The sequence below is a fragment of the Rhamphochromis sp. 'chilingali' genome (genome assembly GCF_963969265.1).
Source record: "Rhamphochromis sp. 'chilingali' genome assembly, chromosome: 6".
Lineage (NCBI taxonomy): Eukaryota > Metazoa > Chordata > Actinopteri > Cichliformes > Cichlidae > Rhamphochromis > Rhamphochromis sp. 'chilingali'.
The window spans coordinates 1,697,322-1,841,500 of record NC_137933.1 but is presented as its reverse complement, the minus strand read 5'-3'; the positions used below and the strand labels follow the sequence as shown (position 1 = coordinate 1,841,500).

Below are 144,179 nucleotides of genomic sequence, written 5' to 3'. Positions count from 1 at the left end.
TATAGATGGCAGAGAGTTGGTGTCGTAAGCCCCGCCTCTGTTCAAAGATGGTCGCTCACAGTGGACATAGATGCTTCTTTCACTCCTCTTTCAAACCATCTGTCCTCTCTGTCCAAAATGTGAACATTGGCATCCTCGAAAGAGTGACCTTTGACCTTAAGATGCAGATGGACTGCTGAGTCTTGTCCTGTGGACGTGGCTCTTCTGTGTTGTGCCATGCGCTTGTGAAGTGGCTGTTTGGACAAAGAGCCACGTCCACAGGACAAGACTCAGCAGTCCATCTGCATCTTAAGGACAAAGGTCACTCTTTCGAGGATGCCAATGTTCACATTTTGGACAGAGAGGACAGATGGTTTGAAAGAGGAGTGAAAGAAGCATCTATGTCCACTGTGAGCGACCATCTTTGAACAGAGGCGGGGTTTACGACACCAACTCTCTGCCATCTATAATCCAGTTTTGAGATCCTTCCCAGACGCCTTAACGCCCACTCACATCCTGGGCCATCTGACCTCAGGAATTCGCATGATAAGGTGGGGCCAGGTTTCACAATGAACACACCCGAAAACCTGGCTGATTGGGACCCACACCCAGTTTCCCACCTTGGCTCAGGCGATTAGAGGATCATCAGGGGGTCCTTTTGTCCCTCTGTGGGGGGTCACTCCCACTAGGTTTATATCTGGGACTCTCCACCATTTGACCTTAGAACTGAAGAAGCTTCTCGGATGAGAGGTGAAACGTCTTCAAGCAACTTAAAGAAGTCCAGACGCTTTTCTTTGCAAGCTCCTTTGACTACGATGACCTGGATGACTGAGAACCTTCACAGATATATATTTAAATACATATATATATATACATATATATAAAACACCCAGCACGCCCCTGCGGGCGGTTTATCCTTTCAAGCTCGGGTCCTCTACCAGAGGCCTGGGAGCTTGAGGGTCCTGCGCAGTATCTTAGCTGTTCCCAGGACTGCGCTCTTCTGGACAGAGATCTCCGATGTTATTCCCGGGATCTGCTGGAGCCACTCGCCTAGCTTGGGAGTCACCGCACCTAGTGCTCCGATTACCACGGGGACCACCGTTACCTTCACCCTCCACATCCTCTCGAGCTCTTCTCTGAGCCCTTGGTATTTCTCCAGCTTCTCGTGTTCCTTCTTCCTGATATTGCTGTCATTCGGAACCGCTACATCGATCACTACGGCCGTCTTCTTCTGTTTGTCTACCACCACTATGTCCGGTTGGTTAGCCACCACCATTTTGTCCGTCTGTATCTGGAAGTCCCACAGGATCTTAGCTCGGTCATTCTCCACCACCCTTGGGGGCATCTCCCATTTTGACCTCGGGACTTCTAGGTTATACTCGGCACAGATGTTCCTGTACACTATGCCGGCCACTTGGTTATGGCGTTCCATGTATGCCTTGCCTGCTAGCATCTTGCACCCTGCTGTTATGTGCTGGATTGTCTCTGGGGCATCTTTACACAGCCTGCACCTGGGGTCTTGCCTGGTGTGATAGACCCCAGCCTCTATGGATCTTGTACTCAGAGCTTGTTCTTGAGCTGCCATGATTAGTGCCTCTGTGCTGTCTTTCAGTCCAGCTTTGTCCAGCCACTGGTAGGATTTCTGGATATCAGCCACCTCCTCTATCTGCCGGTGGTACATACCGTGCAGGGGCCTGTCCTTCCATGATGGTTCCTCGTCTCCCTCCTCTTTCTTGGGTTTCTGCTGCCTGAGGTATTCACTGAGCACTCGGTCAGTTGGGGCCATCTTCCCAATGTATTCTTGGATGTTCCTTGTCTCATCCTGGACTGTGGTGCTGACACTCACCAGTCCCCGGCCCCCTTCCTTCCGCTTAGCGTACAGCCTCAGGGTGCTGGACTTGGGGTGAAACCCTCCATGCATGGTCAGGAGCTTTCTTGTCTTTATGTCAGTGGCTTCTATCTCCTCCTTTGGCCAGCCTATTACCCCAGCAGGGTACCTGATCACGGGCAGGGCGTATGTGTTGATGGCCCGGATCTTGTTCTTACCATTCAGCTGACTCCTCAGGACTTGCCTGACCCTCTGCAGGTACTTGGTGGTTGCAGCCTTTCTAGCGGCCTCTTCATGGTTCCCATTTGCCTGCGGGATCCCCAGGTACTTGTAACTGTCCTCTATGTCTGCAATGTTGCCTTCTGGTAGTTCAATCCCCTCAGTTCTGACTACCTTCCCTCTCTTTGTTACCATCCGACTACACTTCTCCAGTCCGAACGACATTCCAATGTCATTGCTGTATAGCCTGGTAGTGTGGATCAGTGAATCGATGTCTCGTTCACTCTTGGCATACAGCTTGATGTCATCCATGTACAGGAGGTGGCTGACAACTGCTCCGTTCCATAGTCGGTATCCGTAGCCAGTCTTGTTAATGATCTCACTGAGGGGGTTCAGGCCTATGCAGAACAGCAGTGGGGACAGAGCATCTCCTTGGTAGATCCCGCACTTGATGGTAACTTGTGCTATGGGCTTGGAGTTGGCCTCTAGTGTTGTACGCCACATCCCCATTGAGTTCCTGATGAAGGCTCTTAGGGTCCCATTGATCTTGTACAATTCTAGGCATTCCAGTATCCAGCTGTGGGGCATTGAGTCATAGGCCTTCTTGTAATCAATCCAGGCAGTGCACAGGTTGGTCAGTCTGGTCTTGCAGTCTCGGCTGATTGTTCTGTCTACCAGTAGCTGGTGTTTTGCACCTCTGGTATTCTTGCCAATTCCTTTCTGTGTCCCGCTCATGTATTGACCCATGTGCCTGTTCATCTTAGCCGATATGATGCCTGACAGGAGCTTCCATGTAGTACTGAGGCAGGTTATTGGTCGGTAGTTGGAGGGGACCGGTCCCTTCTTGGGGTCCTTGGGGATCAGGACCGTCCGACCTTCGGTTAGCCATTCCGGGTGTCTCTCGTTAACTAGCAGCTGGTTCATTTGTGCTGCCAGACGCTCGTGGAGTGCAGTCAGCTTCTTCAGCCAGTAGGCGTGAACCATGTCGGGCCCTGGTGCTGTCCAACTCTTCATACTGGAGACCCTTTCTTGGATATCTGCCACTGTGATGGTTACTGGACCCTGTTCAGGGAGGTCGCTGTGGTCTGCCCTCAGATCCACTAGCCACTGAGCATTGCCGTTATGGGTTGCATCCTTCTCCCATATGCTCTTCCAGTATTGCTCCGTCTCCAGCCTTGGTGGTGCTGTTCTCTTATTGTTCCCTTGCCACTGAGAGTACACCTTTGCTGGTTCTGTGGAGAACAGCTGGTTTATTCTCCTGCCTTCTATCTCTCTGGTGTACCTCCTCAAGCGGCTGGCCAAGGCTGTGAGTCTTTGCTTGGCAGTTTCCAAGGCCTCAGGTATGGACAGCTTGCTGTATTTCTTAGGCACCTTATTTGTCGCACCTTTCTGCAACTCTGTTAGTTGGCTAACCTCCCTCCGTGCTACTTTGATCTTGCCCTCTAGCCTCCTTCTCCATGGAGGGTACTGCCCCTTGTGGCTGTTCAACTTGTAGCCAAGCATCTCACTGATCACTGCTGCCGTATTGTAGATCAGCTTGTTAGTGTCGGTAATCGTGGTTGTAGGTATTGCCCGTAGTGCTGCATTAACATCATCTAGCAGACCTTCTGAGGGTACTTCACGTAATCTTGGTAACCGGCTACGGGGGATCCAGGTTTCAAGCTTGGCCATGATCCTATTTTTCAGGTCAGTTCCTCTCGCACTCAATGATCCTTCTCCTATCGCACTTGGGGCTATGTACCCAATCTCGGGTGGGGGTGATGATATCTCCCCCCTGACCTGGCGTCCTGACTCCTCCTTGCCGTAGCATTTGTGTTGTACCTCGTCAATCTCTAGCTGTGAGAGCAGTCCCTTCTTTCGAATGTTGGAACACTGAGCTACTAGTTGTTTCGCCGTCATTGTGGATGTTGGGTATCGAAGAATCCATAGGTCCCTCATCCTATTCATGTAGCCCCTTCCGCCGGGGTTACTTGCGTAGTAGCATTCCAACAACGCCCTGTTTTCGTCCCTTGCCCACCGATGCCTTCTTGTTCCAGTAGCCCACTTTTCGTCAGGGTGCCCTGGTTCCTCAACACCTGACGCGGACCTTGTTGATCCGGGCGACGTCCGAGCCGGCATGCCTTCATATTTATCTGTCTCGCTCTCGGTCATGTCTGCGGTAGGCTTGCTTAGCATAGGGGGTCTAGCCTTAGGACCCTTACTGGATACAGACGCCCCAGGCAGGAATCGAACTTGCGATCCTCTGTTCCAAAGGCGTGTAGTTTAACCACTACGCTATCCAGCTGAGATCATATATATATATATATATATATATATATATATATATATATATATATATATATATATATATATATATATATATATATATATATATATATATATTTATTTATTTATTTATTTATTTATTTTTTTTTTTAAAGCAAAAAAACCCAAACACCTCCCTTCTCATGGGTCTACTGGCAGTTCTGTCAACATTGTGACTTGGTTATACTTTGACATGCACCTTCCTCTTCCTAGCCACCTCCTCCAGTTCATGTGGGGGAGACACTGAAGCGTTCTCAGACCAGTCGAGAGATATGATCTCTCCAATGTGTCCTCGGTCTGCAGTGGAGGTGGATCCTAGTCAGATGCCCACAGAAGTTGATGACTAAAATCCTCACTCTCTCTCACCATCAAGAGCCCAAACACCAGCTTTTGAGGAAGCTCATTTCCACCATGTGAAACCACAATGTCATTCTTTCAGTCACTAATACTAATTACTATACTTAAAGTTCTCCGTTTGTTCTAGACCCATAGTACCCACATCACCCTGTTCCAAATAAGAACCGTGCTCTAAGACTGCTGAATAATTCCCACAGCTGTAGGGTAAGACTCACAATCCAGAGACTGCCACAGACTCAGAAATGGCTCTGCCACAGAGGTTATGTTTTTGGCAGTGTTTACACGTATGTCATCTTGTCTGTGTGTAAATACAATAGCTCTAAGTTTGAATTCTGATAAACTTTTTAAGAATGAAGAGTGCGGTTATGTTAACAATCCATTAAAATTTGACTTAATCCACCAAGGTCCTCAAAATCATTTCAATTATATGTTGGTCAAAAATTAACAAAAAACAAACAAACCTTATCACGTGGAAACTATGATTCTTATTACTGTGTTAGGTATTTATAATAATAAAAATATCTTGTCACAGTTGATCTCTTACCTCTCCGTCAATGTCAATAAATCGAAGGTCAACATGTTGCTATAGCTATTTAATATTAAAATAGGCTTCAGAGTGACGAGGACATGGTAAACTTTCTGAGTAAACTTGATTAATTTTATTATGACTGTTATGTACATTTTGGTACCAGGTTCTAACCATTTAAATAAATAACATGAATACATGTACAAAAAGAAAACCGAATGAATAAATACAATCCTATTCCCTTAAAAGTGATTACTACCCAGAGAGTGAGTTTACACTCTGACAAACAAACAAACAAACAAACAAACAAATAAATTTCTTCACTACCAGACACACTGGACCCACTACAGTTCGCTTACCGTCCAAATCGTTCCACAGACGATGCCATCTCTCATCTCCTCCACACATCACTCACTCACTTGGACACTAGAAGGGGGAATTATGTTAAAATGCTCTTCATAGACTACAGCTCTGCATTTAACACCATAATTCCCTCCACACTCACCACCAAGCTGGAGCATCTGGGACTCAGCTCATCTATGTGTCAGTGGCTCTCCAACTTCCTAACTGGCAGACCACAGGCAGTAAGGATGGGCGGACATGTCTCAGCCTCCACCACTCTCAGCACTGGAGCCCCCCAGGGGTGTGTTCTGAGCCCCCTGCTGTACTCTTTGTACACATATGACTGTGTGGCCACTACCAGCTCCACCACCATCATCAAGTTTGCTGACGACACCGTCGTGGTGGGCCTGATCTCTGATAACAACGAGACGGCCTACCTGAAGGAGATTAGGAATCTGGAGAACTGGTGCCAGAGGAACAACCTCCTTCTAAACATCAGTAAGACAAAGGAGCTGATAGTGGACTTCAGCACTAAGCAGGAGAGGAACTACCAGACCCCCGTCATCAACGAGTGCCCAGTGGAGAGAGTGGACAGCTTCAAATACCTCGGAGTTCACATCACGCAGGACCTGTCATGGTCCTGTCACATCAACACCGTGGTGAAAAAGGCCCGACAGCGTCTCTACCACCTCAGACGCTTGAGAGACTTCCAACTGCCCTCCAAGGTGCTCAGGAACTTTTACTCGTGCACCATAGAGAGCATCCTGGCGGGAAACATCTTAACCTGGTTCGGAAACAGCACCATGCAGGACAGACGAGCTCTACAGAGGGTTGTGCGGTCAGCTGAGCGCACCATCCGCTCCGAGCTCCCTGACCTGCACTCAATCTACAGCAGGCGGTGCTGGACCAAGGCCAGGAAGATGGTGAAGGACCTCAGCCATCCCAACAACAGACTGTTCTCTCTGTTGAGGTCAGGAAAGCGATTCCGCTCCCTGAAGACCAACACAGAGAGACTGAGGAGGAGCTTCTTCCCGCAGGCGATACGGTCTCTCAATCACACCACCACACAGTACTGACCCACACATATGGTTCTTACACACACACTGGACTTTCTGGACATTGGTTTTGCACACATTGTTTTTTTGCACAACACTGGTCACTATATTCTTCATTTCCGGTTAATACTTGTACAGCTGCTGTTATTGTGTGTGTGTGTGTATATATATATATATATATATATTTATTTATTTATATTTCTTCATACATTCTTATATAGTTCTATATTGTGTATTGTGTATTTTGTTGTACAGTTATTTTATTTTCAACTTTAATTTATATATTTTATCTTATTCTTCCCAGTTAAATTTACCCTTCATTCTAATTTGTGTTGTACAGTTATTTCATTTTTAACCTTAATTTATATTTTATTCCTTCATAGTTAAATTTACCCTTTTTAATTTTTCATATTTATTTCCTATCTTATTCATAGCCTTTTCCTTTTTTTTTCTTTAGGTCACGAGCAGTTGTCCAAGCATTTCACTACATATCGTACTGTGTATGACTGTGTACGTGACAAATAAAATTTGAATTTGAATTTGAATTTGAAATAAATGGTTACCTGGTGTCAAGCCGGCACTCAATGTTCCCTCTAATGTTTCACGTGTCTGAGCGAACGCACAAACTCCCTGAGCGGTACCACTGTGAGCAACAGCAGACGTGTGCACTGTGGTCACGCCAGCATCCAATCCATCCAAGTTACTTGTTTATTAAAATAATCTAATTACAGCATTAGTTAGACTATCTTTAATTAACTGCTTTAGTCCACTTACAATGAAAATGTTAAAAAATCTTGTTCATGACCTGTGTAGCATGTTAACACTATTGGAAGTAAAAATAACTTGAACTCCAATTTTGAAAACAAAACTTTATTTCTTTCTTTCTTTCTTTTTTTTAAATAAAGCTCTGACTTGTATTATGAGTCTGTGGTCTGGGAGAGAGTCTGTAACTCTGTCTGCAACATACAGTAAACAATGACCAATGTTGGGCAGTTAATTATATAGTTACTTCTTCAAAAAAGTAACTGAGTTATGCAAACAACAACGTTTTTTGCAGCTGTTTTTTTTTTTAAATGCAGCCAAGGCGTTTTTTAAATAAACATTTCAAACTATTTACAGAACAATCAGCTGTTCTGCATCAAATCTGATGCCACACAAATTATTTATGTCATGGTTCTCAAGATCTGGTCGTGGTGTGTTTATTTTTTGTCTTAGCCTCTCCCACCAGGGCGGAACTGGACCTTGATTCCCCGCCTCTGAACCCGCCCTGAACACACACCTGTGGCTCATTCACACTGATCCTGGCAGACTACTTAAGATGGCAAGAGAGGCTGCTTCCTCGCTGGATCGTCACACTACCAAGCGTCAGTGTAGCGTAGCGTATGAAAGTGTTCCTTTGATCTCCTAGAGTTTCCTCCCGACATTGTTCTTCCTCTGTGTACAGGCCTTCTAGACTCCCTGCCCGTCTTCCCTGCCGTCTGGATTTCTGTGGATGTGTGTGAGTGAGCGTGAGCTTTTTGGTGTGGACATTTTGAGTGAGTTACGGATCAAGTGGAAGAAGAGCGTGTGTGTACCCCCGTCTTGGACCTTCCCTTCGGACCCCGCCCTACTCCTGGGAGCTCTGTGTTAGCTGTTCCACTGTATATATGTATATATTCTCACTTGGTGTCACATTGCAAATAAACCCTCACCTTCTCTCTAAACTTCAGAGTCCTGCGAGTGAGTCCTCTGCCTACTAATCTGTGACAATTTGTGCCACTCCAAAAAATAATTTCTGTCCACTATGAGATGAAGGAGAACAACAGCCTGATACCTGCAGGCCTGACAGCAGCAGATGTGTCACTGCTGTAACACCTGTAACATTCAGCAGTCGCCTCATTGCTCTGACAAACACAACAACACTATTGACTACACTACACACTAACTACACACTAACTACACAAGATTTGCCTAAATGTCGCAAATCTCTCACATCTCAAACACGCCGTCACTCCTAAAACTTCCTCCTTCCTAAACAACTAAATGCCATGTTGCCATATCATGTTTTGATTGGTCGACATGGTACATTTTTCCACCAATAGGAAAGGGTGGAGTTTTTTTGGTGTTGTTTTTGTTCACAGGCTTTCGAGCGTTTTCCTTATAAAACGCAGTTTTTACCGTTTCTTCCTGCAGTAAATATAAACGACAGTATTCAGGAAGAAAACAAACAGTGCAGATATTTTTATCATAACTGTGGTTTCACGTGGCCGATCAACACAATTTAAAAACTGGTATAAAGTCCACACTTTGTCCGTCAGTTGTTCCGTCTGTCCTGCTCACATCTCCAATGGTTGTACACGTTGTCATTAACGTGGCTTCACTCCACATCAGCCGCTTTGCTCACTAAAACACATAAGGACGCTGTCATAGCCTGTCAACGACATTGATTAGCTGCGTATGCGAATGTGAATCGCATCATTGGCTGGACTATGGGATAAGGTGGCATCGTTCTGATCCCATATGGGAGCAGCCAGTCACTGACTGACTCACACTGCAAAACAGAATTGTTAACGTATTAATTTTAATTTCAATTCAGGTAGATTTGTTTTGTGGAACCTTGGGGAACTCCACATGTGATACTTGTCTGCTCAGATGTGAAGTTACCTATTGATACAAAGTATTTCCTGTTTTCTAAGTATGTTTTGAACCAGTTTAGTACAGTTCCTGAAAGACCTGTCCAGTTCTCCAGTCGTTTGAGTAATATGTTGTGGTCAACTATCAAATGCTGCACTGAGATCCAGTAAAACTAGGACTGACATTTTTCCACTGTCTGTATTCAGACATATGTCATTAAACACTTTGGTCAGAGCGGTTTCAGTGCTGTGGTTCTGTCTAAAACCTGACTGGAAGGCATCGTAGCAATTATTCTGTTTTAAGAAGTAACTGAGCTGTTGAGAAACTGCTTTTTCAATGATCTTACTTAAAAATGGGAGATTTGAGATCGGCCTGTAGTTGTTCATTTGTGTCTTGTCAAGATTGTCCTTTTTCAGTATAGGTTTGATTACAGCAGTTTTTAGTGGTTCTGGAAACACACCTGATAATAAAGAAAAGTTGACGATCTGTAACAGGTCTGACTCTAAAGTCTTTGAGACCTTTTTGAAAAAACTTGTTGGCAGGACATCTAAACAGCAGGAGGAGGAGTTCAGTTGACCTAAGATGTCCTCCAGGTCTTTGCTGTTAATAGGTTGAAACTGTTTCATGGTGTTTAAACAGTTTTTTGGTGGACACAGTACATATCCTGGATCTGCTGTTGATGTACCAATTGCTTGTCTAATTTTTTGGATTTTTTCAGTGAAGAATTTGGCAAAGTCATTGCAGGCCATGGTCGAATGAAGTTCAGCTGCCACTGACACAGGAGGGTTTGTTAGCCTGTCGACTGTAGAAAATAAGACCCGAGCATTATGGCTGTTTTTAGTGATGATGTCAGAGAAGTAGGACCTCCTTGCATTCCTCAGTTGTAAATTATAATTGTGAAGTTTCTCTTTATAAATGTCATAATGAACCTGGAGGTTTGTTTTTCTCCATCTGCGCTCAGCTTTCCTACACTCTCTTTTTTCATTTTTCACCAGTGTGGAGTTTCTCCATGGAGACTTTTTCCTTCCAGAGATAACCTTCACCTTAATGGGAGCAATAGTGTCCATTACATTTAACATGTTAGCATTAAAGCTATTGACGAGCTCATTGACTGACCCTCTGGACAGGTCAGGTGTTAATGGGAAGACCTGGTTAAAGATCTCACTACTGTTTTCAGTTATACACCATTTTGTGATCACTGCTGTTGATATATTTGTGTGGGCTGAGATTTTACTTTCAAAGAAAACACAGTAATGATCAGACACACCCACATCAGACACAGTAACCTCTGAAATGCTCAGGCCCTTGGAGATCAGCAGGTACAGAGTGTGTCCTCTATTATGTGTGGTCTCTGTTACATGCTGAGTGTTACTCAGGTCTTTAGTCCCTTTGTCCTGAGGGTTGTCCACATGGATGTTAAAATCCATGAGGGCCCAAATGCAGGCAGCACAGAAGTACAAGAACTTGGTAACAAAGTTACAGAGGGGTGATGAGGGATAAGCAAACACGGGAATGCCTGACAAACAGAAGAGACAAGCATGAGGACAGGAACACTGGAACAGGTAAGGGAGACGACATATACAGAGAGAGGAAGAGACAGCAGAGGGAGTGAGAGACAAAATGGGCTTGGGGAGACTACAGAGGCGCTAAAGACAGAACACAGAGACAAAGACAGTTGGAGCATGACAACAAGACTGACATACACAGGAGACACTGAGAACTAAAACATAGCAAAAGGGAAACACTAAAGGGAACTAAACCAGAACCATAAGAGATAAACACAATAATCAGAAGACTCAAACATAAGAAAACTAAACTAGGAAACGTAAGTCACCCTTCATGACCAAAACAATGATAAGCAAACAGAATCACGGGGCCCAGAACATAAAACACTGGGTCAAAGAACAAGAATCATAACAGCACAGAAATGTATTTATGATGTAAGTCATCACTTCAGGAAGATGGTCAGTATGGTCTTTGAGAACCCTGCCTGGGATCCCATCTGGGCCTGGTGCTTCACACAGCCCAGAACTCATTTCACATTCTTCACATGAAAAGTGAATGAGCAGTATCCCTCGGAGGTGGACCTGTCCTATCCGATCTCTCAAACGGCAAAGGTTTAGACCTTCAGCCAGCAACTCCCTGTTGGCAGATTCCTGCTGCTCCTGGTGTTATCTGCTAGATTCTCTTTCACATCGCTGCCGAGTCTCTGGTCATTAAGTAATGTTCACTTCATTCAGTTTATGCTGCTTTTGCTGTCTTTATAACTTTTTTGAGGTTGTGTTTGGTGTACTGCTCTCTGTTCCCAGATCTACAGTGTGAAAAAGTGTTTGCCCTCTTCCTGATTTCCTGTTGTTTTGTATGCTTGTCACACTTCAATGTTTCAGATCATCAAACAAATTGAAAACATAACACAAGTAAGCACGAAATGCAGTTTCTAAATGAAGGTGTTCATTATTAAGGGGAAAAGTTCAATTTCTGTACCCAAACCCAGGCTAGATCGCTGCCATACCTGTTCCCAATCAAGAAATCACTTAAATAGACCTGCCTGACAAAGTGGAGAAGACAAAACATCCACCTGCGGGCCTCACTTGCCTCAGTTAAGGTCAGTATGAAAGAAAAAGTGCTTGTTACGCAGAGAGGTGTGGTGTGGAAACCAGTCGACATCACTCTTGACTGAACTCATTCGTTTATTGGTCAATCTTTCACACACACAGCAAAATGGCAACGTTTCCGTCTCACTCCCACATCCTGCAGTCCACCTTTATATTCTCTCAGATCAAACATTCTCAATTCAAATGTGACATAATCCTTCCAGAGAGGGAAAAGAAAAACCAAGAAGGTTAGTTTTCATAAATAATCCTAACATCATCAATCGCTTGTCAAGAATGGAAGCAGATATTTGCACATACACAATTTAAAGCTCATTTCACACTTCCCTAATTACTTTGACCAACCAAACTTGTACTCTTGCCAGCTCATATCCTATAAAAGAGCTGCATTTAAGATGGCTGGCACCTGGGTAACTTACACCAAACATTTATCTTCTATCTTGGTGCATAGAGGTATGTTAAGCACTCATTTTACATTAAAAACCCACCATAGGTGAGATGAGGCAGGACTTAGTGCTTCCTAACTTTACCAATTTTACACCACATGCCTTTAAAATGGTAAATGGCCTGTATTTATATAGCGCTTTTCTAGTCCCTAAGGACCTCAAAGCGCCTTACATATCCAGTCACCCACCCATTCACACACACATTCACACACTGGTGATGGCAGCTACGTTGTAGCCACAGCCACCCTGGGGCGCACTGACAGAGGCGAGGCTGCCGGACACTGGCGCCACCGGGCCCTCTGACCACCACCAGTAGGTAACGAGTGAAGCGTCTTGCCCAAGGACACAACGACCGAGGCTGTCCAAGCCGGGGCTCGAACCGGCAACCTTCCGATTACAAGGCGAACGCCCAACTGTTGAGCCACGATCGCCCGTTTATACTATAATAGTAACAAAATAGTAACACCATATATGCCTGTATACCTTATCAGGGCAGTGTTTAACCGAGGTGTTTTTAATGATTCTGACAGGCCATCAGGAACATGACCTGAAATGTCACAGTGTGAAAAAAACTTTCTAGTTATTATTGAGAAACTAAGTGCAGTTGCAGTCATAAATCTGACAAATGAATAACTGTCATTTCAATGTTCTGCTTCTACATTTTGCATGATGTGCTGCTGAAGCTTTTTACATTTATATTCAGTTCAAGAAGTAAATTGAAAAGGGAGATGGAGACTGCTCCATTTTCACATTAGAGAAACCAGTGTAAACATTAAAACATGAATAAAATATTAAATTACACAAAGGATGAATGTCTGAAAAATAAATATAGCTCATTGATGTCAGCTCAAGTAACACAATCTCTTACCCAATGACAGAATCATTGTGCAAATGCATTTCTTCATAAAATTAATTTATAAAAACAGTTTGTTGCTTCCACTGTGATACATAAGAAGACTGTATTCATGAAACTGTGTCCAACAGCTGGGTGATGTGTGGGAGAGCGATTTGCTGCTAAAGCCTGCTGACTGCTCCACTTGCAGCAGAAGAGGTTATGACTGTGTTAACTTTGGCTTATTATATCAATCCCCTGACAGATCTCAGGCCTGTTTAATGTCTTTTTTGGGGTGTTTGGCTTACACAGAGGCAGGCAGTGCCTGAGGGGAAAATATCTTAAAAGAACTTTTTAGAGATTAGATTTGCTTGACTCACAGGGAGCAGGATGCTGAGGTCACTGCTTGATAAGCTGGCCGTGGATATATATCATTGTCTTATATATTTATATGTGTGTGTGTGTGTGTGTGTGCGTGTGTGTGTGTGTGTGTGTGTGTGTGTGTGTGTCTGTGTGTGCGTGTGTGTGTGTGTGTGTGTATTATTATTATTATTATTATTATTATTATTATTATTATTGTATTTCAGTGGTGGACAGAGGTCAACATGGGCACCCTGACTGATCTGCAGCTCTGCAGTCCCATGTGCAACAGACTGTGATACGCTGTGTATTTGAGCAATTTGAGCTATAGTACAGGGAGTGCAGAATTATTAGGCAAATGAGTATTTTGTCCACATCATCCTCTTCATGCATGTTGTCTTACTCCAAGCTGTATAGGCTCGAAAGCCTACTACCAATTAAGCATATTAGGTGATGTGCGTCTCTGTAATGAGAAGGGGTGTGGTCTAATGACATCAACACCCTATATCAGGTGTGCATAATTATTAGGCAATGTCCTTTCCTTTGGCAAAATGGGTCAAAAGAAGGACTTGACGGGCTCAGAAAAGTCAAAAATAGTGAGATATCTTGCAGAGGGATGCAGCAGTCTCAAAATTGCAAAGCTTCTGAAGAGTGATCATCAAACAATCAAGGGTTTCATTCAAAATAGTCAACAGGGTCGCAAGAAGCGTGTGGAAAAACCAAGGCGCAAAATAACTGCCCATGAACTGAGAAAAGTCAAGCGTGCAGCTGCCAAGATGCCACTTGCCACCAGTTTGGCCATATTTCAGAGCTGCAACATCACTGGAGTGCCCAAAAGCACAAGGTGTGCAATACTCAGAGACATGGCCAAGGTAAGAAAGGCTGAAAGACGACCACCACTGAACAAGACACACAAACTGAAACGTCAAGACTGGGCCAAGAAATATCTCAAGACTGGTTTTTCTAAGGTTTTATGGACTGATGAAATGAGAGTGAGTCTTGGTGGGCCAGATGGATGGGCCCGTGGCTGGATTGGTAAAGGGCAGAGAGCTCCAGTCCCACTCAGACGCCATCAAGGTGGAGGTGGAGTACTGGTTTGGGCTGGTATCATCAAAGATGAGCTTGTGGGGCCTTTTCGGGTTGAGGATGGAGTCAAGCTCAACTCCCAGTCCTACTGCCAGTTTCTGGAAGACACCTTCTTCAAGCAGTGGTACAGGAAGAAGTCTGCATCTGTGGCACTATGTTAAAGACAGAGACATGAAAATAGTAGCCCCCCATTTTATTTGATGCTCAGAGACATTTTCTTTTAGTAAGGCCACTGCAATGTAAGTTTTACTGTTGCATAAGTTCCGCCAGCAGAGGGCGCTGGGTCCTGTACGCATCGGTAGCTGACGCTACACTAGAAGAAGTAGTGTCAGTGGTGAAGAGGCAGCGTACGGCCTGCGCGCCAAAGAACTGATTGTCTTATTTTTCTGTTTTTACAGGTAAGCTGGGTGGTTGATAATATAAACAGATGTTATAAAAGTGACAGACAGCAGTGGCGATTAATGATAAATGTCTTGTGTGTGGCGAATGTTAAGCTAAAGAGCTCATTTCCAAGTTGGTCCAGTTATTAGCCTGTGCCGATTCAAGTGTTAGACTGTACCGAAACTCTGTGAGCTCGGTGCAGGTGTATTTTTGGGTTAAAGCCACAAGATATATATTTTGCACAATAAGAGAAAATGTGAATTGCTTTATGTTTAGTTCATGAAGAGTGAATGCTGTAGAAATATGTTAAGAAAAACATTTATTTGAAAGAGATCTAGTTTATTAAATACAGTTAAGAAGACAGGTTCATAAATAGATTAAAACAGTAGTAAAAACAAGATAAAACTGTAATGAGAGTTCACTATGTTATTCATGTGTATAGTAAAATGTATTTGTGTGATTTAACCAGTTTACAAAGGTGGTGCATGTGAATGTGAAATTGTATAAGTTACTTGTATAAAGTAATGTCAGCTACACTAGAAGAAGTAGTGTCAGTGATGAAGAGGCAGCGTACGGCCTGCGCGCCAAAGAACTGATTGTCTTATTTTTCTGTTTTTACAGTTTTCTGTAAAAATAAATATGTTGCACGGGAGATGAGTTGGCCCATCATTTCAACAGTGTAACACATCCTTCAAGAAAAACATGATTTTCATGCAGGACAATGCTCCATCACACGCGTCCAAGTACTCCACAGCGTGGCTGGCAAGAAAGGGTATAAAAGAAGAAAAACTAATGACATGGCCTCCTTGTTCACCTGATCTGAACCCCATTGAGAACCTGTGGTCCATCATCAAATGTGAGATTTACAAGGAGGGAAAACAGTACACCTCTCTGAACAGTGTCTGGGAGGCTGTGGTTGCTGCTGCACGCAATGTTGATGGTGAACAGATCAAAACACTGACAGAATCCATGGATGGCAGGCTTTTGAGTGTCCTTGCAAAGAAAGGTGGCTATATTGGTCGCTGATTTGTTTTTGTTTTGTTTTTGAATGTCAGAAATGTATATTTGTGAATGTGGAGATGTTATATTGGTGTCACTGGTAAAAATAAATCATTGAAATGGGTATATATTTGTTTTTTGTTAAGTTGCCTAATAATTCTGCACAGTAATAGTCACCTGCACACACAGATATCCCCCTAAAATAGCTAAAACTAAAAACAAACTAAAAACTACTTCCAAAAACATTCAGCTTTGATATTAATGAGTTTTTTGGGTTCATTGAGAACATGGTTGTTGTTCAATAATAAAATTATTCCTCAAAAATACAACTTGCCTAATAATTCTGCACTCCCTGTATAACAGATGAGATACTATAGCTGCTATAGTATTTCATCTGTTGGGTCAGACCACAAGGGCCAGTCTTCACTGCCCACATGCATCAGTGAGCTTTGGCCATCCATGACCCTGTTGCTCAGACCACTTTTGACAGATAATGACTGCTGCATACCAGGACCACCCAACAAGAGCTGCAGTTTTGGAGATATTATGAAGGAGCTATAAAGATGAAAGATTATTTAAAGTGACACAAATTTCTTGCCAAACAAGTCTTTCTACTCTTACTTGAGACAGGGTTTTCAATATTTCAGCATACACTGAACCCCACCTTTTAAAAAATGAAGTATTTCTTGGGAAGCCTTGGGGAGAAAGTGTCATGCAGTTTGACTTACTGAAAACGCAACCTAAGCTTCTGTTTCTCTTTGACACAGGCTCAGCATCATCTTGCGGCACCTTTTCCAGAGTTCAACACTGAATTGTGGGGAATTGTGTGTTTTTACACACTCCTGTTACCAGTGTTGGTCAAGTTACTTGAAAAAAGTAATCAGTAACTAATTACTTCCCCAAAAAAGTAATCCAGTTACTTTACTGATTACTTATTTTCAAAAGTAATTAATTACTTAGTTACTTTTTAAAAACACGATTTACAACCTGAGTAGGTGATAAAGTGATCTCTCAGCCCAGTTCTACTTTTTCTGCATAATCCATCATACAAAATGTAATCAAATGAAAAAGTCTCTTTTTAAAACTTGTTTTATTAGTTTTAATCTTTTAACTTTATGCATCAAGAAAAAAATTTAATTATATGCAACATTCTCTGACTGGAAGAAATTAGTTTAACATTTAAACCTATTTTCTGCACATTCCAGCTCATAAAATAAAATATTTTTTGTGTTTACACTCAGTCTTTCAAATAGATGCAAGTAAAACACAGCAGAAAATAAATAAAGTCAAAGACTCAGCGGTGCTGTTGCTCTATTTTCACCTGTAAAGCAGGAGTGGGGTAGGCGGAGGTTTACCCTGGTGCAGGTGTGCCGCGGTCAGTGGAAGAATCCGTGAGTTTCTCTGTGAGTTTCCCATTACGTCGTAGCTACTCGGTGCTTGTTTGGAAGTTTAGGGGTTTTTTCGCTGTAAAAAGAAGTTTTCTTCCCACGCACAGCGGACACTAATGTTTTTGTCACTTTTTATGGAATCAAACTCAAAGTAAGTTCAGTACTTCCACGCTTTAAACTCTGCACGCTCATACTCTCTCTGCACTCGATATATGATCCACTGTTGATCTGCACACAGCTGTTGTCACGAACGTCGCACTCGCTTACGTCACTGTCATGAGACATTCTCGCAAAAAATCACGGTTTTAGTAACGCAGTAACGCAGCGTTCCTACGGGAAAGTAACGGTAATCTAATTACCGTTTTTGCAATAGTAATCCCTTACTTTACTCGTTACTTGAAAAAAGTAATCAGATTACAGTAACACGGCAGAGATGGGCAGTAACACGTTACTTGTAACGCGTTACTGCCCATCTCTGCCTGTTACAGCTGAACAGGAGTCATGGGGTCACTTTTCAGCAAAAGACAGCAGCTCTAGCTTTTAATCATTCTTATCGTGTTCTGTGTAAGCTATTTGGAAATTGAGGGTTTACAACAGAGTCCATGTAATTCCTAGGCATTGATTTCTTGCTAGGTGAGTACTGTACAAAGTGAGTATTCCTCCAATCATTTGTGCTCTTGAATGCCATCTCGTTAGAGACTCAGAGATAAGCTGATGTGAAGATAGAACAAACTCAGCTCGTCTGCCTTTTAGAGGAGTAAGTGCTGACTTCTTTTCAGTAAACTCGTGTATAAAGCCTTTGTTTTAAAATATGTTTAAATCAGCCTGTGGATGATATTCTAGTCTTAGCTTGATTTGTATAAGAATCCCTGCGTACATTTCTGGGTTAAAGAAAGTTTAAAATTTTTTATTTTACCCTATAAAATATTAATTTCTTCTATTCTTTTAGTTGTTAGGTGCCTATACAATTTTACCATGAGGTGGATTTGTTTCCCCACTCCCAGAGTTCATTTTTGAGTTTGTCACTCTTACAACAAGCAGGCAAACTGGAGGATGTAGAGCAGCAAAACTCATCTTACAGTGACAATTTAAAAAGTATTGTTTTTTTATCTTAGATAAAATAATCAAATTAGAGCAACTAAATTAAGAACTAAAACTTCAATAGAGGAGAAATAAGAACAACTGCAACCTTCAACCTAAGTGTTCACCCGTGTACTACAGCCCTGAAACTTTCTTGGGATTTCCTTGAGGAGCACTTGGAAAAACAAACGTCTGACTCAGTTGTGGGTTACTGTGGGTTCACCCTAGCACAAATGTAGCCTCAGATTAGTGTAGCACAGCAAGCGGTTTTCTTATTTGTAGGCACACAAGAACAAGTTTGAAATGACCAGCTGGCATGTTAGTGGCCACTGGTGTGATCAAAGTGTGCATATGTCAGCCAACCTAAGAGAGAGAGAAACTGATTAGCTGAAGTGCAGCAGCTGTGCCAATCACTTACACCTGATACAGCTCGAAATCACAACTCACTACCACATGCACTTTACCCTGCCCACACAGAACTACAAGCACAGAGTTGGATTGAGCCCCTGTTTGAACAGAGAAGATGCGTGTCTGGAGAATTCGCAGCATGAACTCACAGCGTGTGAGTGTGGTGATATTGCGTGCCATACATTGCTTACAACGGGGTCCATGATTTGAGTCCTTTGCTGAATTTCCCTTCACTTACAAAGAAATGAACAGTCTCTAATATTTATCGTAGTTCCATCAAACCCACTACACTGCATTGCACATCACTTACTGAAAAAAGTATTTGATCCCCAAGCAAAATATGACTTAGCACTTGGTGGAGAAACCCTCGTTAGTAAGTACAGCAGTAAGACATTTCTTGTAGTTGGTCACCAGGTTTGCAGTCATCTCAGGTTCCCTCAGGCCCACTCCTCTTAACAGGAACTCCCCAAATCGTTTAGGTTTTCTGGCTGCCACATGGCAACTCAGCTCCCTCCACAAACTTCAAATTCAAATAAATTCAAATTCAAATTTTATTTGTCACGTACACAGTCATACACAGTATGATATGCAGTGAAATGCTTAGACAACTGCTCGTGACCTAAAGAAAAAAAGAAAAGGCTATGAATAAGATAGGAAATAAATATGAAAAATTAAAAAGGGTAAATTTAACTAGGAAGGAATAAAATAAAATATATAAATTAAAGTTGAAAATAAAATAACTGTACAACAAATACACAATACACAGTATAGAACTATATAAGAATGTATGAAGAAATATAAATATATATATAGACAATAACAGCAGCTGTACAAGTATTAACTGGAAATGAAGAATATAGTGACCAGTGTTGTGCAATCCACATTATGTCTTGTGCAGTGCAAATATGCTTAAAGTGATTAAGTGATGAAGTGAAAACAATGTCCAGAAAGTCCAGTGTGTGTGTAAGAACTGTATGTGTGGGTCAGTACTGTGTGGTGGTGTGATTGAGAGACCGTATCGCCTTCCTATAGTATTGAGGCCTGGAGACTGGCTAGGTCACTCCATGACCTTAATGCGCTTCTCCTTTGTTACTTTGGTGGTATTTTTCACACCATTGCCAAGTTGGAAGACCCATCCAAAACTCATCTTCAGTGTTACGGCTGAGAGAAGAGAAGGTTCTTGTTCAAGGGTTTACGGTATAGTTCCCCATCCACTGGCCCCTCAGTGCAGTCCTGCTGTAATCTTAGCGGGAAAACGACCCCAAAGAATAATGTTTCCACCTCAGTCTTGAATATGTGTTCTTTGAGTCACACTAAGCATTTCTCTTCCTCTAAACACAACAGATTGAGTTGATGCCAAGGAATTTAACTCTCCCAAGCCTTCTCTGAATCATTCAGATGCTCACTGGCAAAGGTAAGACGGGCCTGGACATGTGCCGTCTTGAGCAGGGAACCTTGCCGGCGTTGCAAGATTTCCTTTAGATTTCCCCCCTCATGTAGTTTTGGGCTGATCCACCACGTTTCTCATGATCATCTTCACCCCATGAGGTTAGATCTTGCATAGACCTCCAGACTGAAGGTTACTGTCAATGTAGCTGTCACCTTAAAACAGAATGCATGAAACAGATCAATATAATACCAATTTTATCAGTTTTCAGTAACATCATTCATTCAGCACATGAAGGGGCGGGAGAGCAAAATACTATTTTCATTTCAAAAGTGTAAGCTGACATTTTCTGTTGATTGGTTAGGTCACTGAATTACTTTGTCCTTTCAAAGCAAATTAAAGAAAGAACGGAGGGTGCGAGAGAAATCAGCTAACTTTAGAGGCTGATATAGAAGAAATCTTTTTCTCTGAGTTACTGGCAGAAAGCACACGCAGTAGTAGTGACTTTAATGTAAACTCATTCATGATGTTTGTGTTATATTATAGGTTGTGACAGGTGGATTACTGTCAGGGGGAAGGAGCATGGCCCACCCTGCATGTGTTTGTCTGTTTTTCATTGTGCTTACCTTGATACCTAAAAGCCTAAGAAATGGTCACCAGGTGTTGTGCAATTACTTTTTTTTTGTCTTTTTCATTTTTAATTGTGGGAATGTTTACGTCCACAGAGGCTAAAGCGGTATCTATGACTAGAGTCAGAATACGCTGACACTCGATGTCTTATTCTTGTTTAAAAAAAGTAGTTCCGCAATGAAATTAGTGCTGATCTTCGTGACATAACCTATTTGACATCATTTTACACTTTCTAGCAACAGAAAGTTTGAGTAGACGAATTATGTTCCATTATTTTCTCACTCTGGAGTCTGTTTCCTGCCCCGATGATCCAATGCATTCAGACAATGGTAACACTATAGCACAGTTATGTCAGTGTGGTGAATAGAAAAGTTACAGGCCTAAACTGTGACACTTGTAAACTGGACATTTGTGCATTGGAGTATTAAAGGAAATTCTTCATATTTAAGTCTTGCTTGTACTCCTCAGCTTGTGCTGGAGTTCAATTCAATTCAATTTTATTTATATAGCGCCAAATCACAACAAAAGTCGCCTCAAGGCGCTTCATAGATACAGAGAAAAACCCAACAATCATATGACCCCCTATGAGCAGCACTTTGGCGACAGTGGGAAGGAAAAACTCCCTTTTAACAGGAAGAAACCTCCAGCAGAACCAGGCTCAGGGAGGGGCGGGGCCATCTGCTGTGATTGGTTGGGGTGAGAGAAGGAAGACAGGATAAAGACATGCTGTGGAAGAGAGACAGAGGTTAATAACAGATATGATTCAATGCAGAGAGGTCTGTTAACACATAGTGAGTGAGAAAGGTGACTGGAAAGGAAAAACTCAATGCATCATGGGAATCCCCGGCAGCCTACGTCTATTGCAGCATAACTAAGGGAGGATTCAGGGTCACCTGGTCCAGCCCTAACTATATGCTTTAGCAAAAAGGAAAGTTTGAAGCCTAATCTTGAAAGTAGAGATAGTGTCTGTCTCCTGAATCCAAACTGGAAGCTGGTTCCACAGAAGAGGGGCCTGAAAACTGAAGGCTCTGCCTCCCATTCTACTTTTAAATACTCTAGGAACAACAAGTAGGCCTGCAGAGCGAGAGCCAAGTGCTCTAATAGGGTGATATGGTACTACAAGGTCATTAAGATAAGATGGGGCCTGATTATTTAAGACCTTGTATGTGAGGAGCAGGATTTTGAATCCTGGATTTAACAGGAAGCCAAAACAGGAGAAATCTGCTCTCTCTTTCTAGTCCCTGTCAGGACTCTTGCTGCAGCATTTTGGATCAGCTGAAGGCTTTTCAGGGAGTTTTTTGGACATCCTGATAATAATGAATTACAGTCGTCCAGCCTGGAAGTAATAAATGCATGAACTAGTTTTTCAGCGTCACTCTGAGACAGGATATTTCTAATTTTAGTTGCTTGCCTCTCCCGGAGTTGGCTACCTGCGTCCTGTGGCTCTCTGGCACTCCTGCCCTTTGGCTTTGGACCATAATTTTGCTTGGTAAAACTGCATGATAGGACAGAGTGTTTAAAAAAAAGAATAAATAAATAACTAAATATGGTCGACCCTCCTGAGCTTCTATGTTGCCCAGAGGGGTCCATGAACAGGGGTGGGAACTTTGTGGTGAACTAAGACTATACATGGATCATCAAGGTTACTGACATCATAGGTCACTACCTCAAGTTGAAGAAGCATTTCTGTCTGACATTGCTGAGCCTGTGTCTCCGTTGCTTGATTGTGGGCCCCCTGGTGAGGAGGTAGGGCCGGTGTGGAGACTGACTAGGCCACGCCGAGACCTTAATATGATTCTTCTTGAGCCAGTCCTTTGTTGACTTGGCCATGTGTTTTGGATCATTGTCATACTGGCAACCCACGCACAACCCATTTTCAATGCTTTGGCTGAGGGAAGGAGGTTCTCACCCAAGATTTGACGGCACATGGCGCCATCCATCCTCCTTTTGATGTGGTGCAGTTGTCCTGTCCCCTTGGCAGAAAACCCCCACCAAAGCATAATGTTTCCACCTCTGTGTTCGACAGTAGGGACTGTGTTCTTGGAGTCATAGGCAGCATTCTTCCTCCTCCAAACTCGGCAAGTTAAGATGATGCCAAATAGCTCGATTTTGGTCTCATCTGACCACAACACTTTCACCCAGTCCTCCTCTGAATCATTGAGATGTTCAAACGGGTCTGTACATGTGCTTTCTTGAGCAGGGGGACCTTGCAGGCACTTACAGGATTTCAATCCTTCATAGCGTAGTGTGTTACCAACTGTTTTCTTGGTGACTACGGTCCCAGCTGCCTTGAAATCACTGACAAGTTCCTCCTGAGTAGTTCTGGGCTGGTTTCACACCATTCTCTTTATGATTGAAACTGCATGACGTGAGATCTTGCATGGAGTCGCAGACTCCTGCACACCTGTTGCCAGGCAGCCAGACCCAAGTTGGCTCTTGCTTGTGTCAAAGCTGATGCATCACCTGTCGAGATCGGAAATACAGAACAAGTTAATCAGAATTTTTCTGATCCCTTGTGTGACAGTGACCAATGTCACAGCAAAGTCAAAGGATTAACAATTTTCTTATGACAGTCTCACAACCTTTATGTTCTAGAAGCCACCAATGGTGTAACGAACATAATGACTGGAGTCAGTAACACTGGGTATAATTGGATGCCTGAGGAGCAGTCAGCTTAACAAAAGAGTCATAGAGCTTAAAAGCAGGCATCAGAACAAAGTGAGCAAGACCAGCCTTTGTTGACTTTTCCCCCCCAAACTATCAGCCTGCTGACAGGAGGCCTGTTAATCAGAGTCAATTAGCACTTAAAGCTTCAAAGACGCAGAGAAAAACAAAAAACTGATGCTGTTATGAAAAGGCTCCAGTCTGAAGGCTGCCTCATGACATCAGCTGCACTTTGTAATAGCATAATTGCGATCAGTAAGTCGAGGCATGTCCAGCTGTCACACAGGGATCAGAGGCTTTTCATGGTTAATCACAGCTTTCATGGAAGTCTAATTGCTGCTGAAGGTAAAAGAAATACTAAACAGAGTTCATAGCAAGACCAGGGGAGTATGTCAAAGAACCCAAAACTTCCAAATGTAATTCTTTCGATAAGCAAATGGCATTTCATATTTGGTTAGTACAGACTGCAGGAACTCTATGCAAGCAAGCTGGTTACTGATATTCAAAATAATATCAAATTATCACCCTTACCATAAAATAAAGTTAGTATGAATACATTTTTGTACATAGCTTGGGTCATATACAAATTTGTAAGTTTAACAAGAGCCTATGAGGAGGAACAGTGACCAACTCCCTGAAACTAAGACTGAAGTCATTAGGCATCAGTTCCAAATCCATTTTGATACTGATTGCCTACCAGTTACAAATCCAAATGTTACTGCTACAAAGTAAAACACACGGTTTACATGCTTAAGGTGTTGGAGGGCCACACAGGCCTCTCTGTAAGAGAGGGTCTGAAAAAAGGTGAGAAGCAGCTGGATCGTGATGCATGCTCAATTATCCAGATCCTGTTCATCTGGACGTGGCGTTTTCAGTGGGAGAAACATTTCGAAGGTGAGTAACAAAACGTTCCTTCCACGCTATGTCCAGATGAACAGAATCAACCTTTTGGGAACAGCAGCTGTAGCACTTTCCTTTGAGTTTATTAAGGTTTTAATAATTTTAAAGATTTAATTTCACTAATTATAATTAGGGCTGGATCACGTGACCCTGAGCCATCCTTGAGTTATGCTGCTATAGACTCTGTCTGTTGGGGCACTCCCCTCTTTTTATTGCCCATGGGTTAATATTCTATACTGCAAGCCATTAAATGTAGTCTTCTCTCTACCATAGTTGGTGTTTTTGTCCGTGTCTCATTTGTAAATCCTTTTTTATTTCTGTCTTTTTCTTTTTTTTTCTTTTCTTTTTTTTGGGGGGGGATGTCTGTTTTTTTTTTTCCCTCTAACTCCTCAACTGGCCACGTTAGATTGGCTCCCCTGAGTATACTGCTGTTGGAGGTTCCAGTTAAAAGGCTGTTATGAAGTTATGCTATGAAGTGGCTCTATAGTCTATATAAATAAAGTTTAACTCAACATAACTAAAGTAATGATGTTCTAATTATTTTTGACACAGGATCTCACAGAAGAGGATTGGGACCACTGGCACGTCTCTTTTTTCTCTCTCCAGAATTCTGAGATTAAAGTCACATTTCTGACTTTTTTTCTCAGAATCCACCACTGCATCTGATATATTTGCATTCTGCTTGTTAATTTAATGCTTGGATGCTGCTGCTCCAAGCATGAAGCTTTCTTTGCACAGTTTATGGGCTAATCTGAAGTCCACATGAAGTTTGGAGGTCTGTGGTGACTGACTCTGCAGAAAGTTGCAAATCTCTGCACACCATGTGCCTCGGCATCTGTGCCCCATCACTTCATGGCTGAGTTGCTGTCATTCCTAATTGCTTTCACTTTGTTATAATACCACTAACAGTTGAATGTGTAATACTTAGTAGCTGCTCACAACTAGACTTGTTGCACAGGTAGCATCCTATCACAGCACCATCATAAATGTTTGTAGAAACAGTCTGCATGACTAGGTACTTGTTTTTATGCACCTGTGGCGAGTGAATACTTTAGGCAACAGCGTGTACTCCTCCAGATTAGTTAACACATGGCAGAACAGTCCTAGTGTACTAAACCATCCTACTACCAGCCAATTACCTGGCACAACATGGAGACTGTTCACATGCATCATATCAGCTAACCTTCAGATGAAGTAAAGGTTAAGACCAGGCAGACCAACCGAGATTGACAACAAGACTATGACTCAGTGCCCCACACATGGATACTGGAGTGCGTGGCACCCTGTTACTGGGCCTTCTACAGCCATATTTTATCAAATTACTCACATCTAATATATTAAGGAAAGTAATGGGAACAATAAAACAGTATTAAAAACTGCAAACACAAATTGAATTTAAAAAAAGAAAAGAAAAAGAAACATTTCACAGGAAAATAATTGAGAATGTGCAGGACGACTGCTGTGTTCCTTCGGATTACCCCCCACCCCCCTATCCAACCCCTGTGGCTAGTCACGTGCTCTAATGTTGTGATGTGGACATTAATGTGCTCTTTGTGCAGAGGAGTTTTTTTTGTTTCCTGTTCTCATGCTGTCCTCCCATAGGTGCCCAGCGTGAGAAAAGGTCTCTTTTTTTCCTCTTGTACTTTTCCCATTGTTGTGTAATTTTTCAGTGTTTTCTCTGCAACGCTGCCGATCTCCGAGTGTATTCCCATGTGATGTCTTTGTTGTGTGTGTAAGTCGGGGGGGGGGGGGGGGGGGGGGGTCCTATTCCTCTGCGGGGCAACCTGCATATGGCCAATAAAGCATTCATTCAATTCAATTCAATTCAATAAAACTGTTATTTTGTTCATATGTTTCTGTATTCTTTTTCCATCTGTTTCTTGTATTTCTTCTTTCTGCAGTTCACAGCTTGTTACAGCTCTGGTCTTGTGTTTCTGTTGTGTCTGAACTGCTTTTGTATCTGAGAGTCTCTGGAGGTCCCTCTCCTCATTGGTTGAGCTACTAAAGCTGGGCATACACTGTGTGATTTTTTTCAGTTGCGTTTTTCAGCTTCTGCTCAAACTATACGACTGAATCTCAGGGGTCAGAAATTTGTAGGTTTGATTTTCTTGTGACCATATGATTGCTGATCAGGAGCTGGTCATGAGCTCATTACCCCATGTATACTACACGATGCATGACACATGATTAAGGTGAAACTTGGGCCAAGTTTGCAGTTTTTAATACTATTTTATTGTTCCCATTATTTTCCTTAATATATTAGATATTAATATATCACTTTTCTCCTCTCCTCCTCACCCTTATCTTCCCTGCTTAGCCTCTATGTCCTAGTCTTGTCTTGTGTGCATTACTTTCCCTGGAATAGCCTCCCACTGTCGTTCTCTAAAACCTAAAAGAGAATTATGGATTTGACCAACTGGTCTCTGAATGCTATTGACACCCTTTTCTCAACGAGAAGTAAAGAGCAGCCTGAAAATTCTCCTGGGCTGCTCGCATGGAAATGAACAAAATCAACATGAACATTGCGGATCCCCATCACGGCGTCAGCTGCAGGCCCGAGGCTGGAGCCGAACAATCACTCCCTGATAACGACTGTGTTACGGCTATTCTTCCCATCATCCCCCCTCCCTTTCCAACGCCTTCGATGCTTGTTTCCTGCGAGGGAACGCGGCGGGTCTGTGTGCCGCGCTGGAATGGTAGCGCTGTGCAGGGCGGCTGCTGTGTTCGCTTCGGATTACTCCTCACCCCCCACCCACCCCTGTGGCTTGTCATGTCTTCACAATGTTGTGCTGTGGACATTTATGTGCTTTTTTGTGCAGAGGAGTTTTTTTGTTTCCTGTTCTCATGCTGTCCTACCATGGAAGCACAGCATGAGTAGGGGTCTCTTTTTTCCTCTTGTACTTTCCCCACTGTAGTGTACATTTCAATGTTTTTTTCTCTGATTCTACCAATCTCCGACCTGTATCCCCATGTAATGTTTGTGCTATATGTGTAAGGTCGGGGGGGGGGGGGGGGGGGGGGGGGGGGGGGTCCCATTTCACTGCAGGGCAACCTGCATGTGACGAATAAAGCTTTGATTGATTGAGATGTGAGTAATTTGATAAAATATGGCTGTAGAAGGCCCAGTAACAGGGTGCCACGCACTCCAGTATCCATGTGTGGGGCACTGAGTCATAGTCTTGTTGTCAATCTCGGTTGGTCTGCCTGGTCTTAACCTTTACTTCATCTGAAGGTTAGCTGATATGATGCATGTGAACAGTCTCCATGTTGTGCCAGGTAATTGGCTGGTAGTAGGATGGTTTAGTACACTAGGACTGTTCTGCCATGTGTTAACTAATCTGGAGGAGTACACGCTGTTGCCTAAAGTATTCACTCGCCACAGGTGCATAAAAACAAGTACCTAGTCATGCAGACTGTTTCTACAAACATTTATGATGGTGCTGTGATAGGATGCTACCTGTGCAACAAGTCTAGTTGTGAGCAGCTACTAAGTATTACACATTCAACTGTTAGTGGTATTATAACAAAGTGAAAGCAATTAGGAATGACAGCAACTCAGCCATGAAGTGATGGGGCACAGATGCCGAGGCACATGGTGTGCAGAGATTTGCAACTTTCTGCAGAGTCAGTCACCACAGACCTCCAAACTTCATGTGGACTTCAGATTAGCCCATAAACTGTGCAAAGAAAGCTTCATGCTTGGAGCAGCAGCATCCAAGCATTAAATTAACAAGCAGAATGCAAATATATCAGATGCAGTGGTGTAAAGCCTTGGACTCTAGAGCAGTGTAGACGTCTTCTCTCGTGTGACAAGTCATGTTCTCTGACTACCAATCCAATGGATTGGAGTCTTGGTGTGGCAGTTGCCAACAGAAAAGTGCTTGTATGACTGCATTGTGCTAAGTTTCACATTTTTTGGAGGGGTAATTATGGTGCAGGGTTGTTTTTCTAGAGTTCTGCACCTTAGTTCCAGTTAAAAGAACTCATAATACTTTAGCACACCAAGACATCATGACTGGGCCCCAGTGCACGAAGCAAGGTCCATAGAATGGTAAATGGCCTGTATTTGTATAGCACTTTTACTTTTGAAGAAAAGTAACTTTGGTGTGGAAGAACATGACTGGCCAGCACAGAGTCCTGACCTCCACCCAGTAGAATACCTTTGGGATGAATTAGAGGAGAGACTTTGAGCCAGGCTTTCTCATCCAAGTGCCTGACCTCACATATGTGCTTATGGAAGCATGGTCAAAAAAATCCCATAAATACACTCCTAAATCTTCAGGAAAGCCTTCCCAGAGGAGTTAAAGCTGTTATATATATCTGATTCTGATTCTGATATAGCTGCAAAGGCTGGTCTGAAATCATATTAAACATTTAGGATTAAGAATCACACGTCACTCAAGTTCATATGTGTGAGAAGGCAGATGAGCAAATACTTTAGGCAAAATGATGTATCTCTGTTCACAGAGACCCTGTGGTCAGGTTCCACCGAGCTTTAATAGTCCACTTGATAATTCTAATACGGGTGTAATACAAAGGGAGGATGCAGATGGGTGGAAAATGGAGACACCAGATAAATACAATGCAGTGTTGGTGGGCAAAGTGGATTTCTCTCTCTCTATTTCACTGTAGTGTGAATATTTCTGTCAGTGTATTTGGATGAGATTCACAGCAGGGTGATTTAAGATAGACCTGTCAGCATGGAGACATACTGACTGCAGACAAGAATGCAGCTACGCTCCACCAACCAGCACACACACACAACCACTTGCTGCATAACGTTTCAGTGGCTTATGCAAATTGAACACTATCTCAAACACACACACTTGGATGCATGCAGCACAGCAGAGTGTCTCAGTAATGATTTCAGCGCCTAAGGCGAGGCAGTACAAAGAGGCCAGATGCCACGCAAATGCTATTTACAACACTTGAGTTGGAACTTTTTTAAATAAACACCATCTCACCTGTTATCAGCTAATGACAGTGGAGCTGATATGGATATGGTGCCAGCATGTACATGCAAAATGAAGACATCTTGAGATTAAATTTGTCTCCCTACCTCTGCCCTGTCAGTCCATCACAAATGCTGCAGAACATTGTAAATGTCAGAGAGGAATCTAAGAAGCTAATCGGAGTACATGCTGTGTCAGAAAGGAATGTGAGAAAGTATTTCTCTTCAAATCTCCTTCCAGTTGAAGAGAACAAACAGAAAAAAGTGTTGAAGTGCCAGGAAAGAAAGGTGCCAAGAGATGCTACACATCTAAAACACATCTAAGCTTTGGCATTTCATGCGTACCTCTTTGCTTATGTTGAGCTGAAATGCTACAGGCATTTAAAATATATTAGCCACAGTATGTTTCAATTTTTTTTCATGTGTTTTAGGATTTTAGGACGTGTATTTTTTTTAATTTATGTCAGTATTTGCACTATCATGCACTGCTTGTGTAGAGTACCAACCAGACTACAATTTTGTATTTACCATTTCCACAGTACCAGTGATAGATGGACTGTTAGTCTAAGTTCAGTGTAAAGTAAAACAGTCATTGTCAAGTCAAATGTAAATGTATAAATAAGGGTTAAAAAAGTCCAAATATAAAGAGATATAATGTAAAACAGGTTAAACCAACTAGGATGCTTAGATGATTTATGTTTAACTGTATTGTTGGGATACTGATATCGCTAGCTAAGCACTATTTGCAGCTGTCAGAATGTGTGTTGGTCTAAACTCTGCTTTAGGTCCCAAAGTCAAACGAACACTGTGGCATCACTGAGAGTTACAAACTGTCTAAATTCTTTCATCTTTAATAAAATGATCAGCGTGGCTGCTCTACCAGGGGTAACAAGTGTAACATCCAGGCATCCATGAAAACAGGATTTATTAGATTTAACAGAGTTAGAAGTTAGCAGGAAGTTAGCTCGCTAGCTTCCATCTAAACATGATATAGCATGTTCTGACTGAGAGATTTATGAAGCATTCAAACGTACAGCTCTGCTATCACTTCCAACATAAATGAAGACAGAAAACTAAACAGCAGTGACGTTTGTAGGGTTACTGAAGTTGGGCTAGCTTCTAGGGCTGGACGATATATCGAGTTTTTAAATATATCGATATATTTTTATACGAGATATGAGATGTGACAATATTGTTTATATTGATATAGTCTATTTTATGTTATAATTAGTGTGAATGCTTGTAAAAGCATTCACAGTATTGTTGTTGTAATCTTTATTATTATTAGTGTGAATGCTTGAAAAGCATTCACAGTATTGTTCTTCTAATCTTTATTATTATTAGTGTGAATGCTTGAAAAGCATTCACAGTATTGTTCTTCTAATCTTTATTCTTCTATTTTATTATCTATTCCGTACGTTTTTTGTACTCCTACTCCTTCAAAACCGTTCAACTTAGAAAAACCATTCAAACACCATTAGATTCCTCTTCTTTTGGACATGACTGCTTCTATTTTTCTCATTTTTAACATTTATATTTTTAATTTTATTCAACTTTATTCAACAAAAATTTCCCATGTATTTCAATGGGGAGACCCTTCAAATCCTCGTTCAACTTACTCATTTTTAAACTCCTACTACTTCCACATACGTTGACATAGAGCCACCATTCAAACTTTAAAACGAAGACAAGACATTCAACTATTCAACTTGTATTTATCTTTTCAATATCTATTATACTTTTTCTTCAGTTCCAGTTTAAGTTTCATGATGTTTTTTCACCCGTTTCAGAGTTTATAATGGGTGTGTATGGGACGGAATGTTGGGGCTAGAGTGAGACAGCTCAACTGCTAGAGTGAGAGGAGCAAAAAAATTAATCTTAAAATCTTTTTTAAAACTGCTGCTGTGTCCGCAGCGTTTGCTCTACAGGTATGATTTTATCCTGAAAACGTAGCCATCGCTGTCCTCTTTCATCCAATGTGTTTACTATTGTACTAGGTGTTATGGTTCTTTCATAAATGTCACCAATGCGCAGCCTCCTCCCTCCAACTCTTCCATAGACTCTAATGTTAAAATGGCTCAGAAGGTTCGTTTGAAAATCAGAAGAGCATGGTGTCTTTACACTGTCACCATGTCCATATAATAAACTCCACAGGCATGAAAACTGAGAATTCAGTAGACTAGAAGTTGCTGTTGCTCACGGTGAAAGAATTTCATCAATACGACTTGTACTTTTCATATGGGAACGATTTGTTTGGGCCTGACTTTTCTGTTCATTTTAAGCAGCAAAAGTGAGGCGCATGTCTGTGTCCGTGTGTATGGAGCCATTGGGTGCAGTCACTATAGCAACCAGGCTCACACCTGCCTGCTTAACGAGCTCTGCCTGCCACTGTACCAAGATTCATCTTAAACACTTCTCTTTCAACTGCTGCTGTGTCCACAGTGTTAAAGCCATCATTTTACCCTCAAATTGTCGCCATTATTGTTCTCTTTCCAACACCGTGTCTTTCAAAGCTCAGGCATTTAAACTTTTTAAACTGTGTGGATCAAAGTGGAGGGATCACATTTGAGTCATTCAGTGATTCAAAGAATATGACCTTTTAATATTCATTCAGATGTTTTCTGACTCTAAATGTTCTTTTCTCATTTCTTAGGGTTTTCTAATTTACATTTAAAACATTTTCAGTTTTTTTCCAACTTCTTCTTCTGTGTAACGTTCAGCTTTTAGCAGTTCAGCACCTTTGTTTTCAGGTTAAATTCGGGGTTTTTTTTAATCTCATTCAATATTTTTAACTCAAAATTCAGCAATTAATTCATTTCAGTGCATACATTCAGATTCAAGCATTCACACTGCAGTTTCTTCAGAAAATGCACTTTCTAGTTAGTGTGAATGCTTGAAAAGCATTCACAGTATTGTTCTTCTAATCTTTATTAGTGTGAATGCTTGAAAAGCATTCACAGTATTGTTCTTCTAATCTTTATTGTGTGGATGCTTAAGCATCCACACTATTGAGTTCCTGTTTCTCTTTATTCTTTATTGTGTGGATGCTTTAAGCATCCACACTATAGAGTTCCTGTTTCTCTTTATTCTTTATTATTATTATTCCGGGTGTTTCCGTACACTTTTCGCCGTTAAACTACTTCCACAATTTTCAGCCGATTTTCACCGTTCAAATTTTAAACTATTCTGCTATTTTTGCTCTTTCCTGCTATGACTTTTGCTATTTTTAACTATTATACTTTTTAAAATATTCCACTTTTTTCCTTTAATTTGTCCCATTGAAATGAATGGAAATCTTCCAAAATTCTGCTAAATTTTGCTTGTTTTTGAAACTTAACTACTTCCTCATACTTTCACCTAGAACAACCATTTAAACTTTAAAATGTTCACAAATTATTGGGCTATTCATGTATGATTCAGCTTTTTCAAATCTTTTACTGTTTTACTTTTATGCCTCTTAAAGTTTTGAGTTGCAAAATTGTGATTTTTCACAAAATACATGCGTTGTTATGGTTGCTATGCTCTTGGCTTCCAGTGTGCCACTGAAGGTTTTGCAATTTTCACTTCATGTCCGAACAACTTCCTGCTACTTGCTCAATTTTCACTCAACTTCCACAAATTATACATCAAAACGTAGGTATTTTTGCTGGCTTTCAGAAAATGTCACTATCATTGTTGTGGGATTTATAGAATTTTTGCAAATCTCCTCAGACTAACACAAGGTCAGAAAACTCTCCATATAAAGTGAATGGAGAGCTTGTTCAAAATCACCGCTGGATTTCTGTAATGAGAGGCATATTCGAATCGTCATATCTCCTTAACGAAGCAAAGTTAAGACATGAGGCTTGTCCCCGAATATCTTCAGACACCCCTGACGCTCACAATTCAAGAATTTCTTTCTCACCTATTACCGTTCTGAAATGAGTTGGACTTGTTTGAGGGTAGGAAATTCGTCCTTCGCTCAGATTTCTTCAGATTTCAAACTGTGGAAATGAACCACTTTTTTCTCTCGTCATAACTTTTTGTTGGATTTCCACAGAGACCTGAAAATTTCCATGATTGTTCACCAAAGCCTGCTGTCTCTTACGGTGAAAGAATGATATCGATACTCCAAATAGATTTCGAGTTAGAAAGCGTTGTTTGAGGGCAAGTCAAGGCAGTTTTTGCTTCGCTCTACTCAGTTATGGTGCATTACAAGTCAAATATCTTTAATAATTCAGACTGGTTGACTGGATTAGAGCCTGTGTTTGTGTGTCCCTCTGTGCATTTGTGTTTCAATATGCCTCCATATTTGTAATTTTGTAAGTTATTACTATTCTGCTAAATCATAGTATTTCTGGTACTTTTCGGTACTTGTGCTAAATACAGTATTTCTGCTAAATCATACTATTTCTGCTTTTCATAAGATTTGTGCCTAATATAGTATTTCTGCTAAATTATAGTATTTCTGCTTTTTATAGGATTTGTGCCTAATATAGTATTTCTGCTTTTTATAGGATTTGTGCCTAATATAGTATTTCTGCTTTTTATAGGATTTGTACCTAATATAGTATTTCTGCTTTTTATAGGATTTGTGCTTAATATAGTATTTCTGCTAAATTATAGTATTTCTGCTTTTTATAGTATTTGTGCTAAAACATAGTATTTCTACTAAATGTAGTATTTATGCTTAATCATAGTATTTCTATATATTTCTGCCAGGTCCCCAGGCAGCCAATCCTCTGTGAGGACTGAGAAATTCAAATTTTCAAATCAGGGCCTGCACAGCTTCCCAGCCAATCATATATGTGTCCTGAGGCATTCAAATTTGCATATTGGGGCCTTCATGGCTTCTAAGCCAGCCAATCATATCTGAGGGCTGAGGAATTCAAATCCACAAATCAGGGCCTGCACAGCTTCCCAGCCAGCCAATCATGTATGTGGGCTCCAGGTATTCAAATTTGCATATTGGGGAATTCGTGGCTTCTAAGTCAACAAGTCATCCATGTCATATATCTCTAAAAATTCATATTTTAATGATAAATTGTCAACACTTGAAGATTCCCCCATCTCTTCTGAACAAAACGGTGTAAGAATGACCGTTCTAGCCCCTACGGTTAGGAAATTACGGTCATTTGTTTGAGGGGAGTCGTCACTATGAGAAATAGACTGCAATGATCCTGTGTCTCTCTGTGCTGCTGCGTGTGTAAACAGATGCACCTGTTTTGGTGGGGAAAAGTGCACAGCCTCTCTGATTGGTGGATTCAAATTCACCAGCTCCCAGGCTGACCTAGAAACTTACTTCTCTCTCCCTGTGTGTGTGTGTGTGTGTGTGTGTGTGTGTGTGTGTGTGTGTGTGTGTGTGTGTGTGTGTGTGTGTGTGAGACAGAGAGAGAGAGAGAGAGAGAGAGAGAAAGGCTTTTAATGGGATGATCTCATTCTAAGATTTAAATTCAATATATTTAGACTGGTTGACTGAATTGGATCTTGTGTGTGGGTCTCTCTGTGCATGTGTGTTTCCTCATGTGTACATATTTGTGATTGTGTGGCTGTAATAAATTTTTTTTGCAGATTTTTGTCATTTAACAAGTATATTTGAGGGACCCTCAGCATGTTCAGCATTTTTTCAGCTGTCCATTTTGCTTTTCCAATTTTTCTGTTTAACTTATTACTATTGTGCTAAATCATACTATTTCTGCTATTTTATAAGATTTGTGCTTAATATACTATTTCTGCTTTTATAGGATTTGTGCTTAATATAGTATTTCTGCTAAATGTAGTATTTATGCTTAATCATACTATTTCTGCTTTTCATAGTATTTGTGCTTAATATAGTATTTCTGCTAAATTTAGTATTTCTGATTAATTATAGTTTTTCTACTAAATCATAGTACAGTATTTCTGCTTTTTATGGGATTTGTGCTAAAACAAAGTATTTCTACTAAATGTAGTATTTATGCTTAATCATACCATTTCTGCTTTTTATAGGATTTGTGCTTAATATAGTATTTCTGCTAAATTATAGTATTTCTGCCAAATTATAATATTTGTGCTAAAACATAGTCTCAATTTAAAATTACAATATTCATAGTTCATCACAGTGTCTCTGGTAAATCACAATATTTCTGCTCTGTTGTACTATTTTTCTAAATCATAGTGTTTCTGTAATGTTTAAGTATTTTTGGCTAAATATATTCTTTCTGTTATCTTATACTATTTCTCCTAAATTCTTGTATTTTTGAGAAGTTATCATGTTTCTGGTAAGTTACAATATTTCTGCTAAATTCTGCTATGCTATTGTATTTCTGCCAAGTATTATGTTTCCTCTAAGATATTGCAGTTCTGCTAAGTTATTCCATTTTAGCAAACTTCTTTTGCTTCTGCAAAGTTTTTACAATTTCTGCAACTTTTCAGCTTTTTCAGCTACTTTTTGCATACAGCTTCAGCTTTAAGCATCCACACTGCATTTTCGCAGGAAATGCAAATTTTTCTAGTTCTTTATTGTGTGGATGCTTTAAGCATCCACACTATTGAGTTCCTGTTTCTCTTTATTCTTTATTGTGTGGATGCTTTAAGCATCCACACTATTGAGTTCCTGTTTCTCTTTATTCTTTATTGTGTGGATGCCTTAATAGGCATCCACACTATTGAGATCCTGTTTCTCTTTCTTCTTTATTATTATTCCGGGTGTTTCCGTACACTTTTTGCCGTGGATCTACTTCCACAATTTTTGTGCTATTTTCACCGTTCAAACTCTAAACTGTTCTGCTCTTTCTGCTAATGCCGGCTATGACTTTTGGTGTTTATTACTATTATACTTTTTAAAATATTACACTTTTTTCCTTTAATTTGTCCCATTGAAATGAATGGGAAACTTCCACAATTCTGCTAAAACTTTCTTGTCTTTGAAACTTAACTACTGCCTCATACTTTCACCTAGAAACTCCATTCAAACTTTAAAATGTTCTCAAATGATTTGGCTATTCCTGTGTGATTCAGCTTTTTCAGATCTTCTACCGTTTTCATCTTATCTCTCTTTAAGTCTTCAGTTGCAAAATTGTGATTTTTCAGAAAATACATGGGTTGCTATGGTTGCTATGCAATTAACTCAGAGGGGACAGTGAAACTGTTTGAATTTTCTCTTCATGTCCAAACAACTTCTTGCTACTCGCTCAATTTCCACTCAAGCCCCACAAATTATACATCAAAACGTAGGTATTTTTGCTGGCTTTCAGAAAATGTCCCTATCATTGTTGTGGGACTCATAGATATTTTGCAAATCTCCTCAGACTAACACAAAGTCAGAAAACTCTCAATATAAACTCAATGGAGAGTTTGTTCAAAATCACCTCTGGATTTCTCTAATGAGAGGCATTTTCAAATTGTCATATCTCCTTAACGAAGCGAAGTTAAGACATGAGGCTTGTCCCCGTATATGTTCAGACACTCCTGACTCTCACAATTCAAGAATTTCTTTCTCACCTATTACCGTTCTGAAATGAGTTGGACTTGTTTGAGGGTAGGAAATTTGTCCCTCGCTCAGATTTCATCAGATTTCAATCTCTCGAAATGAACCACTTTTTTCTCTCGTCATATCTTTTTGATGGATTTCCACAGAGCCCTGAAAATTTCCATGATTGTTCACCAAAGCCTGCTGTTTCTTACGGTGAAAGAATGATTTTGATGCTCCATATAGATTTAGAGTTACCAAAGGTTGTTTGAGAGCAAGTCAAGGCAGTTTTTGCTTCACTCTACTCAGTTACAGTGTATTACAAGTCATATATCTTTAATAATTTATATTTTATCTCTGAATTATGAAGACCTGAAGATTCCCCCATCTCTTCTGAACAAAACAATGTCTGAATGAACTTTCTAGCCTCTACGGTTAGGAAATTATGGCCATTTGTTCGAGGGGAATCCTGAATGTCAGAAATACACTGAAGAAAACTCACACCTCTCTCTGTGTCTGTGTGTGTAAGGGCTGACTACAGCAGGTGCAGCTAATTTAACTGACCTGCATATACCAAGCCCAGACTCTCCACAGCTCCTGTTCCCTTTACTGTCAGTGTATGTGTGTCTGTGTATCAATATTTCTCCTATGTTTAAGTATTACTCCTCAATCATAGTATTTCTGCTAAAGCAAAGTACTTCTACTACATCTTAGTACTTTTGCCAAATCATAGTATTACTGCTAAATCACATTATTTTTGCAAAAATCATGGTATTTGTGCAAAATCATGGTTTTGGGGCCAAATCATAATATTTCTGTTATTTTATAATATATGTGCTGAATATATTATATGTGCCAAATCATAGTATTTATCCCAAATCATAGTATTTATCCCAAATTATAGTATTTATGCCAAATTACAGTATTTCTGCTAAAACGCAGAAATAGTACCTTTTAGCAGGAATTTCTACCAAAAGATAGTACTTCTGCTAAATCAGAGTATTTCTGCTAAACCAGAGTATTCCTGCCAAATCATAGTATTTGTACTAAATGATAGTACTTGTGCCAAATCATAGTATTTGTGCCAAAGCATCGTATTTGTATGGAGTCATAGTATTTCTTCTAAGTCATAGTATTTCAATCAAATCTCAGTAGTTGTTGTTAAAACGCAGTATTATTGCCAAATCATAGTATTTGTACCCAATCTTAGTATTTCTGCTAAATCATAGCATTTGTTCCAAATCATGGTATTTGTGCAAAAACATAGTATGTCTGCAAAACCATAGTATATCTCTTATGTTATAGTATTACTACTAAGGCATAGTATTTCTGCCAAATCATAGTATTTGTTGCACATCATAGTATTGAAACCAAAACATAGTATTTGTCCCAAAGCATCGTATTTGTATGGAGTAATAGTATTTCTTCTAAATCATAGTATTTCAATCAAATCTCAGTAGTTGTGTTAAAATGCAGTATTATTGCCAAATCATAGTATTTGTACCCAATCATAGTATTTTTGCCAAATTGTGGTATTTGTGCCCAATTAATAATTCTGTTATGTTATAGTATTACTACTAAGTCGTAGAATATCTGTTATGTTATAGTGTATCTGCGGAATATAGTATGTGTGCCAAATCGTAGTATTTATACCAAATCACAGTATTTATGCTAAAACATAGTATTTCTGCCAAATCATAGTATTTGTGTGAATTTGTATACTGTAATATCACTGTAGTATGTAGTGGCTAAGTAGGGGGTGTTTACAGTGTAAATAGGTCATCTCTTGTGTTGGAGTGCCCTCTTGTGGCGCCTTTTGGGTAGTGCCTTAGTAAACGTGAACCCTGTAAGAAGTGGTATCAGACTGATTTGTAGTGGAGGAATTTTTTTGCCAGTTTTCCTAATCATAGAAACCACACCATATCACCTCTCCACATCCTCCTACTGTATGCCATGCCTCCCTGTACCATCCATCTGACCGCCAATAAACTCCACCTGTGGTAATCTAATCCCTGGATGTCAGCCTCTCCTTCTGACCGAGGATAGTTACTATTGCAGCACCACCCAGCATTAAACTGACGTACACCATTCTGTACAATAGTATTTGTGCTAAAAAGTAGTATTTCTGCCAAATCATAGTATTACTGCTATTTCATACTATTTAAGCGAAATTACAGTGTTTCTGCAAAAACATGTTTGAGGGGTGGAAATCTGTCCTCCTCTCATTTTTCAAACTCCGAAAATTAAGCCATTTCTTCTCTCGTCATGTCTCCGCGACGGAGATACAAAGAGCTATGTAAATCGCAGTCAAAGTACACCAAAGTCCGCTGATTCACCCAGTGCAAGAATTATGCTTCTATCCCACCTAGTTTTTGAGTACAAATTTATACACTATCACAGACCGGTAATTCATATTGATAATTTATTACAATTCTGCAAAGTTTAATGATTTTAGCAGCTTTTCTAATATGGACCTCAGATTCTTGTTAACAGTCTATGGCAGAAATACATACAAGTACACAGCCTGATGAAGCAGACAGAAGCAGTACCTCTGATTGGTTCAGCATTTTCACCTCTTATCAGCACAAATCTCAGCCTCTTCTGCTGTTTTCATTAAAATTGTAAGCTTTTCCACCTTTTTTCAGTTACGTGAGAACCAGTTTGGCTCAATGAGTAGCTGAAAAATATCAGCCTCTTCTGCTGTTTTAGCAGGATTTCAGAGTTCAGCTTTTTCACTTGTTTTAAGCACAAATTTCAGTTTCTTTACCTCATTTCACAACAAAGTTCTTCCTCTTCACCTCTTTTCTGCTAATTTGAGCTTCTGCTCCACAGTGCACATTGTCCCTCTCATCATATCTTTGCTTGTGACCAGAACTCATTTGGCTCAGAGGGTAGGGCATCTGCCGTGAGACCCGGTGGCAGAGGTTTGAATCCTACCTGTGACAGTTGCTACACATGTTCCCTGCTTGCATGCGCTCTGCTTTCTTGTGTGTCACTGCTCTCCAGTGTGTCATTACACATACAGCCATCTTCAGCAAGCACTTCTGCTTCTACACCTCTTTTCAGCTCATCTTTTTGCTTCTTTGCCTCTTTTCAGCAGAAATTCTTCTGATTCACCTCTTTTCTGCCAAATGTTTAGCTTTTTCACCTCTTATCAGCACAATTCTAAGCAGCTTCTGCTAATTTCACCACAATTGTCACTCTCTCCACCTCTTCTTTGTGTGAGTGAGTTTGGTGCCTTGAGGTGAATCGCTGCCTTTAGACCAGAAGGGCCAGGTTCAAATCCTGCTCAGGGCAATGTTTTTTGTTTTTTTTTTTCTCAACTTTTTCAGCTTTTTTTAGCAGACATCTTCAGCGTTAAGGCATCCACACAGCATTTTCGCAGGAAATGCAAATTTTTCTAGTTATTATTATTATTCCGGGTGTTTCCGTACACTTTTCGCCGTAGAACTACTTCCACAATTTTCAGCCGATTTTCACCATTCAAATTTTAAACTATTCTGCTATTTTTGCTCTTTCCGGCTATATCTTTTGGTATTTTTAACTATTATACTTTTTAAAATATTCCACTTTTTTCCTTTAATTTGTCCCATTGAAATTAATGGGAAACTTCAGCAATTCTGCTAAATTTTGCTTGTTTTTGAAACTTAACTACTTCCTCAAATTTTCACCTAGAACAACCATTCAAACTTTAAAATGTTCACAAATTATTGGGCTATTCATGTATGTTTCAGCTTTTTCAAATATTTTACCGTTTTACTTTTATGCCTCTTAAAGTTTTGAGTTGCAAAATTGTGATTTTTCACAAAATACATGCGTTGTTATGGTTGCTATGCTCTTGGCTTCCAGTGTGACACTGAAGCTTTTGCAGCCTTCTCTTCATGTCCGAACAACTGTTTGCTACTTCCTCAATTTTCACTCAACTTCCACAAATTATACATCAAAACGTAGGTATTTTTGCTGGCTTTCAGAAAATGTCACTATCATTGTTGTGGGATTTATAGAATTTTGGCAAATCTCCTCAGACCAACACAAGGTCTCAAAACTCTGCATAGAAAGTCAATGGAGAGCTTGTTCAAAATCATCGCTGGATTTCTGTAATGAGAGGCATATTCGAATCGTCATATCTCCTTAACGAAGCAAAGTTAAGACATGAGGCTTGTCCCGGTATATCTTCAGACACTCCTTACGCTCACAATTCAAGAATTTCTTTCTCACCTATTACCGTTCTGAAATGAGTTGGACTTGTTTGAGGGTAGGAAATTCGTCCTTCGCTCAGATTTCTTCAGATTTCAAACTGTGGAAATGAACCACTTTTTTCTCTCGTCATAACTTTTTGTTGGATTTCCACAGAGACCTGAAAATTTCCATGATTGTTCACCAAAGCCTGCTGTCTCTTACGGTGAAAGAATGATATCGATACTCCAAATAGATTTCGAGTTAGAAAGCGTTGTTTGAGGGCAAGTCAAGGCAGTTTTTGCTTCGCTCTACTCAGTTATGGTGCATTACAAGTCAAATATCTTTAATAATTCATATTTTAATGATAAATTGTAAACACTGGAAGATTCCCCCATCTCTTCTGAACAAAACGGTGTAAGAATGACGGCTCTAGCCCCTACGGTTAGGAAATTATGGTCATTTGTTTGAGGGGAGTCATCACTATGAGAAATAGGCTGCAATAATCCTGTGCCTCTCTGTGCTGCGTGTGTAAAAAGAGGCACATGTTTTGGCGGGAAAAAGTACACAGGCTCTCTGATTGGTGGATTCAAATTCAGCAGCTCCCAGGCTGACCTAGAAACTTACTTCTCTCTCCCTGTGCATTTTTTTGCTGATTTTTTCATTTAACAAGTATATTTGAGGGACCCTCAGCATGTTCAGCATTTTTTCAGCTGTCCATTTTGCTTTTCCAATTTTTCTGTTTAACTGATTACTATTGTGCTAAATCATACTATTTCTGCTATTTTATAAGATTTGTGCCTAATATAGTATTTCTGCTAAATTACAGTATTTCTGCTTTTTATACTATTTGTGCTAAAACATAGTATTTCTACTAAATGTAGTATTTATGCTTAATCATACTATTTCTGCTTTTTATGGGATTTGTGCCTAATATAGTATTTCTGCTTTTTATAGGATTTTTGCTCAAACATAATATTTCTACTAAATGTAGTGTTTATGCTTAATCATCCTATTTCTGCTTTTTATAGGATTTGTGCTTAATATAGTATTTCTGCTAAATTATAGTATTTCTGCTTTTTATAGTATTTGTGCTAAAACATAGTATTTCTACTAAATGTAGTATTTATGCTTAATCATAGTATTTCTATATATTTCTGCCAGGTCCCCAGGCAGCCAATCCTCTGTGAGGACTGAGAAATTCAAATTTTCAAATCAGGGCCTGCACGGCTTCCCAGCCAATCATATATGTGTCCTGAGGCATTCAAATTTGCATATTGGGGCCTTCATGGCTTCTAAGCCAGCCAATCATATCTGAGGGCTGAGGAATTCAAATCCACAAATCAGGGCCTGCACAGCTTCCCAGCCAGCCAATCATATATGTGGTCTCAGGCATTCATATTTGCATATTGGGGAATTCGTGGCTTCTAAGTCAACAAGTCATCCATGTCATATATCTCTAAAAATTCACATTTTAATGATAAATTGTTAACACTGGAAGATTCCCCCATCTCTTCTGAACAAAACAGTGTAAGAATGACCGCTCTAGCCCCTACGGTTAGGAAATTATGGTCATTTGTTTGAGGGGAGTCCTCACTATGAGAAATAGGCTGCAATAATCCTGTGCCTCTCTGTGCTGCGTGTGTAAAAAGAGGCACATGTTTTGGCGGGAAAAAGTACACAGGCTCTCTGATTGGTGGATTCAAATTCAGCAGCTCCCAGGCTGACCTAGAAACTTACTTCTCTCTCCCTGTGCATTTTTTTGCTGATTTTTTCATTTAACAAGTATATTTGAGGGACCCTCAGCATGTTCAGCATTTTTTCAGCTGTCCATTTTGCTTTTCCAATTTTTCTGTTTAACTTATTACTATTGTGCTAAATAATACTATTTCTGCTATTTTATAAGATTTGTGCCTAATATAGTATTTCTGCTAAATTACAATATTTCTGCTTTTTATACTATTTGTGCTAAAACATAGTATTTCTACTAAATGTAGTATTTATGCTTAATCATACTATTTCTGCTTTTTATGGGATTTGTGCCTAATATAGTATTTCTGCTTTTTATAGGATTTTTGCTCAAACATAATATTTCTACTAAATGTAGTGTTTATGCTTAATCATCCTATTTCTGCTTTTTATAGGATTTGTGCTTAATATAGTATTTCTGCTAAATTATAGTATTTCTGCTTTTTATAGTATTTGTGCTAAAACATAGTATTTCTACTAAATGTAGTATTTATGCTTAATCATAGTATTTCTATATATTTCTGCCAGGTCCCCAGGCAGCCAATCCTCTGTGAGGACTGAGAAATTCAAATTTTCAAATCAGGGCCTGCACGGCTTCCCAGCCAGCCAATCATGTATGTGGGCTCCAGGTATTCAAATTTGCATATTGGGGAATTCGTGGCTTCTAAGTAAACAAGTCATCCATGTCATATATCTCTAAAAATTCATATTTTAATGATAAATTGTCAACACTTGAAGATTCCCCCATCTCTTCTGAACAAAACGGTGTAAGAATGACCGCTCTAGCCCCTATGGTTAGGAAATTATGGTCATTTGTTTGAGGGGAATCCTCACTATGTGAAATAAACTGAAAGAAGCAGGTCTATGTCTCTGTGCTGCGTGTGTAAAAAGATGCACCTGTTTTGGCGGGAAAACGTAAACAGCCTCTCTGATTGGTGGATTCAAATTCAGCAGCTCCCAGGCTGACCTAGAAACTTAGTCCTCTCTCCCTGTGTGTGTGTGTGTGTGTGTGTGTGTGTGTGTGTGTGTGTGTGTGTGTGTGTGTGTGTGTAGTGGGAGAGAGAGGACCCTGCCCTTATTTGACAGCATGTCATTGTAGGATTTAAATTGAACATAGTTAGACTGGTTGACTGGATTAGAGCCTGTGTTTGTGTGTCCCTCTGTGCATTTGTGTTTCAATAAGTTATTACTATTCTGCTAAATCATAGTATTTCTGGTACTTTTCGGTACTTGTGCTAAATACAGTATTTCTGCTAAATCATACCATTTCTGCTTTTTATAGGATTTGTGCTTAATATAGTATTTCTGCTAAATTATAGTATTTCTGCCAAATTATAATATTTGTGCTAAAACATAGTCTCAATTTAAAATTACAATATTCATAGTTCATCACAGTGTCTCTGGTAAATCACAATATTTCTGCTCTGTTGTACTATTTTTCTAAATCATAGTGTTTCTGTAATGTTTAAGTATTTTTGGCTAAATATATTCTTTCTGTTATCTTATACTATTTCTCCTAAATTCTTGTATTTTTGAGAAGTTATCATGTTTCTGGTAAGTTACAATATTTCTGCTAAATTCTGCTATGCTATTGTATTTCTGCCAAGTATTATGTTTCCTCTAAGATATTGCAGTTCTGCTAAGTTATTCCATTTTAGCAAACTTCTTTTGCTTCTGCAAAGTTTTTACAATTTCTGCAACTTTTCAGCTTTTTCAGCTACTTTTTGCATACAGCTTCAGCTTTAAGCATCCACACTGCATTTTCGCAGGAAATGCAAATTTTTCTAGTTTATTCTGTATTCCGTACGTTTTTTGTAATCCTACTCCTTCAAAACCGTTCAACTTAGAAAAACCATTCAAACACCGTTAGATTCCTATTCTTTTGGACAACACTGCTTCTATTTTTCTCATTTTTAACATTTATATTTTTAATTTTATTCAACTTTATTCAACAAAAATTTATAATGTATTTCAATGGGGAGACCCTTCAAATCCTCATTCAACTTACTCATTTTTAAACTCTTACTACTTCCACATACATTGACATAGAGCCACCATTCAAACTTTAAAACGAAGACAAGACATTCAACTATTCAACTTGTATTTATCTTTTCAATATCTATTATACTTTTTCTTCAGTTCCAGTTTAAGTTTCATGATGTTTTTTCACCCGTTTCAGAGTTTATAATGGGTGTGTATGGGACGGAATGTTGGGGCTAGAGTGAGACAGCTCAACTGCTAGAGTGAGAGGAGCAAAAAAATTAATCTTAAAATATTTTTTAAAACTGCTGCTGTGTCCGCAGCGTTTGCTCTACAGGTATGATTTTACCCTCAAAACGTAGCCATCGCTGTCCTCTTTCATCCAATGTGTTTACTATTGTACTAGGTGTTATGGTTCTTTCATAAATGTCACCAATGCACAGCCTCCTCCCTCCAACTCTTCCATAGACTCTAATGTTAAAATGGCTCAGAAGGTTCGTTTGAAAATCAGAAGAGCATGGTGTCTTTACACTGTCACCACGTCCATATAATAAACTCCACAGACATGAAAACTGAGAATTTGGTAGACTAGACATTGCTGTCGCTCACAGTGAAAGAATTTTGTCAATACGACTTTTACTTTTCATTTGGGAACGATTTGTTTCGGCCTGACTTTTCTGTTCATTTTAAGCAGCAAAAGTGAGGTGCATGTCTGTGTGCGTGTGTATGGAGCCATTGGGTGCAGTCACTATAGCAACCAGGCTCACACCTGCCTGCTTAACGAGCTCTCTCTCACTCTGCCAAGATTCATCTTAAACACTTCTCTTTCAACTGCTGCTGTGTCCACAGTGTTAAAGCCATCATTTTACCCTCAAAACGTCGCCATCGTTGTTCTTTTTCCAACATCTTGTCTTTCAAAGCTCAGAGATGTAAACTTTTTAAACTGTGTGGGTCCAAGTGGAGGGATCACATTTTAGTCATTCAGTGATTCAAAGAATATGACCTTTTAATATTCTTTCAGATGTTTTCTGACTGTAAATGTTCTTTTCTCATTTCTTAGGTTTTTCTAATTTACAATTAAAACATTTTCAGCTTTTTTTCCAACTTCTTCTTCTGTGTAACCTTCAGCCTTTAGCAGTTCAGCACTTTTGTTTTCAGGTTAAATTCGGGTTTTTTTTTTTTATCTCATTCAAGATTTTTAACTTAAATTCAGTAATTATTTCATTTCAATGCATACATTCAGATTCAAGCATTCACACTGCAGTTTCTTCAGAAAATGCACTTTCTAGTTATATATTCCGTACGTTTTTTGGACGCTAACTCCTTCAAAACTGTTCAACTTAGAAAAAACCATTCAAATACCATTAGATTCCTCTTCTTTTGGAGAGGTGTGCTTGTATTTTTCTCATTTTTAACATTTATATTTTTAAAATTATTTAACTTTATTCAACATAAATTTCCCATGTATTTCAATGGAGAGACCCTTCAAATTCTCATTCAACTTACTCATTTTTAAACTCTTACTACTTCCACAGACGTTGACATAGAGCCACCATTCAAACTTTAAAACGAAGACAAGACATTCAACTATTCAACTTGTATTTATCTTTTCAATATCTATTATACTTTTTCTTCAGTTCCAGTTTAAGTTTCATGATGTTTTTTCACCCGTTTCAGAGTTTATAATGGGTGTGTATGGGACGGAATGTTGGGGCTAGAGTGAGACAGCTCAACTGCTAGAGTGAGAGGAGCAAAAAAATTAATCTTAAAATCTTCTTTTAAAACTGCTGCTGTGTCCACAGCGTTTGCTCTACAGGTATGATTTTACCCTCAAAACGTAGCCATCGCTGTCCTCTTTCATCCAATGTGTTTACTATTGTACTAGGTGTTATGGTTCTTTCATAAATGTCACCAATGCACAGCCTCCTCCCTCCAACTCTTCCATAGACTCTAATGTTAAAATGGCTCAGAAGGTTCGTTTGAAAATCAGAAGAGCATGGTGTCTTTCCACTGTCACCACGTCCATATAATAAACTCCACAGGCATGAAATCTGAGAATTTGGTAGACTAGACATGGCTGTCGCTCACGGTGAAAGAATTTTGTCAATACGACATGTACTTTTCATTTGGGAAGAATTTGTTTGGGCCTGACTTTTCTGTTCATTTTAAGCAGCAAAAGTGAGGTGCATGTCTGTGTGCGTGTGTATGGAGCCATTGGGTGCAGTCACTATAGCAACCAGGCTCACACCTGCCTGCTTAACGAGCTCTCTCTCACTCTGCCAAGATTCATCTTAAACACTTCTCTTTCAACTGCTGCTGTGTCCACAGTGTTTGCTCGACAGCCATCATTTTACCCTCAAAATGTCACCATCGTTGTTCTCTTTCCAACACCGTGTCTTTCAAAGCTCAGAGATGTAAACCTTTAAAACTGTGTGGATCCAAGCGGAGGGATCACATTTTAGTCATTCAGTGATTCAAAGAATATGAACTTTTAATATTCATTCGATGTTTTCTGACTTAGGTTTTTCTAATTTACAATTAAAACATTTTCAGCTTTTTTCCAACTTCTTCCTCTGTGTAAACGTCAGCTTTTAGCAGTTCAGCACTTTTGTTTTCAGGTTAAATTCTGTATTTTTCATCTCATTCAAAATTTTTAACTAAAATTCAGCAATTAATTCATTTCAGTGCATATATTCAGATTCAAGCATTCACACTGCAGTTTCTTCAGAAAATGCACTTTCTAGTTATACTTCTGAAGTTTGCCTCTCTTTCTTCCACTTTTGTCTCTACGCAACATTACTCGGCCTCGCCTCTCCCCTTCACTGAACACAACTCCCCCTCCCCCATCACTTCACCCGCAGGCAATGACTGTTGGGGTGCCTGGGTCGTCGACCCAGTGTTTTGTGTTTAATTATATTTCTTTATTAATTCTTAGGTTTTGGTTGTGATTTCCGTGTTCCCTTTGTAGTGTCTATGGTTTCAGTGTCTGCCTGTGAGTCTATGTATAGAAGTTCAGTTTGTTATGTTTCCTGGTTTACTTTGAAAGTCTGTGTCTTAGGTTAACGTATTGAGTTTTGCTTCCCTTTGGTCTGGTCATGTATGATTTGTCCCAGCTGTCTGTCTGTCATTCCCTGATTGCTCCCTCTGTGTATGTTAGCCCTGTGTTTCTCTGTGTCAGTGTCGCGATCTACCCTCATTCCTGCTGTGTGTTCTGTCTGCCTGCCTGAGTTTATTTTTGTATTTTGAAGTTTGTTAGTTTTGAGTTCAGCATTAAAGCTGTTTTTTGAGTTCAGGTTTTGTCTCCAGAGTCTGCACTATGGGTCCTCCATACCTGCACACAGCCTAAACATGACAACGACAAGATGGACACTGCAGCTATCAAACAGGAGCTGGTCGGTAAAACTAAAACATTTAGAGATTACTATTTTAGTGCTGTTAGCGTTAATCACGCGGATCACCCCTTGCATGGGACTGCACGGCGTCAACGCGTTCATAACAAGTTACTGCGGCTCGGCCCACGCAGCAAATCGCTGTTAATGGAGATTTGCCACATTAATGCAGTTATGGCGTTAACGTCATTTTAACATGATCATTATACTAGTTATTGTAACTACTATTTGGAGTGTCAGATGAGCAGCAGAATAATGTATTCTGTAGAGAATGTCGGGAAAGCGTCCCAACTAAAGGTTGGAGCACTACTAGTATTTTCACCATTTAAAACAGCGCCATGAAGTGCAAAATGAAGAGTGTGAAACTGTGTGCTGTATCCCAGACCACGAATTCGCCCACCCTCCTGCCCCGAAAAAAACACCTTACAAATCTCGTATACCGTATATGTTGGGCTAGAAGCTTACACTAAAATCCTTTCATTTTCTCAAAAATCGACAGTGCGCTTTATGTATGAATTCTGGTTGTGCTTACTGACCGCGAACCGATTTTATGTGGTACACGGCGCTCAGAAATCTGTCAAACAAAATGTTTTAGTGCGACTTTGCTAAGCTACGAAGCCGCACCGCTTGATGGATTGTTGGAGCATTAGGGCTACCGTAGTCTGGAGCCTCACTGAGTAAGACGTACTGTGCTTCAACATAATATTACCGTATTGTGTGTGTATAAGGACCACAAATGGCACCTGTTTAGAGACACGGTTACGAAGCAGATTTCGAACTCCAGGCTGTCAGTCACACAGTAGACCAGAGAACCGCTACAATGTCTGTCCTTGTTATTATGCTCAGCGTCTATTAGTTTACATTTTGACTGCACAATTGTGAGCTTTTTGTTATGCACAAAAACAACATTGTTTTCTTTTATTTATGGAGCATTATTATTTAATAAATGCTGATAATTTATTTCTGAGTAATGTTTTCATGTACATCTGCGCTGTATGTTAATAAAAGTGCCTGTGTGAGATCTGGGACACAGCTTTGATTAAGAACTCTCTTTTTGTTCTTACTTTATGGCTTTAAAAAAATATCGAGATATATATCGTATATCGCCATCCAGCTAAAAAATATCGAGATATGAATTTTGGGCCATATCGCCCAGCCCTGCTAGCTCCCATATATTGATGTGCTACATGGTGGCTAGCTACACAGCTATGTTAGCATGATATAAATATATTAGCACAGTGAAGCTGGAGGATGAATGCTAACCCTTTTCGACTCGATAAAAGTTAGCGTGAGGGTTCCCGATGGTTAGAGACAAATGCAATCGCATGGCAGGATGCTGTAAACGGACCAAACTTCAGGCAGGAGAACAACTGAGATAATCCATCCACAATATGAGGTTAGTCAATAATATACTGCTGCATGGGCTGTAGTTACATCGTAAGGGTTTAAAAACTGAACTTTAAAATGAACAGTGATGATAAAAATAATGAGCGGCCGACAGTGATCACTGCCTTTTTTAGGGCCTTATTCTGATTGAATAGAACAAGATGCATGTTAAAAACACAACAGCCACACACAAAAGGCAGAGTTGTTTGGACCTGGAAGCAGGGTTCATACGTCATCATTTAAAGACCAGATTACAGCATCGTGCACATTTTTGTATTTAATTCAAGCACATATATTGCTCGAGGTTGGTAATGTTTCATTTATGATGAGTAACTGTTACGAAGAAGAAATGAGAAACAGAAGGGACAAATTTCCAATAATATTTTTACATAAATGTTTATTTTCGGTACATTTAAGCTTGATGGTCTAAGTTTATGCTTATTGATTTGTAGACCAAAAGCTAAAGTGCATTATGCACTAAATAGTGATGTTTACTTACCTGTCAGTGAAAGGAAAGAAAGGAAACTGACTTGAGACGTTGGTTTAAAACTAACAGAGGATATGCAGAATTGTTTCAAATTTCTATTATTTTGTATATATGTAAATATTTCTAAATCATTTACAATGAAGCTGCATCATGTCTGACTATTTATTTATTCTCTTTTCAGGATGTAACATACCCAGTAGCCATGTCATCATGCAGTCCAAGGGGCTTAAGACTAAAAAGGGCTGTAAGTTCCAGTCTAATTCCATTTGCCTCTAGTCTGAAACACTTTAGCTGAAATTGAATCTTGCTTTCCTTAATCATCTTTTTTCCCCTTTCATCTGCTTCCTTTAGGGGTCACTGCAGTGGATCATCGGCCTCCATCTCACCCTATGCCAAGCATTCTCCTCTGACTCATCAGCCCCTTGCATGTCTTCCTTCACAACATCCATGAACCTCCTCTGTGGTCTTCCTCTTTTCCTCCTGCTTGTCAGTTCTACATTCAGAATCTATTGTCCAGTATATCCACTTTCTCTCCTCTGCGTATGTTCAGAACATTTCAACCATTTCTCTCTTGTCTCCAAACTTCTCATATCCTTCTGATATACTTTGATTGTCCATCCTTGTCACTCCCAGTAAAAATCGCAACAAAAGGAACTCTGCCACTTCCAACTCAGCCTCCTGTCTTTTCATCAGTGCGATCGTGTCCAAACCATACAGTATAGCAGTGGCACCCTGTTGGTCATCAGCACTGGTTCATTCTTGAATGTTTGATTTGGCAGACGTTTTACATCAGACGCCTTTCCTGACACAACCCTTTCCTGTCGGTTTTTAGCTGAAATGCAATCAGTTTTTTTAAATCATTACTTCCATTTCACATTGTCATCTCTACCACTCCCTTGGGCCACCTTGCAATTATCAGTAGGAGGTCCATTAGTCTAGTTACTTCAGTACTTTCTGCTTGGAGCAAAGTAGTCTGAACTGTCTGAGTCACATCAGTGATACTTTGCTCCAAGCAGAGCACTTTGGGCAAACTTTATGTTTTTTAAATGTGCTATATAAATAAGTTGGATTTGTATTTGATGTTTATTTCACTTTACTTCTCATGACTGTGGGAAATCAGTTTGTATTGGGGGAAGACCTACCGGCTTCTATGCAAGAATGGAAAGAAGGCACGGAACAGTACAAAAATAAGATCTGCTCAGGACCATCTGGTACTATTTATAAGGTGTCACCTTCTGCAGACACTCTGAAGAACAAGAAGGAACCTTGGCTTTGGCCGAGGGCTCGTTTGTCCCTGCTGCATGTTGAAGGACTTACCCAAGTGCATTCCACCAGTTGATCCAGGTTGCACTGGATTAAGTACCACCAGAAGCAGTTAATCTGATTATGTTGCTTAATGATTTACTAAAGATAAGGTTCACTATAGTTAACTTTACCATCAGGGTGAAGAATATTTGCGACTCTGTTTGTGGCTGCCATGAACCAACTGCTCCAGGCAGGATGATCACTGTGAGGGCCCAAAACAGGACAGGATAAGACCCCTACAGACCCTTTGGGGATTATAATTACTTCATGGATCCTAAGCTTGATAAGAAAGATGGTCACCTGGGCACAGATGCATTTTAAACAAAGGGAAGTCAAGAAACCTGATGATACTGAAAGGAAAAGTCAGTTCAATTCAAGTTTCAATTAAATTTTATTTATACAGTGTCAAATCACAACAGTTGCCTCAAGGTGCTTTATGTTGTAAAGTGAAAAGCCTACAATAATACAGAGAAAACAGAGAAAACCCCAACAATCATATGGCCCCCAATGAGCAAGCACTTTGGTGAGAGTGAATGGTTGGGGTGAGGGGAGGAAGACAGGACAAAAGACAGGCTGTGGAAGAGAGCCAGAGAAAAATAATCATGATTAAAGGCAGAGAGGCGTATAGACACAGTGAGTGAGAAAGGCTACTAAATAAGAAATTCTCAATGCATCATAGGAAGCCCCCAACAGTAGTGATGTGCGATACCACTGATTTCCTTTCCGATCCGATACCAAGTAATATTCAGGGTGGTATCGACGATAACGATACTTTGTACAAAAACTTATTCTATTTATTGTATCTCAAATTATAGCGTCATAATGATTACAGGACATCAGATTACTTGTTCTTATCACTTAATAATGCAGAGTTCATCATATAGAAATAAAAAACCTGAAGTTGTGCTATTTGAACACGTTGCCTGCCTGCAGCACTAAAGGACTCCGTGAGAGACTCTCACCCTAGCAGCACCTGTCCCTGTCCTCTTCAGTCTCAACATACGCTCGTCATATTCTGTGATATGAGTTACTCTGAGGTGTTTGACGAGGTTAGTGATGTTGCCACAACCATACATGCCAACCCTCCTGATTTTTCCGGGAGAATCCTGAATTTCAGTGCCCCTCCCGAAATTCTCCCGGAGCCACCATTCTCCCAAATTCCTCCCGATTTTCCACCCGGACAACAAAATTGAAAAACCATATCGCAGAATTCATAGCGCGGCCCAGCCAATTCCAGTCTCCAACAATGGCAGCAGCGACTTAGTTTTAATATCACTCTTATTTCTCTTTCTGGGTCGCAAAAAACTTTTAACATATTTTCAGGTGAGAATGTAGCTGTGTGAACTTCAAATATCTGAGCCGACACATCGTCTTCAAACCCCCGCGGTCGTTAAACATGATATCCCTTGTGTGGTGTTCATATTTTTGTTACTCAGCCAGTGTTCATGGGTCTGGTGGACCCGCTAGAGTTTTGGCTTTCCAAATTAACACTATCAAACAATTTTATGTTAAATTACTCAACAGATGTTTACTTCATCCCAATTACAAACCATATGAACGGCAAACATGATTATTTTTTTCCCTTTACCTTTGTTAGATCACATTTATGAATTAATGTGCTTCTCGTTTTTCTTTTATGTAAAATGTTATAAAATAAATCAGTTATAATCAAGTGGAGTGAGTGGAAAGACAACACATTTACATGTGAAGCAATATGTTTCACAACTAAATGGGATCAGCTGCTCATCAATGGTGACATTAGGCCCAGGGTTGTAAAACAGGGGGAGGTGGTGCCCACACTTATCCCACACTGTCCTGATGGCAGCTAGCTTGTCTCTCTGCCGTCGAGCTGGTCTGTCGTCTCGGTTATCAAAACGGATAATCCTGGAAATTTTGTGAAAGTTTTCCGGAGACATTGATGCACAGAAAGGTTCTTGCCGGTTTCTGCATCCCACAGGGATTCTGTGGATTCCCCTTTGGACCTGAAAACTCCTGCATGGATAAGAACCTGTTACGGATTCAAATATTGGGGATATTCATGAGAACACAGGCATTTTATCTTCTAAACGCTATTCAGTTCATTTCAAACCCCAAAGTAGGCCTTTGGGGTTCTTAGATGAATTTGGTCCATCTCCTTCCACCTCTCTCCAAAAACACACCTTCCTTCTAGATTACTGCAATGCAGAATAATTTTCTGGATGGAATCTGGGATGAAAAGCTCAAATGAAGACTTGATGTCCTGCACATGAGTAACTGTCAGCCGTGTTGGCCCTGGCTTATCACAGTAACAGCTCTGCAGGGTGGCTCATTTCTTGGGCAAGAAGACCATTCAATTTCACCAGTTATTGACATCCATATTTCTTCACTTGCTGTCTGGTGGGCTTGTTCTGGTCCTGGAGCTGGCTGCTGATGGGGTACTCGTCTTCGTTTTGTTACTAAATGGTGCTCAACCTCATGCTCTTCTTCAAAGTCACTGTCAGACTCTGAATTTTCAGAAATGTGAAATATTCTGAAACCTCTTTGTCAACATCATCATCCGAAGCTCCTCTCTCTTCCAAAATCAACTGGATGGCCCTCGCAGCAGATAATCTTTTGCCATCTTGATCAGTTGTGATAAAGAACCACACTGGCAAAGTCTTATTTATAGTATTATGCTCCTAATTTGCAGGTGGGACAGGGTATGAGAAAATAAAATTTGGATCCCTCAAGAAAGAGGGTAAAATGTGTGGGAATGTCAGAGCAGACGTGTTGATAGTTGAATTTTCAACAATGCTGCAACTTTGTGCGGAGCAGGAGGGGAAGAAAACACTATCAGCAGCACCAGAAAGGAGGAAGACAGAGTGTGGGAACACAGGACCTACACTTTCAACACTTTTATTAGACCTGGGTCCAGTGGACCCGAACACCTTGTATGTAATGTAAATGCGTGGGGGGAGGTACAGTATGAGGTCATTGAAAATTAGTCCGGATTTATGTTCTTCACAGAAAATAAGCCAAAGCCAATGAATTTCAGGTTGAAAAAATAATTAATTGTTTAATTTTTCTTTTGAAAAAGCTGAAAACGGGTCTCACAGACCCGAACACCATACAAGGGATATATAAGTCACTTTGATAACCTAAAAATGTTCTTGTTTGGCTTTTTCAGTGTTTTATTTGTTCGTGAGTAAATCGGTTTGGCTGAGATTAAAGTTATTAGATTAGATTAAATAAAATTTAACTTTATTAATCCCTCGGGAGGGTTCCTCCAGGGTTTTCACACAGCTGAATAAATGACAAACAGAAAACTGATTAAACAAAGTGTGAGACGGTCGAGAGTTTGCGTTAGTGCCCGGTTATATTTTAGATAGCAAGGAGCAGACGGCAGAGTTTCAGTCCGCCGAGGGAGCTCGTGCCGTACTACCCGGCTTTCTTTAGACCACGAAGGCCGGTCCTCAGGTGGAAGCAGCCTCTGAATTTGGACACCCGCGCTGTTTCCGGACCGACCAATAATAACGGTGATTTAATGTATTTTATCCGATAAATAAACACTGTAAAATATATTTATCCTCCCAAACAGCCCTTTTGAATGTCTCCCTAATTCTGAGGTCTCAAGGTTGGCAAGTATGTTCACAACACCTCACTTTTTTTGCCACATGTATCGCAAACCACGTCTCAGCTGTTTGTGGAGGTAAAACAAGTCCGCACATGACTCCAACTACGCTCAGCCATTGTTGTGAGTGCGCACGCCAAGGGGCTGTGAGACATTTATACAGACGTATTTCACACAGTTCCTTATGAAAGGCGGAAGAGGAAGTAGTTCCTTTGAATGTAGACAATCCGAATGATATAGTTTCTTTCCACTGTGTTCCTGTTAATGATGAACTACAAATTTACCCTAAATTACTAAAATATCGATATTTTAATGTGAGAATCGATTCTAGAACATAAATGATTGGTATCGGAGGAATCGATATTTCAGGATCGATCCGCACATCACTACCCAACAGCCTAGACCTATTGCAGCTTAACCAAAAGAGGATTCAGGGTCACCAACTTTCAAGCCTAATCTTAAAAGTAAAGAGGCTGTCTGTCTCTCGAATCCAAATTAGAAACTGGTTTCACAGCCAGGGGCCTGTCAGGACTCTTCCTGCAGTATATCCTGCAGATTAACTGAAGGCTTCTCAGGGAGTTTTTAGGACATCTTGATAATAATGAATTACAGTCGTCCAGCCTAGAAGTGATAACTAACTAGGTTTCCAGCTTCACTATGAGACAGAACATTTGTAATTTTAGAGATATTGCACAAATAAAAGTAGTCCCACGTATTTTTTTAACATCTGCACTGAAGGACATACAGTGGGGCAAAAAAGTATTTAGTCAGCCACCGATTGTGCAAGTTCCCCCACCTAAAATGATGACAGAGGTCAGTAATTTGCACCAGAGGTACACTTCAACTGTGAGAGACAGAATGTGAAAAAAAAAATCCATGAATCCACATGGTAGGATTTGTAAAGAATTTATTCGTAAATCAGGGTGGAAAATAAGTATTTGGTCAATAAGAAAAATACAACTCAATACTTTGTAACATAACCTTTGTTGGCAATAACAGAGGTCAAACGTTTACTATAGGTCTTTACCAGGTTTGCACACACAGTAGCTGGTATTTTGGCCCATTCCTCCATGCAGATCTTCTCGAGAGCAGTGATGTTTTGGGGCTGTCGCCGAGCAACACGGACTTTCAACTCCCGCCACAGATTTTCTATGGGGTTGAGGTCTGGAGACTGGCTAGGCCACTCCAGGACTTTCAAATGCTTCTTACGGAGCCACTCCTTTGTTGCCCGGGCGGTGTGTTTTGGATCATTGTCATGTTGGAAGACCCAGCCTCGTTTCATCTTCAAAGTTCTCACTGATGGAAGGAGGTTTTGGCTCAAAATCTCACGATACATGGCCCCATTCATTCTGTCCTTAACACGGATCAGTCGTCCTGTCCCCTTGGCAGAAAAACAGCCCCATAGCATGATGTTTCCACCCCCATGCTTCACAGTAGGTATGGTGTTCTTGGGATGCAACTCAGTATTCTTCCTCCTCCAAACACGACGAGTTGAGTTTATACCAAAAAGTTCTACTTTGGTTTCATCTGACCACATGACATTCTCCCAATCCTCTGCTGTATCATCCATGTGCTCTCTGGCAAACTTCAGACGGGCCTGGACATGCACTGGCTTCAGCAGCGGAACACGTCTGGCACTGCGGGATTTGATTCCCTGCCGTTGTAGTGTGTTACTGATGGTGACCTTTGTTACTTTGGTCCCAGCTCTCTGCAGGTCATTCACCAGGTCCCCCCGTGTGCTTCTGGGATCTTTGCTCACCGTTCTCATGATCATTTTGACCCCACGGGATGAGATCTTGCGTGGAGCCCCAGATCGAGGGAGATTATCAGTGGTCTTGTATGTCTTCCATTTTCTGATGATTGCTCCCACAGTTGATTTTTTTCACACCAAGCTGCTTGCCTATTGTAGATTCACTCTTCCCAGTCTGGTGCAGGTCTACAATACTTTTCCTGGTGTCCTTCGAAAGCTCTTTGGTCTTGGCCATGGCGGAGTTTGGAGTCTGACTGTTTGAGGCTGTGGACAGGTGTCTTTTATACAGATGATGAGTTCAAACAGGTGCCATTCATACAGGTAACGAGTGGGGGACAGAAAAGCTTCTTACAGAAGACGTTACAGGTCTGTGAGAGCCAGAGACTTTCCTTGTTTGAGGTGACCAAATACTTATTTTCCACCCTGATTTACGAATAAATTCTTTACAAATCCTACCATGTGGATTCATGGATTTTTTTTTCACATTCTGTCTCTCACAGTTGAAGTGTACCTCTGGTGCAAATTACTGACCTCTGTCATCCTTTTAAGTGGGGGAACTTGCACAATCGGTGGCTGACTAAATACTTTTTTGCCCCACTGTATATGCTGGTCAAAAATGACTGGAGGCCAAGGTAATGTTGTAAGCATTTGGTTAGATACCATATTTCTAAGATTTTCAGGGCCAATCCAAATTAAGAAGCAGAAAGTTAGAGGTCATCCAGGTCTTTATGTCTTTAAGAAATAAAGTTTAACTAATTGGTGTGTGTTATCTGGCTTCATGGAAAGATAAGGTGTCAGAAAACCCATTCAAGACCAAGGCATCCAATGTCTGGTAAGAACTGATAGCACCCGAAAGGAAACATGGCACAACTTAAAACAAGGCTCAAGGAAATCAATACCATAACTTGAACCTTCCTGATTGGAAGGTTCAAGTTATGGTGTTTCCAGTATGGTATCATACCCAGAATCCAGTGGTCTTTTCACCAAGGCAAGCTCTGTAAGTATGTTCCAATTGTCTGAGGATGAAAGTCGGAAGGGTCTTGAGTGTAGGTAGTAATTTTGTGTATGTGTGAGGGTGAGCAGAAGGGAGGTGTGAATGGTTGTCTTTCAAATCTGCAATAGAAGGTGTTAAGGTCATCAACTAGTCAGGGATTCTTCTCAGGCTACGTCCACAGTAGCCCGGAGAGGTTTGAAAACGGTGTTTTCAACTGAAAACGCTCCTCGTCCACACTAACGTTTTCAGTCATTTTCACAGAGTTGTGCGTCCACATTGAAACGGCCGAACATGCTTCCGTTCCAGTCCTGCGCATGCGGGAAACGCAAGACGATTCGGCCTGCCTCATTTCCGTCTGCCGTTTATTTACTTTTCAGACTCTTTGAAACGTCGCGGCAAGATGTCAAGGAAAAGCACCGAGTTTTTTTTAAATGGACCAACAATGAGCTGGAGTTGTTGCTGCGAGTAACACAAAAGTACAAAGTTGCAAAAGCCAGTGAGAGTTAAAGAATTTGAAGAAAAGCTCTCTGGAGCACGTGCAGACTGATGTTAATCTTTAATAGGGCTGTCAAAACTGAGAGCAAACAAAACAAACGCTGTATAATGCCCTCCGCTATCTTAGTTTGATTGGTCACATGACTGCACCATATGACTAACGTGTCATCGTTTTGGAAAGTTTGCATTTTCGCTGTCCACACTGCGACGCGAATGCACCGCTTTCAAATGTATGCGTTTTCGAGAGCGCTTTCAAAATGCTGCGTTTTCCATCAGTGAAAACGGCGTCTCAGTGTGGACGGGAGGCCAAAACGGAGAGCAAACAAAACAACTGCTGTATAATGCCCTCCGCTATCTTTGTTTGATTGGTCACTTGACTGCATTACATGACTAAAATGTGTCATCATTTTCAAAAAGTCTGCATTTTCGCTGTCCATACTGCGATGCGAAAGCGCCGTTTTCAAATGCATGCGTTTTCAAGAGCATTTTAAAAACGCTGCGTTTTCCCTCTCAGTGTGGACGGGAAGCCAAGACGGAGGGAAACAATGCGTTTTCAAACAAAAATGCATTAGTGTGGACGTATCCTCAGTGTGGGGTGAATGGACTCCCGTAGCTGGTGACGTGTTGCAGGGCTCCAAGCTAGGCAGGGTTGTGTTGGCTAAGAAGCTGCTTTTCGCTGCAGCTACCCTGATTTCCTTGCTCAGCTTGTTTCTGGCCTACTTGTACCCCCGGTCCTGTTGCTGTAGCCCTACTACTTGGACTGGCACAGCTTCCTCAGAGTGAACCATGGTATGTTATTATTATATGTGCAAAAACTCTTAGTCTACACACAGAGGTCCTCACAAAAACCGATGCATAACCTCACGGTCAGTGAGTTAATTTAGGTCAGTGTGTGCAGCTTCAAAAATACTCCAGTCTGTGCAGTTGAAGCAGGCTTGTAATTTCTCCTTTGATTCATCCACTTCATCGTTTTGATGTCAGGCTTAGAACTTTTTCATTTTTTCTGTTGGTAGTTATGTGATCAGCAAGTCCAAGAGCTGCACAGGGAACAGCGTAATAGGCATCCTTCTCAGATTAATTCACTGTGTGTCGTGCCCAGGGCTGGATTGGCACAAAAAATCAGCCCGGGCATTTAGACTAGAGACCGGCCCCCCAGGTATTAAAGCCATAAAGCCTTTGAATGGAAACAGATGCTGCTGTGACAGTGATGTACAGTCTTGTTGGTATATGTGTGATTTCTATACATTTTACATCAGATAAAAACTTTGGTTGTAAGCTTCAGATAATTATTTAATAACAGCGAGACATTTTAAATGAGAATAAGAAAGTACAGTATATCTTTGTGCCCCCCTCTCCCTGTTAATGCCCTACCTGGCCCCCTGGCAACACTTTGCTAGACCCGCCCCTGCACAGTTACCAGCTGTCAGCTACATAAAAAAGGATCCTGGTGTTATTTGTCTCTCAGAAACAGTTCATAACTTCAACTCATTCATGTCACCTAAAAGGTAAACCTGTTTCTCCATCACAGCTCTGATGGTTCAGTAAGGACATCTCCTGGTTTCATCTTCATGTTTCCCTCTCACCACATATCCAAACCAACATCATGACCAGGAGCTTTACAGCTGTGGCTCCAGCAAACATCAGCTGATACTAGAAATTAATATTAAATATATTCTAACAACAGCTGATCAAGCTTAAACGTGCTGCTGTTGTTTAGCGCGACATCCGCTGGTTTCCTCTTTCTGGCGCAAAGTGGGCAATAAACAAACAAGAGAGACGATCAGCTGATCATTGATCAGTTTCATGATTGAAGTAGAAACATGAGAGAGGGAGGGGAGAGAATGAGAGAAGAAGAGGCAGCTGTGCAGCGTAAACACAGAATAACTCCAGCTTTGTGTCTTTTTCCATTCTAGCTGAAGTTCGGGACAAACTGTGTTCTTTTTCAGCTCAACACCAAACGCGTAATAATTTCTCTGAATACGGGACGGTTGGCAACTCTAATAACTAACCTTATGAATAAAATAAATTTTACTATTAGTAAATTCATAGCAACAGCTGTATAGAAACTCCGTCCTGCTAGCTAGTAGCAGTACGAGTTATTGTAACTGACTGTAAAAAGTCAGCACAACGAAAATAAACTCCACCTAAACTTGGTTTATATCTGACCCAGATGGACTGCAGGTCATAACTTCTTACCTGAAGTTCAGTTCACCTGACACTCGGACCAGCGGCCGCCTCGGGTCTCTCCTCCTCCTGCCTCCGATCTCCCTCATCCACCTGCTGGCCTCCACCACTTGTTAATTTTACTGAATCTGAGGAAGCTCCGCGATGCCACCACCAAACATCTAGTTATTTTTACACACCGGCCAGCATCTGGCCAGTCCAACGCCTTTCATTGTTTATACCGTTACAAAAAAAATAATAAAAAAAATCATTGGGCCACCGAGCAAATGCCCGGTATGCCTGATGGCCAGTCCAGCTATGGCCGTGCCATCAGTTAAGCCTTCGCACGCGTGCCCAGGGTTGCCAACCCCTGGTCCAGACTAATCTGTATTTCCGAGGCTAACTGTAAATTGTCCCATTTAGGATGTGGCTAAAAAGCAGAACCCAGCCCTACCTACAAATACAGAGGGAGATCTTCAAAGGGCGATCGACATGTTTATTTTTTGCAGTTCAGTTTTAGAGTATATGAAAATCTGTAAAGAGTTTTTAGGATAAAATTATTTAGTTAAGGGTTAGGAGCGAAGTGACTCCTGAGTAATGAAAGACGGAACCTCTAACAAAAGCCACATAACCAATAAGAATTTATTGTCACAAGCACAATTTGTTACACAAAAATTATGGGTCACATTTACACATTTTATACAGATCTAGAACTCAATGTACAATTAACCTACTAACTAAATACCAATAGTTAAATATGCACTCACATTGGACACGATATCATTAAAACCTACACAAAAATGTACTGTGTGAAAGTAACACGAGTCGACATAAAAATCACATTATTTACAACAACATAAAAAAAACAATAAAACCATCAATTTGAGATCTTTAGCAAAAGGATGTTTGAAGGTTCTCCCATCAGTCTGAGACATTATACAATCTAGCATGTAAAAGCTCCCTCACTACAAAGTTTTAGTCTCTTAATCGTTGAAAAGATTATAAAGTAATAAATTCAAGTAGCGAGAGCTGAAGAACACCGAATACACTAGTTTATACTGCGCTTTGCTAGGACGGTATGGCGGTTTTTCCCTTTTTAAAGCAGGCTGGTGTGATTAGCAGTTAGCTTCATGAAGTGCACTTCAAGCCTTAGCAACTTTCTGCAATGAGATTTTTGTAAAAAATTTAGTTTTATGTATACAGAGAATCCTTCTATGGGCGCATCAAGTTTTCTTTCTAGAGATTACGACATCACTACATATAGGGTAATACAAGAAAGTTGATGGAGAGAGCGTTTGCAGCATCAACCGGAGGTGAGCGTCTCATCTCCTGCTGCTGTTTGGCAGAGTTGGTAATGATGTGCAAGAGGCCATTTCAGACAGATGGAGGTGGACATCGTCAACCCTTTATGCAACCGGTGATTCTGCCATTTGTGTGGCACTGAGACATTTTCTCTGTCGTGTTGAGTAGTGATACATGGAAGCTATAACAGAACTGAGACAAACAGACCCAGTTAAGGTTACTGCTACGCTGGTGTAGAAACTCTGTCACCATTACACACCGTATAAAAGAGGACCACAGGCTCCGGATCTTAAACGCAGAGGCAGAGCAAAGATGCCAGACACTTGCATTTTTCCCCTAATAACCAACAGTCGGAGTGTCCACCTGATGACAAACTAAAGTGAGAATGCGTGGACGTCGAGGGGACAACGGCTTTCATTCCCCTTGATCTGTCAATTCAGCATAAACACTTCCCCTGTGAGATTCTGCTCTCAGTTAATAATTTCAAGTTATATCAAGCACAACAAGATGCTGATTTAGTAAATTATGGTCCTCACAAGAGTGAAAAAAGGAAGAAAAACGTGTCCTGGCCGATAACTTGTGGCTGACAAGCCAACAGGTATGCAGTGCACTCAAAATCAGACTGATGCTTTGCTTACTTACGGTTACAAAAAAGGGAAATGAGAAGAGTGCTGGGACTTTGCTAACCGAGTGTTATCGCAGTCCACTTTTTACAGTCTTCCACATGGATGCAGCTAAAGCTTGTGTCAGTAATGACCATTTACACACAAGTCTGTAAGATAGGAAGTATAAAATCTAATATAGTAGCAATCATTTCTGACAGGTGTACCTGTAATCTGCTTCTGCTAACACTAATTGCAGAAAGCAGTTTTAGACACTTTTTGAGAGCGAACCAAAAACAGTAATGTTCTTTACGCCTGACAGAGGCGCCTCTCTGCAGAGATGAGGTATGTGTATGTTCACTGGTACATACTGCAGATCCTGGAGCCTAACCAACAGTGCGCTGTACGTTTGTATGTGTGCAAATGACGATGTCCACCCAGACATTCATCGTGACTAACATGGCTGTGTTGGTGATTTAGCTATACAGAAAAACGAGACAGAACATGAGATAAATGCATACATCAGTCCAGTTCTGAGCAGGAGCAAGATGGAGAAAGGCGGATATTACTCAGAGAAGGGTGGGAACATCCCAAGATCAGCAAAGTCCTCGATGTTATAGTTGGCTGTTCCCTGGGTGGGATCTCCAGCCATGGGTAACATGTCCTGCAGAGACACACAGGGATGGAGAGTCAGAGGTTCGAGGTGTGCAGAGGACACGGCTCTTATCAGACATATTACATATCTGTGTACACTGGTCAGCAGCCAGCAGCTGGAAGGCTGACCAACTACACAGAGTCCAGCAGCAGGACAGTCTCCCTCAGCATTACCTGGAAGACTTCTGTCTGGCTAGGGTTGGGGTGTGTGTGCTGTTCCCCAGTCTGCTGGGAGTGATGCTGATTCTGCCACTGGGACCAGACCTCACTGGGGCGACCCTGGAACTGGGCTCCACTTTGACTGCTTTCACCGGACACATCTGAAAACACATTTATTTATTCGTGAAAACATTTCTGACAGATCCTTTGATGCACAAAGTATTTAGAATAGAATAGAATAATCCTTTAATTGTCCCACAAGGGGAAATTTGGGTGTAACAGCTGCAAGAAAGACACATGTACAAACAAACAGGACACAGAACAGAAACATACACAATGTTTACATATTTACATCAAGGACAGTGGTTACCACAGACTCCTGTACCGTAATTAAATAAAATTCAATTAAATACAGATAAGAGGCAAACCCTGGTTATAGTGTGAATCGGTTGATAACATGTGCAAGTTACAGCGCAGATGTAAACATCTGTGTTTGTTGGAAGCAGTCTGACAGCTGCAGGGAGGAGGGACCTGCGGAAACGCTCCAGGATTTAATAATGGTAGAGAAGGCACTGACTTGTTACAATATTTAATAAATCTTAAATCCAAGAAGAACTTCTTTGACATCATTTGATCGGGATTTGAAAACACCCTACTGTAAACGAACCACGGTTGGCTGTTCGGCTAAAACATCATTGTTTGATCAAATCTCTTGCTCAATATAATATAAATATATTTTAAAAAATCCAAACCCAACAAAGCTAAGCAGGTTAGGTTTGTCTTTTTTGGCCACATGCTAAGAACTCGAAGATGCAATCTTTTCAGATAAAGCTCATCTTAGTTTTAGTTTTCTTTGTTGAAAGATTTTTCATTCTAAAAAAGCCCGACCCAAACCCTGACCTATATGGGTGTTGAGAAATGCTGCCGTTGCCAGGAGTGTTATTGAAACTCGCCAACTATGCTGTTGTGATTTCAACAGAAAAAATAAAATAAATGAAACACAATTCTACAAGAAAGCAAAGAGATTTCCAACATGTAGTTACATTTTGTGTTTTAATCTAAAAACACCACCACACTCCATTTTAAGCCCTTCACCAACCTTATTCCACAGGGAGTCACAGTGCCCCCCCCCCACAGGATGAGCAATGCATTTATTTTTCCTGATGTTTCTCCATAAGACACAGCTAATGTGTTTGGCCAGTTTTTTACTATTGCCCTAGAGCAGCACGTTAACAATGTTATAGAGACCAACGCAACAATTTCAGATAAATCTTTCAATTTTATTTATATAAAGTACTAAATCACAACGACAGCTGCCTCAAGGCGCACAAAGCTCCCATTACACCCTAAACAGATGGACTCGACATTAACACTGCTAACTACTGATGGGTAGTATTAATCAGGGCCGCATGTGGTGCGCTTGCCTCATAGGAAGAAGGTCCTAAGTTCGACTTCGCCACCTGGTGGGGTCTGTCTGTGTGGAGTTAGCATGTTCTCCCTGTGTTAGCGTGGGTTCAGTCCACAGTCCAAAGACATGCAGTTAGTGGGATAGCTTAACTAACCCTGACAAGGATAAATGGAAGAGACTGGATGATTGGATGGACAGGCTTAATCATACTGTGGCATTAACAGCAGTGGAATTAGAAGGAATGATTGTATTAGTGGATTTTAAAGAGACATTTGATGTGCAACTAAAATCAGACATTTTCCAATGAGGCGTGTTGCATCTACCAAAGATGGAAAATCGAGTCAGAGCTATGAAAGACAAACTGATTTATTCAGTATCTGATGTCAACTCTGAGTAACCTGATGGACCAATAACTCTGGTCGATTTCAAAGTATTACCCAACTGCTATATTTTATGATGTATGCATTTAAAAATGTATTTTATTTAAACTGATATGGGGATGCTACATTCAGGTAGAGTACATTAGTGCAGTCTGTGCCTGCATGTGGTGGGGACATTGCAGGACTTTGCCCCTTTGGGAGTGTTTGGACCCGTTGATAAGGGTCAGACAAAGATGCGTTTAAAACACCAGTTAAACCCATAAACCCATTAACTGGAGCACACACAGCGACAGTTTATCATAAATGTGTAACGTATATACATCTATAACATATGCAACACTGACACCGTCACTGACTTCATGAACAGGTGCATGAGGTTAAGACAGTAAATCTTTTCCACTAGTACCTCCTTGGAAGGACTCGCCACGACTCTACTCTGATTGACTTGTTTTCCGTTACAATCCGGTACAACCTAACTGCGTTGCTGTCGTCATAGCAACGCGTATGAATGTCCCGCGACATGAACCCTACAAAAAAGGTGAACTTTAAGGACTTTGTGGCTTTTCTTCAGACTCGGGGGAACACGGCGTTTTTTTTGGAGCCATTTTCCTCGTGTCCAGGTTTCAAAGACGGTAGTTTAAATTTTAGTGAACAAGACGCTCTCAAGACTCATCGAGTGACGCTACCGACCGGCATGCAGTCTGATGACGTCACAGTTAGTAGCAGCTTGGATCGCTTGGAGCCCCGAGCGAGGTAGCAGATACTATGACCCTGGACAGATGGAAAACCCTGAAGACCGTGGCGCACCATGCTGAATCGATCTGAGTGGGTACTAATGGAAAAGGGGCTTAAACATGGAAGGTGCATGGAGTTAATTTGGCAATAGAGAGCACAAAAGATAATCTAATGTGCGTCTATTAAAAGACCATCAAGTGGGAGTTTTGAGCTTACTTGAGTCCGATAACTTTTACAATATACATAATGAGTCGGAGCAGCTGGATGTCTGTAACTGCACTGTAACTCTTGTGTTTTCCATGACCCTGTTAGCCAGCCATTAATGCTGTGTGAGGTGACCAATAAAATGAAATGACTGATGTTACAGTAGGTCCATTAAGTAAGAGTCGACCTCTGAGGACTTTCGGTCCTTGATGTCTAATCTACAACCTGTCACTTGATGCCATGTTGTAGATTACAGTTTGGGAAAGTTCCTTTCACTGTCCAAACTCTGCGTACACAATTTAAATTGAGCAGTCGTGTTCGGCAGTGGATAAGAAGGTAACGTAAGTATAACATTCAGTAACTTTACAGGAGTTCTGGTCAAACAGTTGCCTACTTATTGTATTCCAGCTGAATAGCTTTTTACATTTTTTTAAGAAACTTTAATTCAGAATAAAACCACTGGGCTCTACTTATGAACACTGTGAACATGATGAATGTCAAATATGCCCAAGAGCGTCTTTGTCATTGGAGACTTGAAGCCGAACAGTCGTGTTGTAACCCTGACAGGCTAACCCATTAGTCAAACTGCCTACCTCGTGATTTAGACTAGTGTCACTAAGTCAGTCAGCAACTGATAAGAGTCACTGAGTAAAAACGGTGAAAACGTGCCAACATGACAAAGAAAGAGCTGCAGGGCTGCACCGAGGCCTAGTAGGAGATTAAAAAGGCTTTATTTACATTTTAGTATAGTTAAAGAACATGGAGTTGGAACTGGATAAACAATTACAACAGATCCTGTTTACAATTCTAGAGAAAAGATACAGAAACATGATCCCCGAAATGTTTCTAATTGAATGTATAATGCCAAAGATTACACATCCCATCAGCAGTCATCTCGCAACATGAAAAAAAGAAGAAAATATAACAAAAAAAACCTGTACTTCACCTAATCTTCCAAAGAGAAACATGTCAAAATAATGTTTGTTTGTTCAGGACATTTCTATGAAGTATTACTAGTATTGCTTGTAAAGCAAACTATGTGATTCTGTGAAAATAATGCGATACAATGGGTTTTTTCATATCTTGTCACTTTAAATAATACAATCTATTATCAGCCCAGGTGAGCCAACATTTTACTTTTTTTTGGTGCTAATATTAAACCTTCATTTCTTGTACCCCACTTAGCCTGTTATTAGACTCTGGCTGCTCTATCACGGCAAAAACCTAATTCATAATTATTCCAGGAGGAAACAAGTGCTGCTAATGATTCTTTCACAGCTTTACTTATTGAAACCTTTTATGACTGGTTTCACTGGTGCCCGGCAGCCTCGCTCTGTCAGTGCGCCCCAGGGTGGCTGTGGCTACAATGTAGCTGCCATCACCAGTGTGTGAATGGGTGGATGACTGGATGTAGTGTAAAGCGCTTTGGGGTCCACAGGGACTGAGTAAAGCGCTATACAAATACAGGCCATTTACCATTTTTGGTTTCATCTCAAAAGGATCAGTTCTGGTTATCTAAGCTCCTTCCTCCTTCCTGACTGAAAATGGCACCAAGATCTGGATTATTATGTTTGGTTCATGGTTGTAAAGATTTATGCTTTCTTTTGAAATCTTGAAAGCAACTTTAATGATCGTACTTTCATCTCTATGTGCAAATGTTCCACAAAAAAGTTCCCCTCCGTCAGTAAAGACACTTTCAGACTGTCGGAGGCAGAATGACCTTTTTCTATATGTGTGTCAAAGAACCACGAGAGTTTGTGAAGCTTTTTAGGATGTTTTTTTATTTAGCTCCTGTTACACTGATAGTAAATACTTTTTCAACATAAGCATATGCTGGTTGTCTAGATACATGCTATAAAAAGTAGAAATACTGGTAAAACATTAGTGGCTTAATGTTTGAGCCTATTTGCTCATCAGGGTTAGAAACCTGAAAACATCCTTCAAACTAGGCCTCCAAAATACAGTAGAGGCTCAAACAGGATTATGACAGTATGAAAGGTTAAAATACAAAGTATTAGTTCACAGTAAGCCAGCTATTTCACTGAATGGAAAAAGCTGCTCCGATTTATTGAGAGCTCAAAGCTCTTCCTGCTACGAGCCACATTTTCCCTTTTCTCCATCCACACAGCTTTTTATTCCTCCAGCTGCTTCATCTACATTTACACATCTGGTTGAAGAAACACGTATGCTGACATGGAGAGGACAACTCCACAAACACACTAACGGTCCAGGACGTTGGAGCCAACATCACTTCACACGTCCTATTGGGAGAGGCGAACTATTGGAAACTACATGTGGGATATCTTTAGCACTGAATAATGGAATATAAGTCTTTCCTGTGATTACCTCAAACCCTCCACTATTAGTGCAAATACAGTAATGACACACCTCCCAGACTCTGCTGGCATGTTAGTCTGTGAACACACTTTAACAAGGTTCAGTCACAACAAGCACAAACAGGACTCCTGAGTTTATAACGTAAGGTCCTGTATGGGAGAAGCTGTCTGACTTTATCATTTGTAAGGATATTAGCTGTCACAAAGAAGCATTGCAGCCTCTCTAACACACTTTCTTTCTTTAGCAGCTCCACTGTGCAGACAAGTCTTTTTTCTTGAAGATGCAAATTATTTTCTTTGCTACATGAATCATTATAACTGTTACCTTCAAGCATTTCCACTCCACAGAAATTACACAACTGAACTCCTTCTCTCACCCCAACCAATCACAGCAGATGGCCCCGCCCCTCCCTGAGCCTGGTTCTGCCGCAGGTTTCTTCCTTTTAAAAGGGAGTTTTTCCTTCCCACTGTCGCCAAAGTGCTGCTCATAGGGGGTCATATGATTGTTGGGTTTTCTCTGTATCTATGAAGCGCCTTGAGGCGACTTGTTGTGATTTGGCGCTATATGAATAGAATTGAATTGAACTGTACAGTCGATTCACTTCTGCATTCTATTTTTCGAATGCTTTCAATGCTGAAATGAATTTTCAGACAACATCATTTTAATAGGAAGAAAAACCTTTTGACTCAGTCTGGGATTAAGTGAAGATTCATACTGTTATTTAAATACTCTGTGAAATAGTCACTAATCATCACTTAATAACAAGTCAATCATTTGAAGAAAGTAACAACGAACTTTTATGTTGTCCTTTGACAGATGGTGGACTGTGGAAACTCGCTTGTTATGCAGCTCGTGTGTAGGGAGGATGGAAATCATGTAACAGTGGGCTGTACCTTTATTTGTACCACATGACAGGATGTGAACATGCCAGTAAAGACCAAGTTATACATGTAAACAGAACACAATGAGAATAAGAGGCAAACAGACGTGCTTACCAAAAGCTGTGCTGCGGTTTGTCAGTCCTGAGTAGGCATTGCCGCTGGGGGAGGAAGTGGCCGGGGAGGACAGCGGACTGTAGGAGGCTGGATCAGTCTGGTAGCTGTGGCCAGAACCAATACCAAAAGGACTGGACTGGGCTTTACTGGACTTTAGAACAAAGACAGTGGTTAAAATCCACCTAAACGTAATAATAATTTTCTCACATATCAAACCAGCATATTAAGCTCATAGCTCTTTGCACATAAATCTATTTAACGCTTCATTTTTTTGTCTCCACTTGTTTATTAATGCTATTTGTATTTGATCTGTTTGCACATATTAACCTGCATCTGTGTGGACAGCAGAGAAACAATTTCATTGTACAGAGAAATGCTTTTACTTTGCAAACACAACAATAAACGCGTTGAATCTTGAAACAAAGCAAACCAGGGTTGTAGTCTACATCTATCACACATACTGAATACCGACCCTTTAGAAAGAAAATACATTTACTTATTTATCCGCCTTTGAATCCAAACTTAGCTAAATGACTTTGTACAAATTATTTTCTATGACAGTTATACATGCGCTACACCAATTTAACTTCACCAAAGTACTGCATATTCTGTTATTTGGGCACTAATTTCCAGACTGTGGCATACAGCATGTTAGCGTGAGGGAGAGTGTGTTTGTCCTATACGACTTTATCAGTCGTTCTGTTGCTGTGGGGGAAGTTTTGCCCACTTTACAATCTGGCTTCAATTATTTGAAGTTTGGTCCAAACACAGCATTTTAATTGGGTTGAGGTCTGAAATTTGACTTTGCCATTGCACCTCGAGTTTGTCTTTGGTCCAGCCGCTCTGTTATAAATTGTCTGCAGATGTCATTTTCATGTTGCACGACCCAAGCTTTAGGCCTCAGACAGACGGCCTCGCATTTGACTCTGGAAACGTGCTCGACTCAATGTCTGCAAGGTGCTACTGTGCTTGACCTGCACCTGCCATGACGTCCAGTTATGTTGAGGTCGTTAGTGTACAGGAACCGATTGTTACACTTGCTGCTGATCAGTTAACAATCTGCCTTTGATTAGCAGCACCTGACAACTACTCATCCTCTTAATTCTGATGGAAGTAGTGAGACGTGTTTTGGTTTTTTCTTTTACACACTGCTTCTCCGTTTCGCCAGTTTTCCTGAAATACATAATGACACAGCGTGACCTCATGGGATGATATGCAAGTAGCTTATTGTAAGAGCTTCTGTCCGTCTGTTAGCAGTCCCACAGTGTTCAAGGTATCCTGATCAAATTTTATACGATCAACTCGAGTTGATTTTCTTTTTGGTGAAAATTGGGTCAAAGTCAAGACTAGTAAAAACTTACTTGGTTTGCATAATTGATTACATGATTGTACTTATATATACTGCATCTTTGATAGGTATTTGTATTTTAAGGTATTTGTTCTTATTTAATGTTGTAACTGCCCGGCAACAGGAGATGGCAAAGAGCTGGTTGTTAAATTTAGAACACGAGGTCTTTTCTCTTATTAGGTAATAATTTTGATTGTTTCATCCAACAGTGTTTATCTCTTGTATCATCTGGCTGTTTTCTGACTGAACAAAGAATTCAGTCCAGTGGAATGACCTGACAAGTGTGGCCGTGCATGTAGAAGACGGATGAGCCTATTAAGAAACATATGCTGCGTGCAAGTCACTTTGCAAGAATGTGAAACACAGAATATGGCAACAAGTCCATCTGCTAACAAGCACCAGAGACTGGAGTCTGGGGTACAGGAGCAGCTGACTCTAGGTATTTATTTAACTTTAGAAATAAACACTGTGTGTGTGTGTGTGTGTGTGTGTGTGTGTGTGTGTGTGTGTGTGTGTGTGTGTGTGTGTGTGTGTGTGTGTCTTCCATTCTAATGTTAGAAATTCCAGGAACCACAACTATCCATCAGTATAAGAGCAGCGTGCTCTGTTAGGACAATACGGTACTATGAGGTCTTTAAAGTGAGGACATTCTGCCTGGTTTCTTAGAGCGAGTTCTTAAACTGAGAACTTTGTCTAGTTTAAGGGTTAGTATTTAGCTGTGAGGGTCAGTTTTAGCGCACATAGTCACATAATAATAGTGTGTGTGTGTGTGTGTGTGTGTGTGTGTGTGTGTGTGTGTGTGTGTGTGTTACCTGTCCAGAGAAGGGGGGTCGGTTCCCTGACCACGCTACCTGGCCTGGATTAAGCTGTCTGGAGATCTGAGCTAGATTTTGATTGGCTGAACCTGATGGCTGGATGTCGTTCACACCAGGGACATGGATCACAGAAGAACTGCTTACATGAAAACATGCGTGCGCGCGCACACACACACACACACACACACACACACACACACACACACACACACGAGACAAAAAACAGGTAAGTTATACTCCACCTTTCTATGGAGGAATACAGTGCAATTAGAACCAGACGATGTTCCCAGTCCAAGGAACATCATGTACCATGAACATGTACCTGAAAGTTTTGCCCGAATGTCCCTGCTGAAAGGGAGAACTCTGGGAATAGAGCTGCTGTCCTCCAGCTGTAGAGGAGGGAACCATCATCTTCTTATCTCCCGCTTCACACATGGACAGGGAACCAAAACAACAGATGATTACACTCTGAAGTTAATAATGGGTTTGCTAAGTATGCTGGACCCTCTGCTAACACCTAACTGTGCACTTGCAAACTGTCTGCATGTCATTGCCATGGTTCCTGCATGTATTCAGTTAGTGATGCAGGGAAAAACAAACAAACAAACGGTGTGTCCGTCTCCCGTTAACAACAGCTTGAGTTTGTCAAGCTGAGAGGCCAGTAGCTTTTTCTAGTTGTCTGCGCAGGTGATTTATCACTGCAACAAATAAGCCGCGTCTCACTGACCAGCAACAGAAATGTGGTCCAGTTTGTGTTGTTGAACAGCAGATGTGTGTGTGCGTGTGTGGACGGATATTAACATCTTTGTGGGGACCTAAAATTGGAAGTTTACTATAATTGTGGGGACCAACATGCCGGTCCCCGTGAGTTTGAAAGCATTGTCGAGCCTCAAAATGTTACAATTAGGTTATGGTTAGGGTCAGGCATTCATTTTTGATGGTAGAAAAGCAGCTAGGGAAAGCGTGTCCCCACAAGGATATAAAGACACGTGTGTGTGTGTGTGTGTGTGTGTGTGTGTGTGTGTGTGTGTGTGTGTGTGTGTGTGTGTGTGTGTGTGCGCGCGCCTACAGCCGGAGATGCTGGTGTACATGTCAGCAAAACGTGGATCTCTTTCCTGGGAGAACAGGGCTTCTGTCTTGTCGATGTTTTTTCCAGCCTCATGAACTCCACTGCCAACGCTGGCCACAGGTACCTGAGGGTACAGGTTTGCGTTTCAGGCATGATTTAACCCAAAAAAAAAAAAATGCAGTAAACACATATCTCAGGCTGGATGCTGATTGGTTTAAAAGTATATTTTAAAAAAAACAACTGCAACCTAGACAAAATGAAGACAAGCTGCTGAGGTTTCTCTTATCAAACACTGCAAACATTTTAAGAAAAAGGAACAACGTCAGCAACCATCTCAGTTGACCTCACTGCTGTCAATGCTTTCAGTCATGTTTGTCAAGCAATGGAAACAGGAAGCCACAAATGTCCGGTTTTTATGTAAATCCTTTCACATAAAAACCCTCAAAACAGGCAAAAACATCCAAATGTTTCAATTACATCGAATCCCAAACTCCAAAGAAGAGGGTTACCTGGGAAAGGTCGTAGGCAGTCAGCCCATCTCTCTGTTGAACCTCGAGCTCTGCCTGCTGCTGTTGTAGCTGCCTGCAAAGCACCACACAAACACTTCAGACATGTTGTACTTACCACATGATGTAATGATCAATTACATCAATTCTAAGTTTAATACAATAAGTATTGAAAGAAAAATAGAAATATTCATATAGAGTATAAAGTACAGGCACAGCCAAAGACTTCATATCAGTATTTTTCAGTTCTTCTGATTCCAGGTTGTTGACAAACATGCAAACATATTTCTCCTGAACACTCGAGAACCCTCAACTCAGCATCTTGCTCTGTTGAAGAAGACCTACAACGTACAGCGAGTCCAAAGGCTGCCAGCAAAATGTCCAGTCAAGCAATGAGTGCGTCAACACACAGCAGGGCGATTTACTCATGAGTACATTTTGCTAAAGAACATTGTGACTGAGCGACACATGGCAATTTCTTCATGAGAGAATTTGTTAAATAATAATAGATCGATGCATCCATTATTCTCTGCTTTATGAAAGGAAAACAGAGAATAATCCATCCCAAAAATCAGACTTTGATTGGCGTGTGTAAAGAAATAGGATTATACAAAGTGCTCTGTAGAGATTTTATCATTATTCAGTTTGCATTAGTTCCATCCTCAGCTCGATGCACTGCAGCATTATTTGATCTCACTTCAGTTGTAGAAAGCCTTAATAAATGCAGGAGGTACACTGGAGCATCTCCACAGCAGGAAGAGGAAATACGAGCTGACAAGATGAGTAATAATCATTTCTTTTCACTCGATTTGTCAAAAACTGTTTTTGTAATGAAATAATTGTTAATATGTGCAAATAGAAATTATTTGTTTTCAAAAGAAAATTAGCATGTTTAGAAACACAACGTTAAAAATCCCTCGTTCTGTCACTCTGTAACTAACACCAGTCTCGTCAGCTGAAGGACGTTGGTTTGGTGCAACATTGGCTGGTTGAGCATTTATTACATATATGATAAGACAACATGTCATGACCTTGATTGATCTGATTAAGCTAGTCTGAATATAACTGGCAGCACCCTGCACTCACTGACCCAGCCTGAGCTGAAATCAGACCAGTGCAAATAAATTAGATGAACAACACCGACCCATTGGTGCCGCTTTTATCTTTAAAAAGAGAAGTGAGGGGAGTGTCTGACGACACTGTTAACTCCATTCCTCCACATTCCTGCGCTGATGCAGAGTCAGCAGTGAAGAAACTAGCTAATATTAACCTAACGAGTCCACTATTTACTAATCTTAACAAAGGACCAGTACAGCAGATATTCTGTACAACCACACATAGCAGGGCAAAAAACAGACTCTGCTTGTTACAGTGAAGTGACCCTTAATGTTTTGAAGGAGCCGGACTTTCTTGTAATGTTTATAGTGATGTTCTCCAGGCTGTCTGAATTTCTTTCTGTATTTTTCTTCGGGCAATGGCAGCTTTTTTCACTCATGTTCACATTTATTTCCCCTTTTGTTAATTCAATTTAAGGAATGAATGACAACTTATCAAAGAACCACTTTTAAATTCGAACTTTAGGCTTTGTAACATTTAGCCTGTTCCAAAAACACATCATTTCTTCCCATTTCCTTAGTTGAACATCAAGAAGGTGATTCCCAAAGAGCTATTAGTCAAAACGTGTCACGTGTCAGCTCGCTATGCAGTAAAATCTGAGTAACCTGTGCCTATGGAGGACAACAGAAAAAGTGGCAGGTATGTGAATTTCAGGTCCTTAAGGAACAGGAAAATGAAATTCAGCAACAGGACCTTAGAGACACATCTGGCCTTTCAGCTGATCCATCTACTGTTCACTGAATCATAAATTGTGTCAATGGAAAGGTGACTGTCAAGAAGCCATTCTTGACACTAGAGCCATCAGGAGGGGTCATTTTGATCCCATCTTGCAACAAGATGAGATCAAATTTTATTAGCAACTTTAAAAACCCTCAAGGTTACATTAGTCATTCTCATTCCTTGAAAAAGTTCATTTGTTTAATCTAGTTTGACATTGCTATTATACAGCCAGCAACCTGCCCAGTTCTCCACACGTTCCTCACACACTCCCCCGTTCTGACTCACTCTGATCGGTCTCAACCCGTGACCTATTAGGCCCTGCAGTAATTATTCATGTTTTATCTAACTACATATATTTATTCAGCAATCACATCCAGCTACTTTTGGCTCCTTTTACACATATTTTGACACAAAATATGTGTAAACAATAATTTTTTTCCATCCACTCCAGAATTCACTAATTCATGAGTGAGTCATTAAATATGAGAGGATGGGGTTTTAATTTAACAGAGTTAAATACATTTTTAAAATATCAGGGAGTTAAAATGACCCCTGCAGTGGGTCATAAACATGGGGGGCTCCACAATGGTGCTAGGCATCTTGTCACAATTGATGAATGAAGGCCACAGGCCGAAACACACGGGTCAAGTAATAAAGCTCTTCTTTCACTACCAGTGTTGCTGGAACTTCAAACTCTTTATAGTTCTCCTTTTACCCCCCCCACCCCCCCACCCCACTGTAGCCATTTAGATTGATGGTCTTAATACATTTGAATTATTAGATAAATAGTGGAACACAGAAAGAACATACTTCACATTAGTGTTGGTGCAGATGATGTACTCGATCTCGTCAGAGTATGGGTTCTGAAAGGTGAAACTGCTGGTTCGGATCAGCATCCACTCTCTGTTTTTCATCCGGAAACGATACATCACTGACAGGACCTGACCCTTCAATTTCACCACCTACAGAAGCAAGACAATCACAGTTTAATACAGCACTGACCGTGTTTTATCAGGCAAGTTGGTGACAAGTGTGTCAGAAAATCAAAATAATATGACAACAGCTTTTTTTGTGTTTCATCTTAGAACAATTCACTTTAAGTTTGCAGTTGAGGGAGTGTGAAACATTCATTTATCAAGCATGTAATTATACCATTTTAGCATGCCAGTATTCACCAGGCCAAGAACAAAAGGGGGAACCTATTTATTCCATTTAAGTGCTTCAAGTTGTCAAGGAAATCAGTTTGATCTGGCAGGAGAATGTTAAAATATATCATTTGCAGCCGTTTTAAAATGTCATTTAATAATAAGGTTTTGAGTTGAGCTGTCATAGTAGTGCTTTCAGTATGACCCGAGTTTTCTTTCTCTGAGGAAATCACTCGGCCTATAGTCTGAATAATGAAAGCTCTCCAATTCTTCTCAATGTGAAATGCATCCAAGTTGACTTTGGGATGGAGGAAGGCCAGAGTAGCACAGGATTTGTTTCCACCCCCAACAGACATGGGGAGGAAAGAGGAGACGAAAACATTTTCATCTTGTAAAATCCAGCCGTGAAAAACTCAGTGATATGTTGTTGCTATCAAAACAAATGCCCCACATCACAAAGTGAAATAAATTACATAACCAAAAATAAATGTACCACATGGCTTTATCAATGAGATCAATCAATAAACCACACACTCAAAATCAAATAAAGAAGTTACCAGATATCCCTCCTGCCTATTTTATTGGGCACTTAGAGAATTAAACTTTACTTCATTACGTTATTTAATCTGCATGATCCGGTATCCATTTGTCACAAAGCTGATTTTTAAACTTTGGTATGTAAACACAGAAATAAAGTGGAGTGACGTCTTTCTCATTCTGTGGTAGAGAATATGGAAAGATTTTCTTTGATCTTTGGAGGTGATCATTATTGATCTCAGAGTCCTCACCCAATAACTTTGAGCAAAAGGCGCTTCTACCCCATATTTTGATCATTTATTGAAATACGTACATCATAAGTACATATACTTGTGAATTACCCTTTTATGTTTGCGTGGTTTCATACATCAAAGTCAACTTGATAATTCTGTCTGATAACTTTTAGATAATTTGACCACAAAAACACCTGCCCAAATGCAGTGTCCGACTGGTGACTGAGATAACAACACTGCCTGTGTGAGAAGGGAGGGAACAGTCCAATTTATCCATTTTGTTCTGCTTATTCGGGGGCTGGTTTGTGGGGGCCTAAGCAGAGAAGGCCGGACCTCCCTCTCCTTAGCCATCTCTTCTAGCTTGTCTGTGGGAACACCAAGGGATTAACAAGCCAGCCAAGAGATATAGTGTCTCCAACATGTCCTGGGTCTCATTTTTGCTGTTTGGCTGGACCATTCCAGTGTGAGCTGAAGGCCAGCACCTGATGAAACCAACAGAACCATATCAACTGCAAAAAACAGAGGTGAGATTCTGAGACCAACCAAGTGGAAGCCTTCTGCCACTTGGCTATGCCTAGAAATTCTGTCCATTAAAATTATGAACAGAATCGGTGACAAATGGCAGCTTGGCGGAGTCCAACACCCAGTGGGAACGAGTCCGACTTATTGCTGGGAATGCTGACCAAGCTCTTGCAGAGATTGTATAGCGGTTGATATATGGCCCATAGCAACAGGCCTAACGTACTCCCGAAGCACCTCCCACAGAATACTTTAAGGGACACTGTAAAATGTCTTCTCCAAGTTCACGACATGCAGACTGGTTGGGCAAACTCCCATACAACCTCAAGTATCTTTGAGAGGCTGAGGAGCTGTTCCAGTGTTACGCGGTTTGGACAAAAAGCACATTGTCCCTCCTGTATCTGAGGTCTGAACGGACAGACTCTACTTTCCAGCACCCATGCATAGACTTTCCCAGAGAGGCTGAGGAGTGTGGCCCCCCTCTAGTTGGAGCACACCCTCTGGTCCCTGTTATTAAAGATGGGAACCATCACCCTGTTCTGCCAATCCAAAGGTACCGCCCCAGATCTCCACAGAACATTGCAAAGGCGTGTCAACCAAGACAGCCTTACAACATGCAGTGCGCCTTCAAGAACTCAGGGTGAATCTCATCCACTCCATGGGCCCTGCCACCAAGGAGTTGCTTTACTGTCTCAGTGACCTCACCCCCAGCGATGGACAAGTCATCCCCCTAGTCCCCAGATTCTGCTTCCTCTATGGAAGACGTGTCAGTGGGATTAAGGAGGTCCACTGCCTGACAAAATCCTCAGTTGAGTTGTGAAGTCTCCCAATAGGATGGCACAGTCCCCGGGTGGGGCACCCTCAAGCACCCCACTCCGGGACTACAAGAAGGCCGGGTACTCTGAACTGTCATTCAGCACATAAACACAGGCAGAAAGTCAGGGCCGTTCCCCAACCTGAAGGTGCAGGTAAGAAACTTTATTGTCCACCAGAATAAATGCAAACATACAGGCAGGAAGCCGAGCAGATACCGAGATACCCACCCCAGCCCGCTGCCTCTCACCAAGGGCAACTCCAGACTTGGACAGATTAGAGCCTCTCTCCAGGAGACACTATCCAGAACCGGGTTCCAGAGTCCAGGTGTGTTAAGGTGAGCCAGACCTTATCTAGCCAGTACTTCTCAACCTCTCAACCAACTAGCTCAGGTTCTTTCCCACCACAGAGGTGACAATTTATGTCCTAATCACTTGTCTCGGTAGCTGGGGATCAGTCCGCCAGGGTCCCCGCCATTGCCAATCACCTGGCATACACTGCACAGACTCCTACAGCGCCTCCAGCTAAGGCCTGGCTCTAGGGCAGGGTAGCAGAATTGTTCCCTTGATTTTTCACTCATAGCGGTCTTCTGAATCGCTCTTTGTCTTGTCCCTCAGCAAGGACTAATTTGCCATGGGAGAAAGCCCCCCCAACAACATAGCCGCGGGGATCCCTGGTACACGCAATTCTTAGAGGGGCAATTAAGTTTATCAGAAAAGATTTTGTACAAGTAGTACAAACTCATAATGCAATCATAGTTTGGAAGTTTGGGATCTTAACCCTGTTGGAGGTATCGTTAGTGGCTTTTCTTAGTATCCAAATCCATGTGTCCACGCATGTGGAATGTTTCCTCTGCATCCATCCACAAATGTGCCCCATAGTAGAGCGCGGTAGTTGGAAAACTTACACTTTGATGTTTTCCGAATTTATGTGAACTATGCACCAATGGGTTAGGCCCAGAACTCTGTTAGAGGCAAAGGTTTTAATCACCAAGTCAAGTTATGATATTCGACCAGAGTATGTAACCTTTCAGAAAATTAAAGTTAAGCCCCTACATGATCACAATCAGTTTTACTTGTGACTGAGAGAAATGAAAAAGTGGTCGACTTAAGCACAATACACAATCAGTAAACCCAATCATTCAACCATAGAGATGCCTGCTGAGAGACAGCTTATGGAACACTGTGTCTGTGAAAGAGTTGTTGATGTACTTTGTATGTGTGTGTTACTGGATTTCTCTTCTCCCCATTACTTATCTTAGACTGATCAAGCCTGACCTTTCCTGATCAAGTGTTTGCTATTGTACTTGTGATAGTGATCAGTAACTAAACACCACAACTGCTGTGTTTCATTGTTTGAGCTAAGCTCAAAGGAAACAGGAACACATGGAAAAATCCACAGCAGATGAAAAACTACCTGTTCGTCTAGGAATAAAACATGTTGGATGACTGATGCTGACAGGAAAGAGCTTCATGAATGTGATCAATGGATGGATGAGCCTCTAATGACTGCTTCAAAGTAACATCCAAATTTTCTCTATGAATGTATTCAGCTGTGTTTATATCCTCCCTGCCAGCCCAGGTAATCTGATGTAAAAGCTTCTTCTGCTGACGGTGAATGAGTACAGAAAGAGGAAAAGCTACAGTGCAGTCTTACCTGTTGAAAACTTTCTCTCAGGTGGCTCTGGTCTTCGGGGTGGCAGAACTCCAGAATATCTTTCCCCAGCAGGTCCTGAAGGACAAGAAAACAGTCAGTTGTTAGGAGCTTATTCTTGCTTCAATTATACCACATTAATTTGGGGTGTATGCATTTATTTTCCTGGCAGATATTATAGATGTAATTATATTTGAATAAAGTGACTAAAAAGAAAAAATATCAACAACAATATAACAGTTATATTAGAGTGAGATGACCTTCAACAAACAGGATGTGTTTTTGTATCCTAATATAACAAACAGATGACTCAATTGTATTTCTTAAGTCAGTCAATAAAAGTCTATATGGGCTAGCAAGTAGTTGTGAAATGAACGTAAATTCTCTGTGTTCTCCTTCTTCCTGTTTGCACTTTTGTAAAACTATTCTCGAGTGTTGTGCTGGGTCACTCATCAATCATCCATCCATTTATTTTCTTAACCCCTTATCTTCTTCGGTGACATGGCAGGGCTGGAGAATATCCCTGATGTCACTAGGTGAGAAACAGGGTACGTCTTCCAGTCCATCCACAAGGCAAACAAAGACAGCTGCATACGCTTAGATACAGCCTCTTTGCAAAAGTGTTTCGATGATTTCGGAGATGTCTGCCCAGTCTCACGGCAAAGCGTGGGATAGACCCGCTCGCCTCGCAAGCAATCCCACCGACAAAGCGCAGGCCCCGGTACACAGCTGTAGTAACCCCCGCTGACTTCTTTTACTGAGGTTATATTTATCGGTGTTTTATTTCCTGATGTTCTTATGTGTCCTACGTGTTTCAGTCGCCAATTCTGAATTATAACTAACATTAAAAACATGTTTAAGGAGGAGAGAGAGCAAATAAATCTGTTTAACATCTGATCTTTGGGTTTTTGTTCAGTAATCAGCGTGACCTGTGTATAAACACATAAAAGAGATAACGTTGGTGTTTCCGTCATGTAGTAACTGCTGGCTTTAACTGTACAAAGGTTGTTCGACACTATGAAACACATACAGACTTCATGATGTTCGGCTAATATTTTTATTGCGAATATTAATCATGCTGACCTCGCTCTGTACACCACGCAGCGAGGTCAGCATATCCACGATATCCTCAGCTCCATGAGTTAACAGAGTTTCCCAGCTGACTATCTAACGGTCATCTACGAATATGTCACGGCTCATATCAGTATGATTTTACAGAAAATCATCCGTATTACTGCCAACTATTCCAGAGACGTGAAAATCTACAGCATAAAGAACACAAACATATAGCAACACTGTAACAGAGATGAACCGTCAGTTTGTCCACATCAAAGTGGAATGAAAGTGATTGGTTGAACAGGTGTGATCTGTGTTATCTGCATTTTAATCAGCGCAAGAGACTCAGCAGCAGATTAGAATAAAAGTTACACATTTAATAAATCACCAAATGAATCCACGCAAGAAACGAGCAAACCTGTTCTGACAGTTTGAGTTTGTATTCCCTCAGCTGCAGACTCGCTGCTGTTTAAATGTTTGAAAAGGAAGATTAGATATAAACAAACGTCAAACATAGACTCAGTCTGCCTTCACATTTGATATGAGGCCAGCACGTATAGTGGCTGTGTCCTGTTTTAAGATCATACGTGTAAAATTGTTGTCTGAGCTGCATGGGCAGTGTTAACCCCGCCCACTTAGTTTGATGTGTGAGGCTGACAGATAAAATTATTTCAAGGAGCGAGATGAAGGGGACAAAAGTGCCAAAATGAATTAAATAAATAAATCATTAAATAATTATTTAAATGTGTCAAGAATTAATTAATTACATGTGTCAGAAATATTTATGTAATTAATTATTTCCAATTTTAATTAATTATTTAATGGTGTATTTAATTCATTATGGCAGTCCTGGCGTTCCATACTTACTATGCATTATTTTGCATTATTTTGCACTGCATAAAACACATTAACAACATGATAACTGTCGTCTTTTTTCATGACATTCATAGTACAAAGTCTGACCTGAGGCTGATAACCAATGACACTGATGCAGCGTGGATCCACAAAAGTGATGACACCATCAGAGTTGTGACGTGACAGGAACTCTGTGGGAACTGACAGGCCATTCATATCCATTGAGACTGGAGAGCTGGTCACCTGAGGAAGCCCCACACACACACATTTAACGCCATTTAGGTGTATGAAGAAGAGATTCAGGAAGGTTAATGGGGGGTTATTACAACCTTCTATTTGGTGATCTGACTGCCAAAAGTGGTAAAGAGAAAAACTGTAAGCAATTTGTAGTGCTTCAGTGAAAACACAGAACAAAATATGTATGATTCAATATCAACCACAATTTTGAAAAAACACACTGCGTAAAAGTTGCAAATTGATTTACATGAAATAAGTATTTGATCCAATATAACAGCCAGGATTCTGGCCCCCAAAGATTACAATAAATCAACATTGCACAACAATAAATCAATTACAGATACTCCTGATATCAAAATATTATGTATATACATCAAACTTGATCACAGATTTCTTTTCCTCTGCACCACCATGGGCAAGACCAAAGAGCCGTCAAAGGACGTTGGGGACAATACTGTAGACCTGCATAGCACTGTGAGCAAGCCTGAGCTTGTCTGATCTCGGAGGCTAAGCAGGGTTGGGCCTGGTTAGCATTTGGATAGAAGCCGTCTGGGAATTTCAGGTGCTGTAAACTTGGGGGTGGTTTAGGGGAAAATCCCTGGCTGCTCCAGTCTGCATGCCAAATATCCTCGGGCAAAATATTAACCCAAAGTTGCTCTCCGTATGAATGCTCGATAGGAAAAAGCAGATAGAAAGTGCTTGTTTGAATGGGTGAGAAGGTGGCAACTTGTTCATAAATGGAAAAAAAACCAACATCAATCGCCTTCAGTCTAGAGCTCCATCAAAATCATGGCGCATGAGGTGAGGATGATTATAAAGGCAGGTGGGACCACATTCATTAAGAACACTGTTGACAGAGCCTTCAACTTTCAGGCCGCTGTGGAACCAGTGTCCAGTTTAGACTGGAGGCAGACACCCTCTACTTTTAAGATTAGAATTTAAACTTTCCCTTTTGATAAAGCCTACAGCTAGGGTTGGATCAGGTGACCCTGAATCCCCATGTTGCTGGTGTCTTCCATGATGCACTGAAACAAGCTGTGACAGATGGCTGCCCCTCCCTGAGTCTGCTTCTGCCAGAGGCTTCTTCTTGTTTTCCTTCCCAACATTACCAAGTGTTGTTCATAGGAGGTCATTTGAATGTTGGGGTTTTCTATGTGTCATGGTAAGGTCTGAAAACATAAAATGTCTTGAGGCAACTGTTGTGATTTCGTGCTATGCAAATAAAATTGGATTGAATCACAATGTTGCGGTGTCTGCAAATTCCCCAGATTCAAGAAGGCACATGAACAGGCCTGTCTTGAGTTTGCCAGTGAACATCTACATGAATCAGAGAAGGCTTCGGAGAAAGGGCTGTGGTCAGATGAAAGAAAAATCTAGCTCTAACTCGACCTGCCATGTTTGGAGGACAAGAAATGCTGAGTATGATTCAAAGAACACCATCCCCACAGCCAAACTCGGAGGTGGGAAACATGATGCTTTGGGGTCGTTTTTCTGCTAGACGTCTTCATTGCATTAAGGGGCCAATGAACGGGGACATGTACCCTAAAACGCTGGACAAGAAACTCCTTCCCTCAGCCAGAACACTGAAGATGAGTCGTGTGTGGTCTTCCAGCATGATAATGACCCAAAACATACTGCCAATGCAACATAGGAATGGCTAAAGAAGAACCATAATGTCAAGCAGTGGGCTACCCAGTTTCCAGACCTCACTATAGAAAATCTGTGGCGCTGAAGTTTTGAGCTTCCGTTTGGCAGCCAAGAAATCTAAGTGACTTCAAGAGTTCCTGTTAAGAGGAGTCCAAATCAATCCTAAAATGTGTGGCGTGGTGCGGTTTGTGGCTCAGCTGGTTGGGTTCAGGGTGTGGTGTCAGGGAAGGCTGTTTGGCAGCCAGTCATCATGAGCCAATCATGCCTCCCGTATTTTAGGAGGACGGCAGAACCTGGAAGGGAGGTGAACTTGAGGAGCAGAAGCAGACAGCGAGAGCGAATGAAACAAGATTGCAGTGAGTGGCTGGAAAGCTGCTCCATGATGAGTACTGGGATCCAAGCAACCTTAAATAAAGTGTCACACTGGTCAGAGCTCAAGTGCAAACATCTTACTGCTGGGCTTGCCAACAAAGGTTTCTCCACCAAGTACTTTGTCATGCTTCGTTTGGGGATCAAATACTTCACACAGTGAGATGCAAATCAATTTATAAATTCTATGTAATGTGTTTATTCTGACTGATATTCTGTCTCTCTTCATAGCTGTTGTTTGATACTAGGGATGTGCTTAACTAATTGTTACTACTGTCACTAGTCGGTACCAAATCTACTATATGTTTAATCTAATTGTTTTACATTTAATTGATGCCCAGTGTCGGGAAAGATTGCAGATAAGAAATGGCTCTCCCTTAGCGATAGGGTGAGGAGTTCAATCATTCAGGAGTCGTTGCTCCTCCACATTGAAAGGAGCCAGTTAAGGCAGGTGCCTCCTGGGTAAGGTGTTCAGACCAGGGAGGTCCTATCGGGAGGAGATCCTGGAGTAGACCCGGGACTCAGTGGAGAGAATATAGCTATCGCGTGCCTGGGAACGCCTCGACAATACAATACAATATAATATTAAATACAATGTAAACATCTCCCATAAATGAGGATGCTAGGGCAATTCAATGAGAATTTAAAATAACCCCTAAAAAAACGAATGTATTTCACTGTACATTCATTTTAAGTTATTTGTCTAATCAACATTGTTTGCCTCGTTGAATACGAAAGACAATTATATATGTCATGGCGCTGGAAATACCTCCTCTCGCTCACTGCTCTCCTCTCTGTTTGCTTCTTGTTTTTGTGCCTGAGTAAATGTAAGACATGTACACCTGAAGTCCATCAACTCATCTGCAGGAGTACATCTATCCCAGTTCACTTTACATTGGATCACTCTTCCCACTGCTAAGTTACAAATACTAAAGCTATGCTAACATAGGGCTGTGCGATATGACCAAAATCTCATCTCCCGATATAAGACATCTATCGTCCGATAACGATATAAATCACAAAAATGTAACATTTGCTGTAAATTCTGTGAATCTCGGGCAGCTCGACTTGCGTGAAGTGTTTCCAGCTGCGCGTCATGTAGCTGGAGTCGAGTGTTTTAACCGATGCATGAAACGACACATTTTTAGACATAAGTTGTAACGGCGCCGTTTTCTTTGTGAGTATTTATTACACGGCGTGCTGCGGGGAGAAGCCTGTTCTAACGTTTGCGTCTAAGGTTTATTTTTTAGCACCTGGCGGCTCTTTTTTACTTCTCATCCGTAAATAATCTGCTCTTTCACGTGATTCAGTTTATTTTGAAAAGTCTCAACAGGATCTTGCGCTTTATTGTGAAAGGTTTATGTGGAACATAAACAAGCGGACACGCGATGGTTTTACTGTTGTTGTTGCTAACGACAACGCATAAATACAGGTGCTTGTCCGTCCGTAGTGTGGTTATATTAAATATAAGAGAAAGAGAGAACTTTAAGAAATGAATATAAACACTACAGTGACATCAGAACCATGAAAAAATATTGCTGTAAACAGTTTATTTTGCGACACCACGAAACAAACGATAGCGTAAAATGCAACATAGACGTTTTTATATCGTCATCCATATATATGGTTATATCGAACAGCCCTGTGCTAACACACACCTGTGATAAAGCTCTCGGCACACATCTTGCAGTTATTCATTCAACAGATCATTGGAGAATTTTATGCATGCTACACATTTACATAGTCTGCCACTGTCTGAACACGTTACAACAATATCACTTACAGTTGCAGAATAATCAAGGAGGGAAGAGTCCTATTCATCTTACAATAACTCGCTCAAATTAAGTGAGCTTTTCAGAACAAACTATTCTTTCAAAAATTTCTAACGGCAGACTCTACGGCTAGCTGCTTGATTTTATACACCTGTGGACCTGAAAACACTGGTATTCAAAGACAGAGATGTTCTGTCCACATGGAATACATAAAAACACACAAACACAGCCATTCCTTCCATTTTATCAAAGTGTTTAAATTGTTTGTGTCACCACACACCTGCAGTCTTCCAATAGCCACGAGGCAGTACTTTCCAGTCTGACCCGCCTCTGTGTCTTCTTCTGGTATAGTCATACCTGAGCACAAGAGAAAGGAAAAGAGCAAGGTGTGAAACATAAAGTGTGTTTTTTGTCGAGCACAGACAGATCCTTCTGTGGGAAGTGTTTACTCAGGAGAAGAGATTTTTCAGTGAAACAGATTAGCTCTGAAGGCTTAGAAGTGGTGACATTAAGCCCTTTCTGCCAACAGTCATCATGGGAAATGTCAACTCTCTGCCAACTTAAAGTGATGTGCTGCAGATATTGGTTGAGACTTAGTATACTGTGAGTGCAGTCTCATATGTTTTACTGAAACATGGTTGAATCATCGCCCGACTTCAATGTGGATCTAACTGGTTTCACCCTTATATTGTATGGTAATGCCAAAGATTGTCTGCAACTAAACTCCCAGTCAGGAAATGGACACCTGATGCTGCTGAAGCTCTGAGGGCGCCTGCTCTGAGCGTGCTAGTGGAAACAGATAGATTGACATGAACCTCTGTAGACACACAATCATACCCACAAAGACTGTATGCTGTTTCCACAATAACAAACTAGTGACATGAAGGCAATTTTCAACCAGAAAAGGGTAACGTTTAGAGATGGATGGGGAATCTGTGCCATCTCTGGCTTCAACAAAAAGAAAAGAGCCATTTAAGGAGCTGATGGACTCAACCAGTTCTTCAACGGATTTGACTATATGGTCACACCCAGTCCCACTGCTTCTCCTCCTCCTTGCATTTCTAATATGGATCAGGTACTTCCCCTCTCACACCTGTGCCTCTTTTACGTCACAGAGGCATGGGTGAGACTGGAGCTAGGAAGCCTAAGCTCTGGGAAGGCTGATGGCCCAGAGGGTGTGTTCAAAGCTGCTTGAGGACTGTGCTTCCCCCCCTAACTGTGTCTACTTCTCAACAGGATCTTCAATCTGAGTCGACACTGTGGAAGCATCCTGTATTCTGCCAGTACCAGTGTCCACTTGAACTGAACGACTACAGATCAGTGGCCCTTACACGGCACATCATGAAATCCTTCCTCATCTGGGGGCATTTGGAGCTGATGTGAGAGTTATGTTCTTTGATTTTAGTGCTTTTAATACCATCCAACTAAATATGCTCAAAAACAAGCACACAGACACGGGACTGTATTCCTCTGTTTCCTGGATTACAGATTAGCTGACAGGAAAGCCATAGTTTGTCAGGTTGGCTAACTGTGTTTCACCCACTAAAACCTTTGGTTTTTAATCCTCATACAAAGAGCAGAGGAGCTACGTCAGACAAAATTCAAGCAGTGAGAAGTAATCTACTGGCTGACATCCAGTCCATCATTAACCATGAACCCCAAAATGCCCAGACTGGATCAAGGAAGCCCTTTCAGCTTTTCTAACGCATGCACTTTGTGATAGCCAGTTATGGGCATTCGCTATAATATCCTGGATCAGCCAGCGCTACCATTGTTCACTACTATTTTGCTGTGTCAGCACATTTTAAATATTCTCCGATGCTTTGACCCCAATCATAACTAACCAATCATAAAATGACCTTTAAAACATTGTTTTCCATTTCTGCAAACGCCACGTTTGGATGGGCTGAGATGTTTTGAGTGAAATCTGTTCAAGTGAAGCCTTTCATGTCACGTCATAATTCCAGTTAAAAACAGAAGTTAGACCACAAAAAGGCAAAAATAAAGAAGTTAAATCAATTCCTCTTTCATTTTTGCCAGAAGTCACTGATGAATGAACTTTGTACTGTGGGATGAAGCTAAAATACCTTTGACTAAACGACAGCAGGAAATACAAATGCACAGACAGACAAAAATCCAAGTTCCAAATAAGACGATGACTTCATCGTCATCTGTGGCTACATTTCTCAATGTTCAGCCAACACCAAATGCACGCTCATTAAAGTGGAACTGTGCGTGTCTGGATTTTTCATAGCGTGTCTCTGTTATCCATCTGAAGTTTACAAGCGTCTGTATGTTGCTTGATACCTGATGTATTGTGTCCAGAACATTCCAAAGGAGTATTTTTAGCTCAAGGAAGAGAGACCATATGTCCCTGATTGCAAAACACATGTGGAATTATTCCAGTGTGGCCTGAGAACCCCGGGAGGAATTTTGTTGTTTTTATTTGGTGTTGCTCAGTCTCATCGCTCTACTTTGTCACGTCATCAATTTAGACACCTGGTCTGAGACCACGGCAGCATACCACGCACGTGCGTGTTACATTGTAAATACGGGCTTTTCCCCTCATGATAACATACGGTAACACAGCTGTAAGAAATCTGATTTATGAACAAATTTCATATAAATCATACACGGAGTTCGACCAACATTTGGGAGAAGCAGATTTGTTTTTAGCTGGATTGATTTTTTTAAACTCCTATATAAACTTTTGTGTCTTTGTCAATCTTCCTTTGCCTCTTAAAAATTACCGCTGGCTTACAAAAGTTCAAATAAATGGTAAAAAAGGCAGCTCCTAGATAAAATAGCTGGGCGACAGTTATTTTATCTGTAAGAGGCATTTGCTTAAAACTGGGGGTCCAAAGAAAGTGGTTCATCTTCAGTTTGAAAAATGTTTGCCAACACTTTACCCAACCGTTTATATAAAAGATGGACACAGCCATGTCAGCCTTCAGGTGAACACTTTCACTTTTGCCGTCTTGGTATTTTGAAACTAGTTGCAAGGAATGAGCAGTGGTTCTCTTTTAATCCTCACTCGGCATCGGACCCAAACCTTCTGGCATCACCAGTGGTAGCTCCTCCACGGTAGGTCCGTAAATGCCATGTACATGTAAAGACCAGTCATCTGAAAGACGTGCACCTCAAAGGTTTTCTGTTTTCAGACTTTATATTTTTACATTTTGTGTGTGTGTGTGTCATGTTGAGGAGAAGGTCCTTCTGTTTTTGTTTCCCCGCTGCTATTAAAGCTTAGCAATATTAGCTACGACTATCACTGGATCCTCTCAGGGGAACACTGAGTTTAAAGACAGGTTAACAACATCACTTGCCCAGCTGCAGTTAGCAATCTTCAAAGAGATGGTTAACACTCCTCCTTCATCTTTGGCAGTTTTCAGAGAGCCGGGGTTACATGGTGGGCACTTCAGACAAAGATCCATCCGAAAACATAATGTACAAAATTAACTTCATGATGTATTCAATAAGGCTTGAAATTAGTGAAGACCATCAACTTATAACAGCAGTGTTTACGCGTTTACAGTCAGGACACCAAAGACAGTTTTCAAATTCACACTTTGACACAGTCTGATTTCATTTGAAACCAGATGACTTGCCCTTTGCTGTCTGTTAGAATGAAGGTTTCGACATGAAGCACTTCATGTTATAGAGACAATTCACACTATGGGGCCCTGCTCTCAAAAGCTGACACAGAAGTAACACTGTGTGTTTTGGATTTAAGAAAGAAGTGCTTAAAAGTAGAGTTTTTAAAACATGTCTAGTGCCATCTTGTGCCAGTACAGCGCGTGACATCATTGGCTGGTTGTGGGCAACCAACCAAGGTGCAATCTCCTCAACAATCGAACCAAAGCGGTCAAGTGTCTTTTGATGAAAGACATGAAAGAACATATGATTGCCTTTATGGGGAAGATCTCTGAGGCAGGGCATGCTGAACCAGCCCCACCACCCACTGGTGAACAACAGTGCTGGTATTTTCCAATCTTTGGAGTTTATTACCTGCGTAAACCAGGCCAAGTACAAGTAGTGCTCAACTCCAGCGCATGATGCTGTCTCCGTTAATAACATCCTGTTGAGTGGAACCAACTTAAATACACTTTGGCACTTTTAAACTGACAGTTTTACCTTTTTTGTCTTCCGACAGGAGAAGCCTTTGACCTGTGGGGGTATTTTTTCCACAGTCAAGCACAGCAGCACAAACAGCATATTTGATCTTTCGGGATTTGCGACCCCAATAGCAGTACAGCACCAAGCGATATTCAGGGAGCTGTGCACTGAGCATTGCGAATGGGCCCCAACACCAACTAAAAACGTGACACAGTGAAAGAAAAAAAACCTCAAAAGATTATGTCCTCAGAACAAAGTTAAGAAATGTTCTCATTTACACCGAGGAGAACATAAAACAAAACTCATATATTCCCTCAGTTGCGGTCCACGTATGCTCCAGTGCAATTAATACATAAATAAGGCTCAAACATGGATCTGATGATGGATCTGCAGCTTCACTGCATATTCAGTGTGGTAGATGAGATGCAGCTGTTTGTTCATCCACCACCTGCCACTGGGCAAGTGCTAACAGAAATGGTTATGGACCGAGTTGGTAATGAGGGTCATTTACTTTAATCAGCCGTGTATATCTGACATTTTTGACTGTGCTTAATGGTTTCACTAACTGGTTTTACTTTGCGGTTTACTGGCCTTACTTTTTGACTGTCTTTTACAGCTGTTGCCTGTTGTGGTATCAGCGTCGCTCTTAATTTTTGCCATACAGAATTATGCAGTTGAAAATATCTGGAACTTTAAGGTCTTGAACAGGTAAACAGTGAACAGTGGAAGGATGGGACTGCTTCCGTTTGTAAAACACCATCAGTAGTAAGAGCTGACTGAAGCTGTAAAGTTTCTGTTTCGGTGTAAGTAAATGTTACTACTTCTGATCAACAATGTCTTTTGAGCCTTGGTATGTGTTTGCAGGGTTCCATAATAAGTAACGCTACTGCTCATCTCACTCGTGTCTGCAGCCACATACAGCATACCCAAGCCTTTGTGGACATGATGCTGATCCTCATGTTTTCATGTGTTTCAACTTAATCTGAAGTGGCTCTAACTCTGTGCCAACCACAGGATTGGCTCAGTCCTACTCTCACTGTCGTTGGACTTTTGTGTTGTCTGTCAGAACACAGACAGAATGATTTGTACTGACTTTATATTGGGCATCGCTCATTTCTATCAAAGAAAATCTATTTTAACATTTTGTCCCCCAGTCCAGCTGAGCTGTATAGCACATCTTCCTGAGTATGTATCATTATGGCTGTGACTCACCCAGGTAGAGCAGCTCATCTGCTAATTAAAAGGTCACTTGTTCATTCACCAACAGATGGAAGTACCAGCCCTGTTTCCAGTCTGCATGCCAAAGTATTCCTGGGCAAGATACTGAACCCTGAGTGGCTCCTGATGTGTTCATCAGAGTGTGAATGGGTGAATAACATGCTGTATAAAGCACTTTGAGGGCTAAGGTAAAGTAGAGAAGCACTGCATAAGAACCTTTTACAGTGGGAGTGAGAAAGGGAGGCTGAGACACGCAAGCTTGTTCTCATTGTAAACACCCAACTGTCCGCTGGGAAACCCATCAGCCAAAAGACACAGTACAACACCACTCCAGCTGTCAAAGACTTGAGAAGATGTAATGTTTCCTTTGGACTGTATTTGAACATGAACTTGACAGGAAAAAAAGCCTTTTGTCACAAGACACCAAGAAACTGTTTGAACTCTGTAGATACAGAGATACAGCTAGACTGAAGTCTTGATCCAGAGCTCAGCAGAGGCCACCACCACATCTCACTTACAAGAACTCTCAGTAGAAGTGTGATATGTATGAGTGCGCTCTTGTTTACCTGCAGGGGGCCAGGCTTTGATGTAGCCAGTGCAATGCACCACAGAGTACTGAGCCTCTCCTTCTTTTGAGGGCCCGAGGCCATTCCTGACAAAGGAGGGAAAAACCAAAACATGTTAGCAACACAGACAGCGCTACATTGCAGTTTCATTTTTCCGTTGAAAGAAACAAGTTTTACACTTAAAAATGAATACAACATAATGATGAAATGAGAAGAGAATTTCTGATATAACTTTTTAGTTCCTTAAAAATGTACCCACAACTCGGAGTATCAGGTTGCTTTGGTGGAAATATGATTACACTGTTGCATTTAAATCTTTAGTACAAGAAGAACTCGAAGGCTCTGACTGTTAAAATAAAAGCTCCTTTTTAGGAAAATATTTACTGTATAAAGGTTTAGTTGGTAACAGCTACAAAGCTTAGTGTCTATATTCCATTCAACCCCAGAAAAGTCAGGAGTTACGCCTGGATCACAACCATGGCTGCCATTAAAGCCTTAAACATACCTGTATCGCTTTCTCATGTTAGCCAGGCGGTTTAAGGAGATGTGATCCAGAGGAGCACTGCCACATCTACACACAAACACACAACACAGACAACAGTGTTACAGAACTGCAACAGAACAAAGTGTGCACATCTTGAACTACAGATGCCAAAATGAGACAGTTACAGAGTACTCACTACTCACAGAGCTGTCAGATAATTCATCCATTGAAACATTTGTATGCTGATCGTTGACTATTTAAAATATTAAGCATTTGTTTAAACTCAGAGAAACAGGCTGCTTCAAACGTAGCTCATTGTGGAGCCGATTCCCTGCGTAAGTACTTTTTTCTCCAACTGAGTGCAAACCCTTGGCACCAGATTTTGTGAACGCATGTTGTAAGATCACATATTGGAAGACAAAAGTCTTTTCAAGAGTCATCAGTCAAAATTCTGAAGTATTTATATTTCAATACTAAATCAATCTTCAAACCAAGGAAAATTCAATGAATTTAATTTAGTGTTGGAAACATTGGAAACTAATTTGCTGAACAGTATCAAAGGATTGTTGGAGCTGAGGTGTGGAACCAACAGAATACATCACAGTGTCATCAGCATAAAAATGGAAATTGATACTTGTTGATGGCCCAGAACTGATCCCTGGGGAACACCTGCAACCACACCAAGGAAGGTACTGCCTTCAGCCGTCACACATCACATTACCAGCACAATAAAGAAGAAGAAGGACGAAAACAAAACAAAACAGTGCACGGTAAATGGACTGATTCTTATATAGGGAGTTTTTACTGTCCCTCAAAGCCCTGCATACCAGCGTCCCCAACCTTTTTTTGCGCCACGGACCGGTTTATGCCCGACAATATATTCACGGACCGGTACCGGTCCGAGGCCCGGGGGTTGGGGACCACTGCGGTATACAATATGCCTTCAGTCCAGTGGTTTTTATGCTCGCCACATGGCTTGCGTCTCAAGATGATTTTCAAATCACATTCTGTGTCACGAGACAATCTTTGTGGTGCATCGGCCGGTCGTGCACATCTTAAATTTCATAACTTGGTGCTTTGTGCCGCGGCCGATGCAGCTGGGTTGAAGACACGAGCGTACTATCATGCCAGTTTTTACCGCCACTTTAATAGTAATCCTACACAGAAGCTACACTGACACACAAAAAGAGATGTTGCAAACTTGATTTTGTGAAAAGACCCACTTGGCTTTCAGCGTTAACTTTTTCGTATGGCACGATATTGTCTGATTGGCGACACCTATCGTTTAGGAGCGGCTTTATACAGTGCAGCTAATATAGTGCAGCGGATTGACTGCATCTGAGCGATGAAGGCACAGCAGAGAGCAAGAGTGAAGCGACCAATAGCAGCTTCAGTCACCTTTTTAGACTTATTCATACAAGCACTTTTTCCTATGCTTTCCTAAGGTGTTCTCTAATATCTACACACATTCATACTCCAATGTATCGGAGAGCATCTTGGGGTTAGTATATTGTCCAAGTTAGGGATCGAACCACCAGCGTCCAATCAGTAGACGACCTAATGGACATAATGAAGGTGACACTGCTACCATTTAATAACTAAATCGATATCTGCCTCAAAGGTGTTGCAAATGTGTAAGATATGATCCACAAGTGTAAACTAAGATTTGTGTGTATTTATTCAGCTTTGGATGGAAAATAGTTTGTTAAACAGTTTTACGTGTCGTCACATTGCTTCATATTTCTGTGTGGATTGAAGCACAACTTCATTAGCCTTTAAAAGTTACCTACAAATTATTGTACACGTTTGTAAAGTTCATGCTTTACATCATCTCACACACATTTGCAGCACTTCTGAGGCAAATTTCTCTCCATAGGTTAGTTCTGCAGATGAACGTTACATAAACGAGACTCAATCTAATAAAGGCTCCACAGAAATGTTAGCCTGGTGATCATGCTGCGTTCTCCTTTAGTGCTGTTTCTGCATGTGTCACAGAGGGGATGCATTTCAGTGTTTCCAGCATGCTGTTTGCATTATGAATAGCAACAGGAAAAAAGTCGACAGATTTCTGAGAATATAACACACTGAGCTCCGTGCAACTCTCAGGCCTTTGTGACAGATCCAGACCAAACAAGCTAAGAGCACACTCTGGCAATAACAAAAACAGCATGTTAGGGGAAAAAATGGAAAAGGCGAGGCTTTTCTAAGCTCTCAAAGGAGTCAGTGCTGCTTTCATGTCATTTCTGCCAAAGGGTAATGAGGGCTGTGGGGCAAACCGAGTCACATCCTGACACAGAGAAAAAGACAAATTTAGAAACAAACTGGATTTGCAAAGGGTCTGAAGCAATGGCGTGGAGAGAATATACACAGAGGGAAATCCTAATGAGCTGTATACAGAACATCAGCCACCTGGTAAGAAAACTGTGAGACAACATTTCTAGTAATATTACTTAAGGATAAAAAGGCATATAGCCTGAGCATATGTGGTGTGAAAAAAATCATTTAAAAATCAGGTATGAGCCATATATTGGATTTTTCTTTTGTGGCATTTAGAAGCCTGGTGAGTGCACTTTCACAGCTGACTAGGTACAAATCTAATGTTACAGAAGAATCAACAAGTCATCACTGTAAAATACCTTATCGACAAAATATACTCACACTTCGAAGACTTGATTTAAACCCACTGTATCCTAATCTTAGTAAAGTCAGGATATGTTAACAACGTGTCAAACTCAAGGCCTGCGGGCCACATCCGGCCCGACGGACATTTATATCCGGCCCGCGAGATCATTTTATATAGATTTATTATTATTGTTATGCATGGCCTGGCGATATGAGGCGCTAATAACACACACAGATCCCATAATGCAGCGCTGCAGCCTCCTTGCTGAACGCTAGGCTACCTGGGAACATTCCCGCGTCAATCAAGTCAAACTTCTGTTATTGTGAAGCTCGCCGCTCACAATGGTGGAGAGAAAAGATTCTGAAAGCAGAGCCTTTCAGCACCGGTGGGAGGCTGAATATATGTTTACAGACATGCTGGTAAACCCATGAGTCTTATTAGTGGAGCTAATGTGGCTGTAATGAAGGAATTTAATTTAAGACGGCACTGCGAGACAAAACGTCAGGATAAGCTGAAAAACCTAAACGCAGAAACTACAGGAAGTAGAACCTGACATTTCAGCAGACGTTTGTCACCAGAGCAAAACCACAAAGTGAAGCTGTTGTGAAAGCAAGTTTTATCGTAGCAGAGGAGCCAAATGAGCCCGGTACCGCTCTGAAGAGCTGCAGGATGAAGCTGTGCGACGTCTTCCGTCCAGACAAAAACGCAGATTTTAGCAAATGTGAGCCTGAGCAGAAACACGATTGCTGATCGGTTTGTGAGACGGCCACTGATTTAAGAACACAGTTGTGTGAAAGAAGCAAAAACGTTATTGCATACTCTCTTACTGTGGATGAAAGTACAGACATGATGGACACTGCACAGCTGGCCATCTTCATCCGTGGAGAGGAAATATTGGACATTAATCGATGCACGGGACAACGACAGGAAAAGACATTTTTTTTAAACGTATGTCAAGGTGAAACTGTCCTGGGACAAACTTGTTGGACTTACAACAGATGGAGCGCCGGTGCTGTGCGGTGAAAAAAAGCGGACTAGTCAGCAGGATGCGAGTAAAGATGCAGGAGAAATGTACGCTGAGTTAACAGCACATCACTGCATCACACACCAGGAAACGCTGTGTGGTAAAGTCCTAAAAATGGAGCATGTAATGATCACCGTGATGCGAACTGTAAACTTTATCTGAGCTAAAGGTTTAAATCACCGTCAGTTTGAGTCTTTTATGTGGGAAATGGATTCAGAGTTTGCCCACATTCCTTCATGCAGAGCTCCGCTGGCTGAGTTATGGGAAAGTTCTCAAAACAGTTTTTGAGCTCAGCAAGGAAACCTGTCGGTTCATGGACATGACATGTATGATACGGTGAAGGCGTTTCACGTGAAGCTGTCACAAATGCACCAGTGCAACCTGCCGCACTTTCCCTGTTGCAGTAATGTTGAACCAAGAAGGCGCACTTTGCTGATAAGCTGAGCGCACTGAGTTCACGCGGCACTTTGGTGACTCTGAAGCACAAAAAGAGAACTTCAAGCTGCTTCGCAAACCAATAATAACCAATGGAATAATATTCCCGTCTGTTTTTATTCATATTTATGTTTAAAAAAACATGTTTTACTGTGTTCAATAAATGTTTTTCTTGTTTGGCCCACGACCTAAAGTGTGCCTTGACTTTTGGCCCCTGTGCAGTTGAGTTTGATAACCCTGATGTAAACCATGTAAAGATATCAGGCCTTCAGGCCTTATTAGCGCATTGTCTGTGTTATTAGCAAATCCCTATATCAATGCCCCACAGTGAATCTCTACCTTATCGTGATAGAGCGGTTTTGTCTGTCCCAGGGATCCCAGGGGCTATGTTGTCATTCAAATTGATCCTGGGTGAGGGACCAGACAAAGAGGGATTCAGAAAAGCCCTATGAATGTAAAATCCAGGGAACAGTTCACCCATCGTGGGATAGGGTTACCAGGGTCCTGCCCTGGAGCTCGGCCTGGGGAGTTTGACCCGAAGGAGAGCACCTGGTGGCCATGCCTTAGCCTACGGGGCGCAGCCAGGCATACCCCGAAGAAGCGACATGAGCCCACCCTTCTGTAAGCCCACCACCTGCAAGAGGCACCGTAGGCAGATTAGCATTCAGCGGGAGACTGGGGACATTAAGTGGACCATGTTCAGCACATGAAACTGCTTCACTGAGCTGTGGCAGAAATGTGGCCGGTGCCTGTCGTCGTGGTAACCCTAAAACCAGATGGTGGACACTGGAGATGGAGGGAGCTATCATGCTGAAGGAGGAGTCTGAGGATTCTGTGGGTGGAGCCTGATCCATTGCTAGGAGCCATTCGGTCCTCATACAACCGTTGCAAGAGTTTGGACCACAGACAATAAATCAGACTCATTGCCAGTGGGTGTTGGACGGCCCTTTGTCACTGATTCTGTTCATAATTCTTATGGACAGAATTGCTGTCTATATTTGAAAATCACGCATCTTCTAGATGAGAAACACCATTTGCATGAAGTCTACCTGAGCAACTCCAAGTCCAATGCAATAAAATAAAACCATAAAATATCATTTGCTGGACTGTTCAATTGGAATTGCGTGAGATGCATGACAAAAGGTCAATAAATAAACCTCACAGGATCAAAGATTTACACTGACAGGCACGACATGTGAACAGACTCCTGATTTTTAGTGGTAAGTATTCATCAAAAGGAGCAGTGGTGGTGCCATAGTTGAAGATGTTAAGGTTGTCAGTGGGAGTGAGCAGGATGGACAACATAACATTAGAGAGGGAAGGTTGGGATAGTTTGGACATATGCAGAAGAGAGATGGTGACTCTACTGGACAAAGGAGACTGAATATGAAGCTGCCAGGCAGGAAAAAAGGGGAAGACCACAAAATTCATGGATGTACTGAAAGAGGACGGGTGGTGTGACAGAAGACGATGCTAAAGACAGGGTGAGGTTGTGGCAGATGATTAGCTGTAGTGACCCCTAAAGGGAGTCAGTGGGAGAAGCTGGAAAATTCTCCAACAATGTAAAATGTAACATTTTAAGTAAATGAGGCCATTACTGACTGTAGCTAGGCTGTTCCTACAGCTGTGACTTTGATTGTGAATTATCATTGTAGAGTCTTTACCTTTCAATACAAAGTACCTTGAGGCAACTCTTGTTGCGATTTGGTACTATGTAAATAAAACATAATTAAATCAACACATCATTCATTCATTATTCATTAATTTAAAAAAACAACAACATAAAAATAATTGATAATAAGCCATTCCTATTTGAAAAAAATACACATTTTTGAGGTTTGACCATTAACCCTTTAAGACCTACCATAGAACCAAGTCCGCCAGAGCTTATATTATATTTTTACATGCTGTAGTGCCATTTATGGGAGCATTTCAAGTTGCTATACATCAATACAACCACTACAGCCTAAATTTTAATAATATGTCTGCATTAAGTGCATAGTAATTACATAAATTGCAAAAAAGTGCAATAAACTACAAAAAAATTGAAAATCGTTTTTGATTTTTTAACATATATTTCTAGTTAGAGAAATTTAAGAGGTTTATCCCTCAAAACTGTAAATACAAAAAAGTTGCACAAAATAGTTTACAACAACAGGAAATTTATTTTGAGTGTCTTTATAGTTTTGTTTTTGAAATACACCAATTTTTATACACTGCAGGAAAAACGAAAATAAATATAATAGTGCAAATTTGCAAAAAAGCAGCATCTGCATCAAAATAAACTATTTCCAGCAGTGCAATATGAGTCCTCAGCATCCCAGAAACGACACAGAAAGTCATAAAGTCAAAGATAACTTTTAAAAACACCAGCATAAGCTCATGAGGCCTTGATGGTAAAAAAACTACATTTCCGCGAAAATGACGTCACTTCCGGTTTCGGGCAGGACATGGCGGACATGCGATAGTTCGCGCTGATGGACGTAGGAAGTGTTACAAGCAGCTGATCGGATCGGCAAAGCGTGTTTCTGGAATATTATGTTTTTGTTGCTGCAAGAGCTTTTTATGCAATTTTTGTAAAGCTGTATGTGGAAGGAAACTGTGACCGAGGACAAGCTGATGGCATAAGATGTAAGTACAACTCCTCCGGTTTCATATGCAAAAAGAATTATTGCGCTAGCTCACGCGGTTGCGGTGCTACCGGGATTTAAAAATAGTTACACAAAACGGAGCGTGCCCACTCCGACCGGCTCTAAAGGGTTAAAAGAAAATATCACTGTTTTATTCACATAGCTTTACATGGACTACACCTCCTATAAGGTGTCTCATAGGCACATTTAGACAAACTGTGCTGTCAGTAAACAGCTTACCAGTGGTAATAAAGCAGTGCTCTACTCTGCCCACATTGATGTAAAAGTCTCACAACAATGACAGATCCCCAACCATTTCTGTGACCGCTTAACTTCTTTCTGATGTGACGTTTATGGGATCTGCTCTGGAGCTAGATTTGCATCTTATATTTCTGGTATAAACACATCCATTAACTGTCCCGGTTTAAATTAGATGTCATTGTCAGTGTTACCTTTTTATAGCTCCTAACACAGTAGGGAGGCTGTTGTGGTTGCAGGATAAGTGACTGCACTCTGCACTTAACAGGCTGCTATTGCTATTGTGTGGACTAACGCTGCAGTGATTAGAGGGAGGCGTAGAGACACATCATTATAACCAGGCTTCCATTTCCTTTCGTCAGCAACCTCAACATCTCAATAGATATTACACTGAACGCAAGTCTCAATCTTGGTCTCACCACTGCCCTATAGGTCTGAGATGACCTATTTCTAAAGGGATCCAGGGGCAACGCAGCAAAGACTAAAACAACAAAGTAGAAAAAACAGAGACGCTCCCTTCCTGCTACAATACATCAAACGCTGCTAAGAATCACTTCATCTGTGCTCGCTTGCATTTCAACAGATTTCAGTCTGCTGACATGCAAGCTCAAGTTGAAAGCAATGAAAGAGCAGATTTGGCCTTACATCAGACTACCCTGCTTTCCCCAAACACTTTAACATTACCCAAATAAATGACTGATGCAGTGATCACTAAAAAGTAACCACTTGAAAAATTCCATGGATCACGTTTACATTATATATGTAAACAATCTGACAAGTAAAACTCATCTGGAATTAAACCCAGAGAAACTAGTAAAATCACACTAACGGCCAAGCTAAACATCCCACCATCTACTCCATAACCGTGCATATGAAGCTTAACCCGGTCGTTACTGTACTATCATTTTGAATGGTTGTCCGACTTTGTCTTATGTGCTGTAATATAACTCTGAGTTCAATGCACTGCTCTATAGTGCAGTCATTTGTGGGCTGGGGCTCTGGAGGGCCACAAAGGTCGTAGCTGAAATTTAAGTATGTATATTTGGGTGGGCCCACTGGAAGTTTTGGTTTTTAGGTAGCCCACAGCAGTCTTGACTTTTGGGTGCTCGAAAGGCACAAAATCAAAATCCCCCCTCCCCAAAAAACAACTTGGTCACACACACCTCATTCGGCATATGAAGGAGCGTCGGGAGCCCATGCACATCCTCATGGAGGATTGTTGTCCTTCCTTCTTCACCGTTCCCGTCTTCAGGTCCAGAATTCGCCCTGTTGACACACAAACAACATCTTTAATAATAATATTACACATGTATAGTCTGCAACAACACTGCCACGGTCCTGGGTCTTTCGCCCAGTGTTCTGTGTTTTTTGCTCTTTTACGTTCGGTCCAGCACTGCTTTGTTTTTCATTTTGAAATCAGCTTTAAAGCAGTTTGAAGCATCTGGGTGCTAATCCTGAGTGCCACAGTGTTTCATGACAGAAAAACGCATCAAGTGGACATGTAGTTTTATGAGTGGCAGCAGGCGGGTCTGTCTCTATTGATTGTAAGTGATGGCTCGAACACAGTGAAGCTAAGGTGTACTTGTGTACTTTTGCTTTGACAGCAGCAGTGAGTACAGGCTCATCCTTTATCACATTCAAAAGAACGTGTTTACTGATTTCCTCTGTGGTAATGAACCAAACAAATGGCATTGGGTCAGTTTCTGGGGAGTAGATCCATGCAGGACCTTGAGATCAGAATCTATTCAGAGTAAAATGTTTGTTTGATCAACATCAATACTGCCATTTTAGCAATATCCAATCAGTCTGTTGTATCTAGAATGAGTGTTTCAATAAAGCTGCAGTAAAAAGCCTAATTAATCGTCCTGTGACTGACATCAAACCACTTGTGGGATCTAAGTGCACATTAAATCCCTCAACCAATTCTCTTCACTGGCACTGAGACGGGGATGAAAAGAGAGACATTCGAATTGAAGGCTTGAAGAGAAAGCTGATTACTGAGACGGCCAGAAAAAAGCAACTTCACCGACCTCTCAGAAATGCAGTTCATTACTTTTAGTATCCAGAAACCATGAAGCTGACTGGATATTCACACTGGGGGTGGGCGTTATATATTTAATATACTCAAGGAATCCTGAGTTTTCCCCACATATGACGGCTTTATCGTACCCATCAAGTATAAAGTGCTTAAGCGGAAAAAATTCACGTCGAGTTTTTCCCCCTCATGCTGCAAATGCATCATTAATTATGTTGGAATTTTTAAGATCACTCAAGCTGTTCAAGAGTTACGGTAGTTTAAAGAAACACTGGACAAAGCTCTCACAGTGGCAGGTTAGTGGCTTACACAAAGAAAAAGATGGTTTTTTTCACTATTGTTATAAAGACAAAAGAGTGCCTTTTTATTTCGCTTTTAATTTTGTCTCATGACTTCTTGCTTGACGTACTTTTGATGATTTTTGGTTCTTAAAGGTGCTGACCACAGAAAGTCTGAGTGCAGCTGATGGTAAAAAAAAAAAAACACACATTTCAATTCATTCAGATTTTTTTTTATTCAAAGTAGAAAAAAGTAATGAAGGGTCCATTTGAATGAGTACAGCAGTGCAACTTTAGGCAGTAAGTTGTTGAAGACAACAGTTTTTGGAGGTTATGTAAACATATTGTGATATTAGATTTTTTACACACAAACTTAATGATCCATACAGAGGAAAGAAGGTTAAGCACCATAGTAAACGTGGACCAACTCACTCGTCACAAAAGAACCCAACAACGTCTCGGTTAAGGACCAGAGATTCAGCTATCATAAGGTACAACACACCTTCAAACTGCTTTATACTCTAAGGTATTATATTAGACACACAAATAACCAGCTGATCCCCCGTGAGCAGCACCACATACAACAAACAGGACAAACTAAAAACTAGAGATGGACCGATCTGATATTACGTATCGGTATCGGTCCGATACTGACCTAAATTACTGGATCGGATATCGGAGAAAAATAAAAAATGTAATCCGATCCATTAAATATCACGAAAGCACCTCACAAAACTTGCAACACGCCGTAACTCACCTCAGAACGTTAGCACTCGGAGCAGTATGCATCACGTGATAGAGCAGCTGTGGCATGCGGGACCTGTCGGTGGTCTGGATAGCATTTGGAGCTTCGCTAGCAACCTGGCATTTCATCTCCGACAAAGTTATCCCCGAGAGAAGTAAAGCAAGTGTGTAAGTCCATCTCTGAATGTTTGTAAAGCATTCCTGCGTTAAGCTTAACAACCGATATATGGAGCGACTGCCTCTTCTTGCTGCTACTTCAATCATGAAACTGATCTGTGATCAGCTGATCGTCTCTCTAGTTTGTTTTTGGCCCACTTTGCACCAGAAAGAGGAAACCAGCGGCTGAACAACAGCAGCACGTTTAAGCTTGATAAGCTGTTGTTAGAATGTATTTAATATTACTTTCTACTCGAGGATCTTTTTCTACAGCTGACGTAACTGTGCAGGGGCGGATCTAGCAAAGTTTAGCCAGGGGGGCCGATAGGGCATTAACAGGGAAAAGGGGGCACAAAGACATACTTTTCTTTCTTATTCTCATTTAGAATGTCGAGCTTTTAATAAATAATTATCTGACACCCAAAGTTTTAATTTGATGTAAAATGAATAGAAGTCAATTACTGTATATAGTGACTATTAAGTCTAATATATACCCTAGTAAGCTATAGTACATTTTCCTTTGGGAAGGTACCATCTGTGCAGTCTGCAATTTTGTTGAAGAAAGATGTTGAATCTATTTAATATTTCTTGAAAAATAATTGATTTCTGTGCATTTTTTTTCACACTGCATCAAATTAAGGTTGATTACGTCGATTAAGCATCATGAGGTGGAGCGTGAGGGGTGGTTCCCTATTTTTTATTTATTTATTTTTGTTGTTGCTGGGAGTTGGAACCCTATTAGTTAGGTTGCTTAATATTTACGCTAAGTACTCTTTAAAATACCAGAATAGGGAGGATGGTGTAGGTCTAAGTTTATTACATTGATCAGTATTGCTGAACTATGAAATTTTTTTTTTTTGTATACAGGTATAACAGAATAGCTTTAGTGTAGTTGTTGTTTTAAACTTGAGTATGAACTTATACAAAATGCAGCAAGATATTTAAAAAACAGTTTTGTTGATTAAAAAACACTATATCGGATTCATATCGGTATCGGCAGATATCCAAATTTATGATATCGGTATCGGACATAAAAAAGTGGTATCGTGCCATCTCTACTAAAAACTACAGGTGCAGCTGTAGTTCAGGAAGGAGTGCAGGAAGTTTGCTTCGATCCCTGGGCCAGATGTTACCGGGTGAGCAGCCGGGTACACCAAAGACCGTCACAGGGAGAGGCAGACCATCACTCACACCTGCAGTCAGTCTAGAACCACCTAACCCATAGGTGTCAAACTCTGGCCCGCGGGCCAAATTTGGCCCGCAGCCTAATTACATTTGGCCCGCGAAGCCATACCAAATGACTATCAGAGCTGGCCTGCTGGTATTATACAGCTAATATATATATTGTTTAGTATTAAGCTTTGCTTGTTCCATATTCAGTTTTTCAGCAAAACTTGTTTGAGTCCATAAGAAAAGATTCATTCTCATATCTGGAGGAAGATTTTTTTTTCCAATAAATATTAACGTTAGCCCGCGACCTTGTTCCAGTTTTGAATTTTGGCCCACTGTGTGTTTGAGTTTGACACCCCTGCTCTAACCCTAACCCTCTGCCACACATGTTCGCCCCATGTCTGCAAACTCCACACACAAACGCCGCAGGAGCTTCTTCCTGTGTAGCAACAGTGCTACCCGTTGAACACCACGCTGCCACCAGCATTCTGATAATCATAGACTGTACTCGTCTCTTAAATCCAAGCTGGGAGCTGTTTCCACAAGCCTGACAGCCGAAGGCTCTGCCTTCGATTTTACTTTTAAAAACTCTAGTAAGGAAAAACTTCCAGGATGTTATGGGTCAACTGAAGGATTTTCAGGGAGCTTTTAGAATAGTGAGATAAGGAATTACAACAGATGAGTCTAGAAGCAACAAATGCAAAAGTATTTGTTGTATTTCAGCATCACTCAGAGACAAATGTAAATGGCCTGTATTTATATAGCGCTTTACTAGTCCCTAAGGACCCCAAAGCGCGTTACACAACCAGTCATCCACACATTCACACACTGGTGATGGCAGCTACATTGTAGCCACAGCCACCCTGGGGCGCACTGACAGAGGCGAGGCTGCCGGACACTGGCGCCACCGGGCCCTCTGACCACCACCAGTAGGCAACGGGTGAAGTGTCTTGCCCAAGGACACAACGACCGGGACGTATTGTATTGGTATGTTAGAAATACTGGCAGGTACTAGTTGAAGGACATATCCTCATTAAAAGTGACTGGGATGTGGTTCTGGGGACTTCCACAAAGTGTACTGGGCTAAACTAAATATGAATAGAAAAATAGCATTAATATTTTTGTGTGCCATAATAAAAAAGAAAGAAAGATGTGAACTGTACTACGACCTTCTCACCAAAAATAATCAACTTTCTGCAATGAGCTACAGACATCAGCAACTCCTTTGGAGAGTTTTGGTCTACTGGGAGCTGACGGATATTGTTCAGTCTTTCCACATCAACAAACTGGAAAACCATGCAGCCACGCACACGATGAGGAGGAGAAGAAGAGGAGTGAATTAAACTCAACCCAGTGACTTCAAAGGCTGTGCGCGTGTGCTCATGTGCTTGTGTACGCGTGCATTCTGGTGTGTTTTCATCTGCCAGAGCTCGACACGGGGATTACTGGGTTACGTGGATTACACAGTAATGCTGGGTGTTCAGAGGCACTCTGGAGTCCACGCACAGACCAACAGGCACGCTTTGTGGTGATCCAGACTACAGTCTGCAGAAGGAGGTTTAAGAAAACAATGCTGCCCTCAAGTGAGCAATCCAAGTATTGCAGAGGTTTTTAGAGTTCCAATGTTACTGTCAGTCTTTCAGCTTTAAATACATCATATGTATGCAGCTAGAATTATAATGTAACACCAAATATAAGAAAGATTAACAGCAGATTTAAACCAGACCTAAATCTTAATAATAGTTTCAGAGTTCCATTTCTAAATGCTAAATTAAAATGCCTTTGATAAATATTCCACCCTAATCTTAAATGTTCTCCTCTTCTCCCCATTTTGATTCTTCCTCTGTGTCCAACGTTACAATAATGACACTCAGTTCTGCGAGGTGGAGAGGAGTGGTAGATTGAAGAAAGCTGCTCATCTTCCAAACAGCAAGAACCCACCTGTGATCTCCCCGCGTGACAGTGACTCCAAACTGTGGAGCTTCACAAATAAATAACCAAAACATAGCTGGCTGTAGGACGGTTTCAACTGGACCTGAAGCTTAAATGGTGGTACGAATCAAAAATGTCAGAACAGAATGAGAAGGAAACCCAAATGTTTGTGACTCAAGCCTTATGCCGCTGGGTTGAGATGATCAGCTGGCCAGATCAACCACTTCTGTCGTACTGTGTTATGATGAATCCAGTCTATGAAGTCTCATCAACAAATCTTTTCAGAATAAGAGCGAACCCTTCAGACTGTGATGAATATCAGAGTGTTACTTGTTCTAAAAGGTAAGCGTAGTGCAGCCTGACAGGTGGTGAGTGTGTGTAGCAGGTGGTTGTAAAGACGCTCTGCTGCTCAAATCATTTTACGAAACAACAATGATCAAAAGTACAACACGTCAAGCTGCAAGAATTATTTGTGACGATCCTTTCTCTACCTGTCATGGAGTTCTCTGAGGTGCTGAGCTGTTCCCTCAATTTGTCCACATCATCAGGGTGGACCTGCTCGTACAGAGTGCTGCCAAACCACTCAGACTGGGGATGGTTCAGCACTGGTGTCACCGAGTCCGATACATAGATGACCCGACCCGTCTCTGCAGCAACCACAAACAGGAAGCCATCCGCCGCCTCCAAGATCAGGTGCTTTAGTTCCTACAGGGAAAGAAAGGTTGATTAACCAAGAAGCACAAACAAATAGACAAAGACAAATCAAGCTAATTTCAACCAAATACACAGTGAAAATGTGTTCAACTCAAATTAAGATGTAGTGAGTAAAAGTAAATGTTAATAAAGCATTTAAGTAGATATAAATGTTTATCAGAAGATGGAAACTCTTGATTAACTTAAAATAATTACAGCTCTGGTAATGTTGAAGAAATAGGTTTCCTGTTACTTTGAGCTATAGTCATTGAGATCTGGTAGCATGGCTCCGTGCTGCTGCTCCGTCTGCATATATGGCCGCAGGCAGGGAGAACAGCAGCAAGGGCATGACTGTCAATAGATGCAGTATTAAAGTCAGAAACAGCATGAAGCAGCTGCTCGTTTCCAGCTTGCACTTGGAATCTCTCACGCTTCTTGCGTTTCTTCTTCCTGATGTTGCCATCTCTTAATGTAGGTGTATTTTTCATTACAGCCATCTTCCTCTCACCTGGTTTGCCAGCACCAGTTTGTTTACCTGCATCTGGAAGTCCCACAGGATCTTAACTTCATCCTCAACCACCCTAAGGGGTGTGTCCCATTTTGACCTCAGGACTTCCAGGCCATACTCAGTGCAGATGTTTCATAACACTTGGTTATGGCGTTCTATGTATGCCCTGCCTGCTAGCATCTAGCACCCTGCTCTTATGTGCTGCAGGGATATCGAATGCAGCAATCTTGTTGATCATTTGGCTGAGGGGGGTTCAGGCCTATGCACACAGAGAGAGCATCTCCTTGGTAAATCCCACACTTCATGCTGACTTTTGGCATTCCAGGATCCATGCGTGAGGTACTGAGTCATTGCCTTTCTAGTAGTCAATTCAGGCAGCGCACAGGTTGGTTAGTCTAGTCTGAAACTCTTGAAAGTGATGGGGAATTCCGACAGCTCCATATTGTTCTCTCTCGTCTTCTCAACATGTTTGTGGTTTGCAAGATTTACGAATGTTGAAGCTGCTGCAAGGAGCTGTGACTGCAAGGCGGTTGGTGCCTCTTGTGATGGTAATTGCCATGAAGCTGTAGAGATGTCCTGTCAGCTTAAGCTTGGTTAAGCATCAGGTGGTTGCCTCCAGCCCTCACTGGAATCACCACCTCCAAATCTGTGGCCGTGGTCCTCAGCCAGAAAAGGGTGGAGTGCCCGCTCTGCATCAGTGTGCAGCTGCTACTTATCCACATCGAAATGAGTCAGTTGAGATAGTTCGGGCATCTGACAAGGACGCCTCCTGGGTGAGGTGTTGCAGGCATGTCCCAGGACCAGGACACATGCTGGAGTTCCCCTGGATAGACTGGATTAAGTGGCCAGGGAGGAGGAGGTGGTGTGGGGTTCTCTGCTTTGGCTGGTAGCCTCCACGACTCAGCCGCAGATAAGGATGGTTGTTTATATCAGATTTACAGCATTTTTTGGGAATGGCATAATAATGCATTTGAAAATGAAAGTGGGCTGATTTTAACTCCATTACAAAACACGTTAATTATTCTTTCTGAATCATATTTGTTTATATTAAGTGTTGTTAGTTCAAGGATGATAAAACATGGTGTGATTTTGTTGCATTTACTTTGTGTGTAAGCAAAATGAAAAACAGTAAGTAGCCACAAACTGTTTTTAATTTAGTAGAACTTGAGATGTTGGTCAGAACAACAAGTTGATCTTATTACTGTGTACTCAGAATGAGTACATTGCCCAACTTAGTTATCTTAAGTAACCTTTACTTAGTTTTTTTGAGGCAATGAGTTTGCATAATTGTTTTTTTTTAGTTCTGGGAACGAATGAGATTTTACAGCGTGCAGATTTTTGGTCACAATGGTCACCAAGTGCAGTTTAAAGACCTCTTTTAACAAAAGTGGTCTTTGTTGCACACTAGAAGACAGACAGTATATTGTCAAAAGCATTTGCTTGTCTCCTTTAACATAGATATGAACTTGAGTGACAGCCCATTCTTAATCCTGTCCGTCCATCCTTTGCAGCTGACACAGCTTTCCACAAGGTTTAAGTGCCTGTTTGTGGGAATTTTGGACCATTCTTCCAGGAGCACTTTGTGAGGTCAGACACTGACATTGGCCAGTCAAGTTCTTTCACACCAAACTCGCTCATCCATGTCTTTATGGATCTTGCTTTGTGCACAGGTGCACACTAATGTTGGAACAGCAAGGGGCCCAAACTGTTCCTACAACTTTGGGAGCATGAAATTGTCCAAAATGTCTTGTTATCCTGAAGCACTACGATTTCCATTCACTAGAACACAAAAACAGCCCCACACCATGATCCCCTCTCCACCAAACTTTACACAGTGTAGTCCGACAGTACTGTTCTCCCAGCAACTCGTCCATCTGATTGCCAGACGGGGAAGGATGATTCATCACTCCAGAGAATACGCATCACTGCTCTAGAGACAACTGGCAGCATGTTTTACTCTCCTGCATTCGACACTTTGCATTGCGCTCTGTGATGTAGTGCTTGCTTTCAGCTGCTTGGCCATGGAAACCCAATCTGCAAAGCTCACTCTTCTCCTCTACGCTAATCTGAAGACCACGTGAGGTTTGGAGGTCTGTAATGATTAACTGTGTAGAAAGTTGGGGACCTCTGTGCACCACCCACCTCAGCATCCACTGACCCCATTCTGTGATTTTATTTGGCCAACCTCATCCTTGCTGTTGTTCCCAGACATTCCCACTTCAACTAACAGTTGACTGTTGAATATTTTGTTGTGATGAAATTTCACAATAAAAAATATTTTTCTATGCCAGTTTCAGTTCCACTGCCATCCATCTTTTTGCTGTGAGCAGCTAGAGCTTTGCTCCTCTGACAGTGCAGTACCTGCTCCGTGAGAAAGGAAGGCTTATAGGCGCCATCGGTAGATGTGTTGCCCGTCCCTCTCATGGACTTCATATGGGAAACAGCCATGCGCAGGATGGTCAGCTTATCAGGTTTTCGAGCTAAAGCACTGCAGGTGGGGACCATGTCTGACAGCTCGGTGATGTATTGGGTCATTTTGTTGCGCCGGCGTCTCTCAATCTCACTGTGGTTCTCTCTACAACAGAGAAAAGATCAGTTAGGTGCTTGGAAGATGCAAGTTGAGAACCCCTTGCAGCCTTGGGATGTATCTTATCAGGATGTTTTGGAACTTTAGATGAATAACTGTACAATTTGATCTCAAAGATGCCCTTTGTTGTCAAATTATTATTCTTTATTTTAACAATTCAGTGTTTAAATATTCATCTAAGAAGAAAGCAGTGACAATAACACAGGGCACAAACAGTTAAGGACTTCAGTGGCTCCTCCAAGTATTGTTAAGTACTCTATTTGTAAAAAACACCTATTAGTCTTAATCCTGGACATAATCTCCTGCACTCTGACCATTATTATACAAACAGACACGAGTCTACAACGGCCAGATTAGCTGGTCCCACTTTATTTGGGGAAGACACAAAAACAACCAATGAATCTTTAAGTTGTGTGTGCTCCATCGAGCAGGTTACGCTGCAGACTTTACAGATTTACCAGCAGAGAAAGGTTTTTAAAAAAATCCATCATATCGGTGTGGATATACATAAAAATCATGCTGGAGCCAAGTTGGCAGTTTTTATTGACACCTCACAGATTCTCATGAAACTCGCGATTCTCAGAAAATTTTGGGTAAAAATTGAAAAATAAATGGATAAAATAAAATACAAGACAATTGCACAATACCAAAATAAAACATACCAAGCCTGCATAAGCTCAGCACACAAGGGAAGCTCTCGGCTTGGCTTACATCTGTCCCACATGTTGGGAATCCAAGTATGGAAAAAACCATCCTGGAAATCTTGTTAGATGTAACAGCAAAGGTATAACCACAGAGTACAACTAAGGCTCTGTGGCTTCAGATAATAGTTATATTTTACATTTATGGTTTGGCTATACTCATGAAGAGCCAACAAAACACAGAGTGAAGCTCAAGATTGATGATCAATGCGACAAAGTCTGATGTACAAAAATGGACAACAAGATGGTTTCTCAGGTCATGTGTGTTTTTAGGATTGTCACTTGACTCAGCAGTGACTCACAACCACTACTACTGCCACGTCAAGGCACCAACGAACTGAGCCCAGTTACACAGGAGGGTGTTTGCCTCCTTTTTAAAATGAAATTAACAATCTTTTTAATTGTTTAATAAATTAAATTAGTGTATCGATCCACTTCATGTTACAGCACGCTACAATACACATAAACCCCAGCATTCAAATGTCATCTAGTGTCAAATTCTACATGAGGCTAGAAAACATCTTGATGGACCACTCATCTCATGCTAAACATTTACTAGAATTTCAATCAAACAATAGCTCATAAGCAAGTTGCAAAAACCCCACAAACCCACTAGTGAATATTGTTTCTATGATTAAATTAAGTCCACAATATCTGTAAAAGTCTTTAAGTTGTTCAGATTCCAACAAAAAACAAAGAAAAATTAAATAATTAAACTGGTGAATCTGCACCGTCCAACCTCAAGGTGAGTGTGGGAGGAAATGTGACGTATTTGCTTGAGCTTGTATTTTGTTTGTAAAGACATGTCACCTTCATCAGTTCTTAAAACAAATATTAGACCGCATTCAACCCCTAGCAGGGAATATTACCTGACTGAGAACCTTTCACACTCTGCCTGTACACAGGGCAGTGTGTTTGCTCATCCCTCTAACCTTCAGTTCAGGTGTTATAGCCTAAAACAGTACCAGCTCTCCCCACCCACCATCCCCCCTCAAAAATAAAAGTGAATTCCTTTTTTCAGTTCATTCTTTTGTGTCATGAAATAAGATGCAAGGTGAATGAAAGCTGTTGCATATGGGAGAAAGCAACGATGAATATGCTGGAGTGGAAACAGCAGATGTACAATGTGCATATGCAGCGGCACATCCTTTCATGGTATGCCTTTCTCAATCCACATGGATCAGACATGAAATGCAGTTCCTTGTGTAGCCAGCAGAGAGCAGCTCCTGCTCTCCATTGTTACTGTTCAACTTCACAGATTCCGTCAGCTCCAAACAGCACTGACTGCTATACTTCAGAACTATCCTACACACTCACACATTACATTGTATTAGAAGGAACAAATGAAAGACAGGCTGAAATGAAAGGAAGTTGTGAGAGGACACTTGAGATGCAGTGAGAGGAAGACTCGAGTCCCCTTTATGTAAAAGAAAAAAGTCCCGATGTGTCCACATCAGTTACAAACAGGGTATCAGGAGGATTCTCAAAACAAAATGGGAATTTTTAGAACGATACCTCAAATTAAGGGACCAATTTAAACCAACATAACTGCTACTTTGTTCCAAGAAACCATTAACAACTCATTGCACCTGCCGGTACCCTGAAACAAAAACTGTGTGGTTTTCATGAACTATGTACTCAACAATTTCAGACAGTATGTGTGCCATCTACTGTGAATGTTCTCACCTTGAAAACTTGCTAGGCCCCTCTCCATCTTCATCATCAAAGTCCATTCTGAGAAACAACAACAGGAAAGAGAATTACCACTTCTTAATTTAATTAAGTATGTTTTTAATAAAAAATTTAAAATATTGCATAAACGTATCAGAACATAGCCACAAGCTACGTTTGGCCGACAAATTACAAGCAATTTGTAATTCGTAAGAAGAGGTAGAAAAGCTCCTTTGTCATTGATAGAATACCTACCAATGGTTGGACAAAGCTGGACTCAAAGACAGCGGACGGTAATGAAGAGAAGCAAATGTAGTCAGAAATGAGTGGACTGAACTACCAGAAGGCAACACTGCAGACATTGAGGACAGCTACAAGTACCTAGGAGTCCCACAGGCGAATGGGAACCACAAAGAGGCCGCTGAGAAAGCTGTAACCACCAAGTACCTGCAAAGGGTCAGGCAAGTCCTGAGGAGCTGAACGGTAAGAACTGTCAACACCTAGGCCCTGCCTGTGATCAGGTACCCTGCCCCTGCTCCCTTCACTTGTGAACAAGACCCTAAGATACTTGAAGTCCTCCACTTGGGGCAAGAATCTGTCCTTGAGACAGAATGGACACTCGACCCTTTTCTGGCTGAGGACCGTGGCCTCAGACGTGGAGGTGCAGAGTCTCATTCCCACCGCTTCACACTCGGCTGCGAACCGTTCCAATGTGAGCTGTAGGCCATCACCTGATGAAGCCAACAGAACCACACCCTCTGTGAAAAGCAGTGTTGAGATTCTGAGACCACCAAAGTAAAAGCCTTCCACTAGGTGCAGCAGCTTCAGCAATCAGAATCAGAAGGACTTTATTTATCCCCGAGGGGCAATTAAGATACAACAGAGCAGCATGGCGTTGAAGATAAGGACAGGGCATAAACAGGCACACAGAATATACAGTATATACACAGTTTTAAAATTTAACTGACTGAATAGGTGAATAAATAACTGTAAGTGACTAAAAGTGAGTCAAGTGTCACTTACAGTTATTTATTCACTTTAATTTGGAGATGCTGAACTCAGGTGCAGACTCAGTGTCCCCAGTCTCAGATGCTGTTGACGCTCTGCCGGAGGTGTGAGTTTAAGATCTAGTGGGCCGGGGCCTCTGCTAGGTGTTCCCAGCACACCCTCACTACACGTTTAGGTGCGCCAGGTCTGTCCAGCATCCTTCCCCAGCAGGTGGTGATCAGTTGACAGCACAGCTCCTCTCTTCACCTGAGTGTCCAGAACATTAGGCCACAGGTCTGGTGATTGATGTTCGAATTTATAATCGTATGACCAGACCTGCGGCTGAGGGTGTCTTGGTGCCACGTGCACTTCTGCTCGGATACGGTGTTCATTATGGACAAACTGTGGTTTACAAAGAAGTCCAATAACAAAACATTGCTCAGGTTCAGATCCAGGAGGCCATTCCTCCTAATCACGCCCCTCCAGGTCTCACTGTTGTTGCCCACATGAGCGTTGAAGTCTCCCAGTAGGACAATAGAGTCCCCAGCACCCTCAAGCACCCCCACCCAGGAACCCCAAGAAAGCTGGGTACTCTAAACTGTGGTTCAGTGCAGAAGTGCAGGCAACAGTCAGGACCTATTCCCCAACCAAAGGCGCAGGGAACAAGCCCTCTCATCCACTGGGAGAAACCCCACATTACAGGCAGCAAGACGAGGGGATAGTACGATACCACCCCAGCCCGGTACCTTTCACCAAAGTCAACTCCAGACTGAGACAGAGTCCAGTCTCTCTCCAGGAGAGTGGTTCCAGAGCCCAGGCCGTGCATGGAGGTGAGCCAGACTATATCTCGCTGGTACCTCTGTCAAACTCATGCACTAACAGGCTCCCTCCCCACCAGAGAGGTGACATGCCATGTCTCAGTCACTAGTTTTGGTAGTTGGGGGTCGGTCCGCCAGGGCCTCCGCTTCTGGCCGCCGCCCAACACACTTTGCTACCAACCCCTATGGCGCCTCCTGCGAGTGGTGGGCCAATAGGAGCATGGGCCCATTTCCCTTTTTCAGGGTTAGGGTTTGCTGTTAAGAATACTTGCTGGAGAATTAAAACTGTTATGCACACTGTCTGCAGGCAACAGAGAAGATTTTTAGCTGTTCGTTACCTTGACATCATTTCGAAACCACACAAACACGTGAACACGTTCACATACACTCTGAGCTGGGCACATACAGCAGGAACACCATAGACAGGAGTAAACTGTATCGCAACCTTGAGCCATACCTTACTTTCTACATTGCCTGTGCATGGGTTAAGTGCACCGTTAAGTGTAAACTGACCAACTAATGTACAACAAACAGAAATATACAAAGTCTAGAGCAATCGATGTGTATTCCAGATCATTCTTGTAATTCTGTGACTTCCATGCTAATGCGGTCTGCCTTCAGTATGAGATGTGGTTCCATTCTAAATGAATCCTTTTTAAAGTTGAAATGACAAATTCAAACAACTAGAATATTTTTCATATAAAGAGGTGAGAAAATATCCTCGCACATTTTATCACTCACAGAATAAAATGTGCGAGGATATTCACAGAAACTGTGAATGACAGAACAGTATTAACAGTATACAGTTACTTTTTCAGTTAATACTGTTAATGAATCACAACTCGATGGAAGGGACGATCATTGTTGGCTTTTTCCTGCAGAGAGAACAGCTGGACCTCACAAATAGTATCTTGTGCGGAGAAACTATTCTTATAAACGAGTCTTCTAAACAATATGCTTTCAAAGTTTGAGACACCCAAACTTCTAGTTTTTCATTTAAACCTTGATTGTCTTTCTGGTATTGAGATTGTGGGATGCAACTACGTGAGCACCCACGCTTCTTAGAAAAATCAATAAGTATTATCAATAGACACAATGTGTTGATAATTACTATTGATAATGGGAAAATGCTGAACTACTGCATTTTTCCATTATCAATAGCAATGAATCTTGCTGCATCAACAGAGCAAGAATCAGTTCCATGTCCCACAGTGGGACCAACTCCACTGAGCAGTTTGCAATTAGCAAGTGGTGAGTTTATTGCAGCGAGTTGTCTAGTGTGTAATCATACCGCTGTGAATTAGAAATACCAACGTGTTAAATCTTGCACGGTTCCAACGAGGATGAGAGAGGCTTAGCATTGTTCCCAGGAGTGATAAAAATCGCTCTTTGATGGTGTACTCATTGCCCAAAATCAGACATGTAGGTGCAGATACATTTAAAAGCAGAAGACAATAAGAAAATTTGTCGTGTCAATACAGTTATGCTGCAGTATTGAGGACACTGCGAGAGTCCTAAACCTCAATACAATTACACCGATTGCATTTACTAGTTCAGAATACAGTAAATTTAACACTAACAGGATTTAAAGGACTGATGACCCAACAAAGCTTTTTTGATCCTTTAATTTTAAAGCTAATTTCCACAGCATATCAGCAGTAAAGACACTCACCCTCCTGATCTCCTCTTGCCCCCACGACCTGGGACGGCTCCACCCATCCTCACCGGTCCAGATCCAACAGCTCCTGGCATTGAAACTGTCCCTGGCAACTCACTGCCCATTTCTGGAAGATATAACAGAGGGAGGACTAACTATGGTTCTAATCTTAAAGCAATATAATTTGCAGCTATAAAACTGTTTCTATGCTTGTGTGTCCTCTGTGTGTGTCTTCTCCATTGCTTAATATAAACTGTAATTTGCAAATGTGCATTTGAAGTACTGTAAGATGTGTCAAATATTCTAAACTACTCACATGTATGTTTACATTGCTTTTATGTTACAGTGCTGTTAAAAAAATATTTGTCACACTTTCAGATTATCAAACACGTTTTTAGACATATATATATATACACACATACACACACACCAGTAAAAATACAGGCTTCCTCTTTTACTCAACATTAAGCTGGTACAGTGTGAGGACCACAGTCTATGCTCCTGGAGTCTCTATCATCACTCTGTGCCTCTACATCTTTCTGCGCCACTCACTCATTAAGCCAGGTGAAATGGATAAGTGAAGCAAACCTGCCAGTATAACTCAGTGCACAAAGTAAATTAATTAAAATTTGATACAGTATGTGTTACTGCACCCAGAGATATATACATACACAATCTCACATGCACACAGACACAAACACTGCACTAAATAAAGCAGGCTAAATGTCTCCTCATTGTTGAGTGCCACAACAAAATGATGATAAAAACCTGATCTATACAACAAAAAGGAACCTAGGAAATTAAAAGCCACTAGTAACACCAGTACAAACATCCCTCATATCAGATAGGTGTCTGTTCTCTCGTAGCTCTGTTTTTAGCCTCCGCCATCTTCTACTCTACTCGTTTCACTATGTTGATGAGACAGTGAGAAGTCTGGAGCTCGACCAGAAAGCCAGAAGTAGAAAAGCCCTGGGGTTAAATCCATTAATGAGCCTTTGGGGAGACTGAAGGAAATGCTGCCTCCTTTCTCCTTTTCAATCACTGCACACCCTTACCCAAGGTTGTTTCTATTCCCGCTCTTCAGTCACGCTTTATTTCTGACCTCCATAGTTTTTTCCCCTAGCCACAAAGCTTAACAAACAGCCCTCAAACAGCAGGATTATTACACACTCAAAATACCACTATACACGTCTTTCAAGTTTCGAGTGAAGCTAGCTAAATAATAACAAAAAAACAAATGCTGCTAAAGACACATACAGTGAAAGTGGAAATTATATCCTTAGTTTTAACCTAAAACTCATTGTTGCACTCAGGGGCAGCACAAAAGCGACCCCGCTTAAGCTCATTTTTAGTTTTAGTCCCCTCGATTTCCCCCCAAGTTATCAGTTCTGTCGCTAGTTAGCTAACATGAACTAATGGAAGTCTATTAGACGCAACCAACCAACCCGGTAACGTAGAAGATGGCGCTGAACATGTTTTTAAAACTTTAATTTTAAGCACTTTAAAAAAAAAAAACAGCTTCTAAGAGTTATAACTATGTCAGTTTCACAGTGTTTCATCTCCTTTAATTGTCATGGTTAAAATGTTGAACACCGTCAGTGTTTCTCTATACCTCTGCTATCATTTCTCATGATGAATTATCACTTATCATCACGTAGAAGTCAAAGGCCAAAATGTAAAAGACTTGATTTTAAAGGTAACATTATCTGTATTCACAAACTATGTTTACTGAGCAGGTGTCTAAATCGAATCCGAATGATATAGCCTGTACAGGTACACAGGGCTTGTTTGCAATCATACATTAATGCTGGCATGTGTTGGCTGATAATAGAAACGTGCAGAACCCTTAAAAATATATGCCTCAAGTCACCAAGTTTCACTGCTGTATAAATGGACAGTTAATTGTTTAGTCCCTGTGTGTAAATATGGTTTTTGGGGACCTTTTCTGTAACTTAAATACTCCCAACAGCCTAACCTAGTTGAAGCTGGGATCGGCCTGAGCATCCCACAACCCTAATCCAGACAAGCTAGTCTGATAGTTCAGTTCAGTTCAGTTCAGTTCATTTTTATTTCAAACATTTCAAACATGTGCCTTCACAATCATTACAAAATATCATTCCATTATTTGTTTGAAAAGGAGTAGGCTGAAGTATTTACTTATTTGTCCCTACCCCCTCAAGTTTTACCTCTCATTCATTTAATTTTTTTTTTTGTCTTAAATTAAACAAACAACATATGAAACATATAAACATATGAAGTAAAACAAAACATAACATACATAAATCAAAAACAAGAAATTAGCAAGCCCCACCACAGTATAGTTTCTTTCATATGAAAAATACAGAATGTGTATATTTGCAGATACACAAGTTATGGAAAAACAACAAACCAAAACAAAACAAAAAAACAACCAAAAAAGAACCGCAACACCATTTCCAGCAACATTACCGTCCTGGGTTAACCCCGTTTTCTTCATTCTTATACTTATTTAAAATTAGGTTTTTATATTTTACTTTAAACTGTTTTATGTTTTGACTGTCTTTTATTTCTTCTGTTAGACTGTTCCATAATTTAACTCCTGCAATTGAGATTGACATAGTTCTTAAAGTTGTTCTAGCACTTTGTATTTTTAAATTCCATTTCCCTCTTAAGTTATACCCACCTTCTCTTTCTATGAACAATTTACAGATTTCTTTGGGAAGCAGTTTATTTCTGACTTTATACATTATCTGCGCTGTTTTAAGCTTCACCAAGTCTTGGAATTTAATAGCTTGCATTTTGACAAAGAGTGCATTTGTATGGTCCCTGTACCCTACATTATTTATTAATCTAATGGCCCTTTTCTGTATTATAGTTATTGTTTGTGTGTTACTTTTGTATGTGTTTCCCCAGACCTCTACACAGTAGCTCATATATGGCAGTAGTAAAGCACAGTATAAAATGTGCAGTGCTTTCTGATCCAACATATGCTTTGCTTTTCCCAGGACGGCAATGCCCCGTGCCAATTTCCCCCGAACATAAGTAATGTGTGGCTTCCAACAGAGCTTGTGGTCAATGATCACCCCAAGAAATTTTATTTCATTTACTCTTTCTAAATATACATTGTCAACACATATTTCTACTTCGATGTTTTTCTTTTGGTTTCCAAACAACATAAATTTGGTTTTATCGAGATTCAATGATAATTTATTTATATCAAACCACTTCTTTAATATCGTTAATTCCTGTGTGATCATTTCCAAAACCTGTGGCAATTCCCCACCTGCACACAGTATATTTGTGTCATCTGCAAATATTACAAACTTTAAAATCTCCGATACTCTGCAGATATCATTTAAGTACATAATAAACATTTTTGGACCCAGTACTGAACCTTGAGGTACTCCACAAGCTATATCCATCAAATTAGATTTATATTCATTTATTTGTACATATTGTTGCCTATTCCCTACATAGTGAATGCATGAATCCAATAGAAGTAGTGGGAAAAGCTCAAATTGCTCCATAGTATGTGAATGTGTGGATGACTGGATGTGTGAAGCGCTTTGGGGTCCTTAGGGACGAGTAAAGCGCTATATAAATACAGGCCATTTACCATTTACAGTCTTGGAGGGATATTCTGATCTGCTGTTATATACTGGCATATACTGGTGTATACTGGTATATACTGGTGTATACTAGAGATGGCACGATACCACTTTTTTATGTCCGATACCGATATCATAAATTTGGATATCTGCCGATACCGATATGAATCCGATATAGTGTTTTTTAATCAACAAAACTGTTTTTTAAATATCTTGCTGCATTTTGTATAAGTTCATACTCAAGTTTAAAACAACAACAACACTAAAGCTATTCTGTTATACCTGTATGCAAAAAAAAAATTTCATAGTTCAGCAATACTGATCAATCTAATAAACTTAGACCTACACCATCCTCCCTATTCTGGTATTTTAAAGAGTACTTAGCGTAAATATTAAGCAACCTAACTAATAGGGTTCCAACTCCCAGCAACAACAAAAATAAATAAATAAAAAATAGGGAACCACCCCTCACGCTCCACCTCATGATGCTTAATCGACGTAATCAACCTTAATTTGATGCAGTGTGAAATTTTTTTTCAGGAAATGTTAAATAGATTCAACATCTTTCTTCAACAAAATTGCAGACTGCACAGATGGTACCTTCCCAAAGGAAAAAGTACTATAGCTTACTAGGGTATATTAGACTTAACAGTCACTATATACAGTAATGGACTTCTATACATTTTACATCAAATTTAAACTTTGGGTGTCAGATAATTATTTATTAAAAGCTCGACATTTTAAATGAGAATAAGAAAGAAAAGTATGTCTTTGTGCCCCCTTTTCCCTGTTCATGCCGTATCGGCCCCCCTGGCTAAACTTTGCTAGATCCGCCCCTGCACAGTTACAGCCGTCAGCTACGTAGAAAAAGATCCTCGAGTAGAAAGTAATATTAAATAAATTCTAACAACAGCTTATCAAGCTTAAACGTGCTGCTGTTGTTCAGCCGCTGGTTTCCTCTTTCTGGTGCAAAGTGGGCCAAAAACAAACAAGAGAGACGGACTCACGACAGAAAAGCCGATCAGCTGATCACAGATCAGTTTCATGATTGAAGTAGCAGCAAGAGGAGGCAGTCGCTCCATATATCGCTTGTTAAGGGCATGGCTATGAAACTAACTTTACTTGGAAGGTTTATGAATTCAATAAATCAACTGACCTTAGTACAGGTGTAGAACAACTTTCTGTTTTTTGATCACTTAGTTAATGGAAAATGATTTCAGCAATAAATAAGACTAGTTTAACTGATAAATGAACAGTCAAAGATCTGACAAGGATGCTCTGCTACATTCTAGCAATCCGGTTGTTCAGTCTGACGTCACTAGCCGTGTCTGGGCCTAAACTCCGCTGCAGGTCCATATATCAAACAAACACTTAGCATTACTGAGAGTTGAAAAACTGTCTAAAGTCTTTCATCTTTAATAAAATGATCAGCGTTCTGCTCTACCAGGTGTAACAATTGAATTTAACATCCAGGCATCCATGAAAACGGAATTTATGACATTTAACGGAGTTAGAAGTTAGCAGGAGGTTAGCTCGCTAGCTTCTATCTAAATACAATATAGCATGTCCTGACTGCGGGGTTTTGGAAACAAATTAAAACGTACAGCTCTGTTATCACTTCCAGCATAAATGAAGACAGAAAGCTAAACAGCAGTGACGTTTGTAGGGTTACTGAAGTTGGGCTAGCTGCTATATAATGATGTGCTACGTGACCGCTAGCGACACAGCTATGTTAGCATGATATAAACAAGCTAACTTTTTTTCCACTCGATAAAAGTTAAGGTGAGTGTTCTCGGTGGTCAGGAACAAATGTAATCGCATGGCAGGATGCTGTAAAAGGACCAAACTTCAGCCAGGAGAACAACTGAGATAATCCATCCACAATACGAGGTTAGTCATTCATATACTGCTGCATGGGCTGGGCTGTAGTTACATCCTAAGGTTTTAAAAACTGAGCTTAAATAAATGATTAGCGGTAATAAAGGCCGAGGGAGGTCAACAGGGATCACTGACTGTTTTAGGAGCTTTTTGAGATCAAATAGAAGAAAATACAAAACATTAAACATGTTCACAACACAAAAGCCATATTAAACGCAGACTACTTTAGGCCCGGAAGTAGGATTCGTCGCGTCATCACTGAACAACCGGATTACTCTTCTGAGCTGCAGTTTGATTTATGGCCTGATTTTTTTTTATGGGTTTTTTTGTCCTCTCAAAGCACACAGACCTCATCAGATCATTTCACTTCTCGTGTTTCTCACCCTCTTACACCAAATGAGTCTGAGCCACAGAATTATGGGAATAATCCTGCAGTGACCAGCCCTCCCACATCCCTGGGTATCTGGTCTGAGTCAATGTGCCTGACTCTACTGCCATCCCAGGGAAACTATAAGGCTGATTTTTTTCCTCTGGCTGTGCTTAATGACACACAGAGCTCTCACTGCCTGCATCCACCACACATTGGAATGGCTCATTATACAGTTGGATGCAGCCTCCATACAAGACATCTGCACTGACTGAGATCTTCTTTGACTAAGAATAAGAAGAATTTTGTTTTGTCTGCTCCCCGTCTTCTTTTCTTTCAGCTGCTCGATTGAGGGGTCACAATAGCCGCTCATCTGCCTCCATCTGACCACATGCCTAGAAGGCACCTCTGTCACACCAGCCCTCTGCATGTAGTCTTCTCTGAGATCTTACTCTTTTCCTTCTGCCTGGTAGCTTCATATTCAAAATCTTTGGTCCAGTATATGCACTCTCCCTCATCTGCATGTCCCTCTGATTTACTCAGTTCTAATCTTGTCCATCCTGCTCACTCCCAATGAAAACTTTAACATCTTCAGCTCTGCCTCCTGTCATTTTGTCAGTGCCCCCCTCTTCAAACCATACATCATCACTCCTGCTTCTATCCTTCTGTCAGAAATGACTCCTGAAATTCCTCCACCATGCCTGTTCACGCTTCTTCACCTTTTTCTCTGCAGTTTGTCTGCTGACAGTGCCCTTTCATTGTCTGACAGGACTGTTCATTTTTCATTCTAATTGCACCTCATTTCAACACTCTGTATGCAGCAAAGGTACTAATAACCAGTCAGTTCTTTATTTGTATTCCCTTTTCATTTACACTGTCAATGAAGTGACGCAAAGCATTAAGGCTGACCCGTTTCTTCAAGAGAGTCTCTGTCATCCGCACAGGAATAATTACTTTACCGCAGTACTTTTTCAGATTACGTCAACTTGAATTCATTTATGCTACAGTGACATATGATGTGTGACAAGAAAAAAAATTCTCAAGGGTGCTCCACACTCACAACCACCTTTGATCACAGGACGAGTGCACAGATCGCCTGAGAAGACGCAACGTTTCCGCAGACAGTCGCTGTCTCACTCGGACTGTTGAAGGTTTGCAAATGATTTGTGTCCAACTAATAAATGTAAACAGATTGCAGAGTCTGTGTCCGTGATCACACACAGAGAACTCAACTCTATTTGTGCCAGCTGAGTTGAGTCCTGGCTATTTTCTTGTACAACAGGAAAACTTGCTGAGGACAAATGGACTTTTTAAATAGGAATCCCTACCTATGTAGACGACAGAAAACATGTGATTTACCACAGTTAATTACTGTATTATCAAAAACAGATTGCTTGTAATTGACTGCTTGACCCCATTTAATCTCAGACTGTGGAGTGCTCTCTTCTAGGATGACAGTCACAGCTTGAAATCTTTGTTGCTGATGAAAATGGTTCAGCAGCATTCTGAAACTTGCTGAATGAATTCCAGCGAGTCCTGAAGCTGCTGTATAACTTTATCATCATTTCGTGGTTGTTTTCCCTTTGAATTGCCATCAAAATTCAAAAAATTCAACCTATTTAGTAGTATATACTTTCATTCTTTACCAAGTATTAATGTAGCAAACAGGTAGAACTTCACATACAACTTATTTAGTAAACTGGCAAAATGAGGACAATGTATTAGCATTGTAGTGAAATTTTTAGGACTGATTCAAGCAGCTAACGTCTATTAATGCTGATGCTTAACATTTGGTACTGCAGTTGTGTCCGTCTGCATATCTACAAGTATTTGGCAACAAAAAGCATGTTGTGAGGGGTTTTTAACCAACTTCCATGCATGCTGCAACTGCCTGATGCTTGACATGGGCCAAAAGCTGACTGGTGATCGGTGGAGTTTACCAGGAATGGGAGAAAGATTGAAAAACAAAATACCAAAGATCAGGACAGCATCATGAAAAGTGACCGACACCGGCTACAGTGGGCACTTCTCGTTGTTTTTAGCATTTTGTTTCGGTTCTTTGTATCTTATAACGTCTCCGTGCTTGGCTAAGGACCGACAACAGCACAGGCAACAGTAGCCCACAAAAGGTTGTGCATCATATTTCTGACACCTGATGTTCTCTGCATCAGTTGTCAGATGGACACCGTGTCCACGCACCGCCAACGCCGCTGAACCGTAATTTCCCCTCGACTCTGCAGCCTGTTTGTGGTCTTTAAAAGTTTAGATATATGGATTCAGCTCACTTGTTTTCACCGTGGCTTGACGCCGGCTTGCAGTTACTTGTTTATTTACCCCAAACCAAGAGGACATCCCAAAGTGCAGGGGCAGACTTTTAAACAGCATTCCGCTTTGTCCAAGCGCCCCGGAACATATTTATCGGCTTTCTGTGCAATAAAGAATCAACAGGCACGGAACAGAGATACACGAATAAGGCAAATGCCGATGTGAGACTGCTCCCCTTTCATAAAAACGAGCATTTAAATATCTTAGAGGCAACACAGCGTATAAAGGGCAATGGGGTACGGCAACAATATGCAAAATAACCTTTTGTATCACTGAGAGAGGAAAGCAACGGGCTGGACAGCCAAACCCGTACAGCTAGCAGTTCTACGGGACATGAATCGCAGCAAAAGTATGACAACAAATGGGCATAAAGCCATAAAATCACACAGCAACCACGTCATTTCGACAGAAGTTGGCTGCAAACCTGGGAAGAAAAGCCTCGCGGTGGTGTGAATGTCGGCTTGGTGGGGGAAGGGATATGGATGCTGGAGCCAGGCTACGGCGGCCTGTCGGAGCTTCGACCTTCTTCAGCAACAGTCGAAACAAAACCCGGCTGCATTTTCTCCTTTACTGTCCTGAACATATCCATTTTATTTCTCCACCAGCACACTATAGCTGCTCACTTACCGGACGGGTTGACCGCAGCCGGGGTTGCCATGTTTCCTCGGCGGAGAAAAATAACAAAACGGCGGCGATGCAGATGACGCACAATACGGCTCGAAAGCCCCCGCGAGAGACTGTCTCTTCTCCGCGGGATTAGCACGCGAGACTCGGTCTAGCCACCAACTACACATCCGCTAAAGCAGCGGAAAATAATGTGGACTCAAGCCGCTAACAAAGCCTGTCTGTATAAATATATAAAGAGAGAGAGACAGATGGATAGATTTAAAAATATATATATGACGTATCTTTAATGAAAAAAAGTGGTTTTAATAAAATTCAAGATGTCTGAATGGTAACACCGCGAGATTTTCGACTTGCTTGAATAAATTAATGTTCTACAGTGTGGACAGTGTACGTAATGCACGGTGCTGTGGAAGCAGGCATCGGTGGTTTGTAGCGGGCTTGTTTGTTGGGACGCTTGGAAGAATACATTTCCGCCTACGCTTGTTCGCTGCTCTTCCTCTCGGCACCGAGCCGTGCAGTCGTGGACTTATTACAAGATCGTCAGTTGTTAACCTTTGCATTTGTTCTGCCTTAAAATATTATCTGCCATCAAGTATCATTGCAGGGTCCTGACTGATGTTCGCGCTATATAATAAAACTGAGCTGAGCTTAACTCCTCATTGGCTTGTACCTTTTATATTAAATCAATCGATTTTGGCAAAACCTGAAACAGTTAAGACACAAGTACAGGCCTTATTTTCCCTCTACGCACAGGATAATGCAATCTTCAACAACTGAAAAGATTTCACACTAATTACTGATAATAATTAAGAAAAATAATTAAGAAAAAGACCACCAACACACACACACACACATATATATATATGTATATATATCTGTGTGTGTGTGTGTGTGTGTGTGTGTATGTATACATACACACACACACACACACATACTTGTAACTGGTCAACATTCACATTATTTTCATCTACTAAATTACATTAGTTGAAAATGATTTCATCAGTAAATAATTAGGTCGAGACGATATTTTATTGTGTGAATGAGAGAAGTTGGACAATGTAAACGCCTCAGTCTCAGCAGATCCTCTGATACTATTATGATCTTCAGTCCTTACTTATTTCACTGCTTCTTATCTTAAATGTAAAATATATTGGGAAGGAGTGGTAACATTTCTGCTTTTAAGAAAGTTGATTTAACAGTTATATAACAGTTACACTTAATGACAACTTCTTTTCTGTAATACTAACACAGCAAAGGAAATTACTACAGTAAGCTTTTAGATGAAAATAAAAATAATATGAAAAGCATATGGATAGTAATCAATAATATTGTAAACAAAGGAACTAAAGGATTGGACTATCTAAACAACTTCCAAATGCAAAATACAATAATCAGTGACATAAAAAAATTGCAAATGATTTGAATGATTTTTACTCGCTGTGGGTCCTGGCTTGGCTAAAGTTCATAACATTTGGGAATCACATATATTCTACCATACTGACAATAAATAACATATTCAGTGTTATTGAATGTTATTGTGTAGCTATAGAGACATTCATGCAAAATTTATGCCTTTAAGTGTTTTTCCTTTTGTTGTTTTAGTTATATTTACAAGTTTGAAATAAACGATTCAATTCTATTCTAGGGTCAGAATTTGGCATAACGACATAAAAGCCTGCTTATAACAGTTCAGCCTGATGATTTTGATGTAATGGTGCAAGGGATATTTTCTTGGCACACTTTCCACACCCAATTTAGCAATTTTCAATTTAATATAAACACCACCTCCTACCCAAGTGCTAATGCGGACCATCATCTCTATCCCAGAGAGTTCCCATCTTTTGGCTGTTTCCAGCAGGAGAGTGTGGCGTAAGATCAAAAAACTCAGATCATCTCTGATTGGATTCTTGAACCTGTCAATGACTTGGCTGCACTCAGATGTCCTCCCCTGGCCAATTCAAGAGAGTTTGGGATTTGGTAGAAGGAGAAATTCATGTGAATGTGTAGCTGACAGTTCTGAAGGAAGTGTGTAATGCTATTGTATGCCAGAGCTTGGATACACAACTCTTATTAGATAAGGTGATGTTTTGTTTGCATCTTTTTATTGTTGATCAAAAGAAAAATATAGATTCAGACAAACATCCCCAGTTCATTTAAAGCAGATTTAACTTTTAGCCTGATTAATGCCTTAAATAATACATCCCCCTTTTCAAAGTGTAAATGCACATCATCAAATGGCGTAATTTCGTTAACCTTTGAAAACATTCTATCAGTTGTAGCATATGACACCAGAGCTTTTGTTGGCAGTTCAGCAAATACAGTGCCATAAATACTTGCTGCATCTGTTAGGTGGACACACATGCAGCTGCACACTGAGAGTGAGAGTGGAGCAGTGGTAGGGTTGTGTGCTGCACTCTGCACTGCTATGCTTATAAGACTCAGATGCAGAGCGGAGATGCAGCAGCCACCAGTAACTCTTCCTCCTGCTCTCTGCCCATCTGCCCCCAACATCATCTTTTCCTCTGCCCTCCCTTTGTACATCCTTTCCATTAACTTGTCATCCTTCCTTGTCTCCTCATCCACTCCTCTGTCCCATTCCCCCGACTCTCAGTCATAGCAGCTCCTCAGTGCAGAGCAGAGCCGTCCTACCTTCAGCAGCTGCAGGATGTGAGGAAAAGCAGGTAAGAAACCCCAACTGTTGTCAGTGCTGTATTTGAGCAGCACTGTGTGAGATGTTTTTTTGTAGAAATTAAGGAAGCAGTGGATTGTAATTGCAATTCTCCAGTCTTATTTCTGTACCTGAGACTAGAACAGATGGGAGAAATAGAAAACAGGGTGTGTGTGTGTGTGTGTCTGTGTGTGTTGGGGGGGTAGTGAGGGTCTGCCTGTTACACCTGCACCAGCATAGTGTCTATGTCCAAAGAGATTAGGTTAAGTTTGCCTATGCATTTGTCATTTCTGATGAAGTGTGGAATAAGAGAAATACTTAGACAGGTACTCTGGTTAAACTAAAAACTAACCCTTAATTAAGGCTGCATGCAGAAGTCATGAGTGGAGGTCAAAAAACAAAAGAATGGTGTATATCTGAAATTAAACATTTACACTGATTGATCTTGAAAGGTCCATTTGTCATCCTTCACCTGGTTCAAACTGTAAATGGCCTTTTTCTTGTTACTGGCTATTTGAGAAGTCTTCACCTTCCTTTCCAAAAGGTTGAAAACTGCACACTGTCCTTTTGTAAGTGTTCCAGAATCCATCACCTCCCTGCGTAAACTCTGTTTCCTTCCTGTATCTCTACAGATTTGAAAGTTGACTGCTGTTGATGTTGCGCTGCAGATAGCCTGTTCACACTCCTGGTTTCTGTTCAAAATAAAACTGTGGTTTCTGATTTGGCCCTTTCATGACTTACACTACAAGTCAAAAGCTTGGGCACACCTTCTTATTAATGTTTTTTCTTTATTTTTACCACTTTCTACATTGTAGAAAGATAAATGCCACACAGAGTTCCAGTAGCAGACACATCTCTACATCAGCGGTTCAGAGGAGACTGCGCGAATCAGGCCTTTATGGTAGCTGCTAAGAAACCACGACTACGGAAAAGCAACAAGCGAAAGAGATTTGCTTGAGCCGGGAAACACAAGGAATGGATACTGGACCAGAGGAAATCTGTGCTTTGGTCTGATGAGATCTCGGGTTCCACTCGCCGTGTCGTTGTGCGACACAGAAAAGATGAACAGATGGTCTCTACATGCATGGTTCCCACCGTGAAGAATGGAGGAGAGGGTGTGATGGTGTGGGGGAGCTTTGCTGCTGACACTGTTGGGGATTTATTCAAAATGGAAGGCACACTGAACCAGCATGGCTACCACTGCATCCTGCAGCAACATGCCATCGCATCCAGTTTGCTTTTAGTTGGACCATCTCCATGCTGTGTAAGGGCTATTTGACCAAAAAGGAGAGTGATGAAGTGCTGTGCCAGAATGCCTGGCCTCCACAGTCAGCAGACCTAAACCTAGTTTGGGATGAGATGGGCCACTGAGCGAAGTCAAAAGGGCCAATCTCCGGGAACTCCTTCATGACTGCTGGAAAACTGTTTCATGTGAAGACTTCATGAAGCTTATCAAGAGAATGCCAAGAGTGTGCAAAGCACTGATGAAAGCAAAGGGTTTCTGTTTTGAAGAATCTAAAATATAAATCATGTTTTGAGTTGTTTCACACTTTTTTAATAATAATGGAGTGGATTTATATAGCGCTTTTCAGGACCCCTCAAAGCGCTTTAGAATTCCACTATTCAGTCACTCTCACATTCACACACTGGTGGAGGCAGCTACAGTTGTAGCCACAGCTGCCCTGGGGCAGACTGACAGAAGCGAGGCTGCCATATCGCGCCATCGGCCCCTCTGGCCATCACCAGTAGGCGGTAGATGAAGCGTCTTGCCCAAGGACACAACGACCGAGACTGTCCGAGCCCGGGCTCGAACCAGCAACCTTCCGGTTACAGAATGAACTGCCAACTTTTGAGCCACAATCGCCCATTTTGTTTACCACATAATGCCATATGTGTTCATTCATAGTTTTGATGCCTTCAGTGAGAATCTACAATGTCAATAGTCATGAAACTAAAGAAAAAACATTTAATGGGAAGGTGTGTCCAAACTTTTAACTGCTAGAGTACATCTCCAGGTTCAGATAAAAATGAGAGCTTGTCCAGGTTTGATCAGTTTAGTGCATTTGAGTTTGTACTAATTAGCTCATTTGATCATGTTGTGCATTAAGCCAGGTTTGGTCTGGTTTTTGGTGGATGCACTAGGTGTTCAAAATAAGGTGTGTTTGTTTTCCATCAGAGATTAGATGTTTGGACGCCTTGAGAACAATGGTTGGTGTTTGCTTAGATGAGCTTTAGTCATTTGGGTTGCATCGTTTCTCTTTCCCACATTCTGGTTGTGTTGTGGTGTCATGGTTAGTGTCAGTTGCCTCTGGACAATTCTACATGTGCACAGGAATTTGTGGGGTTGCCAGCTTGTAGGTTGCTTTACAAACCTACTTGTGTAAAAGGCACATAAAGACTAGGGGTGTAGTGTTAGTTGTGGTTATGCAGATAGTGGAAAACTCTAGTGGTTTTGCTATCTTTGATGTTTTGTGTCATCCTATACCATGGCCTCAGTCGCAGCTTTTGTTGGCTCTCCTTCTTGGATCTTGTTAGAAAATATACCAAGGAACAGCTGTTGAAAATAGCTGGACACTATGAACTGACGTTAAGGTTATGGTCTTCAAGACAAAGGTTATTAAAGTTGTAGCTGAGAACATAGTTTGGGTTTAGAGCCAGTAGTTGCTCCTCTGGTGACTACAAGGCTTAATTTTGAGCAGCAGGAGCTGCTTTTGATGCAGGGACAGTGTGGCCAGGATGGCCTGTAAATGGTAAATGGTCTGTATTTATATAGCGCTTTACTAGTCCCTAAGGACCCCAAAGCGCTTTACATATCCAGTCATCCACCCATTCACACACACATTCACACACTGGTGATGGCAAGCTACATTGTAGCCACAGCCACCCTGGGGCGCACTGACAGAGGCGAGGCTGCCGGACACTGGCGCCACCGTCCTGATACGTTTCATATCAGGACGAACTTGTGTCTCATGCCTATGTTTGATTTGGTCTTTATTTGAGCAGGTGGCTAATTTGAGGCAGTGGGTGAATTCAAAACAAACTTTGTTGCTCAATGGTTTATTTACTGAGAAAGCTCAGGCTGGTCACTTTGCATTAAGCACAGAGGGTAGCTTGAACTAAAGTCTGAGTTAATGTTACAGACATCCAGCCACCACTTTCAGTCCTGGCAAGCTAATGTGGAATTTGATGATGATTTGTTGGCTAATTTTAATCAGTAGTGTTCTGCTGCAAATGCTTTTGAAAGGCCTTTTGATTTATTTGTCTTATAGTAATTTAAGAACTGAATATCAGAGCACAAAATTACTAATGTTCTTGAAACAGCAGCTTTAGCTGATGACAAAATATTGACCCACAAGAGTCATGCTAGGGATGTACACCCCCATTGTGACAGGAGAAACCTTAATAGTTGGCATTGTGATAGAATTCCAACTAATAGTGCATTGAAAGCTCTGCAGGCTGTGTATGATTCAGTTGCACAGTCGATAACTTTTTTCATTTAAAAAACAACAACAGCAACTTCATGAGCACAGAGCAAAGTTTAGAGAGCTTAGCCCTGGTGATCTCCCGTTCCAGATACGATTTATGAATCTTTACTCTACCGTATGTTATACAGGCAAGTCTATATCATTGGTTAAAGAAAGGCAACCCAATTGTGCCATGTAAATGTTGATGTTATACCTGTGGTGCATCTGGGACTGCTAAGATGTATATAGGGAACTCTTTTGTACTCTTTTTTCCTGCTCTTTGGTGGAAGCCAGTTTGGACTTTGCGTGTTGGGTGTAATACATTTGTCAGTAACACAGTAATCTAATGCTTAACGTACTCAATTACTTTTATGATAAGTAATGAGTAATGTGTAATGCATTATTTTTCTTGAGTAATGACCCCAACACCTGGCTGTGGCAGATCATAACTCACAAGATGCAAGGGTTTAGATGACCTTATTATATATGGTTGCCTGAAAATTGTGGAACTACAGAATCTAGATGTGTTTGTTAGACATTTGCCTGCATCCAAATGTATTTTAGGATTTACAGATCTTTCATAGGGGACACACAATCCCACACGCAGCTGCTGGAGCATGGCAGTGATGTCAGGGATGCTATAGTGATCCAATTTGGCAATGATGATCTGGCATCATTTCTAAGTTTACATTTCTTCAGTATTGAACAGCAGACATTAACATTTCTTGTTGGAGGTCATTTAAAAAAGAATAAACCCCGACCCCCAGGGGTCGTTTGGTACCGGACCGCGAGATTTGAGGCTTGGGTGTGAAATTTATGGTTTTCAGGGTTTTTATCGATTTTTATCATTATTTTTTTTAATCGTTTTTATCGTTAACGGGGTTTCCTGGGTCTTTTCCCATGTGGTATGAATAAATCTGCTTCTTTTCTTTTTGGTACCGGTACTGGTTTTATTTTGTTGTATTTATCTGCGACACCTTAAAGGCTGGTCTGTGAAAATATTGTCAGAAATAAACCGGTCCGTGGGGCAAAAAACGTTGGGGACCGCTGAGTATCTATAATACATAAACATCTCCATAAATATTCAAATAAATACATATAAAGGGAATGGATGCAAATTACATACAGATACAGATAAATGAGTAAATAAGAATTATGTATGGTATTAAGGGTGTGTGTGTGTTTGGGGGGGGCATGATGTTGAAAGAGCTTTTAGTGAATTCAGTGTTCAGAGCAGAGATGTGCAAAGCAGTCGGTATTGGTATTTGTTGAGGGGGGGAAGTATCAAAATAGGCGTAAAGATCCAGTTTTTTTGTGTTACAGTTCTAATTAACATTAGTGTAAGTATTCTTTAGTAGTGGTGCCGGTGGGGGGGATTGGTGCTTATGGGGGGGTTGGCAGACAGTACCAGGAATAAGATGCTTTAAGTGCATGTGATTATGCATAACAGATGTTGACAGATGTTTGACATAACTGCCTCTGCTGATCTGACTTTTGCACACATTACATAACAGTTTGGTTTCATCTGCAGCACTGAGTGTAAAATGCTTCCACACAAGTTGATCAAGTTGTTTTGGCTGGTGCAGGACCAAGAGGTGGCTCAGCAGCAGCAGCACTCTTTTCTGTTTGGTTGACCAACTCCATGTGGGGAGTTTCAGCTAAGTTAATGAGTGACGGAAAGCTCTGCTACTAGCCTATATCTTGCTGTCTGCAAAAGACAGAGTAACATATATGTACCATATAACTCCCACAGGTGCATACAGTTCGACACAACAGAAGCATTGTTTTATCCTTTTAAACCGAACTTTAACGTTACTCTGTCAACAGCCTATTGTCTAAATCCGGTCCTTTTTTGCGCCACGGACAATATTTTTACGGACCGGACTTTAAATACAACAAAATAAAACGAGTATCGGTACCAAAAATAAATAAATAAAAATATGTATTCATAACACACGGGAAAAGACACAGGGAAACTGAGGTAACGATAAAAACGAATAAAACCCTATAAACCATAAATTTCACAACCGAACCTTATCACTCACGGCCCGGTACCGGTCCACGGCCCGGTGGTTGGGGACCGCTGGTCTAAATCACTAACAGAGCTACGTAAACAGAGCGAACATGAGAGCACTGCAGACGTCAATAATGCAGCGTAATGGAATCATCTCCCGATCCTCGCTAAAGTTACAAACTGCCTCTGGAACCCAGTTAAGGTCCAAAAAATCTATTCAACAAACATAGTGATGCAGTTCAGTTCAGTCTTGTCTGCGTGGAGCAGCCTGTGTCATTCACCTTTTACATGCACTGCGGTCTAAAAAGGACACTCAGCTTTTTGATATAAAGTTTTTCTTGTTCCCGAACACAAATATTTTTAAAAATATTTATTCAAAATAAGTATTCGTAAAAAAACACGATATTCGTGCTCATCCGAATCCACCCCTAGTTCAGAGTTTTTATAGCCTGAGTAGGCAAGTGTGTTTTTGTAACACTTTAACTCAGCTGTGACCCGTGGAGGGCCAGAGGCACCAAAATGAATGAATTAAATATGCCACGAAGTAATTAATTATATGTTTAATTAATTAATTAAATTATTGCAGAGAGTAATTAACACCACCCAAAAAGTCATTGGCTGCCCTCTGCCAGATCCTCCTGTCTCAGAAAAATCAGGGCCATCACAGGTGACCCCTTGCACCCCGCCCACCTGCTGCCCTCTGGTCTGCTCCTCAAGTCAGTCAGGTCCCACACCTCCAGACTCACTCACAGCTTCTTCCTCTGGGCCATTCAGACTGTTAACAAACACTATCACCCCACACCACACCCCTACCCACCCACCTCACCAATCTGAGCTATGGTCTCAGTAACCCTCATCACTCAGGCCTCTCACATATGGACTCTATATTCACACCACGTCCTTACTTCTTCCAAGCACTTTGCTGTCCATTGTGTGCCTTTCTCTTGTTTTGCATATATTCACAGCGGTGTGGAACACCCATAAGCTTGTTGTACATGTAAACAGGAAACATAATGAGATGCAGACATGATAACACGAGCTTGACAACATAGGACACACAGACATGAAACATGAGAGATTAAGACCCGCAGACCTAACATGACGAACAGACGAGAAACACACTGTAGATATATTCAGAGGGAAAAGGGAACATGAGACATGGACATAACGAAGTACAAAAAGAACATGATGGCTGGGGGAAAATACACATAGTAGATGGAATGGGTCATGGGGGGGGCAAGAGGAGGAGACGGTGGACAAAGACATTATTGAAACACATGAAGGGAGACTTAGACACAAGGGGTCTAATAAACAAAGAACTAGAACTGGGAAACAGGAGCTTAAGATGACTAAGTGAACTTAAACATAATCCATAAACATCAAAGTATATTAAAACTCAAAGTCTTGTGCTGAATGTCTTACTACCTTTTGTGGTTTTTAATGTCCATTTCATGTTGATTATTTCAGTGGCTGGATTGGCTTCCAGGAGGATAAGCCTGAAGCCATGCGAGGTCCATGGTGGTGGTCCTTCTCCACCCCCCCTTTGTTTTACAGTACCTGGGTGTAACGTTGGTGAGTTTGTATGTGCTCCTTTTTTCTTCTTCTTTTTGTCCTGAGCAACTGGTGAGTCCAGCTCAGCCTTTCTCTTGTTTTTACTTGATTATTGGACAGATTTATCTGCTTCAGTCAACTCTTGATAGTGATCCAGCCTGCAACTGCTTATAATTTCTTTTTATACATGTAATAAATATATCTTAATATTTAAACCAATGTATCTCACTGGGTTGCATTTTAAAACCTGTGCAGCCTTCTATTTAATTTGCTTAAATATTCCATCTTTATATTTCCTAGGAGTGAAATTCCCCTAGGTGGCAGGTCGCAACTTACTTAATGACAACCCCCCCTGAGCACATTGCCAGTAGCAAGACCTCAGGTTAAGTAGTTTTGAGACAAAGTTAAAGAGGCGAGGTTGAGTTGGTTTGCAAATATATAGAAGGGATAAGGTATATGAGGGATACCGCAGAGACGACTCGTGGAAGTAGTGAAAGAGGAGATGCAAATGGTGGGTGTGGTCTGTAGCTCAGCTGCAGGGGAGGTGTGGTGCAGTGGGTTCAGGTGGCAGTACCGGGGGAGGCTGGCCAGCACAGTTGGTGGTCATCATTAAGTCATGCCGCCACTTTTTCAGTAGCACCGGTCAGAAACTAGAAGAGAGAGGAGAGGAGCTGGAAGTGGACAGCTGCAGACAGCAGACATGGCAGAGCAACTGTCTATGTGGAACAGCTGCAGCTGCTGCTGTTCAGTATTATGGGGAATATGAGCTAGCTGCCATAACATCCTGGAAAGGCAATGCTGTAAATTGGGTTGTTCTGGCCAAGAATAACACTGAGTCATGTTACAGTTGGTGTGACAGAAGTGGATGCTCGGATTAGTACATGCTGAGATAAGATGGAAGCAGAAGATCCACTGTGGTGACCCCTAAAGCGAGTAGCTGAAAGAAATCTCTAAAATACTTCTGCAATTAAAAATCATTAACTAAGTAGTGACTGAAAGAATTACAAATGTGAGTGGCGAATATGAACTTTCTCAGAAAGGTGAATGGCTTCTCCGAGTAAGGAGCTCAAACATTCGAGGTGGACTAAGACTAGAGGCAATGCTCCTCAATATTGAAAAGAACCAGCTGAGGAGGTCCAGGCATCTCACTGGGATGCCTCCCTGTGCCACCTGGGAGAGGTGCTCTGAGGCATGTCCTACTCTGAGGAGGGCATAGACCAAGGACACACTGGAGAGATTAGATCTTTCTAGGCTGGCCTGGAAATCCCCTGGATGAGCTGCAGTAGGTGGCTTGGGAAGAGGAGGCCTGGGTTTCTCTGCTTAGATGCTCCCCCCGTGACCCGGACCTGGACAAGTCACAAAATTGTACAAGGAAGTTATTGATACTGCTCAAAAAATGTAAAAACACCTCTGAATCAGAGTATAGCATGAAGTCAATGAACTTCAGGAATAGTACTCTGCTAGTTAAGTAGCAGAGGGGATTGTTGACCAGGTTTAGCTACTTTGGTGTTAACAAACTTCACAACAGGTGCACTAGAGAGGCAACAATGAGACAACCCCAAAAAAGGAAATGGTTTTACATGCTACTAACATTGCTGCCCTCCTTATCTTTCCGAGTGTTTTTCACTATTTTTGCATTTAGTTTGTCACGGTTCTGGGTCAGTTTGACCCAGTATTTTGAGTTGTCATGTTTTTGCAGGTTTAGTTTAGTTCCATGTGTCATTTTCTGTCTGTCTCTGTGTCGTGTCTGCATCTTTGTTTAGTGGTTTCTTGTTCCTGTTTTATTGTGAAGGTCTGCGTCTCATGTGAGTGTGTTCAGTTTTACCTCTTGTCTCGTCTCGTTGATTACTCCCAGCTGTGCCCCCACCTGTGTGTAATCTCCCTGTGTTTCTCTGTGTGCATTAAAGTCTTTGTAGTTGGTGGTCTGTCTGTGTATTCCACCATGTTTCATCCATGTGTTCCCTGCCGTCACCATCTTGTACCGTCGTCCACCTTGCTTCATGTTTGAGTTCCGGTTTGTATTCAGTAGTTTAGTTGTCTCCAGTATAGTTTAGTGTGATCTCTGTTTCCATTTTTCCACTGGCGCATTGTGTTCAATAAACCACCTTCACTCCTCCACTTCTGCATGCGATTGAATCCTCATTTATTATTTTCATACGGCTCATCTCACTCGTCGTGACAGTACGGAATAGCCAGATATGGATCCAGCGGCAGTCACACCACCCAGGGAGCTTCAGGAGGCCGTTATCGACTCTGCTTCTAAATTAATTTACCAGTGGTTAGAGCATGAGGGAGAAGCCCCTCTTTACACTGTGGAAGCCAACCTACAACACCTCATTTCCGGTTATCCCTGGTTATTGGACTCTCTGCATCCGCTCGTGCAGAATTTCGTTCTCCACGAGCTTCACCTACGCCCCCCTGCTACCGCTCGCCTGCTCGCTTCAATGGAGGACGTGCCGTCCGAACCGCTGGACGAAGGATTACCCGGCCTGTCGGAGCCGTCTCCAAGAAAGAAGCGACGTTTGCGCTGTCGGCGTGGCACCCCACATGTAAACAATCGTCTGTGGTGAGTGAAAGGGACGCTTTTTCTGCTGCGTCAGACTCTGTGACTGTGTTTTCTGGAGCTATTTTTTGTGTGTCTTCTGAAGATAACAATAATTTTTCTGTCTCACCCATGGCCACTGCTTCAAAGTCTGTTTCTCCTGAGCCCACGCTCTGTGTTAATGACTGTTTCCATTCTGTTTCCAAGCCTGGTATTATGAATTTAGAGAATGGAAATGTTTGGGACCCTTTTTTTTACCTGCGCTGATTCATTCAGGGGAAGTTGTAAACCTCACCGAAACAGTTTTTCCTGATCATGTTCTTCCATCCACACTTTCACCACAGTTTAACGTTGGGTCTGCAATTCAGTTAACCGCAGTTCAGTCAGCCGCTCCACCACCTGTTACAACTTCGCTACCTGAAGCTCAGTTGCCACCAGTTCAGCAGCCTACCCACTCTTTCATTCAGCCTCCATCTTCACTGTCTAATTCTAAGCAGGGAACACACATCACCACAATATCTGCTGGTTCTCTTAAGCTGGCCATGTCAGAGACAGTTGCTCCCTCTAGGGCCTCCCCAGAGGCTGGGTGTCAGTCACCAGCCAACTCTGGACCCCTAGAGGTCAAGACGCCAGCGCCAGCAGCCTCACTGGAGAACTCACCAGAACAGTCTCGGCTCTCAGCACCCCCTGAGAGTTCAAGTGAGTTCATCCGTCCGCCTCCGTCCTCTGCTGAGTGTATTGGGGAACACTTTCAGCCCTCTGAGGACTGCATCCCACTGTTGCTGCCTGAGTCTAGCCACTGTGCAGCTCAGTCCCAGCCAGTGTCCACACTGGCAGAGGTCTGCGTACTGGCTGCTTCAGTGTCTGTTTCCACTGGAGGGCCCGAGGAGCCCGTCCAGTCTCAAGCCACGTTAGCTGGGGGTTCAGGTGAACCCAGCCAGCGTCCTGCCTCGTCGGCTGGAGGGCCTGAGGAGCCCATCCTGCCTCAAGTGTCGTCAGCTGGGGTTCGGGAGAACCCAGCCAGCCTCGAGTGTCGTCAGCTGGAGGGCCCGAGTCGCCTGTCCAGCTTTAAGCCAAGTAAGCTGGTGGGTCTGAGGAGCCCACCCAGCACCACGCCTCGTCTGCTGGGGGTCCTGGAGGACCCAGCAAGCACATCCTCACATCTGCTGACGGTCCGGGGAAGTTTGTTCAGCCACCACCTGCTGAATCATCCTCTGTGACTTCTACACCGTTGCCTGCATCCACATCACCTCCTGCAGCATCACCTACTGCAGCATCACCACTGTCAGGTTCCGCAGCCGTGCCTTCATCCACACCTGGTCCTGCCTCCGTGACACCGTCTTCGTCTGGTCCTGCCTCGTCTGGTCCTGCCTCGTCTGGTCCTGCCTCATCTGGTCCGGCGGTTGCCACACCGCCGTCAGAGCCAACTCGACCCGTTCCGCCTCGCCTCTGCTGGCCATTTTCCGGGCCTCTAAGTTAGCATCATGGCCTTCGGGGACGGCCTCCTGAAAAAGTTTGTCGCCGCCGCTGGCATCGTGGCCGACCTCCGGACCTGCTCAGTGGCCACCACTGCCTTCCAAGTGGTCGGCCTCCTGATTGGTTTTGCCTGCGGCGCCGCCGTTGCCGTGTGCACGGCCGGCCTCCAGAACTGTCTTGGTCTTTGTGTTGTCGACCCCTGGGTCGACCCCCTGAACTTTTCTCGGACTCTTGTTGAACTCTAATTTTACAGCATTGACAGGAAGAGGGAGCAGACAGCCCCTCCTTCTAGAGTGGGTGTTGGGTGTATCTTGGCGGTAGCCAACTAGGTGTTGTCTCCACAGTCAGCCTGGTATCATGCGGGTCAGCAGAGCAGTTACTCCATTACAGTGTGGTACCTGGATCTTGCGGGATCCCTTTGTGTCAGTCTTGTGTCTTTCAGACTGATAGCTCCTCTGCTTCTTAGGGTTGGCCTTCATTTTTGGCAGGGTGCTGACCTGGTGGGCATGTGCTTAAGGTATTGGACCGCACCGTCTCCCCATGCGCTGTTTTACATATGGAATATGTAAATGAGCGGACAGATAGTCTTGATGTGATAGAAAGCATGCTGTTATTTTGCAACCTTGGTTCTCTGAGTGAGAAACTCTCTCCCCAACTTTAAGGACACTTGGAAACACGTCCCAATGACACTATCAGCGATTTCATGTCTGCACAGCTGTTTTATAGTTAAGCTGTGAGGTGTGGCAGTACTGTCTTCAAGAATTTTATACAACCTGACTAATGGGGGGTCATTCTCCTGTACATGCGGGATATGTAACAGAGCAGAAGAGAACCGAGGTTACACAGTAACCGTTCATATCCTGGTTTCTCAGATTCGTTTTGTGTCTTGTGTGAGTTTTTGGTTGTTCTACTTTTGTGTTTACAAGCTACAGTATTAAAGCTGCTGTGTTAGTTGATTTTTTTTTTTTGGTCTCCAAGTCCTGCATTTGGGTCCTGTCTAGAATTCATCTTAAAATCCTTTTGTTCACTAATAAATGCCCTGTCATGGTGCTCGGTTGGCGACCCAGTGCTTTGGGATTTGTTCTGATTTGATGTTTGATTTTTTTCATTTCATTCATTCTCTATTAGTGTTCAGGTTTTGTTCTCAGGGTCTCTAGGTCTTAGGCTTTCTTCCTCTGTTTAGTGTCTACTTATCCCTGTCCAGGTGCTTTCTCTGTGCTCTGTTTCGTGTCTCTGTGTCTGTGGACTTCCTGTTTTACTTTGAAGGTCTGTGTCTTTTGTCTCGTCGCGTTAATTAGGATCAGCTGTGCCTCCCTCCTGTTTGCCATTCCTTGTTTCCGTGTGTGTATACAGTGCGCGGTTGCCTGTGTTTCCTGGTGTCTCTCTTCGTATCTCTGTTCATCATCCCGTGTTCTTCCCTGCATGTTATGGTTTCAGGTTTGTTCTCTAGTTTTCCCAGTTCAGATCTTTTCTTAGTTCTGTCCTCGCCATCCTCGCTTTTGTTTGTTTTCACCTCCTGTTAATAAAGCTTACTTGCATCATCAGCCAGTGCCTGCATTTTGGGCCCTTCTTAATAACTCCACACGGCTTGCCCTGCGAACCTTGACATGCCCCTTATTGAATACTTAGATCAGCTGATGAGTAGGTGTTCATAGTTCAATGTACCAGACTTGCTGCTACAGGTAATTAGACTTTTACCATTGCAGCTCTGAAACAGAACAACATGTCCTTTAAATATGCTATAAATAAACATTTTTCTTTTCTTTTTAAAATTTATTTGTTCTTTTTTCTTTGTTCAGTTTTTAAATAAAATCATATAATACACTATAATAAACATGACTTGTGCATAATCATTTATGATAAAACACATATGTCAGAGTAGAAACCGCTTCTTAGTCTATTAGTCTTTGTTCTGATGTGTCCGTATCTTTTGCCTGATGGCAGCAGTTTGAAGAGATTATGAGCAGGGTATGAGGAGCCTCCACATATCTATAGTATAATACTCACCATATCTCTTTGTTGTGCTTCCAGTCAGGTCTTCAGGATGGTAGCATGGTATGTGGGCGTGTCTGAGGACAGCAGCAGCAGTGAACAGCAGTCATGGAGATGGAAGGTACTGCTGAGCCAGCCTTTGTGGATGTGGACCAGGGCCTGACTTTAGCCTGTGTCGCCTTCCTCTGCTTACTGCTGATGGCCATGATCATCCGCTGTGCCAAGGTCATAATGGACCCATATAGTGCGATTCCTACCTCCACATGGGAGGAACAGCACTTGGATGACTAACAAACTGAAACACATATATACATATACAAGGGGGTAGTGGTGGTTTTTCATTTCACTAAATGACAGTGTGTGTGTTTTTTCTTCTCTAAAATGTTGAAGCTCCAGAACACATGTACTGCTGTACAATCGAAAATTGTATGAAATCCAGACATAAACATGGAATTTACACATCAGCAAAGATTGAAGGAAATGCTGCTGTTTGAAAAACCATTGTTGGAGTGACACTAATACAACCGATACAATAACCTTGGCTTTTGTGCCTAGGGATGTCTTCCAGAGCCTGAATTCTTGTTTGTGTAATAAACACTATTAGTATTTACAAGTGGACAAAACACTTGACTGACCGCACATTTCCCTTTACAACATTACAGACTGGAGAAAAAAAGCAGACGATGATATAAAGAAGAGGACCCTTTCACAAAAGTGGAAACAAAGAAAAATACCATATAGTGATAACACATAACTTAAGCAATGTTTAAGAATAATCTAAAGTATCATTTTAGTTTATTGCAAGTTTTATTTCTTGGTGTTTTATTTACAATTCTGGAATGCTGACAAATATGATGGAACGTCTGAAGATATTGGAACAGATTAAATCAAAGTCATCATTTGATGACTGATAATTATATGTAGTCATCAACCACAGTTTATTACAGTTGTCCAAAATATTGTTTTTCCCTGTTTTTGGAACTTTGGTAGAAATTAGCAGTAGATAATCATGAAGCCATGAGGTTAACCTCATGGACACCTGATTGATTTTTTAAAAAAAAATTTTTATTTAAAAAAAGCCTAAAATATAGAGATTTGCCATTACTTTGGAGATAATAATAATAATAATAATAATAATAATAATACATTTTATTTATTGGCACCTTTCAGACCCTCAAGGTCACCTTACAATGACACGTGAACAATAGCATAAAAACATAAAAAAAAATATGTATATATAGTAAACATGGTAAATAAAATTTAGACATAAACAGTCATAAAGGCAAGTATAAAAACTGAGCAGGTAAAAATGGACTAAGACAGATCAGGTGTGTGCAATTCTAAATAGATGAGTTTTGAGACGTGATTTAAAAGTGGTGAGACAGTGTGTGGTCTCGGGGCAGAACAACTAAAGGCTCTGAAGAGAAATGAAGACAGAAAAAACTAAACAACAGCAGTGTTTGATGGGTTATTTAAGTTGGGCCATGTGCTACCTGGTCCCCAACAGCAAAGGACAAGACACTGAAAACTGACCAAATTTCAGTCAAGAGATCACATGATGTGATGCAGCCACGAGGTTAACCATTAACCCTCTGCGGCCCAGGGCATAATTTGCCGTTTTTTAATACTTTTGATCGTACTTTTATATTTATTTCACCTTAAAAAACTATTTGTCTTGCCTTGTTTGCTATAATTTTTTAGCACAACCTCTCATCAATTTTTCATTTTGCCATTCTGCGTTAACACAACTGATCTAAAATCACACATAAAACATAAAATCAGAGTCGGAAAAAACTCACAAACATGTTTAGCGAATCATTTTCATACTTTTAAATGCAAATATAAATCGCACATTTTTAAAACGTATGCACAAATTTTGCCAACAGCAAAGTAACATGCTGTTTACCTAAAAATGCAGCCAATTTCTCAGGCGCTTTTGTACAACCCTTTAAAACTACTAAATTAAAGAACAATCTGGTTTCACGATAAGATGCCACACAAATTTGACCATTTTTGCCGCTCCAACAAATATTTTCTGCCCACAACAAGACAGAGGAACAGTCCTAGGTCTAAAAACTGACAACAGGTGTATCACTCCTCCTGTTTTCCACCTGGAGACAGCGTTTACAATCTGCCTTCATTAGTGGCTTCATTGTTTTGACGCTCAAAACAAACAAATGACTACACTACACATTAACTACATAAGACAACAATACACACAAACTACACACTCCTAAAACGCTAAATGTGAAAATACACTATCTCCCTCGCTCGCTCGCTCTCTCTTGCCTGATGTCACTCCCAAAACTTTCCCGTCTTCCTGCCAAATGCCTTGTTTTGCCATATAATTCCAGGGAACGAATACCTAAATAATCATATTTTTGACTACAGGCCCAAAGTTTCTAAGTAAAAAATGTAATTAAATTTTGATTAATTACATGGCAGGTCATGGTTTTAACAAACCTTTTGACCTTTTAGTAAAGTTGTGTTGGTCCCAGGTCTCATTATTACTATTGAAATGATGGCCTACAAAACTGCAAAAATACAAAGTTGTGTTAAGAACATTAGCCATGATCTCTGTTATGTGCTGACAGTATATCGTATGATGTGATTTTGACATATGATGTAATGTTATTTTGGCCATCCACAGTAGACAAATGCAACAGCCCCAGTTACTTAAATATTCAATGCTGTCATCACAAAAGAAAAGGTTAGACCAGCATACTTTAAAATGATTCATTTCTGGACAGAGACAATGGCACTTAACTGATTAAACAAGTTTACTAATAATTTCAAGTACTAGTCAGAACTTAATAACGGACAACAAGATAACATATGAGTGGTTACCAGGCTCTACAGAAAACAAACTGCATTACTGGACCTGTAGGGTCCAAGGTTTTTAAGGTTTTCACCAATACTAACAGATAAATTGCAGCAATTTCAGTCTTCTAAATATGACCCTTGCAAGTTGCCAGACTCATGGAGATGAAAAGCCAAATCACCAGAGTGCCCCTTTATATCACTTATTACACAAATACAACATAACGAGGCCTTTGAATATTACTTTCGCTGTCAGCCACATGTGAAAATTTTATATGTTTTTTTAAATAACTCTGACTTGACAGAATTATAGCTTGTTTTTGATGTAGTGTCTGTGAGGATAAATGCTCAAACAATCTGTAGCCTTTACGACAGCAGTCTTGCTTGATTATGTGCTAATGCATGTTGATGCATGGGATTTCCTCTCCTGGTGGTGAAAGGAATGCACACACCGTGTCCATGCAAAGATAAACTCCAAAGCAGAGATTGAATGTGTCCCGGTTTAGGGCAGTATAGCACTGACACCTTTGCCTGTCTCAGCCACTAGTTTAAAATAAGCTGGGTGTTCTTGTTGCATATGTCTGACTTATATTTGTGCGTAGACTGCATTTATCATGTATGAAATGTAAGATGCATGTTATGAAGTGCCTATGCTCATAATAAACAACAGAGGAGCCATTTAATACAGAGTTCTAGATCAGCTCCTCAAATCCTTTAAAGTCCTTGGACAACTTTTCATTCGGGTTTCAAAATTGTATAGTGTCTTTCTCCACAGACAGCCATGCTCCATCTACCAGAAAACATATCCATACTCTGATACATGCATCAGAGAGCAACCTGGGGGTGGTATCTTGCCCAAGGGTATTTGACATGCAGCCTGGAGCCTCCAGGGACTGAACCACTAACCATCCAATCAGTAGATGACCTGCTCTACCTTGTATCCCAGAGTCTGTGGGCTACACTCTATAGGCATTAACTACTCGTAGAACTGGTCATCTACCACTGAGGGGTTAAGTGTCCAGCTACTACAGTATGTATGTCCAAATATCTTTGGGCAAGATACTGAAGCCGAGTTGCCCTTAATGCATTCATGTGAATGTGTGCGTGCCTTCTAGCAACTACCAAGAAACAAACAGATAGGCAACAAACTAAAAGACAAACACAGATGATCACTGAAAGGATCAGGTGATGCTGCAACATTTTGTGACAACCGATTGGATATTTACTTCATTTCAGTTCAATGTTATTTATATAGCGCTAAATCACAACAACAATTGCCTCAAGGTGTCACGAAGTGGGATGGACTCAAGCGCAGAAAAGGCAGCTAGAATACAGTTCCGTTTATTACTATACAACACCAGGTGCAAATATATACAAGTGAGAGGGCGGGGGGAATCCAGGGCACAGGGAAATCCGGGAAAGGAGCTCTTCACACACGAGGGACTTCACAAAAAACACAGCACATCAGCAGCCCGCACACCAAGGGTTCCAGGGAAACGGAATTCCTGTTTACAGACAACAAGTGATTAATCCAAAGGGTCAGCGACACGAAAAGGAAACAAGAGACTAGTACTCCGGAGCTTACTACTGAGGTTACTCAATAGTCCAGCAACGAGATGTTTCCAACCACTGCCTTAAGTAGTGGATGAATTTAGGCGATGAGCCACAGGTGTGTGATTAACTTCAGGTGTGAGGGCCAGGGGCGGGAGCCCGCAATGAGCTCTGCCCCGGCGAGACACGGCAAGCGTGAGAGAGGTAGATGTAAACAAGAAACATATGTAGCCAACCTGAGTCAGCCGGGCAGACACGGGGACCATGACACAAGGTGCTTTATATTGTAAGGTAAAGGTCCTGCAATAATACAAAGAAAACAGATGAAAGGATCATATGACCTCCATGAGCAAGAGTTTTGGTGATAGTGAGAAGGAAAAAAACTCCCTTTTAACAGGAAGAAACCTCCAGCAGAACCAGGCTCAGGGAGGGTTATCTGCTACGACTAGTTGGGGGTGAGGGGAGGAAGGCAGGACAAAGACACATGTCGAAGACAGCCCGAGATAACATCAAATAATTGAATGCAGAGAGGCCTATTAACACATAGTAAGTGAGAAACGTGACTGAAGAAGACACATTCAATGCATCATGGGAATCCCCC

General features: G+C 41.3%; 2 protein-coding genes across 4 annotated transcripts; one reads left to right on the top strand and one right to left on the bottom strand.

Annotated features, from left to right (window-relative positions):
* Positions 1 to 60,863: 60,863 nt before the first annotated feature.
* On the bottom strand, positions 60,864 to 123,800 carry arnt2 (aryl-hydrocarbon receptor nuclear translocator 2). Of its 3 annotated transcripts, none has more exons than XM_080884056.1 (19): positions 123,501 to 123,800; positions 114,732 to 114,843; positions 111,270 to 111,317; positions 108,657 to 108,870; positions 105,586 to 105,799; positions 99,943 to 100,045; positions 91,831 to 91,896; positions 91,326 to 91,411; positions 85,706 to 85,782; positions 81,509 to 81,643; positions 79,493 to 79,567; positions 75,400 to 75,551; positions 72,757 to 72,829; positions 72,248 to 72,371; positions 71,501 to 71,603; positions 71,176 to 71,317; positions 69,016 to 69,166; positions 62,972 to 63,117; positions 60,864 to 62,807 (listed from the first exon to the last, which is right to left on the bottom strand). In XM_080884056.1, the coding sequence occupies exons 1-19, from the start codon at positions 123,529 to 123,531 to the stop codon at positions 62,709 to 62,711; spliced, it is 2,151 nt and encodes a 716-aa protein (XP_080740182.1). In that variant the 5' UTR covers positions 123,532 to 123,800; the 3' UTR covers positions 60,864 to 62,708. The 3 variants fall into 3 exon arrangements, with proteins under 3 accessions (XP_080740182.1, XP_080740183.1, XP_080740184.1); XM_080884057.1 differs by having other exon boundaries at positions 71,176 to 71,314; positions 123,501 to 123,797; XM_080884058.1 differs by lacking the exon at positions 123,501 to 123,800 and adding an exon at positions 123,298 to 123,440.
* Positions 123,801 to 125,841: 2,041 nt separating this feature from the next.
* ctxnd1 (cortexin domain containing 1) lies at positions 125,842 to 140,044 on the top strand. Its single transcript, XM_080884798.1, has 3 exons — positions 125,842 to 126,181; positions 133,114 to 133,218; positions 139,247 to 140,044. Exon 3 carries the CDS (start codon positions 139,316 to 139,318, stop codon positions 139,496 to 139,498), a length of 183 nt encoding a protein of 60 aa, XP_080740924.1. The 5' UTR covers positions 125,842 to 126,181; positions 133,114 to 133,218; positions 139,247 to 139,315; the 3' UTR covers positions 139,499 to 140,044.
* Positions 140,045 to 144,179: the final 4,135 nt, after the last annotated feature.

Excerpts from the sequence above, each read along its gene's own strand:
- arnt2 (XM_080884056.1), bottom strand. The coding sequence starts at position 123,531 with ATGGCAACCCCGGCTGCGGTCAACCCGTCCG. Across the intron at positions 111,318-114,731 it reads GGCAAGAGGAGATCAGGAGG|AATGGACTTTGATGATGAAG; the intron begins GTGAGTGTCTTT and ends GTTGTTTCTCAG. Across the intron at positions 71,604-72,247 it reads GTACACCAGCATCTCCGGCT|CGGGAGATAAGAAGATGATG; the intron begins GTAGGCGCGCGC and ends CCATGTGTGAAG.
- ctxnd1 (XM_080884798.1), top strand. The coding sequence starts at position 139,316 with ATGGAGATGGAAGGTACTGCTGAGCCAGCCTTTGTGGATGTGGACCAG.